Source organism: Tamandua tetradactyla, chromosome 15 (genome assembly GCF_023851605.1).
Source record: "Tamandua tetradactyla isolate mTamTet1 chromosome 15, mTamTet1.pri, whole genome shotgun sequence".
NCBI classification, from domain to species: domain Eukaryota; kingdom Metazoa; phylum Chordata; class Mammalia; order Pilosa; family Myrmecophagidae; genus Tamandua; species Tamandua tetradactyla.
In genome coordinates, this window is record NC_135341.1 from 44,633,043 (window position 1) to 44,737,038 (window position 103,996).

The 103,996-nt window shown below is 41.1% G+C and overlaps 2 protein-coding genes and 1 long non-coding RNA gene across 17 annotated transcripts; 1 reads left to right on the plus strand and 2 right to left on the minus strand.

Moving 5' to 3' along the window:
• Positions 1-2,674: 2,674 nt before the first annotated feature.
• Positions 2,675-16,790, minus strand: ZBTB47 (zinc finger and BTB domain containing 47). Of its 2 annotated transcripts, none has more exons than XM_077129678.1 (6): positions 14,650-16,790; positions 8,908-10,476; positions 7,046-7,193; positions 5,546-5,661; positions 4,874-5,018; positions 2,675-4,609 (listed from the first exon to the last, which is right to left on the minus strand). In XM_077129678.1, exons 2-6 carry the CDS (start codon positions 10,393-10,395, stop codon positions 4,248-4,250), a joined length of 2,259 nt encoding a protein of 752 aa, XP_076985793.1. In that variant the 5' UTR covers positions 10,396-10,476; positions 14,650-16,790; the 3' UTR covers positions 2,675-4,247. The 2 variants fall into 2 exon arrangements, with proteins under 2 accessions (XP_076985793.1, XP_076985792.1); XM_077129677.1 differs by lacking the exon at positions 14,650-16,790 and adding an exon at positions 13,887-13,973.
• Positions 14,386-19,531, plus strand: LOC143657371 (uncharacterized). The gene is made up of 3 exons (XR_013162829.1): positions 14,386-14,534; positions 14,674-14,734; positions 19,474-19,531. It is a non-coding gene; the product is annotated as an uncharacterized LOC143657371 (long non-coding RNA).
• NKTR (natural killer cell triggering receptor) lies at positions 19,523-91,510 on the minus strand. Of its 14 annotated transcripts, XM_077129667.1 has the most exons (18): positions 91,228-91,430; positions 90,938-91,018; positions 49,651-49,810; positions 49,306-49,380; positions 48,359-48,466; positions 47,829-47,873; positions 46,025-46,112; positions 37,057-37,086; positions 36,361-36,506; positions 35,143-35,365; positions 34,521-34,676; positions 33,997-34,084; positions 33,363-33,508; positions 29,200-32,094; positions 25,169-25,264; positions 24,434-24,490; positions 23,815-23,919; positions 19,523-22,376 (listed from the first exon to the last, which is right to left on the minus strand). In XM_077129667.1, exons 4-18 carry the CDS (start codon positions 49,367-49,369, stop codon positions 22,289-22,291), a joined length of 4,335 nt encoding a protein of 1,444 aa, XP_076985782.1. In that variant the 5' UTR covers positions 49,370-49,380; positions 49,651-49,810; positions 90,938-91,018; positions 91,228-91,430; the 3' UTR covers positions 19,523-22,288. The 14 variants fall into 14 exon arrangements, 12 of the variants coding, with proteins under 12 accessions (XP_076985782.1, XP_076985780.1, XP_076985781.1 ...); XM_077129665.1 differs by lacking the exon at positions 49,651-49,810 and having other exon boundaries at positions 91,228-91,432; XM_077129666.1 differs by lacking the exon at positions 49,651-49,810 and having other exon boundaries at positions 23,815-23,916; positions 91,228-91,431.
• Between the last annotated feature and the right edge of the window lie 12,486 nt (positions 91,511-103,996).

The following is a 103,996-nucleotide window of genomic DNA, read 5'->3' on the forward strand; positions in this document are numbered from 1 at the left end:
CCCTTGAGGTAAGTTCATGTTCATGGAAATTGCTTTGGATAATGAGCTGTAAATAGTAGTGCTATGTTATTTGCAGGTGGTAGCATTTAAGAGCCAAGGTTATTTCTTTTCCTGGCTCTGGTGATTCTAGACATGAAAGTGACAGAAGATCGATGCAGCCTGGAATTCTGGACCTCCACACGTGGGATGGCTGCGCTGGAGCTTCCCCCAGAGCTGCGGAGTGTTATTGCAGCAAAACCCAGCCTATCCTAAGAACAAGGTGAGTGGGGTGCTGAAAGAAAGGATGTGTAGAGAAGCAGCACACAAACTGAAGGGCAGTAAGAGAGGCAGAGAGCAGAGGCACAGACAAGCAGAACCCCAAGAGACCAGATGCACAGCCAAGCCCCCAAGGCCAGTCAGTGGGCCATTTTTAGGATAACCTGAGCAAGTCCCTGTTCCTTTCCATCAAACTGGTGGGGCAGCATCCTAAGAGCCTGCATCTCCTCTCTGGAAGATCCCACCCAGTCCTGGGAGATCCTGCCAGACCTCTCTATATATCCTGGTAAGTGCCACAAAAGCAGAAACCTCATTTACCCTGTGGCCCCAGGATCTAGAATTCCACCCGGCACCAGAGCAGATGCTCAGGATGTCACTTGTGCAATGAAGTAATTCTCAAAGGTCCAGGGAGAACTGGCTGTTCCCTCCTCAGAGGCTGCCATGTCTTGCACCTGAGTTTTTGCCTCTCCCACCCCATCCTACATCTGGCCCCTTCAGATCTCCCCTGCCTGCCAAGGAAGGGTGAGTCCACCTTGCTTATCACAGCATCCCCAGGGCTGGCATGAACCGGAAAATCTGGTCCCTGTGGTCCTGGCATCTGAAGCTACATTCCTCTGGCTTCCTGTGGTCACGAGCCTTTGGGTCCTCAATCTCAGCAGCCCCAGGTTCTCACCCAGCACCAGTTGAGGGCACACCTCCAGTGCTGTTTTAGCTGCTGACTCTGGGTGTTCCAGAAGCCCAGTCCCCACTTAAGGGAGGGAGCTGTGATCCATGGGTACTCCAGGGCACAGATGCCCATGTAGGCTGCAAGCTAGGACAGCGTGGTCTGCTCTGTCCTTGCTCTGGTCCATGTCTTTCCAGCTAAGAGTCAGGACAGGCAGGCAGCAAAGGGTAAAGAAGAGGCTGGCCAAGGGGCAGGAGTGCACTGACTTTATTCCCCTTCGCCCTTGTCACCTGCCCGCCTGCCATCCCCCACGTGCTCTGGGGCTGTGGGGTACTCACTCAGGAGCAAAGCTCTACACCCCTGGGCACAGTCATCCAGCCCTCCACTGAGCCCACGGCGGTGGGCACTGAGGCTGACAGCATGTGCTGGGGATGGAGGCTCAGGCTCCAGACACAGCCCCGGCTCTCAGAACTGTGGTCACAGACTTGCGGCCCACCCCGTCCTTCTGTCCACCCACAGCAAGCTGGCCAAGACCAAAGAGCCCAGGCTCCAGACCGGGGTCTGGCCAAACAGGCTGAGGGTTCCAGCTGGACAGAGGGACCACCCAGCAGATCTCCAGTGGGAGGTGATGATGCTGACATCCCCCACCCTCAACAGCCCTGGGAAGTGGGTGATGCTCCAGTCCCCACTCCAACATCCGAGGGCTTATTAATTCTTTTTGAAAATAAAAAGGAAATGTAAAAGCTGGTAAAACAAGAACCCCTACTCATGCTGGCACTGCTGAGGTTCCATTATTGCTTCAGACTCTCGTGGTGTGGTCTGGCTGAAAAGGAGCTCCCATCAACACTGGCCCAAGATGAGAGCATTTAGCACCAGGGACCCAGGGCTCCTGTCACCACTGGGACAGGGCCCACCCAGGAGTGGGGCTGGCAGGGCCTACCTGCAGCTACCATGAGCTACTTTCGCTGGGGGGCAAGCCTGCTATCTACCCTCTCCTGAACTCCTCTTGCCCAAGCCCTGGAACAGCGTTTTGCCATCAGCTCTACCCACATCCACCTTCAACCTCTGCTTATCAAAGTATGGCCTGATAGATGAGGGGCCAGCATGCACAGGGACCCCAGAGCCCACTCAAGCTGCAGCAGGGCGAGCAGGTGACAAGACTGCCTACCCCATGGGAGTCCCTGGTTCCAGTGACAGGGCTTGGGGAACCCATAGGGAGGTCCAGTCCTATAGCCAGCTGGGAAGATCAACTTTTTAGAAAAAAAAACATAAGCCAGCTCTGAAAAGCTGCCAGGCACTGGGACTGGAGGTTAGAAATCGTCAGGGATGGAGGGAAATGGGGAGGGTGAGGGAACCCTGAGGACGTCATGGAAGCCCAGAGATCAAGGGGTGCAGGGGAGGGAAAGAGCTCCAGTAAAGCAGGAGCCTGCGAGGCCCAGTCTTGGCCCAAGAGACTGGAACCCTCAACTTTTGGGGCTACACAGAGCTGGGAGCCAGATAGGAAGCTTCCTCTCTTGGGGAGGGGCCCAGCCTCCTCTCCCTAGAGCTCAGCAGGGGTACCTGAGGGGGAGGCCTATAGGTTCTGGCTTCCACCACTCCAGCTGCAGCCCCAAACTCGTGGCCAGGACAGGGCCCCAGCACAGGGAAGCTCACGGCACTACCCACCTCCAAGCCCACAGAACCACCACAGTAGTATGTATGGCTTGGATTATAAATCCTCAAATCACTCAGGCGCCTAGGGCCTGCCCACAGCTGTACGGAATAAAGTGCTTCGTTTATTGATGATTAAGATGTCCCCAGCTCCCTGCCCCAGGGCTGTGGGCCTCAGCCCTCCGGCTGGTGGGGCCCAGCACCCCTCCCCATCTCCAGCCGCCCACTTGGGCTCAGGCCTCTTCCTACTCCAGCCATGCTGGGAAGATGGTGGTGGGGTGAGGTGGGCAGTAGCAGGGGTTTAAGGTGCAAAGAGTATAACAAACAAAACTGTATAAACACAATAGGAAAGAGCTTAACTAGGAAACATGTAGCTTATGGAACCTTCCTCCTCATTTTAAAGGCAGGAATAAAAACGTTAAATGACAACAGAAAAAGGCGTCCTATTTTTAGTGCCCAGCCTCACTGGGCACAGGCTGGGGCTTCCCCGGTGCTCCCACCCAGGAGCCTGAATATGCTCCTCTGACCTGCAGCGACCCAGTAGGGCCAAGAACGCTGGAGACTAGCCAGGGGCGGAGGCTGAGGCCCGGTGCTGGCCTTCGGGGAGCAGAGACAGACATGGGACACAAACATCTCCTTCGGGTGTGGGAGATGTGGCTGGGGCAGCTGGTGGGGTATGGGGTGCTCCCTGAACAGCAGCCCTGCCCCACAAATAGCACCTTGAAACCCTAAATGCTTGCTCAAGCCTGCTCCTAGTGTCTAACCCACCTGCAGGAGCTCCCTGACTGGGGCCCCTTCGGAGCTGGTGCTGCAGGAGCCACAGCCTGTCTGCCCACCCAGGGCCTGGCCCACAGCACCCCCAGAGCCCAGCAGCTTCTGGGGACATCCTCTCCAAGACTTGGGGCCCTTGGTGCAGCCTGGTTACAGACTGGGGATCCCTGTGCCTGCAGGCAGGGGTGTGGGCAGAGAAAGCAAATCCCTGGGGTCCAGCCCCTGCCTGCCACACCCCACACGTGCAGAGCCAGGTGTGTGGTCTTCGGACATCTCCACTCCCCACCCAGAAACACTCATGGCTATCTAAGCCTCAAGCTGCAGCCTCAGAGTTGGCAGCGGTCAGACCAGGTCCACACCTCCTCCAAGAGGGCTGGCACCCTCAGCTTCTCCCCAAACCCTCCGGCATAGGGGGAATGGAGATAAGACAGCGAAGCTGACCCAGGCTGGCTAACTCCCCCAGCTCAGGCCTTGCAGAGTGATGGGTGACCAGTCACACCCGCTGCCCAGGACCTTCCCAACCTCACCTCGCTGTACCTGTTGCCTCCAGCAACGTCCCTCTCCTGGAGGGTGGAGCTGCAAATGGTTCATTTTTTCCTTTACCACTTAAAAAAGGTAAAGGCTTCAACGTGTTGCTCAAGGGACGGTGGGGGGGGCACTTAGGAGGGAAGCTTCCTCCAGCTCTGCCGGGCCTCCGGCCTGCACACCCCGCCCCACTCTCGAGGGCCAGGGGCTTCCGGCAGAGCATGTCCGGCCACCTCCACAGTGGGGGGACAAGTGCGCCAGTCCCGTGCTGCTGCCCCGCTCCAGGGAGGAGGGGAAGGCGGAGGGGTCGCTCCTGGAGCCCACCCTGGGCGGGCCTCGGGCGGGGGAGGCCGGGCGGCGGCGGGGCCTGCGCAGGCCGCAGCTAGTTGCTGGCGTTCATCCTCCCGGCGGCGCCGGCCGTGGTGGGGAAGAGGGGCGGCGGGGGCGGCAGGTGGGGCGGGGGCGGCAGGGTCTGCGGGAGGCCCGGGAGCAGGGGCAGGGCGTGGGCGAGGGGCTGGGCCGGCGGCAGGCCGGGGGCGGAGGGGGGCCCGTCGCCGGCCAGCGGGTGGCTGACACGGAAGCATTTCTCCTTGTGGGCCTTGAGCATGTTGGAGAAGCGGAAGCGCTGGCCGCAGACGTCGCAGGGGTACGGCTTCTCGCCCGTGTGCGTGCGCCGGTGCCGCTTCATATTGGGCCGGCTGGTGAAGCTCTTGCCGCAGATCTCGCAGATGTATGGCTTCTCCCCTGGACGGAGGGGCAGAGTGGGAGGCACGTGTCACTTGTGTGGGGGGTGGGGGGAGGTCGCCGTACCACAGCCTGGGGCCAGCCTCACTGCCAGATGAAGCCAGGTGGGGCCCGGCCCTGGCGCTCATGAACCCTCCCCACCCTGTGCCATCTTGCACCGGCCTCACCCAACCCAAGCCTTATACAGAAAAATAAGGTGGGACCCAGAGTCATGCCAGGTGTCCTCAGCAGGGGTCCCAGACCCTTCTACTGGGGCTGCCTCACCTGTGTGGGTCTTCATGTGCTCATCAAAGTACTGCTTCATGTTGAAGTCCTTGCCACACCACTGACACATGAACTGCTTGTGGCCAATGTGGATGCTCATGTGTGATCGCAGCTGGTACTTGTACTGGAAGCGCTCATTGCAGTTCTGGGGATGGGAGGAGGGGTGTGAAAACCACACTGAAATCAGAGAGCAGCCCTCAGGCAGGGATGCAGGGGCAGGCCAGGCTGCTTCGGGGGTTGTGTCCAGGCCATAGTTTAGTGAGAGGCCACAGCACACTCAGGGCCCAGGCGGGGACTGGGAGAAGGTCACATGGCAGAGGACCTCCTGCTTAAGTCTTGAGGCTTCTGCCCCCACCCCAAACCAACCCAACTTGTCTCCATCTTTGACCTTCCTGCCTGGGATGCTGTCCTCTCCACTGCCCCAGAAGAGTGGTCCCCATTCCTCCAGCCGGTACAGATTTCCCACCCTGAATATGGGGTTAGGCGAGTGGGGCTGAATGGGCAACCAGGAAAGGTGGGTGGGAAGCAAGGGCCACAGACATCAGAGGACCAGCCCCTCTCTTTCTAGACCCTGCGCTCCATTTCCCCCAGCTGTCCTGATTTTAAGCAGCTGCTGCCAGGGCTGGGTGCCTTCCTGGGTGGCCCTGGGGCAGGTGAAGAGAAGGAACTCACCTCGCATCTGAACGGCTTCTCCCCGGAGTGCTGCAGCGAGTGCACCTTGAGAGACATGCTGCGTTTGAAGGATTTCCCACAGGTCTCGCAGGTGAAGGGCATGTCCTTGGTGTGGGCTATGGGGCAGGCACCACGGCCATCACATTTCAGGGGACCCCTGCCTGAGCACCCCCTACATTGGGCCACCTCCTGGGGCAGCCTGGGGCCGCCACTCTACCCTGGGGCCTCCCTCATAGCCACTGTCCCAGGTCAGAGAATGGCATCGTCATCCCAGAACCTGGAGCTGACCTGCCACCTGAGTGTGGAGTCTGGTCCAAGGACTTCCAAGCAAGGCTCCCTTGGCTGAGTGTCTCCCGACAACCCCCCTTCCTCTGGAGGGTGGGTCTCCCTGTCTGCTTTGAAGGTCTGACTCAGACATATACCGAGGGCCCTCATGGTTCTTACCAAAAGAAAACTGCTGAGGTCTCTTCACTACCAAAGCTTCAGGGGAAACTGAAGGATCCCAAGTGGGATTGGCCTCAGTTCAAATCCTAACCCAGCCACTGGCTCCCTTGAGGCCGCTCTGTACCTCAGTTTCCTCTTTTATGGAAAGGGACTAGTTGTAGTGACACCTTGCAGGGTGGATGGGCTATAAAAGGAATGATGCTAATAAGGGCCCTGTCTTGGGCCCTACAGGACATTCCCTAGGGAGTGTGGTGCATTGCCCCAGGACCCATAGATAGGTGAAGTCCAACAAAGTCTTAGATTTGGGAGGAAGCAAGTGGAAACAAGGAGAGGCCCTCTGAGCTCAGAGCTGGGACATCTAAGCCCAGGGAGGATGCAGCCCTGGTTACCCAGCAAGCTCCTGGTCAACACCTAGAACCCAGGGTCCTAGTTCCCAGCCAATCCACACACAGGCCCCTGGGCACTGTAAGCCCCAGTACCACAGATGGCACAGGAGAGAGGGGCACTAAAGGGAAGCCATCCTGGAGGCAGTAGCGTGGCCCAACACCCACTTGGGGTTCCCCTTAACGTGTCCAGGCATGACCCCTGGAAGGAGGGTGGCATTCAGAGAAGCCTGAAGCCCTATGAAGGCTAGAAGGTGAGAAGGAATCAGAAGCACAGCTGCCATCAACCCGAGAAAGGCCTGTGCCAGCCCATATGGCACTTTGTGCATCGAAAGAACAGGTGCTCCTTTCCCTGAGTGGACACAACCCTGCCAGGATGCACAGACTGGTTAGCAATGTGCCAGCTGGATTCCAGTCTCTACTTGCCCCCTTGTCCAGCTGCCCTTGTGCAATGTATAACCTGCCCAACTGTGCATGGCAGCCCTGGGCTCAGATCCTATCTAGGCCACACCTGCCACCAAAACCAGCCTCCCCCAGACTTCCCAGCTGAGAGGGACCTTTTCACCCCTTCACACTGCCCATGCCCTAAGCAGGATGGAAAGTCCTTCCCTGCACACGTGGCAGCTGGCCTCACTTGGTCCTCAGGCTCTATCCCCAACAGGCCCAGACTTACCCACCATGTGCTTGCGCACGTGGGCCATGGTGTAGAACTTCTTTTCACAGATTTCGCATGAGAACTTCTTCTCTGCATAGCCGTGCACGATCTTGTTGTGCTCATGGAGGGACCAGAGCTTCTTGAAAGCTTTGCCACAAGTCACACACTGTGGGGTGAAAGGACTTTAGGCCCAAGGTCCTGAGTTAGGACTGTATGATCTTTCATAAGTCACTGCCCCTCTCTGGGCCTCAGTTTACCCAACTAAAACATGCTGGTGAAAAAATCCTTGCTGTCCAAGGACCAGACATATCTGGTCTTCTCAGTGCTATGGACAGTAATTCTCTGAACACTTACCCACCCCACTCCTTCCACCCTCAGGCCTTGGAATTCCAATCAGGTCTTTTAGGTTGACCCTCTCCCCCATCCCACCCCCACGCTCACTTCAACAAAGCCTTCCAAAGCCTCACCCTGCATCTGTGTACAGAGAAGAGACAGGGCTGCAGTGCATGTGGAGGGCCACACACGCTGTTTACAGAGAAGCCCCTCTCAGGAAACGGGTCCCAACAGAGCTGGGGCGCATTCTCTCTTCTGCCTCTCCCTGCTGGGACCTAGTCCCCAATACCAGGAGACCTCTGAGGGGAAGAGTCCCAAAGAGGTTGTCTGGGGAGGACTGCAGAAGGGGCCGGGTCTTATCAGGCAATGGAAGTGGTGTCTGGTCTTGGGGACCAGACCTCTCTTCCTGCTCCCCCTGGGCCCTGGTCCTGCCCAGTGTTCCACCACCCTACCCCTGAGGGCTGGAGGCTGGGCCAGGGATCAGACAGAAATTGGGTCAGGGTGCCCAGGTCAGAAGGGGGCACAAGCTTCTCTCCCCTTCAGGAAGGAGTCTTAGGCGTGTAGCTGGTGGAGAGCAGGACAGCCAGTGGGCAGACAGGTGGGAAGGGATGCAGGAGGGTGGGGCAGGTTACCAGGGAACCCCCTCGGGGTAACTTTCTCCACAGGGTGCTGCAATTAGCAATTAGCTCAGGCAATTAGCACCCACCTACCTGCCCTACTGTCTCCTGGACCAGAATAGATAAAAACCACCTGTAGGGAACCTGGCTGGCACAAACCAACTCAGGCTGGCCCAAGGCCAGGCAGCTAGCCCAGCTCTCTAGATCAGCTCCAGTAGCCGCTGATCTTCCCAAATTTCTTATGCTTTTTTTCTAGACCCAGGCCAGCTGGCTCTCCAGAGAGCTGACTGCAGAGGCTTCCTCCTGCCAGACCTCTAGCTCTACAAAGCACCTTGATGGAAATTTGAAAGGGGTGCCCCTTCTTGGCAAAACCCTGCTCCCTTTGTGGGAGCTTTTGTGCAGTGTACAACCTGTGAAACTGCACAGTGGCCCTGTTGATCTTGCAGCCTTAGGAATTTGCTAAAACACTGTCTGACTCATCTTCCAAAGTGCTGTGTCCCCCTTACCTCATCTCCTGCCTAGACAAGTCTCTGCTCTCGCTGTTTTCCAAGTATGTGCTCCTCTTTACCCCCCTGCCAAGGGTACTGTTGTTCCAATCCTTTCCGAACATCCTCTCCATGAGCCAAGGCCCAGCTTCATCCACCTCTCCCAGGAAGCCCTCTTTGCTGCTCCAGCTGCCCTTGACTATTCCACCACCTGAGAACATGGGTCTTCCTCTCCTTGCTCACACTAGGCCTGGGTGTCCGCCTGTGTGGGAGCTATGCCTTGTCACCCCAGGCAGGGTGGGGCTGGGCCAGGCCTGCCAACTGGCAGTGCAGGCGCAGGGTGCTGGTGGCCAGAGACCGGTTCTGGTCTGGCTCAGCCTTAGCAGGTTGTGTGGCCCTCGCTAGCCATCTGCCCTGTCACCCATGAACCCTGCTGGAGGCCCACCTGGATGTTGCGCTCGCAGTCCGTCTGCCGGTGCAGCAGCAGCTCGCTCTCCAGCAGGAAGCGCTTGCCACACTGGTCGCAGATCTGCATGCGACTGTGGGTCACATTCATGTGCTTCTCCAGGTACCAGCGGTTGTTGAAGACACGCGGGCACTTCTGGCACGGGTGGTGCTGCTTTTCTTCCAGCTTCACCTTGGCCCCCAGCCCGTCGGTGGCAGGCAGCCCTCTGGCCGGTGCAGCCACCACTCCCGGGGGCGGCTTTAGCCGCTTCCCACCCCCCCGCCCGGCTGCCTCGGGCTCAGGGCTGCCCCGACGCTGGGCATTTTCCCGAGACCGTGTGGCCATGCGACCGAGGGACGGGGGGTCAGCCCGACTGCTCCGGCGCCCCCCGGGCACCTGTCTGTCCCCAGCCTCCCCCTCCTCTTCCTCCTCCTCTTCTGAACTCTCTTGTTCCTGTGCACTGTGTCCTTCCTCCTCCTCCTCCTCCTCCTCCTCTGCTTCCTCCTCCTGCTCACTGTGCCCTTCCTCCTCCTCCTCTTCCTCCTCTCCCTGACTGCCACCCTCCTCTTCCTCCTCTTCCTCATCTCCTCCACTGCCCCCACCCTCCTCTTCCTCCTCCTCTTCCTCCTCGTCCTCCTCTTCCTCCTCCTCCTCGTCCTCCGAGTGTCTCTGCAGCCCGTCCTCCCGGCCCAGCACCATGGTGGCCGGGCCCGTGCCGGTGCCCGGCTTCCCCTCGGGCCCAGTGGACACGTGCAGCGTCTGGTTGTTAAGGTTCACCTCCACGATGATCTGGGACTGCTCCCGGCGGCTGTAGGTGCCAGAAGCCCCAAGCTCTTCCTCCAGCTCCTCCCCACCCTCCAGCTTGCACAAGGTGGCCGGGGCCCCGCCGGCCTCCTCGACACTGCCCTCCTTCTCCTCCTTGAAGAAGGGCTGAGCGGTCCCAACGGTGGAAGGCACGGTGCCACTAGGGGCCCCCGCCCCGTCCTCAACACGCACCGAGTAGGGGTCGGGGCCCTCGCGGGCGTAGATCTTGGGCAGGCCGGGGGCGTCGGCCTCCTGCTTGATGTCGCAGTAGTAGGGCGGTGCGGCCGGGGTGCAGCCGGTGGCCGGCTGGGCCAGTGCCACAGCGCTGGGGCCGGGTGGGCCGAGGGACCGGGCATCCAGCAGCTCCTGGCAGGACGCAGCAATGTCAGCCATCTGCAGCAAGGAGGCGGCGCTGAGCACCTCGTGGACGTTGGCTGCGTTGACCAGCAGCTTGGACGTGTAGATGAAGTTGAGGATCTGCTGCAGGCCGCCCGGCGCCAGCGCCTCTAGGGACAGCTCCACTCGCTGCAGCTGCTTGTTCTGGGTAAAGAGCGAGTGGAAGAACTGGCTGTAGGCGGCCAGCACGCCCTTGTGGGCTGGGAAGACGCTGTGCTGAGGCACCAGCACCAGGTCCACGTCGCACAGGTCGGGCTGGAAGAGGCGCTGCTCGTTCAGGCGGCCCATCAAGCAGGCGAAGTGCAGTGCCACGTCCTCCACCAGCGAGAACTCGGCCGCTGGTGAGTCGGTCGTCTTCTCAACCAGCAACTGTGTGGGGGAAGGCACAGCAGAGGGTCACGGCCAGCGGGCCCCAGCCTGCCCACTGCGGCCCACCTTTCCCCAGCAGCACCCAGCATCCGGGAGGCAGCCCATCTCTCCTGGCTCCACTTCACAGAGGAAGAGCCAAAGCTCAAGCAAGGAATTGGGGAAACAGGGCTTCAAGCTCCAGTCAGCTATCCTTTGGAACTCAAACGCCGACTGTGGCTGTCTGAGACTGAAGAGCTCCTGGGTAAGTCAGCTAACTTTTCTGGCAGTCTGGTTCTTCCCCTGTGAAAACGGAAGGGAAGAGAGGGGGACAGAGAGGGACTGCGAGGACCAGCCATCCTGGTTTGCCCAGGGCTAGTGATTTCTGGGGATTTGGACTTTCAGCACTAAAATCGGTACTAAAGGCAAACTGGGACTAGCTGGTCACCCTAAGAAGGGACACAGGCAGTCCTTCAGCATTTCTTGAGCACCCACTCTCTGCAGGCCTGTGGATTCTCCGCAGAGTCTCTCGCACATACAAATACAAACAAGCCTGGCCTGACCCTACACCCTCAAGAACAGAAGCCAGGCTCACTCACAGCTCGGCCTCTGACCTATGGACCCCTGCAGGCAGCACCCAAGGGTACCAGCACCTCACCAGCAGGGGGCCTCAAGGCCTAGGCCTCAAGGGTTACAGAAGTAGACTTTTTTGTGAAGAAATCCTGGCCCTGCCCTATAACTTTGTTTCACCCTGGTCCCACTGCCCTGTCGAGGAGGCCAGTGAGGTCCAGTTAGGCTTTCTTCATTCAGCCAGAACTGGACCAGCCACCCTGCTACCCTCGCCTGTGGCTTCAGGGCTGATGTTCCCCCTCACCCAGGGGGTGGGCGGCTGTGTTATCTGTCTGCCATGCTTGGAGGCACCGAGTTCCCCAAGGCAGCCCCAGGCCCTTTTCCCTCCAGGCCCCCTGGTCAGGTATGGCCCAAGCCTGGGATGGTTGGCTTGCGGACCACTACCTGGGGCCTCCGGAGCTTAGCAGAGGCCCTCAGAAATCCAGTGGGTCAGGCTGTCAGTACCTGTGAACTGTCCAGTATAGAAGCCAGCTCATCATTCCCTGCTCTACCACCGTGCCCTCTCCAAAGGGTGTGCAGCACAAATAAGCAGCCCACCCAGTCCCGAGCACAGAGTGCAGCACCCAGAGCAGATTTTCAATTAATATCTGTCTACTACCTGTCTGTCTGAACCAAACCTTCCTGGTTCCAAGTTTTGGTCTTCCAGCCAGGTCAGTGCCTCCTATACCTGAGGGATTCCTGACCCCAAAAGCCATCCTCTTCCAGTGTCTCCCTGTAGGCCCTGGGATGATTTCTGCTCCCAGACAACTATGATCCGCCCCCAGCCCCACGCCAGTCCTTCCATCACCTGTTTGTGGTGACCCAGAGTGGGTGGGTCTGGTGTCAAAACTCACCTCTTCAAGCACCTAAATGGAAATCCACCAAACCCAGATCCCAGCTCTCTCAGATCCCAGTCTTCCCAGCCTCTGGCCATGGACACCATCTTCCTTGAGTTCTTCCCTTCCATCCTGCTCCTCTCCCCATAGCCAAGAAGCTACCATCTGTCCCTTTCCCTTAGGGCTGCTGGCCTGTACAGACCTAGCCAATCTAACTGGGCACATGGCACCAAGCCCCCCTCATCTCTCTCATCTGATACATCTTCTGTCTACCAACCCCTCTACTGCACAGGTGAGAGAACCGAGGCTCATAGTGGGAGGTCCCACAGTGGGCAGCAGAGACCCTCGACTGCCAGCTAGCTAAGATCCTCTCACCCAGGGGACCAGCTGAGCTTCCCTAGGCCCCACCACTACCCCTGGCAGCCCCCAGCTTTCTCCTCAGAGCCACTAACACCTGCAGGTTGGTGAGGGGTGAGGATTTAGCTTGGGTTGTAACAGAGCTCCTTAGGGCTTCCAGGAGCCAGAAAATGGCAGGAGAAGTAACCTGAATAATGGCTTGCTAGAGTCAGGCCTGTGGGTAGGGAGTCCATCTAGGTCACAGGGCCCCAGTCCACTCTACTCCCCTTTTATGGGACATACTCCTGTGCCCACCTGCCATGGGGATAGAGAAGTAACTAAACTTTCCATGTGCGGATCTTGACCCAGCTGAGGTCTGTCTGCTGCTGGCCTCAGCCGGGAAGGAGGGGTTAGCATGGAGGGCAGTGCCGCCCCAAAGTACTCCATTCCCAAGACAGAAGTCCTAGGCAAGTCAGCCCCATACTGAACCCTTGAAGGGTCTGAGAACCACACAACCAGCATCCTGACAGAACTCCCTTGTCAGGACACACAGATGCCACCTGAGACCACACTGGCAACTGCTCAGCAGGCCACAGCTGCCCCTTTTGCTTGGCCCCTCCCAGGCAGTACCCACCAGCTGCACTGGCCTCCCCAGCCAGATGTGCCAGCTCCCTACAGCTGTGAACACCCCTCCCATCAGGCCATGCCAGCCGCAGCCACACACTCTCTCTCCCAATCTCCCGAGATCCAGGCCACCCCAATCTAGCTAAGATGCAGGACCAAGGGGGTAACCAGGCACTCCCAATGAGAGGGATTTCATGCCCTCAAACCCCCTTTCCCTAAGCCAGGTTGAAGGAAGCCAGGTACTAGGGACACCTGCAGAGGCTGACCACCAAGGCCGGAACCGTCTGCACCTGACCTGTATCTTGCCTCACAGCTACAATGTCATCAGCTTCCACTCTGCCTGGGGCCTCCCTGGACAGCGGAAACCCAGGGCTGGTCCTTCAGCGCCCCCACCTCCCATGCCAGTACTTCCATTGCTGGGAAGAGGTGCCTGGGCCCAAACGGGCGAGGGGGCATAGGTGCATGACCTCCAGGCCTCCTTTGGAGAAGGAGGTAGGTCTGTGCCAGTCTTCTCTGTGTTCATGTGCCCCCACCATGGTTTCCACTACAGGAAACGGGCCCAGAGAGGGCCAGGGACCGGCCCAAGGTCACACAGTAGCTTACATCGTAGCTATGGGCATCCCCTCCCGCCACCCCCAACTTGGCCCTGGCAGTCTCGAAGCCCCCAGGCAGGGCGACTCCAGCGCCCACGTGGCCCAACGCCCGGGCGGGAATCAGAGCGCCCCTCTCTTTCCCGCAATACCCAGCTTGAGGGCGGCGCCGTCCCGGACGCTGGGAAGCGCCCCCCTCCGTTCGCGCCTCGCATCCCGCGCCGGCACCCCCACCCCAGGAATTTAACCCCCTTCCCGCCGAGGACAGCGCTGTGGCGCCGCATTCCCAAACGACGGAGACCCGGGAGAGAGAGTAGAGAGATCGGGGAGGGGTAGTATTCCTCGAGACCCTTCACTCCGAGCCCGCCGGCCGAACGCTCTAGAGAGCAGAGCGGGCAGGTGGGCGGATAAGCGGGGGGACAGGCAGGGCCCTGCGTACCATGGTGCTGTGGCGCTGGGGGCTCACAGGGCCCTGCGAGATCGCGCTGCCCCCGGCGGCCGGGCCGGGGCCGCTCCATGAAGCGTCGCGCTGGGGGCCGCCCCCGCGCTGGGCCCCGCGACCATGGCCCCGGGGGGCGCGGCCGGGAGGGCGGAGGCGCAGGGCCGCGGTGAGTCCAGCAGCGGAGCAGCTGCGGCCCCAGAGCCTCGGGCGCGGCGGGCGGGGGGCGCGGGGCGCCGATTGGAGCCGGCGCGTCAGCTGGGGCCGCCGTCTGGCCGCTTAAAGGGCCAGGCCGCCCTGTGTGCCGGTGGGGGGCGCAGATACGCGTGGTGGGCGCCGCCCGGCTGCAGCTCGCGTTACTTGGGGCCGCCAGGGCCACCCAGCCATTCCCCCATTGCTCATGTCCAAGTGAATGGACCCCTGCCCCACCCTGCCGCGCTGAGCCCCCTTTCCAACGGGAAGTTCATCCCCGAATCTAACCTCGGTGCCCTCCAGCTGTAGGAGGCGGTCCTGAAATCGGGAAGCCGAGCGCTGTGGAAAAAGCTTTCACCTGCTACTTTGAGCGACCCCACGCTGAGGGACCGAATTCCCCGTGCCCAAGCCACATTCACCACATCCTCTCCCCGGTTTGGGCTGCTCTGCCCAGGGGTGAGTCTGGGGTTCCCAACTTGTCTGGGTCTTTCCCCCCAAGGTTGTCCAGGGTGACACAGAGCTCATTTTGCTCTGTGCTTTCAGGACTTGGCTCCAGGTCACCCATACCTACCTGTGGTCTCCTTTGGCTTCATAGAGCTGACCAAGGCAGGAGATGGAGGACCCAGGACCACAGCTGCAGGGATCAAATCCTTAAGGTGACTGTCCTAGGGCCAGGAGCTGGTAAACTGAGGGGTGGAGGCCAGAAGCCCAGACCCACTGTGCCTGCCTAGCAGTGTGACCTGGCCACTGCTGAGTGGCCTCACTGCTCAGCTTTTACTGGAGAGACACTGCCAGGCCTGCGGAATGCTGTGCTGGCATGGACACCCGTGGGGGCAGGGGGCTGGCTGTGCTGGCAGGAGGCTGCAGAGGAGTGCTGCCAGAGTAGGCAGGCAGCAGAGTGGGGGGCAGGGGCTGTTGGACCTGGCAGGGCCCAGCTGGTGGATGGGCCATTGTGGAGAGGAGGCCTCTGTGAGTCTCATGTGTGACCCATGTCATCACTCAAACACTTTCCTGTCCCGCGTCCACCCCCACTCTCTCTCTCTCTCTCTCCCATCCCAAGCTGGCTGCTGCCTTGTCCTTGGTCACTCTCAAGTTGCCCCCACCCTAGCAGTACCATACAGCACCCCAAACCCTTCCCTCACAAGGAACATGTGCTTACAAAGCCATGCTAGGGATGGCTTTTACCACTGGGTATGCCACCTCACTTATGAGTGGGCAGGGACACCTAGGCCTGCTCAGAGTGACTTGGTTCCGGGTGCTAGAGAAGGCAATGGAGCAGAAGTCAGGGTCCCACATAGGCTCCATGGTAGAGCCTGGTGGTCTAACATGTCAGATCGCTAGAGGCTCCTGGAGAATCCAGGGGGAAAATGTCTTGCGACAGAGATGAGGATGAACAAAGAGTGCCAAGAGGAAGAGGAGGAATGCATATAGCCAGATGGAAGGTGAGGAGAGAGACCCTGGTGGGCAAAGAGGTGGGAATGGAGAGGAAAGGGCATAGCACAAGCAGGGATATGGTGAGGCCCATGTGAGTGGGAAGCTGGGGCCATGGTAGTTTCACATGGCTCAGCTACCAGAGGCCCTAGGCAAAGGGCAGGCCATAGTGGCCTACCTGCTTCTGGCTAGCCAATCACCTTAATGGTATTTCTTCTTCTTCCTCCCACCCTGCTTTCCCCTCTGCCTTGCAGTGGATCCTCACACTGGCTTCAAAGGTGGTAAGGGAGGGCCGTGTACCCACTGGTCAGATGAGGACTCTGAGGCCCAGAGAGGGACAGGTCACACAGCCATGTACCACATCAGGAGCCAAGCTTAAAGAGAGGTTCGGGTAGAGTGGTCTCACTCATGGGCTGGCAGGGAGAGGCTGTACAGGACAAAGCTGAGCCCACTTCCCAGCCAATGGAGCTAATGGCCCCTTTGGAATCAGCTTTGGTTGCAACAGACAAGTCAGAGGAGCTGAAGGTTGGATGAGAGAGGATGGAGTTGCTTCTCTGGCCTACAGCCCATTTGCTGGAGGAGCTCTGGGTCTTGTATGAGACTGTTGGCACCTGGTCTCATTAGACCTGGCAGGAAGGAGTTGCTTGCAGAACTCAGTCCAAATGAGGAAGCTCAGAATTGAGGTCTAAAAATTGAGTCAACATTAACTAGAGCAAATAGGGAGTGGAAGGGCACTTCAGGCAGAGAGAATAGCAACTGCAAAGGCTGGGAGAAAGGAAATAGATTGTCACTTGCAGGAGCAGGGAAATGGAAATTTGTTGTAGTGAAGTCAAGATCCACAGGTGGGATTGACTGTACAAAAATAGGCAGAGCTGCTCTCTTGGCCATGGCCTCTCAAATAGAAGCTAGGAAGAAGGCCCCCAAGCCTTGGTTCACATAGAAACTGAGACCTAGGAGAGAGGCATGCCATGGCAGTTTCACCTCAGAGGAGTCAGGGCAGGAGATTGGATCTTGGGGGGCTGGAGATGGGGAGCCAAAACTGCATATGCCAGGGGTACTGAGCAAACCCTGCCCCAAGAGGAGTTTGTGGAGATGGGCTCACCTGATAAGAGCAAAATTTGGTGCTCTTTCAGGCATTTAGGGCTGGCTGCTATGGTCTACAAAGCTGTCTCTGCCTGTAGACCAGCTCACAGGTTTTCTCAACTTCCCCAAGTATCTATCACTGTTTCTCTCCCAAGACAGGAAGGAGTCCCCAGCTTGGTTGGGAACACTAGGTACATCCTTCCCACAAAAGAACATCCCAGGCTAGATGGAGAGAGAGAGAGAGAGAGAGAGAGAGAGAGAGAGAGAGAGAGAGAGAGAGAGTGTGTGTGTGTGTGTGTGTGTGTGTGTAGGGGGTAGGGAGTTGTGAATAGAGTGCAGTGCCCAGGGGGGCAGGAAGCTGTGAAGGTGAGATGAGAGAACACAATTGGCAATTGGCAGTACTAGAGAACAGAAGGGAACCTTGACTTGCACAGAATGGGGTCAGTGGGGTGACAGGCAAGTTCAAGCTATCTACCAGGGTGCTACTGCAGGGCCCTGGGAGGTTGGGGAGCATGGATTGACTGGGGTGGAGTGGGGAGGACTGCTCCTGTGCTCTGCCTCAGCTGAACCCTGCTCTAATAGGTTGCAGCTGCCTGCAGAGAAGGCCTAATGCAAACCAGCAGTTGCCTGGTTCTCTCAGCATAAGCGTCAGAGCCTTGGCATTCCAGGCCTTCCTGGTAGCTTTCAGGCTCCTCTCTCCCTGTTAATTCAAGGGTCCAACACTTGAACCTCTCACTAGTGGCTGCACCTAGCCCTCCACATGTACCCTGTGGGACTTCTTTCCTTTTCAAGGCAAGGCCCAGGGTCCATGCCGAGTCACTGTGACATAAACTTGGTTCTGGAAGGCATTTAATCCTCACCAGTCCTAGAAGGGCTCACTAGTATCCCAGTTTTTCAGAAAAGGGGGCAAGCAATTTATCTAAGTCCACCCAACTGTGAAGTGGCAGAACAGGACTTAAACCCAGGAAACTACTGTGTTGTGGAGTAGTTACTCAATCGAAGTTCTATTTCTTCAAAATAGTCAAATTACACAGGAAGCTTTGAGGCCAGCAGGGATACTCCTTGGGTTTTCTCTGGGAATCTGGTTTGGTGGTACAGATTTTAGTGGCTGGAGGCCTGGGTGATCATGGAGCTGGTGATATGCCAGCCCAAGTGCGTACTTGCTTGTGGGCTAGGTTCTCTGAAAGGCTGGCTCATCTCCAGGTTGTCAAGTCTGGCTGCACCAGTCATACCCTCTTTCAGGATACACCAGCTGACATGGGCAGTCCAAAGCCCATAAGCCTCATTATTACAGATGAGCTCTCAGAAGCCTAGGATCACATCTCAAGATACAGAATGCAGGTATTTTCCTGAGACCCTAGGTCACTCCTTTTCTTTTACTCTCATGTCCTCATGGCTCTCTGCTGGTGGAAGAGATGCAACACTTCTCAGGCCAGCCTGAGTTCTGCAGGCTATGAACCTCAGTTTAGTTTGCAAAACTGCAGCTGTAGGCTTATGGGCTATAAATGGAAAAGGGTGGCTCTGGGGTCTTCAGGAATCAGGAGCAAAAGTGCTTGCCCCTGGCCTCCCACCCTTTTGTGTATATTACCAGTAGGCTTTTGCACTCATCAAGAACTGACTAGAGTGTCCCAGGCCTTCCTGAGATGAGCAGGTGCCATCTCCTTTTGGAGTACCCAGCCTCTCTTGCCATAGGGCAGGATTCACTCTCCCTAACACTTCGACCCCTAAGAGGCTGCTCCCTGCCAAGCAGAAGCTCTCCTCTTGGCACCCTTCTCAGCTATTCTATCCCCAGCCCCTCATGGGACTTCAGGTTCTCTCACCCCTCCCTACAGGCAGCAGCAGAGTTGATTCCCTCTTCTAAATATCAGAACCCTTTGGAAATCTGAGCCCACTCAATACCTCATAAGGCATGGCTTCCAGGTTCCCACCTGGCCACATAGATTGCAGCACTCCTTTTCAAGGTTGAACACTTACCACTGGGCTTCTTGTTCTAACAGCAAATATAGCCGTCTTTACCTTCTGGTGATGTCTAGTCAGTGTCCATGGTTTCTTGAAAGGGCATTTTCCTTGGATTCTCTTACTTCCTATTTAAGGCTCAGCCAAGACCAAAGCTCCTGACACATTTTATCTCCCGATAGTGCCCTAGTTGATCAAGATTAAGACTATGAGAATATGAATAAAAATGCCAGAGCACACTGAAAATATAAGACCATTAAGGCATCTTATTAGATTTTCCCACAACAAAGAGGCTCTGCATTTTCTTTAAAGTCATGCATTCAGATTTGACAACTTTCAGGAGTTGCTCAACTTGGGGGTCCTCTGTTAATTTAGAAAACTGAGTATCTCTTACAGTGATAAATTATACTGTATTTAATAAGAAAATACAAATTCCTCTGAATTCTGAGAAAACAAAACTTAATTGTACCTGCCCTGACAATTCGCATGTAGATGCTAAAAATATCCCCATGAATGTTTTCTCTGGGAGTGCCTACCGGGTAAACTGCTGTTAGGGAGAGGAGTGTGGAGGCTGTGGGTGGTTTTGTAGGTAAATGCACTGCTACTAGTCAGCAATTGCAGATGGGATGGGACATAGTCCTTTCTTAGCAGAGACATATATGCAAGTCACCTCTGCTGGATGATAACGACCAAGCCTGGAGGAAATCTGGACTTTCCAGGTGTAAGAAGAACAAGCACCATTCATTAATGCCTCACAGGATAATGTCTCTGTCTGAAGCTCTCTCTAGCTCCAACTCCTGCACCATCAAACACTCAGCTACAGGAAGAAAGGAGCTGTGAAGAAGGAAGCCTCTTCACTGGCTGGGCTGACGGGCTATAGATGGCTGGGTCAGCAAAAGATTAGTTATTTTCTTTTCCATTTCAGAAAGACTATTTGAAGCCTGGAGAAAGATGAGACATGCACAGACTCAGACTTAGACTAAGTATATATTTTAATTTCTACAAGGTTCCCCTTTCAAGTTGAAGCATATACAAATTAGACATTGTCAATACGTACGAAAAGTATTTTCTATAGTTTTGAACACTACCAACTATCATATTTCATTTACAGTAAACAGGACACTATAAAAACAGCCCATTAATGTATTTTCTATTAAGAAACACAATACACAACATAATTCAATTTTATTCAAAAATAACTTCAAAATACAGAACAATCCCCTTTAGAAAGGAAAGCTACTTCTGAGTTCACTTCAGTAAACACACAAGTTAATGCTATAGCTGAGGGCTGTACTTTTCTTTGAAGAAAATAAGTGAGGCTGGGGTGGGGGGAGGGATACCTTTTCCGGATAAAATTCCACCTACAGCTGACATGGGAAAAGTTACTTCCTAGGGTTGGAAGAATTCTAAAAATCCCCCCAACTCCACCCCCATTTCACATTTTAAGCCCCAGAATCGGTGAATAGGATGAGTTATCATTCCTGTGATTATGTTATGTTATATGGCACAGCTGACCTTACAACAGGATGACTATCTGGATTTATGAACCCTTAAAACAGAAGAGGAAGGCAGAGATATCTGAAGTGTGAGAAGGACTTGACAGGTCATTGGTAGTTTGAAAATGAAGGAGACCATGCAAGAAGAAATGTGGTGGCCTTAAGGAACTCAGAAGCCCCAACTGACAGCCAGCAAGCAATGGCAACCTCAGTCTTATTGCCATAATGAACTGAATTCTGCCAAAAATCTGAATATACTTGGCAGCGGTCTCCCTCAAAGCCTCCATAAAGGAACATTGCTTTGCCTACCTATGATTTCAGCTTTGTGAGACTCTGAGGAAAAAATCCAGCCATACCATGCCAGACTCTTGGCCTACAGAAATGGGTATTATTAAGCCACTAAGTTTGGAGATCCTCTGTTACATGGCAATAAAAAACAAATATATTTGCCCAAGGGTAACTTTCCTTAACCTAATTATGTTTGAATTCTGAATGAATTTTTTTTTCCACTGAGTATTACTAAAGCAAGATTCTCCTTTGCAGGTAACTTCTGAAAACCCTTGGTATCAATCACATTGTTTTTGTATTCAATAGCAAGTATTGTTTGATTGACTTAGAAGTCATATTTTATAACGCACTATCAATTTGGCAAAAAACTGACCACCTGGCTCTGTTTACGTACCTTCTTATGGGTGATGGTTTTAATACGTCCAAGGTCAGCTCTCCATCCATCAAAGGCTGTCAAAACCCTCCAACTGAGGACTCTTTCCCACTTCCCGAACACACCAGGCAAAGCCTGGGATAGGAAGGCATAGAGTTCTACATCAAACATCCAATATGAATTTCTTCTGAATAAATAAATAGATTAAACTGGCACTGTGGTGATTAAGTACACTTGGGGGAAAAAATCGAACTAAAGATTAAAAACACTTAACCAGTTTTGACAGCTCAAATTAATTTTGGAAAAACTACCCAAAGTCTTGAAAATGTAAATTTCTGTAGTACCAACAACAACAGTCTTCCCCTGTCTGGTGTCCTTGGTTTACTCATGTCATGCCAGGATTCATGGCATCAGCATGGGTCACGATGGAAGCAGGAAAATCATGTTGGTGCTTACACAAGCTTAATCACTACTGAGGTATATCCCTCACTTGAAAGCCCTATAAAATGTCTCCAGGATGGTGGCAACTCAATTTTAGTGTCAGTTTTGGAGTCTGTTCCTCAGCTGACTATCCTAGAGGCACACCCATCAGTTATGTGCAGCAGACCGGAGTGGCCACTCAACCCCTTATGCCCATCCTGCCTGCTCCAGGGGGCCCCTGGCCCACCTCTGTGCTTTGAAGAAGCCCCTCCCAAATATTCAAAGTGGAGATAACTCAGAGGGAAGCATTTTTGGTGTCAGAGAATTTTTAAAAAATAATAACAATACATTTATTTTTCTCTTTTATGGTTTCTAATGTATGGTATATAAGAACAAAAGAGGCACCAAAATGTACCAAGCACCAAAGCAAGAACTGGAATAGAACTGCAGAATCTAAACTTCTGATAGTATTTATTAAAAAGCACATAAAACAATAAGTCCATAGGGACAGTATAGGTTTTTATAGTTAAGGCTGATTTATTCTCCTTAACGGTGCCTGCTAGCCTGAAGTCGCACAGACTGGGCTGTATTCAGATGACCACATTCCTGATCCTCTGAGACAGCAAGGAGGTAAGGAATTAAGAACCCTGGAGCCACTGTCTTATGCTCCTGGTTCCCTTCAGTATCACTTCTACGTGGTTTGTTTTTAGGAACACATATGTACAAGACTGTGTAATGCATATATAAATATTTGGCCACTTTTAACAGTTCTTCACAGTTCTATGCTTGGCAGTATAAATGCTAAAACCTGAAAAGCAGGCAAAAAGAATTTGAATTCTTAGGAATATATGAGATGGAGTCTATCTAAAATAATAATCAAAATTATTCTTTGATAAATTTCATGATTTCTTGATTCAAGAAAATGAAATTCGTTTCCATAGTTGGCTACTATAAAATGTGGCACAAAATATTTTTGGGAAACATATCTGTATTTTAAATACTTCTGCGTACATGTAAATTAACGAGTAACAACTAAGTGTCTATCCTTGAAATTCAACCCTACTAGTGAAAGAGAACAAAAGACTACCATTAGGTTTCTTAAATTTTTAAGTCACCAGATATTTACAAATAAGATATAACCAGTATTATAAAAAAAGACATATTCAACTATATCTGCTGCTTTCACTGGGGCTCCGGTGATGAGAGTAACTTCGGTCACTTTCACTGTCAGAGCCGTAAGATCTACAACTCCTGTATAAAAAAAAAAAATTGCATATTTAACTGTCAACCCTTTTGGATTCTTGTTGTAGCTTCTTTTTTGATATTACTGGCTTGAAAACACTACTCAGGCATAGTACAATGGGTACTTTTCAAAGATCTTTTACGTGGCAAATGATAGTACTATCAAGGTTGAAATAAAATAAAGAAATGTCACATCTTTAAAAATGATCTGAAATCTATTTGTGCAAATGAGCAAAATAACTTTCCATGTTACCCAAAATGAACACTGATATTTGATTAGGCTGTTTGAGGAAATAAGAGAGGAAAGATGCATGAGGAGAGTTCACTAAAGACATGGAAATCAAAATGGGGATCCAAAGAGGGGTTGGGGTGAGGCCAGGCACGGACAGGACCTCTGGGGGATACTGAGAGTCAAGAAGACCTGGTTATGGTCACCATTCAATTTTAAAGAAAAATATTCACTGAGGGCCAATCATTATGCCAGATGCTGGGGAACAAAAAAAGCAGACAAACTATACTTCCTTGGGGCTCAGGGATAGTCAGTGGGCAAGCCAAACAAGTTAGAGAGATGAGACTCCCAGGAGGAACAAGGGTTGTCTCAGAAGCACACAGGAGGGGACACACTCCAAGGTTCACAATCTGGGAAGGCTTCCTAGGGGCAGTGGGTCAAAATGGAGACTTGCACGGTAGATGGGAATTGGCCATTCCAAGAGGCAGGAGGAGAGACGGTGGCAAGGGTTTCAGTGCCTCCAAGCAGAAGCAAGAGTTCCCACACATCAAGGGAGGGAAGCCAGAAAGAGCCCTTGCCAGGAGTCAGTAAGTGGAGGAGCCCCTGCATGCAATACTATGGAGTCTGACCTGAAGGCAGCTGGGAGTCCTTAAAGGTTTTCAAGCAAGGGAGTGTCCAGATCACACTGAGATTTTACAAGGATCACCATAGTTGCAATGGTTGGGGGAGGGCAAGACTAGAGGCTAGCAGGAAAGGGACATTACAAAAAAAAAAAAAATCACCATAAAGACCTGTGTAGTTCTAGTTTATAACTGACAAGACACAAACCTCAATCTTGCCTCTGAAGCACATGATTATGACATTTTATACATTTTTTTTAATTTAAAAAGTTGACACATTGCTCTGCAATTTTTAGCAATTAGCCCCATTTAAGGAAGTGGGCCATGGTTTGGTGGCCATCTATCTTTACTCCGTTCAAAAGAAATCCCTGTCCAAGGACACGTGAATATTTAAAAATTCATTTTAGATTCAAACATTAACAATAACCAACAGACATTACTTGGCAGCTTAGAATATAAATGCCACTTTTAATGACTGTCTATGTGTTGCTGAAATACAGGAAGAGAACGAAGTATTTTTGTCCTCAGAAGGTTACATCTTCTCTTCCACTAGCAAGCACCTACAGTAACTTCCAGAGCTCTAAAAGAGACAACCTACCTGGAACGCCTATTGTAACTTCTGCCTCTGTGATAACTGTCACTCCTCTGGCTTCTACTTCGACTCCGACTCCTGCTATAGTAGCTATCATAAGTGTAGGACCTGCTTTAACAGCAACAACAAACACTGACGTTTCCCATACAAATACTTGTATATCCCATTTCTTTTTAGGGTTTAAATTAAGAGTGTTTTAATTTAGTATACAAGCACTACACACAGTGTGAGGACACATTTGTCTAACAAGTTCTGTGGAACCATTTATCAACTGCTCCAAATCAGATTACTGGTATTAAACAGAAGAATGTTCATTTCTTTACTGCATTGAAAAATATCACAAAATTAATACTGAGTTAGTTTAACTGAGGCTGGTCAATCTTATTAGGCAAATATCTTCAATAAATACCTGACATTACAATTTGACATGGTCACTTCTGACACTTGAGTATAACAGGCTGTTTTAAGAATTGTCAAAAAGACCTCATTTAGAAAGGGTATGATTTCCTAAGACAAATATGTGTTCAAGTTATTATTCAATAAAACACAACACTTTGAGATAGGGTTTATAAAACAAATCTTCCAATTCTGCCCCTGAAGGTGGTTACCCAATCCCAGTCCATACCTGGACCGACTGTGGGGATCATACGAGCTGCTCCTGGATCTGCTCCTGCTGGATGTCCTAATATAAATCACATGCAAGACCATCATCTTGTGGCTCAAGGAGGACAAGCTATATCAAAAATCTAGAAATTTATTTGCCCACTGGAATGAAAACACAGTGAAATCCCACAGCTATATTTATATTTTCATATAAAAGTATACTGGATTTTTTAAAAAAAGAATATTGAATTTCACAAGAAAGATTGTTTTGGGAGGTGTACATAAAGAAAGTCACAGGAAGCTCTGATCTGGGTGGTGAGAAGAAGAGATCTGGACAGGTAGGCCACTTATAAACAAAGCAGGGGTGTAGTAGTGGTCAACATCAGAGGCCAAAGAGGGTACGAAGCAGGGAGAACTAGAAATCCCTGACACTCTTCTTCCTCATGGGCCCTTCTCCAAGATCTTCCTACTCCAATCTCTAACCCAGATGTGAAATTAGGTTAAAGAAGATGTGGTGGGGTTTTTTAAATACTCTACTGTTTCTCTTGCCTCACACTCTGATAAGATCCTATCCTGGGAATAGCTAGCAAGAATTTCATAGCAGTTTGAAAGAAAAAAGAGCTAGATGAGAACACAGGCCAGTCTGGTATTCAGCAATGTCAGGATTCTCCTCCAGAACTCCTCTACTCTACCTGTGCAGCCCTTGAAAGGCACACATGATAGAGGCCACAGCGCAGGGCAAGGATCACAAGCTCACCTATGACTTTTGTAACTGCGGTAGGAACTGCTCCGGCTCCTTGTGCGACCTCTGCTGTACCATCCTCTGCTCCGACTTCTGGAGTAGCTTCTTGATCTACAATTAAAAGAGTGGGGGGAAAAAACCCTATCAATTCACCATGTTGTTAAAATTAATTACTGGTAGAGCAGGAAGGGGAAAATACAACAGGAGGAAAGGTCTTTGGAAAGATCTCTCATGAACTCCTCAGAGTGAGTATGACAGTGACAGCTAATGAGGCAATCTAGAAGCAACCAGGGTTTAAACAGAATACAATGAAAAAGAGAAAACAGGAAAGGCTGGTACAAGTATTTTCACAGAAGCACTGTCCATAATAACAAAAAAAGAAATAATCTAAAACTCCATTAACAGAATGGATTTTAAAAAGATTGAGGCACAGAAATATAATGAAATATTCTAAAATAGGAAAATGAATGAACTACAGCTACATGTATCAGCAGAGATAAATCTCTGGAACATAATGCTGAGTGAAACAGGCAAGTGTAGAAAAAAAAACCTCTCCAGATAGTAGGATTTTACATCTGTGGTAAAACTATAAAGAAGAACAGAAGTAAAAACCAAAATTTAGAATATGGTTAGTTGCAGAAGAGAGGAGCCAAAGGAGGGTGGCATTGGAAAAGGCTATATCAGGTATAAAATGCTTATTTTTTTAAGCTAGATGACAGTTACATGAGTATTCATTGTATCTTTTTTATACCTTACTCATTTGTTTTATTTTTATACCTATTTAAATATTTAGTAGAACAAACAAAAAAACCTAAGTAGGAGAATTCTACCCCTCTGCATTTACTTGGCTCCCAAACCTTCTCCTCCTACTTTATGTCATTCAGAGACAGAACAGATAGCCATATGTACAGGTTACCTATGTAATATCAAAGGTTTTATTCACTATGCACTTATGTTTTGGAAGATATGATCTGCTTCCACAGTTTATCTGCAAGAGAATGAATATGTTATGTTATAAGACTCTAGTCATCTACTTCAACAAACCACTCTATAGAGTCAGACCTCTGAGGCAAGTGAAAGATGAGTAAAACACAATTCCTGACCCTAAGGAGTTCATGTCCGTAGGGGAGTCAGGCTCCGGTGGGGAACAAAAACAGGGAGGGCCAAAGGTCTACTCAGTCTACTATCCATTAGCTGCAGAGCCTGGATTAAGTTCCTTAGCTTTTCTAAACCTCACTCTCTTCATTTATAAAATAAAATACCACCCACTCCACAGGCAAGAGTATGAAGGGACATGAGTAGAGTGCCCAGCATCACCAACAGCTCAGAGCTGTCTGAATGCAAATGGGAGACAATTTTAAAAGATTGGAAAAAAAATCTGGATGCACTTACGGGAAAAACAAGATTGAGGGATAACTAAAAAGGAAAAAAGGTGGTCAAAGATTCTTACTGTATTTTAAGTTCAAGCAATGAAAATCAAGCACCATATGAGATATGAATAACCAAGAGACTATGGGGTAAAAACATGAAATTTTTACAAGGAAAATAAAAGAAAAGAACTATCTACAAAGTTCCTATCACCATCACCAATTTTAGTTTTTAATTCTCATTCTCTGCACTATGCAGTCTGTGCTGAGGACAAGAGTAAGATACAACCTGAAACTTCCACCCCTCAAACCTAAAAATTATTATTTTCACCATATCTTTTTTCCTAAATAAAGATCAACTGGATGAATGCAGGTGGCTGAAGGGATGCACTAACGGAGAAGTAGAATGGTGAACGATGGTGTATATTCATGAACGAAGGCTGTGCTGCTACAAAAAGGGACAAAGTTGTGAGGCATGCAACAATGTGAATGAACATGTGGGGCATTTGGTGAGACAAAATAAGCCAGAAACAAAAAAACAACAACGGTATGGTCACCTTTAGAAAATACTTATAAGAAAACAGAGGCCTAGACTGTAAGCTTTTAGAGTAGACACATTAAGTCCGGAATGGTGATTATTATTTCTGGATTTTGAGAGGCTGTTTATATATATATATAACCTGATATTTAGAGGTAAGAAGAAAGCAGAACAAGTTGGGGTTAAAGTGATTCAGAACATAGAGATAAGGAAGATAGTGTCTATATTTTAGACCCACACATACTCTTTGAGACCAATGGAAGAAAGGTTTATTTGATTTGGAACTGAAATTTTCTGTAGTACATAATCTAATTCAACCTATCTGTATAGGTCATTTGAACTACTGAAACATGGACAGCACAGAATGAGAAAGAGGTCCTTTAATCCTGTATAGATTATTGTAATGCCTGGAAACATCTTAGAGAACATTAACCAGATAATCAGAAAGTATTGGCAAAGTCCTCTAAGGGAGGGGAGAGAGACTATCCAATATTAAACCTTTCCATCAGGGAATCCTCTGATACTGTGTCAAACTTTAGGGAGACCCAAATCAATAGTCCATGCCTTTAATCATGAGCCTTACTCTTGTGAAGTTTATGCAGGTAGCACAGAAGCTTAGACTACCTATAGGCATGCCTAAGAGTTACTTCTGGAGGACCTCTGTTGTTGCTCAGATGCGACCTCAGTCTCTCTAAGCCCAACTCTGCAAGTGAAATCATTGCCCTCCCCCCTACATGGGACATGACATCCAGGGGTGAAAGTCTCCCTGGCAACGTGGGAGACAACTCCCAGGGATGAATCCAGACCTGGCACTGTGGGATCAACAATTACATCCTGACCAAATGGGGGAAAAGAAGTGTAATTAATAAAGTATCAGTGGCAGAGAGAATTCAAATAGAGTTGAGAGGCTACTCTGGAGGTTGCTCTTATGCAAGCTTCAGGGAGACCTTGCTACCTATCATAACCTGCCAACCCCCAATCAGGACCATTCCAGCCAATCCTAAAGAACACCTAGGGCAGGTTGTAAGATTCCACACGGGTTCCAGGCACTAGAATAACTTGCCAGAAAGCTACAACCTCCAGATGGGTCCCTGGATCAGAAACCTAGCCCAGTCTCTCCAGAACATCAGATAGTTCCATCTCTCTACCCCATATTTATGACAGACCCTTCCAATTTGAAAAATTTAGAGTTGCCATAGCCCAAACAACCCCAATGAGAGGTATGGAAAGATCAAAAAGGTGATGATGGAATTATACATAGAAGATAGATAGGATTTAACAAATGAATACGAATGCTGAATCATTAAATTGATATCTCTTTTAGTCTCCAGTATTTTAGAGCAGCTAGAAGTAAAAACCTAAAATTGAAATTATAACCCATGTCAAAGTCTGAAATATGTTCTACAACTAACTGTGGTGCTATGCTTGGAAATTTATAGCTTTTTAAAATATATGTTATTGTTCCACAAAAAAAGGAAAAAAAAAGTTGATTATGATTATAAAAAAATATTTAAGCCCTCTAGCCTCCTATATTCCAGAGCAGCTAGAAGGAAAATTATGAGAGGATCGTATGGTAGCCCATGACAAACTCTATTCTGTAACCACTTTTTGAAGAGTGCTTTGAAAAGTATTGCTTTTTTATTTCTTTGCTTTGTATATATGTTATACTATACAATAAAAAAAGTTAAAAAAAAATCAACTGAAGGCATGTCTTGGGCAGGTAACTTTGCATCTCTGGCCCTCACCTTCCACATATACAAAATGGAGGGTCACAATAATGGTGTCTAAATCCTCTATATTCTGAAATTCAGGATTCCCTTCTAAAGCATCACTGACAGACAAGAGAGCAGCTTCACAACTATAAAGATGGAGAACTCACCACCTATCATGGTATTCATTTCTATAACCAGAGAGCTTCAATTGATAGCAATGGTTTTTCATACTGAATCCAAATTTCTTACCCTGAAGCACCCCCTCTGTATGTCCTCAGTCCGCTTTCTGGGTCACTCAGCACAAGACTTCCCCTTAATCCCTTTCACATATTTGGAAATAGTTATCTTGTCTCTAACTTTGATATTTCTCCCAGCTAAACAATAATAAATTTTCCCTGGCAGAAAAAAGGGAAAGTGAACACTGCTTACCGATAAGAGGATGTGGAACTTCGTGACCGACTTCTTGAGTGACTGTAGGAGACAGACCTTGTTCTGTGTCTTGATTTGGTTTCAGACTTACTTCGAGATCTACTTGGACTCCTGGACTGGCTATCACCATCCCTACTAGGTGTCTGCTCATCACTTGAACTCTCTCGGTTTCTTGGCCTCCGGTTTAAACGTGCTGTCTTTCTTACTTCATCAAAGAGAGAACCAGGCCGTACTTTATTTTTGCTCTTAATTTCTATTCTCAAGCCTTGTGGCTTCATTTCAGGCACAGCAGTCAATGCTTTAACTTCCACAGCACTTGATGTGGTAGCAGTAGGTGCTGCGAGGTTCCCCACACCTTGCAGGGGCTTCCACTTATTATCCATGAGGCTGATCTGGCTCTTCTCAGCTACCTCCCTCTTCCCAGTACTTTCTACAGCACTAGCCAAGATGGCAGAATTGCTGTCCTGTTTCCCTACTTCAACCATCGCTCTGCTTTCAGATATGCCACTTTCTTGTTTCACTAATTCTGCCTCAGGATGTTCTGTCTGCATATCCTGTGTTAGAACAGTGCCTAAATCGGGGGTATCAGACCTTGAATTTTCTGGAGGGGAAGTATCTTCTACCTTTGCTGGGGAATTCCTATCAGGAGTGCAAATTTCCATATTGTCATCTGTTTGAAGCACATCCTCCACTCTGCTTAGGACATTCTCTTCAATATGCTGAACGTTTCCTGGAAAATTGACTGTATTTTCCTCAGTATTTAAAACTGTGGGAGAAATGTCGAGTTTACTATTATCTTTAGTAAGCTTATCAAGATCTGATGAAATACCTGTTGCATTATTGTTACCTGAAAGGTTGACATCTTCAAAGGACTTTTCTATTTTAGGAATATCATCTTTTATGGCTTCACTGTTTCCAGAAATTTGGTTTTTTTCATTTGATTCCTGAATGACTTGCTTTATATTAATCTCCTCCTCCTCCTCTTCACCAAATTCTAGTGGAGGCTGCCAGCGAAATGCTTGTTTTCGTTTTGGAACTTTGTGCTTTTTATCTCTTTTCCCTTTCAATTTCTCTTTTATTTTTTTGGTCTGTTCTCTTTTAAGATTTTCCTTTGACCCGTGTTTGTGCTTCTGTGGCTTTCCTCTATTGTTTTCTGAATTGGAATTGGAGCCCTCAGAATCCGAAGTCGACAGCCGCTGTTTGCTTCGTTTCCAAGCACCACTGCCATCAGGCAGTGTAGTATTTGCTGAGGACTTTGCTGTGCATTTGGCTTTGGTGTGAATCTCACCAAACTCTGATTCAGAATCTGATGTGGCCTCACCTTCCTCTTTATCAGAAGACAGCCGGGAAACATTTTTACTATTTTTGGTTACATCTCGTTCTGAATTTGACTCAGAGTCCCACTTGCTCCCAGCATAATTCTTCTTTTTGGTCTTATTGCCATTTCTAAAGTGATCAGAAAGATTCTCTTTCAGTGTCCTTTTTTTTGAACGAGGACATTCCCGTTCTGGCTTGGATTTCTCTTCCTCTCTGTTCTTTTCTTTTGTATTCTTAGTTACTTCTATTTGGACCTGCTTCTCTTTTTCCTGGGCTGACTGTATAATTTGAGCAGTTGACTGTTCACTGCCTGAAGAATAATCTAAAGATGACCTGCTTTCGCTATATTTTCTCTGATAGGAAGACTTGTGTCTGCCTTTGACATATTTATTACGATGTGTCTTTTCAGAGCTGCTGCTCTGCCTTTTATTTGAAGTGTTATTTTTTTTCTTACTGGATCTAAATTTCCTCTTGGCTCGTCTTCCATCATCACTGCTACCAGAAGAGTATGAAGATGATCTACTACACTGTGATTGATCACTGTATTTATTTCGTGACCGTGATCTAGATGATGGAGACCTAGACCGTGAACGTGAGCTAGCCAGACTACGTGACCTTGTGTATGATCTGGAGTAAGATCGACTCCTAGAAGATCTGCTCCTTGACCGTGGTGAACTTTCTGAACTTCTATCACTGTATTTTGAATAAGCACTCCGATCACTTCCTGAAATTTTTCCTCTTTTATGGTAGGATGATGAATTAGTCTCTTTAATATTTGCTAAACTGTAAGTACTTTGGGTGGGCAGCAAATGGGTTGTTTTGGCTTTCATTTCCTGAATTCGCTCATAGGAGGGCTTCCAGGGTTTCTGTCCAGGTTTCCACCTTGAAGGCGGAGGACTGTCACTCAGGGGTATTACAGGAATATTTTCTGTTGCCACTACTGGTTGTATTACTACATTTTCGTTTTGTGGCACTGTTGCTCTTAAAGGTTCTGTTTTGACTAATTTATTTTCACTTAACTGAGAGACTGTCGTTCTTGGTGATTTTGATGCTGTCCTTTGGTGCTCTGACTTGGAACTAGATTTGGACTTTGATCTACTTCGAGAATGTGATGAGGATTTTGATGCAGTCCTTGATCTTGAGCTTCCTCTAGAATAAGAGCGTGAGTGAGATTTTGATCTATATGAATCTCTGCTGGAATGGGCTGAAGAGCTCTGGTCATCCTTATCAGATTTAGACCAGTCCCTCTTTGATGAATGACGAGACGATAATGAGGAAGAATGAGATCTCCTTTCTCTATCACAAGAGGTTTTCATTCGTTGGGTGGAAGATTTTGAGGATTCTATGTCAGATGGTACAATAATCCTTCTTTTCTTAGTCTGTTTGTGTCTTCTGCAATGTTTCTGCTTTTTAGCTTTCTTTTTATGCTTAAGCTTTTTCTCTTTTCTGTGTTTTCTATGGTGACCTTCGGAGTGTCTTGCTGTACTCAGGTCTGAATAATATCCGTTATAGGACCATGATCTGGATCGCTGGGACAAACTTCTTTCATCCCATCGGCTAGAACAGGGGTCACTTAATCTATGTAAAAGGACAAAATATGAATGTGATTATTTAACAAACATTTTCTATGCCTTAAAATTAAAAGACATTTGCTGTCAATACAAAAGCACTGACAAAGTCTGCTTAATAACAAAGCACTGACTCCATCAACAGTTTAAGCACAAGTAGGAAAGATGAATCAAATAGCGATAATCCTCTCTTGACCTTATTATATTTTCAGGGACACACAATGAACAACTATTAATAGATGGACTTAAGAAAGCATTATTTTCAAAGCTAAGCAAGGAGTTTCAAATTTGATAGGAAAATGTTTTGAAAATCAAACCAACTAATTGTAAGAATATTGCTGACACACTGAGCTCCTGGTTGTGATCCACTCATAAGCCCTCCCCCTCTAGAAGCAATTTTTCTAGGAAAGTCAAATCAAGTTCCCAAACTAGTTTGTTGATTCTCTGCAGGTACAGGACAGTTGCCTGAACTTCAAGTCTCTTTTTCTTAAAAAGCTAGCCCGAGTGCTGTTTTATCTCATTCTCACAAAAGAAATCAAGACTTTCCCCTAAGGTTTCAGTTAAAGATTTACTACAGAAACTGAGGAAGAAGTACATGAAAACAAATGTGGGTTTTAAAATTTCAGTGATAATGTCAGGGCTCAAAATTAGAGTCCTTCAGCACCACTGTGTCTAAGCCACTTCCATGCCGGAGATCCATGCTTCTTCCTCCCTTTCCAATTTCAAACTATTATGCAGGATGCCAACAAAGAAAAAGAGAACTCTGCCCTTAAGAATTACATGGAGTCCCACTGATATATTTTACTAGCTATTTGGGACTATTTCTAAGATAGACATCCCACTGGGGAGCATCACTGAGTTTAAGAGGTAGGTACATTTCTGAAGAAATAACAGTCATCTAGGGTCAGAAGTGAATGCACAGTCCAGGGACAGATGTTCCCATCTACCAATTAATTCTTAAATGACTACTGAATGGCTAGGAAAGAATTTCCTATATAATTTTTAAGTTTTGCTTATTTCTAAAATTGATAAGAAATCTTTAAGCGATTCAGTAGGTTATCAGCTTTGTGAGGGAGAACAGAATTTTATTTAAAAGCCCCATAAAGCTGTTCAGCCCTCCTAGTGAACAGCACTAATTTCACTAAATATTCCCAAATGTACTCCTTCGGTCACAGTCTCATAATTACTATGAATCTTTAAAAGTCTAAATGTAAGTCTATTCTTTCAACACTTAAAACACAGCAGATAAAAGATTGTGCTTATACCCCAAGCTCTTACTTATCTCCTTTACTCCATTTTTCTCCACTAGGTGGTCTGTATGCTCTTAATCTCTGCATTTCTTCTTTCCAGTGAGGAGGAGTTTCACTGCTGTCATCATCATCTGATTCAGAGCAGGATCTCGATCGTGGTGGTGTGTGATAGCGCTTTACAAACAAAGATGGAACAACTATTTTAAAAATGCCTATTACAAAGTCTGTTATAGGACAGAGTTAGGGATAAGACCCCATCTCAGATTACATCAAAGGCAATGATTCAACAACCGTTCAAAACCAGAATGGTATGAAGTTATTTCAAACTAAGGAACTAAAAACAGATGGGAAAAGCTAACACTCATCTGTAATTCTACATAAAATTTTCCTCTTCAAAGGCCTAGCTCAGATTGTTCAGCATATTAACATACTCACTGTTTCAATGTTCATTTCATACTTAATTAAACCATATTCATACACTTTGATCTAATAGAAAAACCTTTCTGTACTATGGGAAATATTATGGAAAATACAACTATCTTCTAGAACTGCTTTTTGGATTATATCTAAAATTAAAGCTAGAATTTTACTTGTAGACAAAGTAAATTTTATTGCTCAAACAAGTAATTTGAAAAAAAAAAAAAAAGTCGTAACACACATACAATTGTGCCCCTTCCTTTAATTTTCCGCCCAGACTTTGATATAGATGGTTTTTGATCAGTCACAATAGGTGCAACATCAGGAATCTTCCTAGAAAAGATTATGAAGAAAATTAAAAATAAGCAAATCCTAGAGAAGCTTTCTCAATATTTAAAAACAGAATTTATGTCCCTACATAATACAAAATACTTCATTTATCCAATGCTTTTACAGAATGAGGCAGCCTATACAACACTAATTTTTCAGGCAAACCCTTCAAATGCTAAAAGTTAAGAGAAAATAAATCCAATTAGGCAGAAATACCTGAAACTATCTTTTAAAGCACACTGAAATAAAACCCTACCTTTAAATAAAACCCTCTTTTGTCTAAACAGTGAAAGACAGAATCCTTATGTCATTTTTCTGGTATTTTCCAGTTTCTTTCAAAATGCTTTTCCCATATGTTGGGCAATAAATGAGTGTAGAGCTGCAATGAGCCCACCAATTAGAGAGAGATGAAAATATATAGGTTACTCATCCTACTTACGGTTCAGGTTCCACAGTGACAACAGGCATATCTCTTCTCAGTAAGAATCGGTTCTCAGGCACTGGAGGAATCTCTTCTGGGCGGACCACAGGCTTTTCTCTTTTAGCATTTGAATCAACTGACATTTTTTCTTTGGTGTCACTCTTCTCACAGTAACTTAGAAAAGGAAACAGGTCACCAATTAAGATGTGTAATGCTTGTAATTTATAATAATAAAAGCATATAAAACGAGATACCAGATTATCAAAAGTACTGCAAGCTTAAAAGTATCACTCAAAAGGTCTGTAAATCAATATTCCTAAATACAACACATCAAAAAACATCAACCCCATGAAAATACTAAAATATTGATGTGAAAATTGTCAAATGATCTAACTTCTTTTCTTTCAAGAGTTTCAGGGATTATTCCCATTTGAAAATTCACATATCTTTGATATGAAATATCTGTGCTACTCCTAGATTTTCCAGATTTTAATTTAAGAAAAGTTCCAGAAATGCTATCTTTATTCAACAGTAGGTAATGAAACTGGGTTTATATAATCACACATACTTTTCCCATTCCAGGGTGGCTTTTTGTTGTTTGTTTGTTAAGCAAGACTACCCTGGTGCTTCACACACTCACCTTTTTGGGCTCACTATATGTTTACTCTTTGGCTCCTCTGAATTGCATGCTTCCTTTCGCCTCTTTTTAGAATGTTTAACTTTTGGCCTCCTCTTATGTTTCCTTCTTCTGCTTCTCTCATGCTCAATTTCACTTTCTGAAGATGATTCTGAAGAGGAAGAGGAATTGGAGGAGGAATCCGAGTCTTCTGAATGAGTTGGCTTCTTTCTTTTTTTCTCAAAAACTTTAAGAAATATTAACAAAAATATTAATACTGGATTTCAATACCTACCTTCAAAATAAAAGGTGTGAATAGCAAATATTACAAAATATGCTTTATATATAGTAAGCTAAAAATGAAATCCAAATAAACTTTTTTTCAAGTTGTTAATACAATTTTCTGAAAAGACTGTAAGGTAACAAAAGCCCATGTCTAAATGAAGTCTTTACACTAGATGGGTCAGACTGTAAGCAAACAAATAGTAGTATAATATGCTAAGTACAAAGATGAAAAAAAAGGCAGAATGAAGGGAAGAGAGTGAATAGGGAGTAACAGAGGGAGAAGTTGATAAGATAACATTTGGGCAGAGATGGAAGGAAATGAAGCAGTCATGCAGATATTTGAATGAAGAGTATTCCCAACAGAAAAACAGCCAGCACAAAGTCCCAGAGTGCTTGGCATTTCTGAATAAAGGCTGGAAGGCAATGAATGAGGGGAAAGAGATCAGAGAGACATTAGAGAGCCAAAATGTCCAGGGCCTTACCAACCACTGTAAAGATTTGAACTTTGGCTGATTGAGAAAGGGAGCCCTTGGAGGGATCTGAATAGGAGTGACATGATCTGAAGTCCTGGCTGTTGTAAAGGACAGATGATAGAAGGCCAAGAGTATAAGCAAGGAGACAAGTTAGGAGGTCACTGATGCTGAGATAAGATCATAGCAGAGTAAGGATAGAAGCATGGTTAACTATTACGAGGCTATGACAATAATCCAGGTAAGAGATAATAGTGGTTTGGACCAGACTAGCAGCAGGGAAAGTAACAAGAAAACGCAAGTTTTGACAAGATTTGCTGAGAAATTAGATGTAGGGTATGATACAGAGGCATGAAGACTATTGCTATGTCACTTATATAGGTTTATTCCACTACTGAAATCCAGGAGGTTATCCTTAAGTTATAGTCTTCAATACTGCTTTACTTGTATCCTAGCTTACTTTGCCTTAAAAAAAAAAAGCTCTTACCATCTTTTGTTGATTTTGTTGCAAGTACCCCACAGTCAATAACTCGCACATCTGCGTAAGGTCTGCTTGCAGCATCAGTTTTCAGATTTTCAATTTGTTCGATTACTTCAAAACCAGAAATAACTAGTCCAAAGACAACATGCACGCTGTCACAATACAAATTCAAGAAAGAATTAATTTGATGATACTTAAGCTATGAATAACAATTAAGACAACAGTTATAAATACCTACAGACTTGAAAATAAAGCCAAAGTTTTTGATATATGAAGCAATTAGAAGGGAATTAAAAGTTGGAATCTGCTTCATAAAAGGAAGCAGCATCAATTACTAAAACCAGGCCTTACTTTTCTACCTTTAAAACAATGTTTTTGTTTTTGTTTTTGTTTTTTTACCTTTTTTAGGGTTAAGAATCTATTTACAAGATCTTTTCTGATACTCGGAATATGTCCTTACTCACAGGGACACTCAAGACGGTATTGCTGAAGCACATTCATGGGGCCAGGTTAAAGACCCCCTTCAGTGACATGAGAGCCATGGGGGTCTCATGACTATTGTCCCCTGTGATCCTTAAGGAAAAGTCTGGCTACAAGAGGTTAGACCAGAGATCAAGAGGATTCACCCACAGTCCAAGCTATATCTTCTTTATGCCTGACCACCCAAATACTCCCCAAGGTAATAAGAGCATTAACTCTTACCCATCCAGGTGTGGAGCAGGTTTTGTGGTACTGTACAATAAACATCAACACAAAGAAGATGGCAAAAACCAGGTGTTCATATGAAGAGAGCAGAAGAGTTTAAAGCATGTAGAGAACAAAGATGTAAAGATAAAAAGATGAGAGAAAGTTAAACTTGATATACATCTAAACTTAAAAAACCTCAAAAATAGCAATAGCAGCCATTTTACTGATAAAAACTCAAGACTGTAATGAATTAAAAAATCACATCAATTGCTCCAATATCTTAAAGACTATATACATACATATTAAATACAACTGATGTGACTGATGGCCGTGAATACACATTAAAATGAAGTTACTGTCCAATCTAAAACTACAATAAAAAAGTGAACAAATATATTTAAAAACCTCAAAATTTATCAAGATAATTTATGGAGAATATAAAAGCACCTATCATTTGCCCTAAAAAAGAAAAGTGTGATCAACACCTGCTCCACAAACTTAAATGAGTTCTTCTATTTGTTATTTCTTATACTCAGTCAGTCTGCATATTTTAGGCAGGCAGACAGAGGCGGGCTTTGAGAGTCCTGTTTTCAGAACTTCCTACCCCTCTTCCTTCACCCAAGGTGAAGCTTTGACACTCATAGCAATTCTGAAAATGTAATAGGGTAAAAATGTTCAATCAGCCAATACGTTCTGATAACAAGTAAGCAATGGTGGATAACATTACAGACATTTAAAATTTTTGTGGCCCAGGAAACCCCCAACTGGCTTCTTCTGCAGCCACAAACCATTAGACAGTCACTCTGGGAAAGCCTACAGTGGTGCATTTGATTAAGATAATTTGAACTCAAGATGGTTTTCCTATAGCATTTTCACACATCTTCACACTATGTGAACTGTAGTGGAAAAGATTCAAAAGCAGATAACTAGACTCAGAATTATATACTACAACATCTTAGTTTATGAGAATGAGAGATAGATATTTGAGAGAAAAAAGTCACTGGATATTAGGCCATATTAAAGCACTCAATTGTATTAGAAGGTCCCATTTAAATTTTTGTATTCACTGTAAGGCAATTCTAAAGCATGTAAAATCAGTAAAACACAATTTTAACCTTTGCAACAATGCTAAAAATCATTATTCTAAGAAAGAATTGTAATGCTTATACCTACATTAAGAATATTTAGCTCTGTAGAGCACTACAGAATTCTATTTAAAAAATTAGATTGTCAACTTAAGGAGTTCTAGAATTTTAAAGGAAATTTTGAGTTTTAAAGCCACAAGTCTCAAATTTTCCTTAAATGATTAGGAAGTGGAAATTGCCAATGTCATTATAAAAATGAATAAAAACAAGTAGAAGGAAGAAAGAGAAAACCAAATCTAGCGAATTGGTGAGCCATCAACACATAAACCATTAAACCAGTATTCAGAAACTGTTTTGGACAATAAGTAACTTTAAGATAAAAACGTGCTCCCAGTAATTATAAATTTTTACCAAAACATACTAAAGACAGGAATAAATTAGTTCATAAGCTAGACAATGGTTCCATTATTATGAAAGATGTAAGCGTGCTTTAAAAAGGTAAAAATATTCTACAATATTAAGGATCAGTCTAAAAAAATGTAGCAGTGAAAACAATGATTTACTGATTGAATACATTCCACCTCTTTCTTTGATCCTTTCTCACAACTTTTCAGATCTAGTAGTGGGGAAAACCCTAAACATTTTTCTAAAACACAAGAGCCCAATTCAATTGATCATCCTGGCTAATAGGAGTGCTATAAAAACAAACGATGGCAAACCATTAGAGCAAATGGTGAAACAGACATTCTAGTTAATTGCAGTGATATAGTTCCTGACACTCAATTTCAGAATAAAATACTATCTTTATGACAGATTCATATTTTATTTTTAATTCAAATAAAACTGAAAAATAAACTTGGTCTTTTATTACAGTAGTGAAGAAAGCAAGTGAAGACAGGAACCACACTTTCTTTCAAAGACAACTTTCAGACTGCCCTCTGTGCCTAGACCAACATGAATAATCAAGTCCATTATTCATATCTGCAATTTCAATGCAGAAATGCAAATCTATACTTTAACTGGGTTAGACTATGTGTTAAGGATACCACTGAAACTCTCTTAACAAAAAGATCTCTGGAGTTCTTAGCCTACATTCCTACATTGTAATTTACTCCAATAGCCTACACTGGAGTAAAAATGCCAATGTAAAGCAGGCTTACTGGCACTGGGCTGACATGAGACATGACCAAACAGAGAACAAGGGTCAAATGGGGTTACAAAAGGGCAGAGAGAAATGCTATGCTCAGTCTAAGCTATTCAATTCTACTAAAATGGGCAAAAGGATCTTATCTTACCAACTCATAACTGTATTAATCTTTCAAAACTATATATCTGTTTAAAGAACTGTTCAGTGGTGACTGTATGTTCAGTAAATTAAGACCTTATGAAGGCCAGAGACTAGTATAAATACATATCTTATACATGCTCATGTAAACGTACCTAAAGGGGAAGCAACTACAAAGAACATTTCAAATTATACAAACCTTACAATATCTACACATTTCCATTTTCTCCTGTTACTAGAGACACTGATTCTTCCAGTTTCCCCTACCCCTGAATCTATTTTAAAAACATATGAGCAAGGGTTCACATCTAAATTTTTATACCATTATCAAAGAAACTTTTGGTCTTATACAGAAATAGTTCTGCACTGAAATGAGATCTAAAACCATTATATAAAATATAACCCATCTCCCCGGCAGAAAATATGTAGAAACTTGATAAAAACAAGCTGATGAAATTAAACTATGCTTCCCAGCATTAACCATGAAAAATAAAACACACTTGTTTTACATGTATTGCTGCCATACAGATCAAGCATAAAGTTTTTTTTTCTTAAAATGATTCAATGCACATAACAATAGGATTAAAGAGATAAAGGCAAAGAAAGAAATAGAAAGAGCCTTAGAGTAATGAGACATTACCTTTGGAGCGCACGGTGTAACACTCTTTCTGTAAATTTTACACAAAAATGGCAAGAAATAAATTGTAATACACTTTTAATACAAGACTGAATCTATGTTTTAATATCAATATAACTTTGAAATTAAATATTTTCAAGTTTTATGTGAAGCAAGAAAGCTTTTAAAATGGAGGGCTCTAAATTTTCTTTCATGTAGGATATGAGGTGAATTACGCTTAAGAAAAGCACTATAGTTGAAATGGGAATCTGCTCAGACCCTTAATATTGCATCACTAGAGTGTCAATAATAACTATTAAGAAAATATTACTCTTCCTTTCACAAGTTCCAGAAATTAGCCAAAACACTTGGCAATTTTCTCAAATAGAGAATATGTATCCTAAGTACATAAATTAACTATAAAAATCTGAATGTCCAGGAGCAGTTACTACCAGTCCAAAGCAAAAATTTCAATGGAAAAATATGGGAGAATTCAAAAGCAAACATAAAATGTTTTTATTAATTCACTTTAAATAGTTAAATAACTTTCATGGTTTTAGATTTGCAACCCCACCCCCACCCCCCAATCCCAATGGACCACCATTAGGAGTTAATGAGCAAAGGTTTGGAAAATAGTTACTATTCACTGCCATTAAATAAACTTTGTAGTTGTTAAGTCATCGGAAATAATAATAGTAGTAAAATAAAGCAGCATAACTAGAATTTTAGGGATCTTCTCAGAGGATAAAAAGGCAAGACAGACGAAAATATGACTATGCCGTCAAATCTAGGTCACAGTACTTTCTTTCCCTTTCTAATCTGATTTTCCCCATTATAAATGTTGTCTTTTGTTTTCAAAGAATACAGACTGTCAATTTTAAAAGTATTAAACTTTAAACATATCTATTACTACTCAGCCCCCAAACCATATTATGCAGTAAAAAAAATTCTTATAGGGGTTTAACATAATAAATCTTGAACTATTTAAAAATAAGCCTTAATTTCCTACAGAAGCATTAACATGAATTATTTTTGTAAAAAGAATATAATTTTTTAAATAATATGGAGTTTTCATATGAATGCTGTAAAAAATGTGACTCTAGATAAAAAGTAGTATAGAAGAGGGAAATAAAGATAACCTATTTCCCTCTAATCTAGGCTTTAACATGACATTTTTTCCCTTCAACTCATGAAACTATTGCATGCTGTCACGGAAGAGGCACCAAATTGTACAGAGCAACAAAGCTTGTGAAAGGGAAAAGGCAATTAAGGCACTTGACAGTGTTCTACCGATGTGTTCTAAGTCACCAAAATAGAAGAGCTCTCTAAAATTGAGCACCAAGTTTAACAGTACAACTAAACACTGCTAAATACAAAATTTCTTTCAGGTTACTTATCACATGATTGTATAAACACCAAATAATATTATGACTGGATGTCAGGGATGATGCTTGCTATTCAGAGAACTTAGCTTATGGTTAAGTTTCATGAACACCTGGGTTCATAAAAAATTTTGGAAATTAACGTGAATAGTTTCAGTAAGAATATAACTAAAAGTATGCCCAAAGGTCTTATTTAGAATCTTCAGATGAGAAATGAACATGTGTAAACATGCTCTAGTAACAGGTAAACATGAAAATCTGGACTGAAAAAGGAAGAAAAAATGCTAAACTTTTCAGGTTATTATAACTTACTAGCATTTCTTCTCACACAAATTCATGAATATGTGGGAGGAAAAAAGCATTCGTATCCAAATCTACCCTTCTGCTACCCAAAATATAAACCCCTTAAAACCAAAGCTGCCCTTCCACGCCCCTTGCTCTGCCACTCTGAAATGACAGCTCCTTTTCCACTCAGGTAGACAACCACTTGCAAGTCTGCTTCTTAAATGCAATAGAAAATATTCTAGCATATTTTAGGTCTCCCCTTCATTCTCCTTTTTATGACTTTTAAAATGTAATAAACACTTTCCATTTAAAGTTCAAAGTCTGACCTTTCTGTATTACCTTGTTTTTTTTCTTATTCTTTTATAATTATTATGACCACTGTCAGTGGTCAATGATAGGGACTGTTTTCCAAAGCTATGCCCCATGCTGTGACACAGGCCCCACATTAAGGGCAAAATCTGAAAGCATCATGCACAGAGGGCACTACATGACAACATTCTAAGAGCAACTGATGAAGAGTCTGCTGCTCCTGAATTTAGGCAAGCTAAGCCCAAAGCTTCTTTGTGGCACCTATAGACTAATGAAATTATAGTTACAATTATTTCTGGTATACCTGCAAGACAATGTACATAAATATATTCAGAAACTTAGGGTTACTCTACAAAATACTTTCCCTTATGTCCACATTTTCATACTATAATATGTATCTTTGGAAGTGGGGATAAATACTTTACAAATACAGAAAGACAAAGACTATCCAAGGTACAGAGGAAACATAACTAAAACCAAGACTTTCACACAACTGGTTTAGTGCCCTACCCCAGGAGAACAGTTATTTAAGAGAAAGCTATAAATTACCTACCTAATCTTTTTAATGTCTATTTTTATGCATTATCTTCTTTATCTTTTCAATGAATGTAGAGAAAGACAATGAACATCAGAACCAGAATAGGAACTATTATTGCTCGCAGCTAAAGACCAAAAAAGTATCCCCAATGTCATTTTACTTTCTAGCAATACTTGATGCTTCTAATACTTAAAAGAATATTCAGAGCAGAGTGGTGAATAAAATTATGTAGCTTACATTGTACAGCACTCTCTCTCTACTATCAATTTCTTCCAAATTATGAGTAAAATGTCTATAACATGGACTTTACAGTTTTTCTTCCTTGTTTAGCATTAACTATAGAATAAAAACATTGGACTACATGATCTCTAAGTCTCTTTCCACTCTAAGACTTTATGATTCTATGTTTTTTATTATGGCTTTTCCCTAGCCTCTGGAATAAAATAAATAAACAAATAAGGATAAAATTACCAAATATCAAATGACTAAATACCAAGTTAACCGGTTAACTTCGGTCCCAAATATTTTAATTTCTTCAAAAATACCTCTAAGTAAACAAGCTGTATTTCCTCAGTGATTCACTAGGATAAGGTCAAATATCACTTCCTTCATGTTTATTGAACAGGACTATCTTAAAAAGAATCAATTTTCTTCTGTACAGGCTCCCCAAAACAAAGTCATTATGACTAATATAGTATTAGAGATAAGCAGTTTATTGCCATAGTTACAAACAGAAGAAATCTGAACTTCAACATATACATAATTATTCCAGCCAAAGAAAGGTAAAATTATGTTTCATGAAAATGATGTATGCCTTAGGAAGGGGTGTTTTTTAAATGTATGATTAATGAAGACAATAGTTAACGCACACAGCATAAGAATTCTTGAGGGACATTTTACAAATACCCCATAATAAAAGCACCATATTTGCTCCTTAGGTATTGAAGAGTAACAGACTGATAACATAAAACACAAGTACAATTTTAAGAGGATGTATTTCAAGTCCTCATTAAAGCCTATAAAACAGACAATAAAGCCAGTTCCTGGCATGTTTCCTTCCATTCTTAAATCATCCTGTGTTTTTTCAAATGCCAGAACTGCTATTCAAGGTGCCATGTGAAGAGCTATTGTAATAGGGTAAAAGACAGGAGCCACTCTTGGGAAGTCATCAGGATGAGTCTGCAACTATCAATGCTTGTAACCTCAACTGTTGGAACTATTATCTGTGATTACATATATATCTTGAAGACAGCACATTATACTTTTTACTACTTCCAATTCCAAAAGGATTTGGACTTGCAAGACATAGAATTTTAAAGATTTGAAAGTGCTCAATTGAAGTTTTTTCTTCCTACAGGGCACCATGTCCATTTTACCTATCCTCTACATAAAGCAAGGAAAAATTTACTTTAGAAATGCGAATGTTAGTTTGATTTTATCCTGCAATCCATGGAAAATTATTTTAGCCAGCATTAAGGATGCATACAGGCATAAACACTTCTTTAAAAAAAAAAAAAACGGTAAGGATTTGTGTGTGCAAAAACACTCAATTTCTTCCAAGATTGCTTTAACTGCAAACTACTTTCCAGAAGTAAGTTTCTTCAAACTTAAGGTAGAAATTTTTCTTTCAATCACAAATTCATAGTGATTTTAATGCCATGTATGTTTTATTAGGAAAAGAAGTTTAAAATGTTTGACTCTAATTTATCAATGTTAAAGTTTTCATTTAGCATTCTTTGTCAAAAATAGCATTCCAATGTAAAATTATCAAGTGGTAGCCTTAATTTTGTTTGATATACAATATTCCTAGAAAGGACTTAAGAAATTCTATATAACCAAACCAAGATGTTTTGAAGGTGAATCTCATACACTAGAGCTTAATGCATATACATGCCCTAGTTTTATACATAACATTTATTAAACAAGCAGCAAGAAGCTACTGCTACTTGGTACATAAAATTTTAAATGTATTGATAAAAAAAATGAAATCTAAAAGAAACTTTAGAGCCCTCGGATGGTAGCTTCTTGACCAATAAATCATTAGTTTATCATGTTCACAGTTCAGATAAGCTTAAAAATGGAAATGGGAGACCTCAATCAAAGGGTAAGCAGCTCCTATATTAAGTTACTACGAAAGGAGTTTTTCAAAATATTCCCCACTAATTTTGGCCCTTAAGAAGGTTAAGAATAGAAAAATACTCTAGTAACAGAAAGTTTAATAGCCAAATATTCTGTGGTATTAAAACAAGATATAAAAACAACTGTTTTAGATCTTCTTTTTTGTATAACTCCAAGCATTATCATCTTCTATCAGTTTTCCATTTTTAGGACATTCTTAAGAACAAATGCCCCTTATCTGAACTTTATCAGATCATACTGAAAATCTATTTTTCAGACAAATTTAAAATATGAGATTTATTTTATATGAATAGTTTACTCCTTTACAGACAGGGAAGCGCCATTCATACTCATCCATTCAGAAAGATGACAAAGAAAACATTTTCTCATAAACCATGAATAAAATTTTTTCTAACAATATATAGCAAAACTATAGAGATTTATTTCCAATCAAATGCATTAAACCTCATGCTGGGCCATTAATTTTCACATTTCACATCATAGGATTATAATAAAATAGGTTTTAGAGTAGTTTTAGATAAGAATATAACTAAAAATATGCTGAAAGGTCTTATTTAGAATCTTCAGATGAGAAATGAGCATATGTAAAATACTTGTATTTAAAACACAGTTTTAGCATTCTGAAGTTTCTGGAGTGATAACTGCATTACAAACTTCGGTGGAAATGACAGCAACACTGGTTTAATTTAATTATGCACAGAGTTTCAATTTTTAAAATTGCTGGCTAAATAGCAAATCACCTATCTTTACATAATGCTAAAGAACATCTGAAAATAATGCTTCCTCTCTGAAACTGGCTCAATGAGTAAGATTTAAAAATCAGCCATGCAATCAATGGTTTACTCAAATCAATTGCTTTCCATGCCAAGGGTGCATTTACTCCTATATATGAATTTGTTTTTTTTTTACATGGGCAGGCACCAGAAATCGAATCCGGGTCCTCTGGCATGGTAGGCAAGCATTCTTGCCTGCTGAGCCACCGTGGCCCGCCCTATGAATATTTTTTAAATAGTCATCATTAGTTTGTGTTTCAACCTAGTTTTGGTAAAATGAGCCCCCGAATTTGGTAACAGTCAAAACCAATTTCTTAAGATGACAACATATTTTGAAAATAATGTAGCTCTTCAAGTTATAACTTTTAAGTTCCTCTCTTCAAATCCAGGATATATACTGAATGCTGAGGTACTTCCATCAGAGCTTACCAGTTATTACAATATTAGAAATCAATAATAAAGCCCAAGTTGACAGAATTCTATCATTAAACTTGGCTTAACTATACCATCTTTCTCATGAACAGCGCTTCTCTGTTTAAGAAAAGCTTGTCTCTGAATTATGCCTACTCACATGAAAAACTGGGAACCATTGGTATGTTTCCCTCGATTTGCCATTGACAAAAGGAACGCTCTGTCATGTTTGAGGATAAAGTTTTCATCTGTTTGAAGAAAAAACAAATTCGTCAGACTCCAATTATATGCCAATTTTAAAGTGTAATGTTCACAGTAATAAATAGAAAGCAAAGGATGGAATTCGTCTTCTGGTCAGTACAGATACTTGACTGAATACTTAGAAAAAAATTTAAACTAATAAAATAATAAAAGCATAAAAAGACCAAAAAGTACTAAGTAAAGCCTTGAGGAGAAGAACATATATTTAATGCTTTATACAAACAGCCTTAGAACAGTCACTTTTAGTGGTAACACTGGCTAAATGGCATTTAACCTATTAACTTTCAAGGAAAACTAGTACAAAAATTTAGAAAGATCTCTATAGTAAAACTTATTTTCTCCAAATTGCCAATTATCTTGCCTAATGCACTATGGATGAGAGAAATTAAATAATCTTTTGTGTTTAATTTCTATATGGAAAATTCATTCAATACTCAAATGGATTAAAGCTAGACTATGAGAGCAAAACAAAGTTATATAAATTAAGTTGTAGGGACATGCCTAAATTAAGTTTTAAGTTCCTTCTAATCAACAGGATCACAAAATTATCTAAGGAAGAAAGCTCTGAAAAAATAAAAATTTAAACAGCAAAATACAATATCTCAAGATACACAAGTATCTGCCAAAGAGAGCAACCACATTAAAGTGGTCTACATCATTAGTTTCAAATTGCTACCATGCTATAATGGAACCAGCTAAAAAGCTGTTTCCTATTTCTTCAAAGGAAAAAAAATTTGTCATAAAGATTACTTAGAGATGATAAGGTCAAACTTCCTTTTAACATTCATACGAACAAACCTTTCTTTAGAACAAACAGAAACATAGAAAACTTTAAAAAATAATTACCTTGGGAACAGGCTTCTGAAAAAGAGTAGTAATCCATTTTTCCCCAAAAGAAATATAAAAGACTATTATAATACTGAAGCTACCATAGCGTTAAAACCTAATAATATTGGATCCCACTATAAATCTCTGCAACTGACTTTTCTAAGGCTTTTTGGGGCAAGTGCAATAGTTAGATTTATGCAAATGCTAATACTATAGGAATAAAATACAATCATATACTTCTAGTATACAAAAGAAAACATACAAACCTTTAGAAAGGAGGAAATACCAACTTTTATTCAAACAAATTGCTTGGTTTAGGAAAAAAACACAACTAGATTCTTTTCCCCAATTTGGAACAAATAACCCATAGGGAAAAGAAAAAAAAGATACAGATGCACATATGAAATAATACACAGAATTTTCCAAGTCTTCAAGCAACATAGATATCCGGCCACAACCTGACCAGGCTGTCCATAAATTTATTAGGAAGGGTGCAAGGGAACAGAATTGGAATTTGTGTTACTGAGCTTTGTTCTCTTACCTTTTCATTTTGCAAAAGACCACATTCTCTATAAACAAAAGAATATGTTGACAGTTTTAGGCAGGAAGATAGGAGTTTTCATGTATATAGTTGCCTAACCTCCATGCTGAAAGTCATGTTTAATCATAAAGTTAGCCTTAATTAATCTTGACAATTAAAAGTTACATATTACGATATAATTCATCCCCAAATTCATGCAAATAAAGTATTTTCATGCAACATTAGTTTCATGCAAAAAGTGAAATATAAGTAAACCTCTTCTCATTAAAAGTATATAATCAAGCTTGCTTCAATATCCGAACTGAATAAAAGACCACAAAATATTAAGCCTTACCTTTAAAATAGCCACCATAAATTGATTCTCCACCTTTTCCATTACCTGAAAATAATGAACTACATTAAACCATAATGAAAATTTTAACTATACTTAACATATAAATCAAATTATTGCCTATGGTTTTAATTGGCTAAATAAACTAACATTTTGTAATTGCCACAGATAATCAAAACTTTGAGTCCTAAAATAACCTTATCTTTAAAATGAGTCAAATCTTATTATAATAAACATGACTTAAAAATGATGTCCACAATCTACTTATTTCAAATGGTAATTGCAACAATAAAACTAAAAGAACAAAAGAAACTGGAAAGTACAATGTAAGGGAAATTCACTAGGTAATTATATCACTAAATATTAGTAAAGTAATAGCATACAACTCTTGGTCTACAAAATTTATTCATCCAACAACTATTACTGACCATCCAATATTTACATCTTGCTTTAAGTGATACAATATTTATAATTAAAATAATGAGATTCTGTTGAAACTGATGGACTGCTAGGAACATAACTTTTAGCTGTACCTTCACTGAAGTCCCCACCCTGAATCATAAAGTTTTTAACAACACGATGGAACGTAGAACCTTTATAACATAACTTCTTCCCAGTTGTTTTCCCAAGGCCTTTCTCCCCTGGAAAAAAAAGAATGAAGTTCAGCAAAAAACACATCCTTCCTCAGAAGAAGTAACCAATTAATACTTTGTCAAATACCCTGTGTGCCCTGGATATTGTAAAAGATGTAAGTAGACGATGTGACAAGTTAACACTGAACCAAAATTATTAATACAAAGCAGCATATAAATGTTAAATTGTGTGGTTCAAACTTTACATGCTACAGGTCAAGAAATATGACAGAAGCTTATCATTTTAGTAAAGGAATGGAATCAAAAAGTTCATGCAAAGATTGTGTGTGTTTGTGTATATCTAAGTTAATGGATTTTAAAATTTTAATTTACTATTTCTATTTTTAAAATTACATTAAACATGTTTTTCCTCCCCATTTTTTCTATATATTTAAAATATAAATAATATCGCTTCCCTGCCTTTTGGCTAAGATCAAGGGTAGTCCAATATAAAGTATATTTCAATTTTATATAACAAAGAACACTTCATTATGTTTTGCCCCCTACCTTCTAACCTAAATCTCTTATGAAATTTGGAATGATGAATCTGAACAGAGTGTTGAAATTTGTAAACTACTACCAAGACAAAGCAGTTCTAAATATGCTTTTATTTTATAAACTACAATGTATAGAGTGGATTTTATTATACACTGGCTTTTTTCATGTTTGAGACCACTTATGTTGTCTTCCACTTAAAAAATGCTTCTATGATTTCATATGAAAGTAAGTACTATTTGCAAAATTCATTTCACAGCCCATTATTTTTTCAAGAAAATTTCTACTCTGTTAAGCCAGGAAATACTGTCAGCCAAGACTCCTCATTAGAAATAATTTAATAATTCACTTACCTGAGCATAAGCAAAGGAAGTTTTTGCAAGTTTTTGGACATATGTCTGAGAAAAGCTGAAACATAATACGACCAACTGAAATAAAATATACAGAGAAAAAAAGATGTAAGCAAATTAAATATACCACATTTTACATGAGAAAAAAAAGAATGGTAAATTATTAGATCATTTTTAGTACAGTCCCCTACATGAACTACTAATCTTCAAAACTACCCTTAATAATAGTTGTTTAATTTACGCTTGGACTCCTCCAGTGATAAGGGCACATGGTATCGTAAAGTAATCATTCTGGCCAGTACTGTTAAAAAAGGAAGTTCTTCTGTCCTGTTATTTCCAACTTTTTACCTTCATGGAAGACTGTTAAGAACCAATTTTCTGGGCAGGCCACGGTGGCTCAGCAGACAGAGTTCTTGCCTGCCATGCCAAAGACCTGGATTTGTTTCCCGGTGCAAAAAAGAATCAATTTTCTGAATTGAACCATCCACACTTAAACTCATTCTATTCCCTGAGAAAGTAGAAAGAGAATAGGTTATGGTTCCTAAAAAAACAAACAAAAACTTCCTATCATAAAGAAGCAATGAGAGGGAATAAGGCTGCAACTTTAATTTATACCTCAGAGAAGTGGCTCAATAACTTTGTAGTCTCAAGACTTCAAAGAACAAACTCTTCAAAATTATGGAGCTTTTGTTTATGTTGTATTTTGAAAACACAAGAATACACAAAGCATACATTCCATTAGCTGTCAGAGCAATGACATCATCACGTATCATATAGTCTCTGAAAAGCTCTACTGTACACTCATGAGGGAATGAGCATGAAGAAGGCAAGCGATATCTTAGTATTATAAAAACAGTTCTGACCTCACGAGACCCTGTTTGAAAGGTATACAAAAAAATAGTTTTTATTATAATCATCGTCCTGGGATCCTTTCTTTCTTGTTCTATAAAAATTTTTTCCATTATAAACATTTTTATTTACTCAAAAGGACATAAGAGAATAAATCAAAATTAACTGCAATACTGGCACGAGAACAGACATACAGAAAAATGGAACAGAACAAGAGCACAGAATGGAAAACAGTATTTGGAAACCATATATCTGATATATATTTCATATACACACACACATCATATATGCTGATATATTCAGAATATATAAAGAACTCCTAAAACTCAACAACAAAAGGATAAACAGCCCAATTAAAAAACGGGTCAAGGACTTGAAAAGATAGTTCTTCAAAGAAGACATACAAATGGGCAATAGGAACATGCAAAGATGCTCAATATAATAAGCCATTAGGGAAGTGCAAATAAAAAATATGAGACACATGCCATATTCACTAGAACGGCTATTCTTAAAAACAAAACAAAAAACAGAAAGTAACAAGCATTGGAGAGGATGTGGAGAAATAGGAACCTTAGTATATTGTTGGTGGGAATGTAAAATGGTGCAGCCACTGTGGAAGACAGTTTGGCAGTTCCTCAGGAAGCTAAGTATAGAATTACCATATGACCCGGCAATCCAATTTTTAGTTATATAACCAAAGGAACTGAAAGCAGGGACTCAGATATTAGTAAACCAATGCCAAAAGAAGCATTATTCACAATAGCCAAAAGATGGAAAAATCCCAATGTATCCAGTGGAAGAATGGATAAACAAAATGTGGTATATACATACAATAGAATATTATTCAGCCATAAAAGGAATGAAACACTGATGTATACAACAATATGGATCAACTTTGAAGACTCATGTTGAGTGAAATAAGCCAGACACAAAAGGATAAAGATTGTATGACCTCACTGTTATAAACTAATTATAATAAACCACCTCAAAGAGTTAGAATCTAGAATATAGGTTACCAGGAAAAACAGAATGGGGTTTGACAATGGAGAATTGATGCTAAATTTGTACAGATTTTCTATTTAAGTTGATGGTAAAGCTGTGGAAATGGTTGTTGTTGGTGGTAACACATTATTGTGAATGTAATCAACAGTGCTGAACTATACAGGTGAGTGTGGCTAAAAGAGGAAACTTTAGGATGTATCTATTACCTAGAATAAAAATTAAAAGATAAAATATAGGACTGAACAATATAGTGAATCCTACTGTAGACAATGGGCCATAGTTAGTAGTACAAGTATAAGAATGTTCTTTCATTAATTTTGACAAATGTACAACATGAATACAAAGTTTTAATAATAGTGTGGTATAAGAAAAATACATATAATGTAAACTATGGACTATAGTATGTAATAGTACAAGGAATATTCTTTTATGAATTATTAAAATGTACAATATTGATGCAAGGCATTAATAATAGGGTAGCATGTGGAGAAAAATACACCTAATGTAAATTATAAATAGTAGATAATAGTACATTTTAATAATCTTTTATCAATTCTAACAAATGTTCCATACCAATGCAAGGTATTGGGGGTGGTATGGTGTAAGGGAATCCTGTACTTTATGCATGATTATTTTGTGAAGCCACAGTTTCTCTAATTAAAAAAAACCAACAACAAGCAATTGTTTGGTCTCAGTACTGTAGTGCTAGGTTAAAAACACTGTCACAGCCAAGAAAATAATAAATAATCCACGGAAAGAACAGACTAACCTGATCAGGTTTTCAAGGCCTGACAAAGGCTGAGCTATAGTTATTAGGCATTGGTAGAGTTTGCTTTCATAACTTTATTGTACTGTATATGTGTTATTTGAGAGGCTTAAAAACAATTTTTAAGCCTCTCAAATTTAAGGATCACAATTTTCTATCAGAAAAAAGGAGACAGATATAACTTCTACTATTAGCATAAAGAGGTATACTAATATTAATTATTTCCAAATCAAATCAAACATTGAAACTGAACACTACAGGACACAAACCAGCAAACATTTAACTTGACTAAAGCTCATTAGAAAGACCAGTAGATCTTCAAAAATGCTTTTTAATTGAATTGCATTATTTTGTACAGAAAACGGGCAAATATTTGATGATATTTTTGTTTTTTAAAATCAAAATGGAAAATATTCTGAAGGTAGTCTTTAAAGAAAAAAAAGTCAGAGTAGTTCGTTATTCATGATTTATGGCAAGCATAAACTCTGATTATGAAACTTATTAGGAAGAAAAACTATAAGTCATATAAGGAAAAGACTAATAGTAAATTTGCAGAAGAGAACATTCTCTAAATCCCAACTGATAAGAAAACGGAGTATGACAGTAAGCCCATTTCCCAACAATAGTAAATGCCAGATATTTCTCATCTCCTTTAATGAGTTAACCACCTGGCTGATGTCTCTTCACAAACTAATAGATGCTTCTGAATGAATAAATAAAATCTGAGGAAAATGTCACTCACACACTACTAGTAATTTAGTAGGACTTAGTCATTACTATTAATAATACATTTTATTTAATAAACATATCTTCCAAGGAATTACCACTATGCCAATAAAAACACTGCTCTATATTGGTAAGCCTAAAATCTGAAGCTGGTTAGTTAAAGTATGAAAATGGTGTTTTTAGGTAAGGACAATGATAAAGAACAACACTGACTTCTTGCCTTAATCCAAACATACCAACTTGCAGATCCTTAAAAATAACTACAACAGGGGAACAATACTGAGATTAATACCTAATATCAACAAAACATATTTTAAACTTTAGGAAAAGCCAGAATCTCCAAAAACACCTTGTAGATCCTGACTTGGCCACTAGGTGGTAGGAATGAAATCAACAAGCATCCAGAATCTAAATAAAACCCATAACCTATGAGTATAAATTAATCATTCAAGTCAGTAAGAAAAAAGGAAATAAGAAAACATAAAGACAGTTTTAATAAAAATAAGCAAAAATTAACTAGAAAACAGAAAGAGATTTATGAGACTTGAAAAATAGACCCCAAAGCTTTTTTTTTTTTGGAGAGGAAAGGGACTAAAGAAGATGAATATACAAATTTAGGAAAAAGAATTTTAATTATTTGGATATGGGTGAAGTACTTCCAATCTTCAAATAATATCAAAGTGTAATACCATCTTAACTGCTACAGAATACAGTAAAAGAAGAAATCCTTAATAGGCTTTATGTAAAATAACACTAATGGAAAACCTGAGAAAGATGACACAAACAAATAAAAACAATATATACCACTTAATTAATAAAACTGAATGAAGGAAAAACACTCTGAACATGCATGATAGAAGCTAAGAAAGTTATGAAATGTAAAATTCATCCTTTAACACAACACACATTTTCACATTTCATATCAACAGCCAGAATTATGTTGTTTTCTGCAAAATGTTATTATTGAGATATCTTTACCCACATACAGTTCCACCAAAGTATACAATGGCTCACAATAACATCACATAGTTATGCATTCATCACCATGATCACTTTTAGAACAATTACATCACTCCAGAAAAAGAAACAAAAAGGAAAAAGAAAAAACCCATACATCCCATACCCCTTACCATCCCCTCAATGACTACTAGTATTTCAATCTACCCTATTTTTCCCCCTTATCTCCCCACCTGCTATTATTTATTTCTTTTTGTCCTTTTTTTTTTTTAACTCATCTGTCCATTCCCTGGATAAAGGGAGCACCAGACCCAGGATTTTCACAATCACATGGTGTGCTGGTTTGAAGCTATTATGAACACCAAGAAAAGACATGTCTTAATCTTGATCCAATCTTGTAGGTAGAAAATTTGATTTGGTTATCTCCACAGAGATGCGGCATACCCAATTATGGATGTGGCCTTTTGGCTGCGTCTTGGTAAGTTTACTGGTGTCCTTAAAAGAGGAAACAGGGCAGGCCACGGTGGCTCAGCAGGCAAGAATGCTTCCCTGCCATGCCAGAGGACCCGGGTTCGATTCCTAGTGCCTGCCCATGTTAAAAAAAAAAAAAAGGAAAAAAAGAGGAAATGTTTTGGAGAAAGCAGAGTTGACACAGACACTTGGAGAACAGAGATATAGGTGTTTGGAGATGCATGGAGCCCAGCAGATGTCACCATGAGTTGTTAAGCAAGCCAGAACTGTAGAGAGTCAAGGGATGCCAAAAGATGAAATTCAGCACCAGAGAAGAAAAGTGAGGAACCCCCACAGGAACAGAAACCGAAAACAACAGAGCCCAAGAACAAGGGACCAGCATGCCTTCCCAGCTGACAGAGGTATCCCAGACTCACTGGTCTTTCTTGAATTAAGGTATTTTTCCCTGGATGCCTTAGTTTGGACATTTTCATAGGCTTAGAACAGTAAACTTGTAACTTATTAAATCCCCTTTATAAAAATCTTTCCATTTATGATATATTTCAATCTAACAGCTCACAAACTAAAACACATGGTCACAATGTAAAAGCTATATAGTTATACAACTGCCTTCAAGAATCAAGGCTATTGGAATACAGTTCAACAGTTTCAGGTACTTCCCTCTAGCTACTCCAGTACATCACAAACTAAAAAGGGATATCTTTTTTTTTTTTTTAATTGCATAGGAAGGAACGGTGAATCGAACCTGGGTCTCTGGCATGGCAGGCATGAACTCTGCCTGCTGCGGCACCGTGGCCCAGCCAAAAAGGGATATCTTTATAATGCATAAGAATAACCTCTAGGATAACCTCTTGACTCTGTTTCAAATCTCTCAGCCACTGAGATTTTATTTTGTCTAATTTCTCTCTTTCCCCTTTTGGTCAAGAAGTCTTCCTTAATCCCATGATGCCAGGTCTCAACTCATCCCCAGGAGTCAGGACCCATGTTGTCAGGGAGATTTAAACCACTGGGAATCATGTTTCACATGGGGGTAGGACAGTGAGTACACCTGCCAAGTTGACTTAGAGAGAGAGAGACCACATCTGAGCAATAAGAGGTTCTCTAGGGTGACTCTCAGACATAATTATAAGAAGACTTAGCCTATTCTTCACAGGAATAAGTCTCACAGTGGTGAACCCCAAGACCGAAAGTTCAACCTGTATTAGTTAGGGTTCTCTAGAGAAACAGAACCAACAGGGAACACTTGCAAATATAAAATTTATGAAAGTGTCTCACATGACCGTAGGAATGCAGAGTCCAAAATCCACAGGGCAGGCTGCGAAGTCGATGACTCCAATGGATGGCCTGGACGAACTCCACAGGAGAGGCTCACCAGCCAAAGCAGGAATGGAACCTGTCTCCTCTGAGTCCTCCTTAAAAGGCTTCCCATGATTGGATTTAGCATCACTAATTGCAGAAGACACTCCCCTTTGGCTGATTACAAATGGAACCAGCTGTGGATGTAGCTGACATGATCATGACCTAATCCTATGAAATGTCCTCATTGCAACAGACAGGCCAGCGCTTGCCCAATCAGATGAACAGGTACCACAACTTAGCCAAGTTGACACCTGTCCCTAACCATGACAGTCCACCCCTTGTCAACTTGGCACATTATATATATATATATATATATATATACATATATATATCACCTTAGACCATACTTAATTTCCAAATGAAAACAAATAAGCACACATTTTTTCTTTTACTTGACAATACTCAACATGTCCTGCATATAACTGGAAGCACATTAAATCTCTCCAGAATAGGGTGCAAATCCTTGGGCAACATTCATTCTTAAACTTGATATCTTACAACTTAAATAATATAACACAAACAAAACAGCATTACAGTCCTCGTTTCTGTAACTGATCACGTGGTCGAAGTTCATATTTATCACTACCTTCTTCCATGTTCCCTTTCCCCTCAGCAAGCACTTCAGCTGGCCGTGGTTCTTTGCCTGGTGGGGTGACCCAAACCTTCATTCCTGAAGTTTCAGAGCCATTGGTAGTCCTGCCTGGATTGTGTTGTTGCAGTTTTCCATTGATTTTAATCACAGGGCATGGTAGTACTAATAGACGCCCCAGGGGATCTCCTATATTCCAAGAAAACTCTTCTTTACCTCCATTATGTAGTTGCAGTCCTACTTCCTTCTGATAGTCAGGGTCAATTACCCCAGACAATAATGTAATCCCCTTCTTGGTGTGTTGATCTAGAGGCATAAGTAGCCCAAAGTGGTCAGGTGGCAATCTTAACTTCCAGTTCAGTGGTATCACTGTTGTTTCTCCTGGAGAAAGCACACCCCGTTTTGGAACTAAAACCTGTAGGCCAGCAGAACTCAGGGTAGCAGGGACAGGAAGCAAAAATTTTCCTAGTGGATCACTAGGAGTAATAGTGAGTGGCACCACACCCATTTCCACCCCTTGGTTCCTGGACCCATGGATCCTGGCTATGGGAGAAACAGCACCATACAGCGGACGCTGATTCAGAGCATACACAGCTTCCTGGAGAACATTACCCCAGCCTTTCAAGTTTTTGCCACCTAGTTGGCACTGTAATTGAGTTTTCAAAAGGCCATTCCACCGTTCTATCAATCCAGCTGCTTCTGGATGATGGGGAACATGGTAAGACCAGAGAATTCCATGAGCATGTGCCCATTCCCGCACTTCATTTGCTGTAAAGTGTGTTCCTTGATCTGAAGCAATGCTATGTGGAATACCATGATGATGGATAAGGCATTCTGTAAGCCCACGGATAGTAGTTTTGGCAGAAGCATTGCGTGCAGGGAAAGCAAACCCATATCCAGAGTATGTGTCTATTCCAGTTAGAACAAATTGCTGCCCCTTCCATGAAGGGAGTGGTCCAATGTAATCAACCTGCCACCATGTAGCTGGCTGGTCACCTCGGGGAATGGTGCCATATCGGGGGCTGAGTGTGGGTCTCTGCTGCTGGCAGATTGGGCACTCAGCAGTGGCTGTAGCCAGGTCAGCCTTGGTGAGTGGAAGTCCATGTTGCTGAGCCCATGCATAACCTCCATCCCTACCACCATGAGCACTTTGTTCATGAGCCCATTGGGCAATAACAGGAGTTGCTGAGGAAAGAGGCTGACTGGTATCCATAGAACGGGTCATCTTATCCACTTGATTATTAAAATCTTCCTCTGCTGAAGTCACCCTCTGGTGTGCATTCACATGGGACACAAATATCTTCATGTTTTTAGCCCACTCAGAAAGGTCTATCCACATACTTCTTCCCCAGACCTCTTTGTCACCAATTTTTCAATTATGGTCTTTCCAAGTCCCTGACCATCCAGCCAAACCATTAGCAACAGCCCATGAGTCAGTATACAAACGCACCTCTGGCCAGTTTTCCTTCCAAGCAAAATGAACAACCAGGTGCACTGCTCGAAGTTCTGCCCACTGGGAGGATTTCCCCTCACCACTGTCCTTCAAGGACACCCCAGAAAGGGGTTGTAATGCTGCAGCTGTCCACTTTCGGGTGGTACCTGCATATCGTGCTGAACCATCTGTAAACCAGGCCCGAGTTTTCTCTTCCTCAGTCAATTCACTGTAAGGAACACCCCAAGAGGCCATAGCTCTGGTCTGGGAAAGAGAAGGTAATGTGGCAGCAGGAGTGGAAACCATGGGCATTTGTGCCACTTCTTCATGTAACTTACTTGTGCCTTCAGGACCTGCTCTGGCTCTATCTCGTATATACCATTTCCACTTTACAATAGAGTGCTGCTGTGCACGCCCAACTTTATGGCTTGGTGGGTCAGACAACACCCAACTCATGATAGGCAACTCAGGTCTCATGGTAACTTGGTGGCCCATGGTTAAGCGTTCAGTCTCTACTAAGGCCCAATAGCAGGCCAAAAGCTGTTTCTCAAAAGGAGAGTAGTTATCTGCAGCAGATGGTAAGGCTTTGCTCCAAAATTCTAAGGGTCTGCGTTGTGATTCTCCTATAGGGGCCTGCCAAAGGCTCCAGACAGCATCTCTATTTGCCACTGACACTTCCAGCACCATTGGATCTGCTGGGTCATATGGCCCAAGTGGCAGAGCAGCTTGCACAGCAGCCTGGACCTGTCGCAGAGCCTCCTCTTGTTCTGGTCCCCACTCAAAATTAGCAGCTTTTCTGGTCACTCGATAAATGGGCCGGAGTAGCACACCCAAATGAGGAATATGTTGTCGCCAAAATCCAAAAAGACCAACTAGGTGTTGTGCCTCTTTTTTGGATGTGGGAGGGGCCAGATGCAGCAATTTATCCTTCACCTTAGAAGGGATATCTCGACATACCCCACACCACTGGACACCTAAAAATTTTACTGAGGTGGAAGGCCCCTGTATTTTTGTTGGATTTATCTCCCATCCTCTGACACGCAAATGCCTTACCAGTAAATCTAGAGTAGTTGCTACTTCTTGCTCACTAGGTCCAATCAACATGATATCATCAATATAATGGACCAGTGTGATATCTTGTGGGAGGGAGAAACGATCAAGGTCTCTGCGAACAAGATTATGACATAGGGCTGGAGAGTTAATATACCCCTGAGGTAGGACAGTGAAAGTATATTGCTGACCTTGCCAGCTGAAAGCAAACTGTTTCTGGTGGTCCTTACTAATAGCTATTGAGAAAAAAGCATTTGCCAGATCAATAGCTGCATACCAGGTACCAGGGGATGTATTGATTTGCTCAAGCAATGATACTACATCTGGAACAGCAGCTGTAATTGGAGTTACCACCTGGTTGAGTTTACGATAATCCACTGTCATTCTCCAAGACCCATCTGTTTTCTGCACAGGCCAAATAGGAGAGTTGAATGGGGATGTGGTAGGAATCACCACCCCTGCATCTTTCAAGTCCTTAAGAGTGGCAGTAATCTCTGCAATCCCTCCAGGAATACGGTATTGCTTTTGATTTACTATTTTGCTTGGTAGGGGCAGTTCTAGTGGCTTCCACTTGGCCTTTCCTACCATAATAGCCCTCACTGCACGAGTGAGAGAACCAACGTGGGGATTCTGCCAGTTGCTCAGTATGTCTATGCCAATTATACATTCTGGAACTGGGGAAATAACTACAGGATGGGTCCGGGGGCCCACTGGACCCACTGTGAGACGGACCTGAGCTAAAACTCCATTGATCACCTGGCCTCCATAAGCCCCCACTCTGACTGGTGGTCCAGAGTGACGTTTTGGGTCCCCTGGAATTAATGTCACTTCTGAACCGGTGTCTAATAATCCCCGAAATATCTGATCATTTCCTTTTCCCCAATGCACAGTTACCCTGGTAAAAGGCCTTTGGTCTCCTTGGGGAAGACTTAGAGGAAGGTTAACAGTATAAATTTGTGGCAGTGTAACAGGTTTCTCCCCCAAAGGGACCTGGCCTCCCCTTCATTCAAGGGGCTCAGGGTCTGTAAACTGTTTCAAGTCTGGAAATTGGTTAAGGGGCCGTGACTCTGTGTTTTTGTAATTCAGGTTAGACTTCTGTTCCCTTGACCTAGAACTCTTTTGTTTATACAGTTCCAACAAGAATTTAGTAGACTGCCCTTCTATTGTATTTCTAGGCACCCCATGATTTACTAGCCAATGCCACAAATCTCTGCGTGTCATATAATTTTGATGCCTCCTTTGAGTTTGTTGTCTATTATAATACCCACGTCTACCCTGTCTTTGGTGATTAAGTGCTGCCACCTGGCTTCTGCCAACTCGGGATCCTGTCATCCCCATTGTGTTTAAGGATTCCAGCTCAGTGACAGCAGTTCCTACAGTAATATCTGACCTACAGAGAAGTGCAACCACAGAGCTCTTGAGGGATGATGGTGCTAGTCTCACAAACTTATTTCTCACTGTTCTGGTAAAAGGTGCATCTTCTGGACATTCCTGGGGTGTAAGAGCAGGCTTTGCATTATAAATCCACTCTAACATCCCAATCTCTCTAAGCCTCTGGATCCCCTCATCTACATTATACCAGGGCAGTTCTGGCATTTCAACCTCAGGTAATGTTGGCCACCTTTTGATCCATGTTTCAACCAACCACCCAAACAAGCTGTTAACACCTTTTCTAACTGCTCTAGCTATAACATTGAATGCAGAATCTCTGCTTAGTGGGCCCATATCAATAAATTCAGCCTGATCCAGCCTTATATTCCTCCCACCATTATCCCACACTCTTAAAATCCATTGCCACACATATTCCCCTGATTTCTGTCTATATAAATTGGAAAACTCACACAGTTCTTTTGGAGTATAACGTACCTCCTCATGTGTGATACTTTGTACCTCACCTTTAGGGGCCTGTTGGGACTTTAGTCTAGTTATAGGTCTAGAAGAAATGAGGGGTGGTGGGGGTGGGTCATGAAAAGAATTAGAAATATCTTCCAAGCCATTTGCTTCAGGGCTTTCATTTGCAGTTTCATCTGGTGAAACAGGATTAATAACTCTAGGGCTAATTCCTTCAGGAGGAGGTTGGGTGGCCAATTCCTCAAGGCAGGCTGGAGGTGGGGCAGCTATGTCCTCAGGGCAGACTATTACAGGGTTATCTAAAGAAGGCTCAGTATGGTCTAGGGTTTCAACCTCACCCCCAACATCATTATCAATCCATATGTCACCATCCCATTTTTCAGGGTCCCACTCCTTTCCAATCAATGCCCTCACTTTAACGGCAGACACCATGCAAGACTGAGATTTCAGTTTACGTTGTAAAGTTGCTACTCTAACAATAAGATTCTGAGTCTGATTTTCAGAGATCTCAAGTCTACGGCTACAGGAAATAATATTTTCCTTCAAGATACTCATAGAAACCTCTACATCTTTCAGACGGCACTTAAGCTTCTTGTTTGAAGCCTTAAGCCCATCCCTTTCACCCTTCAATGTAGACAGTGTATCTAACAACAACCAACCAACATCTCTATAACTCTTATTTCTACAAAACTCTGTAAAGGTGTCAAAAACATTATCCCCCAGAGTCTGGCTTCGTACAAGCGAAGCATTAGGAGAATCAAATGATGATATTTTGACTATCTCCTTTGCCAACTCAGTCCATGGATTGGGAGTGTCATTCTGATTACGGGAATCAGAGTCCTTAGTGTCTCTGAGCCCAGTCAGAGTAGAAAACCATTCATAAAAACCCATTTTTATGATTCTGTTCCTTAAGAACCACTCCTGGTACCAAGATGTATTAGTTAGGGTTCTCTGGAGAAACAGAACCAACAGGGAACACTTGCAAATATAAAATTTATGAAAGTGTCTCACGTGACCGTAGGAATGCAGAGTCCAAAATCCACAGGGCAGGCTGCGAAGTCGATGACTCCAATGGATGGCCTGGACGAACTCCACAGGAGAGGCTCACCAGCCAAAGCAGGAATGGAACCTGTCTCCTCTGAGTCCTCCTTAAAAGGCTTCCCATGATTGGATTTAGCATCACTAATTGCAGAAGACACTCCCCTTTGGCTGATTACAAATGGAATCAGCTGTGGATGTAGCTGACGTGATCATGACCTAATCCTATGAAATGTCCTCATTGCAACAGACAGGCCAGCGCTTGCCCAATCAGATGAACAGGTACCACAACTTAGCCAAGTTGACACCTGTCCCTAACCATGACAAACCTATTGAACTGGTTCTACCCACTACTTGTGAGAATATCAGGAATTCCCAGATGGGAAGTTGAACATTTCCTCTTTTCTCCCCAGTCTCCCAAGCGGACTTTGCAAATACTTTTTTATTCTCTGCCCAAATTATTCTGGGATTATAAGGGCATCACACTAACTTGTACAAATCAACAGGCTCTCCCACCTTACAAAGATTCCATATAATTATGATGTTCAAATAAACTGATCATACAAGTTAAATTAGATAATGTGCTACCCAAAATATAAATTTTGCAGCAAATAAACAACCCTTCCTTTGGTCTCATACAGAATTTTAAGTTTTAAAATATGGACCATATCATATTTATCCTGTATTCTGATTTACCTTTGTCCTGTATTCTGATTTACCTTTATCCTACCCAGATCTACTTCATTCATAGCTACAGTCTAAGTCTAATCACTTTTTCAAGTTGTTAAACAGTAAGCATTATGTTTAATGGTGAAGCATGAGTATAGTGCTAAAGTAAAGAATGCTTGTTAGCATCACTACTGTTTAACACTGTTCTAGAAATTCTAGCCAATGTTAAGAAACAGGAAAAAATATAAGAGGTATACAAATTAAAACTAATAAATCATTGTTGTATTAAAGATATAACTATACCTGAAAAACCTAAAAGAACCAATGGATATATTAGTAGACGGTAAAATTGCTGATATTTATCTTATTACCAACAGGAACTAGTAGGAAAAAAATGACAGAATAAAAGTCACATTCTTAAGCACAACAAAAAAGAGCACAGTGCAGGGCCTATAAAAACAAAACTATGAAACTCTGTAAGGCACAGAAGCAACTTGAATAACAGCAGAGACATATCTCCTCTTACAAAGGAATCACAAATTGTGATGTGTTAAAATTTTCCCTAAAGTATTAATTAACAGCAATCCCCATCTCTTAAATACTAATGACATTTTAGGAAGAAATTAGCAAAATGATCCTATAGGTCATCAGAGAAAATGGACATGCAATTTTCCCAAGAATTTTTTCATTTTGAAAATTTTAAATTAACAAACTATTTGCTACATTTAGTTTATCTCTCCCTCTATACACACAATTTTTATCCTGACCAAACCAAAAATTAAAGACATTCTGACACCTCACTCCTAATAACATCAACACATACTCCTAAAGAACAAGTACCATCTCCTATTTAACCCCAAAACTATTATGACACCAAGAAATGTGGTTCGACAATATAGCTTAGTATATATGCTCTGTATTAAAACATATCCAACTGTATCCACAATGTCCGTTATACCTGTCTTCTTTTTAATTCAGAAATTGAATCAAGGATTATGTTTTAATTTGGTTGTCATGCCTTGGTCTCTTTTAATTGAGAACAGACCCTACCTCCATTCCTTTTTTCAGATGCCACCAGGGAGCATATGTCAATTTGTCACGTAGCTAATGATACTAAAGTGATAGCCAGATCTTTGTTGTAATGGTATTTCCCCCTTTTTGAATTATTTATTTGTGGAGTGATACTTTGAAATATATGCCTATCATATTCCACAAAAACCTTTCACCCATGGTTCTGGCCTCTAATGATCCTTGCCTGAAACAAATATCACACTGGGGATGCAAAATAATGATTCTTCTAATTCCAACATTGCTCTTCAATTTATCCAGTTTGAATTCTTCTGTCAAGAAGAACTTCCCAGTGAAGTCACTAAATAAGCAGCGTATGAAGATCCATGGCTCAGTCCTTCAATGAAGCTTTAAATAACAAGGAAAAAAAGACCTGGCAGAACCATCTTTCTCAGAAAACAGTTAAAGAGTTGATGTAAGTGGGTAAATGGTGAATCAAAAAAAAAGGCAACTGGGGACTTCCGGTGAAGATGGCGGCTTAGTAAGACGCGCAGATCTTAGTTCCTCCTCCAGAACAGCTACTAGGGGAGTAGAAACGATACAGAACAGCTCCCGGAGCCACGACACAGATAAAAAAGACAGCGTACCCCATCCTGGAATGCCTGACTGGCTGAGAGAACCCACTCCGGTGAGATCGCCGAGGGGCGCGGGGTTCCCTGGGAGGGGCGGCAAAAGCGGCCGGAGTCCATCCCTTCCTCCTTCCGGGGCCAGCTGGCAGAATTGGGCAGGCGGTCCCCTCAAGCCACGGTGGCTGGCGCCCCCACCACGCGCGGCCCCCCGGACCAACTGAGAGAATTGGATCGGAAATCCCCAGGCCACGGAGAACGGTGACCAGGGGGGTCCTTCCAAACACGTGACTCCCCGGTCCGGCTGGGAACGGTGCACTCTCCAGGAGCCGCGGCGGCTGGCGCCCTCCCGCCACACTTGGCGCCCTGGGCCGGCTAGGAAATTGGGACGGGCGCTCTCACAGGCTGCGGCGGCCAGCGACCCTCCCCGCGTTCGGACCCCCGGGCCAGCTGGCACTCTTCCAAGACGCTTCAGCTGGTGAACCTCCTTCCATGGTGAGAGTTTTCCAAAGTTAAAGGACCCACAGCACCTTTTACTGGTGGAACCCACAGACAAACGTGTGCCACGAGCGCCACCTACTGGGCAGGATAAGAAAAACAGAACCTAGAGATTTCACAGAAAAATCTTTCAACCTGTTGGGTCCAACACCCAGGGAAATCTGACTAAATGCCCAGACGCCAGCAGAAGATAACGGATCACGCTCAAAAAACTGAAAATATGGCCCAGTCAAAGGAACAAACCAATAGCTCAAATGAGATACAGGAGCTGAGACAACTAATGCTGAATATACGAACAGAAATGGAAAACCTCCTCAAAAACGAAATCGATAAATTGAGGGAGGACATGAAGAAGATATGGGCTGAACAAAAAGAAGAAATAGAAAAACTGAAAAAACAAATCACAGAACTTATGGAAGTGAAGGATGAAGTAGAAAAGATGGAAAAAACAACGGATACCTACAATGATAAATTTAAAGAGACAGAAGATAGAATTAGTGATTTGGAGGATGGAACATCTGAATTCCAAAAAGAAACAGAAATTATCGGGAAAAGAATGGAAAAATTTAAACAGGGTATCAGGGAACTCAAGGACAATATGAACCGAGAAAATATACGCGTTGTGGGTGTCCCAGAAGGAGAAGAGAAGGGAAAAGGAGGAGAAAAACTAATGGAAGAAATTATCACGGAAAATTTCCCAGCTCTTATGAAAGACCTAAAATCACAGATCCAAGAAGTGCAGCGCACCCCAAAGAGATTAGACCCAAATAGGCGTTCTCCAAGACACTTACTAGTTAGAATGTCAGAGGTCAAAGAGAAAGAGAGGATCTTGAAAGCAGCGAGAGAGAAGCAATACATCACATACAAGGGAAACCCAATAAGACTATGTGTAGATTTCTCAGCAGAAACCATGGAAGCTAGAAAACAGTGGGATGACATATTTAAATTACTAAAAGAGAAAAACTGCCAACCAAGACTCCTATATCCAGCAAAATTGTCCTTCAAAAATGAGGGAGAAATTAAAACATTCTCAGACAAAAAGTCACTGAGAGAATTTGTGACGAAGAGACCAGCTCTGCAAGAAATACTAAAGGGAGTACTAGAGTCAGATACGAAAAGATAGAAGAGAGAGGTATGGAGAAGAGTGTAGAAAGAAGGAAAGTCAGATATGATATATATAATACAAAAGGCAAAATGTTAGAGGAAAATATTATCCAAACAGTAATAACACTAAATGTTAATGGACTGAATTCCCCAATCAAAAGACACAGACTGGCAGAATGGATTAAAAAACAGGATCCTTCCATATGCTGTCTACAGGAAACACATCTTAGACCCAAAGATAAACACAGGTTGAAAGTGAAAGGTTGGGAAAAGATATTTCATGCAAATAACAACCAGAAAAGAGCAGCAGTGGCTATACCAATATCCAACAAATTAGACTTCAAATGTAAAACAGTTAAAAGAGACAAAGAAGGACACTATCTACTAATAAAAGGAACAATTAAACAAGAAGACATAACAATCATAAATATTTACGCACCGAACCAGAATGCCCCAAAATACGTGAGGAATACACTGCAAACACTGAAAAGGGAAATAGACACATATACCATAATAGCTGGAGAATTCACTTCTCCACTCTCATCAATGGACAAAACATCTAGACAGAGGATCAATAAAGAAATAGAGAATTTGAGTATTACAATAAATGAGCTAGACTTAACAGACATTTATAGGACATTACATCCCACAACAGCAGGATACACCTTTTTCTCAAGTGCTCATGGATCATTCTCAAAGACAGACCACATGCTGGGTCACAAAGCAAGTCTTAACAAATTTAAAAAGATTGAAATCATACACAACACTTTCTCGGATCATAAAGGAATGAAGTTGGAAATCAATAATAGGCGGAGCGCCAGAAAATTCACAAACACGTGGAGGCTCAACAACACACTCTTAAACAACCAGTGGGTCAAAGAAGAAATTGCTAGAGAAATTAGTAAATACCTCAAGGCGAATGAAAATGAAAAAAAAACACATCAAAACTTATGGGACGCAGCAAAGGCAGTGCTAAGAGGGAAATTTATTGCCCTAAATGCCTATATCAGAAAAGAAGAAAAGGCAAAAATGCAAGAATTAACTGTCCACTTGGAAGAACTGGAGAAAGAACAGCAAACTAATCCCAAAGCAAGCAAAAGGAAAGAAATAACAAAGATTAGAGCAGAAATAAATGAAATTGAAAACATGAAAACAATAGAGAAAATCAATAAGACCAGAAGTTGGTTCTATGAGAAAATCAATAAGATTGATGGGCCCTTAGCAAGATTGACAAAAAGAAGAAGAGAGAGGATGCAAATAAATAAGATCAGAAATGGAAGAGGAGACATAACTACTGACCTCACAGAAATAAAGGAGGTAATAACAGGATACTATGAACAACTTTACACTAATAAATACAACAATTTAGATGAAATGGACGGGTTCCTGGAAAGACATGAACAACCAACTTTGACTCAAGAAGACATAGATGACCTCAACAAACCAATCACAAGTAAAGAAATTGAATTAGTCATTCAAAAGCTTCCTAAAAAGAAAAGTCCAGGACCAGACGGCTTCACATGTGAATTCTATCAAACATTCCAGAAAGAATTAGTACCAACTCTCCTCAAACTCTTCAAAAAAATCGAAGTGGAGGGAAAACTACCTAATTCATTCTATGAAGCCAACATCACCCTCATACCAAAACCAGGCAAAGATATTACAAAAAAGAAAACTACAGACCAATCTCTCTAATGAACATAGATGCAAAAATCCTCAATAAAATTCTAGCAAATCGTATCCAACAACACATTAAAAGAATTATACATCATGACCAAGTAGGATTCATCCCAGGTATGCAAGGATGGTTCAACATAAGAAAATCAATTAATGTAATACACCATATCAACAAATCAAAGCAGAAAAATCACATGATCATCTCAATTGATGCAGAGAAGGCATCTGACAAGATTCAACATCCTTTCCAGTTGAAAACACTTCAAAAGATAGGAATACAAGGGAACTTCCTTAAAATGATAGAGGGAATATATGAAAAACCCACAGCTAATATCATCCTCAAGGGGGAAAAATTGAAAACTTTCCCCCTAAGATCAGGAACAAGACAAGGATGTCCACTATCACCACTAGTATTCAACATTGTGCTGGAGGTTCTAGCCAGAGCAATTAGACAAGAAAAAGAAATACAAGGCATCAAAATTGGAAAGGAAGAAGTAAAACTATCACTGTTTGCAGATGATATGATACTATACGTCGAAAACCCGGAAAAATCCACAACAAAACTACTAGAGCCAATAAATGAGTACAGCAAAGTAGCAGGTTACAAGATCAACATTCAAAAATCTGTAGCATTTCTATACACTAGCAATGAACAAGCTGAGGGGGAAATCAAGAAACGAATCCCATTTACAATTGCAACTAAAAGAATAAAATACCTAGGAATAAATTTAACTAAAGAGACAAAAAACCTATATAAAGAAAACTACAAAAAACTGCTAAAAGAAATCACAGAAGACCTAAATAGATGGAAGGGCATACTGTGTTCATGGATTGGAAGACTAAATATAGTTAAGATGTCAATCCTACCTAAATTGATTTACAGATTCAATGCAATACCAATCAAAATCCCAACAACTTATTTTTCAGAAATAGAAAAACCAATAAGCAAATTTATTTGGAAGGGCAGGGTGCCCCGAATTGCTAAAAACATCTTGAGGAAAAAAAACGAAGCTGGAGGTCTCGCGCTGCCTGACTTTAAGGCATATTATGAAGCCACAGTGGTCAAAACAGCATGGTATTGGCATAAAGATAGATATATCGACCAGTGGAATCAAATAGAGTGCTCAGATATAGACCCTCTCATCTATGGACATTTGATCTTTGATAAGGCAGTCAGGCCAACTCACCTGGGACAGAACAGTCTCTTCAATAAATGGTGCCTAGAGAACTGGATATCCATATGCAAAAGAATAAAAGAAGACCCATATCTCACACCCTATACAAAAGTTAACTCAAAATGGATCAAAGATCTAAACATTAGGTCTAAGACCATAAAACAGTTAGAGGAAAATGTAGGGAGATATCTTATGAAACTTACAATTGGAGGCGGTTTTATGGACCTTAAACCTAAAGCAAGAGCACTGAAGAAGGAAATAAATAAATGGGAACTCCTCAAAATTAAACACTTTTGTGCATCAAAGAACTTCATCAAGAAAGTAGAAAGACAGCCTACACAATGGGAGACAATATTTGGAAATGACATATCAGATAAAGGTCTAGTATCCAGAATTTATAAAGAGACTGTTCAACTCAACAACAACAAAAAGACAGCCAACCCAATTACAAAATGGGAAAAAGACTTGAACAGACACCTACCAGAAGAGGAAATACAAATGGCCAAAAGGCACATGAAGAGATGCTCAATGTCCCTGGCCATTAGAGAAATGCAAATCAAAACCACAATGAGATACCATCTCACACCCACCAAATGGCCATTATCAACAAAACAGAAAATGACAAGTGCTGGAGAGGATGCGGAGAAAGAGGCACACTTATCCACTGTTGGTGGGAATGTCAAATGGTGCAACCACTGTGGAAGGCAGTTTGGCAGTTCCTCAAAAAGCTGAATATAGAATTGCCATACGACCCAGCAATACCACTGCTAGGTATCTACTCAAAGGACTTAAGGGCAAAGACACAAACGGACATTTGCACACCAATGTTTATAGCAGCGTTATTTACAATTGCAAAGAGATGGAAACAGCCAAAATGTCCATCAACAGAAGAGTGGCTAAACAAACTGTGGTATATATATACGATGGAATATTATGCAGCTTTAAGACAGGATAAACTTATGAAGCATGTAATAACATGGATGGACCTAGAGAACATTATGCTGAGTGAGTCTAGCCAAAAACTAAAGGACAAATACTGTATGGTCCCACTGATGTGAACGGACATTCGAGAATAAACTTGGAATATGTCATTGGTAACAGAGTCCAGCAGGAGTTAGAAACAGGGTAAGATAATGGGTAATTGGAGCTAATGGGATACAGACTGTGCAACAGGACTAGATACAAAAACTCAAAAATGGACAGCACAATAATACCTAAGTGTAAAGTAATCATGTTAAAACACTGAATGAAGCTGCATCTGAGCTATAGGATTTTTTTTTTACTATTATTATTACTTTTATTTCTTTTCTCTATATTTACATTCTATATCTTTTTCTGTTGTGTTGCTAGTTCTTCTAAACCGATGCAAATGTACTAAGAAACGATGATCATGCATCTATGTGATGATGTTAAGAATTACTGATTGCATATGTAGAATGGTATGATTTCTAAATGTTGGGTTAATTTCTTTTTTTCCGTTAATTAATAAAAAAAAAAAAAGGCAACTTATTTTGTACAGAACCAAAGTTTTCTGTAGCACATAATGTACCTCAACCTGTCTGGATAGATCATTTAAATAATCCAAACACAGGGAGCCCAGAATGAGGGCCTTTAATCCTGTATAGCTTAATGTAATGCCTGGATACATCCCAGAGTATATTAAACAGATAATCAAAAAGTATTGGCAAGTCCCTTAAGAGATGAGAGAATAATATGGAACTATTAAACTTTACCACCAGGGAAACCCTGATACTGTGTCAAACATTAGGGATACCCAAACCAATAGGCCAAGCCCTTGATCTTGAGATTGTAAGCTTATGCATGTAACTTATACATGTAGCAGAGAAGTTTAGCCTACCTATAGGTATGCCTAAGAATTATTTCCGAAGGACCTCTTTTGTTGCTCATATGTGGCCTCTCTCTCTCTCTCTCTCTAAGCCCAACTTCTGCAAGTGAAATCATTGTCCTCCCCCTACATGGGACATGATATCCAGGAGTGAAAGTCTCCCTGGTGGCATGGGAGATGACTCCCAGGGATGAGCCTGGCCCTAGCACCATGGGATCATCAATGCCATCCTGACAAAAAGGGGGAGAAGAAATATAACAAATAAGGTATCAGTGGCTGAGAGAGTTCAGAGTTGAGAGGCTACTGTGGAGGTCACTCTTATGCAAGCTTCAGTTAGTTAGACGTTGCTAACTATCATAGCTTGCCAAACCCCAATCAAAACATTCTTGCCAATCCTAAAGAACACGTAACGTGTTATATTTGCTACAAAAGTTCCATGCAGTAGGGTAACTTTCCAGAAACTTACAATCTCCAGAAGGGTCCCAGAACCAAGTCCTGAAATGCAGTGGGGGCAGCTTCTCCAGAACATCAACAAGTTCCATCCCCCATCCCATATTATCAACAGCCCCTTCCAAAAAGTTAGCATGGGCATACCCTAAAGAGTGAGACAAAGATCAAAAGTGATAGTGGAGTTATACAGAGAAAGTAAAGTTTAATAAATAAGCATGACTGCTGAATCATTATATTGATATTTGTTTTAGTCTCCAGAATCTTAGAGTAGGTAGAAGTAAAAACCTAAAATTTTGGAATTGTAACCCATCTCTGAAATCTGTTCTACAACTAATTGCTGCAATGTACTTTGAAATTTATTGCTTTTTGAATATATGTTATTTTTCACAAAAAAAAGAAAAAAGAAAGTCAACTGTGATGATAAATGCATAGGTATATGATGGGGAAAAAATAATGCAATCATGCACTGCATTAAATAATAAAAGAATTTAAAAAAAGAAAGAAAGAAAAAGGGAACTTAAAATTAATAGGGAGGGCAGGCCACAGTGGCTCAGCAGGCAGAGTTCTTACCTGCCATGCCAGAGACCTGGGTTCGATTCCTGGTGCCTGCCCATGCAAAAAAAAAAAAAAAAAAAACCACAGCTAACATCATATTCAATGGAGAAAGATGGAAAGCTTTCCCCTAAAAATCAAGACAAGACAAGGGTGCCTGCAATCGCCAATGCTATTCAACATTGTACTGGAAGGCTACCCAGAACAATTAGTCAAGAAAAAAAGATAAATGGCATTCAAACTGGAGAGGAAGAGTAATACTATCCCTATTTGCATATGGCATAATCCTATATATAGAAAATCCAGAAGAATCTATAAGAAAGCTACTTAGAGCTAATGATTAAATTCAGCAACATGACATTATAAGATTAACACACAAAACTCAGTGGTGTTAATGTTCTAAAAAATGATTATGGTGATGAATACACTACTATGTGATATTGTGAGCCATTGATTGTATACCATGTATGGAACATTTGCATGTTAAGGAGGTTTGTGTTGTATGCTGTTTATCAACAAAAATATTTTTTAAAAATTGAAAAAAAAAATCAGTGGTGTTTCTATAACAGTCTGAAAAGAAAATTAAAAAAATAGTAATGAGAACAAAATATCTATGACTAAATTTAATTAAGTAGAAAAGTAGATATCCTACAGCTAAACAACAAAAAGACAAACAACCCAATTAAAAAATGAGCAAAAGACTGGAAAAGACATTTTCCAAAGAAGATACACAAATGGCCAAAAAGCACATGACGAGATGTGCCATTAGAGAAAAGCAAATAGAACATTAGCTTTTAGGGAAATGAAAATCAAAACCACAATATGATATCATTTCACACCCACTAGAACGGCTACTGTGCTGGTTTGAAATGATGTATATACCCTAGAAAAGTCATGTCTTAATCCTAATCCCATTTTGTAAAGGCAGCCATTTCTTCTAATCCCTATTCAGTATTGTATGTTTGAAACTGTAATTAGAGCATCTCCCTTGAGGTGTAATTTAATCAAGAGTGGTTGTTAAACTGGATTAGGTAGAGGCATGTCTCCACCCATTTGGGTGGGTCTTGATTAGTTTCTGAAGTCCAATAAAAGAGGAAACATTTTGGAGAATGAGAGATTCAGAGAGAGCAGAGCAGAACGAGATAGCCATGAGAGACAGAGTCCACCAGCCAGTGATCTTTGGAGATGAAGAAGGAAAATGCCTCCCGGGGAGCTTCATGAAACAGGAAGCCAGGAGAAGCTAGCAGATGATGCTGTGTTCGCCATGTGCCCTTCCAGATGAGAGGGGAGCCCTGACCATGTTCACTATGTGCCTTTCCAGATGAGAGAGAAACCCTGAACTTCATCAGCCTTCTTGAACCAAGGTATCTTCCTCTGGATGCCTTTGATTGGGCATTTCTATAGACTGGCTTTAATTGGGACATTTTCTCGCCTTAGAACTGTAAACTAGCAACTTATTAAATTCCCCTTTTAAAAAGCCATTCTGTTCCTGGTATCTGCATTCTGGCAGCTAGAAAACTAGAATAGCTACTATTAAAAAATTGGAAAATAACAAGTGCTGGACAAGATGTGGATAAACAGGAACACTCATTCATTGTTGGTGAGAATGTAAAAAGGTGCAGCCACTATGGAAAACAGTTTAGTGATTCCTCAGAAGGTTAAACATAGGTATATACCTAGGAAAAGAGTTGAAAACAGGGAATCAGATGTACACCAATGTTCATGGCAGCATTATTCATTACTGACAAAAGATGGAAGGAACCAACGTGCCCATCAACTGATAAACTGATAAACAAAATATGGTATAGGCATATGATGGAATATTATTCAGCTATAAAAAGGAAGTCCTGATACATGTGACAACACGGTTGAACCTTGAAGACATCATGTTGAGCAAAATAAGCCAGGCACAAAAGCCAAATATTGTATGATCTCACTTATATGAAATAATCTGAACATGCAAATCCAGAGTAAGAAATGAGGCTACACAAATGGTACAACAGCTGTGGAAGGCAGGTTGGCGGTTCCCCAGGAAGCTAAGCACAGAACTGCCATATGACCTGGCAATACCATTGCTAGTTAACTGCTCAGAGGAAATAACGGCAAGGACACAAATGGACATTTGCACACCAATGTTTAGCAGCATTATTTACAATTGCCAAGAGATGGAAATAGACAAAATGTCCATCAACAGAAGTGTGGCTAAACAAGCTGTGTATACAATACGATGGAATATTATGCAGCTGTTAAGACAGAATAAAGTCATGAAATATGTAACAACATGGATGGACTTTAAGGACATTATGCTGAGTGAGATTAGCCAGTAAAAAAATGACAAATACCATACAGTCTCACTGATATGAACTAACGTTAGTGAATGAACTTGGAGAATTCCAGTTGGTAACAGAGACCATCAGGAGATAGAAATAGGGAAGATATTGGGAAATTGGAGCTGAAGGGTCACAGATTGTTCAACGGGACTGTGGTAGTTAGATTCAGGTGTCAACTTGGCTAGGTGAAGGCACCTAGTTCTATTGCTGTGAACATGAGCCATTGGTACATGAACCTCACCTGTTGCTCATTACATCTGCAGTCCTAAGAGGCATGCCTGCTGTAATGAATGTTCGACTTAACTGGCTGGTGCTTAAATGAGAGAGCTTAACGTAGCACAGCCCAAACAGCTAGCATACCTCATCTCAGCACTCACAGCTGAGCCCAGGTCTTTGGCAATGCAGAAAGAAACCACCCCGGGGAAAGTTGTTGGAACCCAGAGGTCTGGAGAGAAGGCCAGCAGAGATCACCCTGTACCTTCCTACATAAGAAAGAACCTCAATTGAAAGTTAGCTGCCTTTCCTCTGAAGAACTAACGAAATAAATCATTTTTTATTAAAAGCCAATCTGTCTCTGGTGTGTTGCACTTCAGCAGCTAGTAAACTAGAACAGGAACTGATTATAAAAATTCAGAAATGGATAGCACAGTAATACCTAACTGTAATACAACAATGTTAGAATACTGAATGAAGCTGACTGTGAGAATGAAAGAGGGAGGAAGCCTGGGGGCACAAAGGAAATCAGAAGGAAAGATAGATGATAAAGACTGAGATGGTATAATCTAGGAATACCTAGAGTGTATGATAGTGACTAAATGTACAAATTTAACAATATTTTCGCATGAGGAAGAACAAAGGCGGGTGCTGAAAATAGAGGTAATTCATATTTTATAAACTTTAACTTATGTGTGAGACTAAAGCAAAAAATGTTTATTTGGTACAAAATTTATATGTTGACTAGTGCATTTCCTAATATAACTTATGTGGACAGCTTAATTGAACACCATAAGTACATGGAACCTTGAGTAAGGCAGGAGGTTTTGTAGGTTTGTCCAGAGTGATGCCCTGATAAATCTCAAGAGTGATTTGAACAGTGAATAAAAAAGTATTTGCAAAGTCCCCTGGGGGAATGGTAAGAAAGGGGAGAAATTCAACTTTCCCAAGTAGAGAATTCTTGATATTCTCACAAGCAATGGGGACAATCAAAGCAATGGGATGAGTCCCCAGTCTTGGGGTTTGTTCATATGAAACTTAACCCCGCAAAGGATAGGCTAAGCCTACTTAAAATTAGGCCTAAGAGTTACCCCCAAGAGAACCTCTTTTGTTGCTCAGATGTGGCTTCTATCTCTCAGCTAACATGACAAACTAACTCACTGCCCTGCCCCGTTCTTTGTGGGACATGACTTGCAGGCGTGTGGGCGTTCCTGGCAACATGGGACAGAAATTCTAGAATGAGCTGGGACTCAGCATCAAAGGATTGAGAAAACCTCTGTGACCAAAAGGGGGAAGAGCAAAATGAGACAAAATAGTCAATGGCTTAGATTCCAAACAGAGTCGAAAGGTTATCCTGGAGGTTATTCTTACACATTAAAATAATATCACCTTTTTAGTTAAGGTGTAACAGAGAGGTTGGAGGGAACTTCCTAAAAATGAAGAGCTGTGTTCCAGTAGCCATGTTTCTTGAAGATGATTGAATAATGATATAGCTTTTGCAATGTGACTGAGTGATTGTAAAAATCTTGTATCTGATGCTTCTTTTATCTACCTTACGGACAGATGAGTAAAACATATGGATTAAAAATAAATAAATAATAGGGGGAACAAATGTTAAAACGAATTTAGTGGATTGAAATGCTGGTGATAGATGAGGGGGAGGGGTATTGGGTATGGTATGCATGAATTTTTTCCTGTTTTCTTTTTTATTTCTTTTTCTGGATTGATGCAGATGTTCTAAGAAATGATCATGATGATGAATATATAACTATGTGATGATATTGTGAGTTATTGATTATACATCAAGAATGGAATGATCCTATGGTAAGAATGTTTGTGTTTCTATGTTGGTATGTTTAATAAATTAAAAAAAAAAAGAAAAAGGAATGAGACTGCATGTTACCAGGGGCAGAGGTACAGGTAGGGAATGGGAAATTAATGTTTAATAGGTACAGAGCTTCTGTTTGGATGATGGAAAAGTTTTGGTGATGGTAGGCAAAATACTGTGAAAGTAATTAAGACCACTGAACTGTATTTTTGAATGTGGAATTTTTTTTTTTTTTTTTTTGCTTGGGCATGCACCAGTAATCGAAACCTGGGTCTCCAGCATGGCAGGCAAGAACCCTGCCACTGCACCACCATCGCCCACCCTTGAAAGTGGAAATATTAAAAGGGGATATTTTAAATTTTATGTTACCACAATAAAAATGTGGAAAAAAAGCACAGAACTGTTCAACACAATGAATTCTAATGTTAATAATGGGCTATATATGATAGTGTAATTATAATAATATTGTCTCATCAATTGTAACAAAGGGTCCATACCAATGCAAAGTGTTAACAGGAAAAATTGCTTGTGTGATGGGAGAAATATGGCAATTCTATACTTTTTGCATGACTTTTTCCAAACCTACTGCAAATCTAATTAAAAAAATCATTTATTGAAATGAAAAGCTATCTGGAACCTAATGTTTAACAGAAAAATTCAAATCACAAACAGCATTTAGCATATAACACTATTCTTCAAAAAACATGTATGTACATATACAAAAACCTTAGGGTGTTAAGAAATATTTAGCTGTAATTTTCTGAATGATAGGATTTTTTTTTATGGGCAGACACCGGGAATCAAGCATGGGTCTCCAGCATGGCAGGTGAGAATTCTGCCACTGAGCCACCAGCACACCACTCTGAGTGAGATGATTTTAAGGCAGATTTACTTAAAAAAATAAGAATTTGAATTTTTATAATAAGCAGGTACTATTCTCACAATCAGACAAAACAATAAAGCCCCTTTCAGCTTAAAATGGACCAACAGATGCTGCAAGAGCCTAGGTGACATAGTTCAGAACTTGCAAATGAACTTTACTGATTACAATATTTTTTCTTTCTCTAATTTCTCATTCATAAACATTAACAGTCTCTACCTTAAATCTTTTTTTTTTTCTATCTTAAATCTTACATGCTTAAAATTATCTTTAAATTAGTGGTCAGGAATCGGAAAGTATTTTCTAACAGAATCAATGTTATAAACGCTGGCTGACTTCTAAGAATAGCCCCTAAAGGGCTATGTGATCAAAAACACTGATGTAAATAAATAATAGTATTAGCTTAAATTCTAGATAGAGAAGAAAAATTGAGTTTTTCATCCTCTCCTGTACACAAAAGAAAATCTGCAAAAAAATTTTTCTGTTTTCTTACAAAGTTTTTTTGTAAGAAAACACTGGGAGATCTATTCTCTTTTCTATTTTAGGTGCTCTACTCTCCAACTGACAAGTATCTTAATGCTGCCCTACTTAGCACTTACCTCAGTCCTGATCTACTCTTCAATGAACTCCACAAAAAACAGTAAACTCCAAATTTTATACAACAGTCACAGTATAATGAAGAAGAGAGATGACCTAGGCAAAAGCGTTAGCTCTTAGCTTTGGATATGTCAATTACCCCCAAGTCAGTCTTCTCATCTGTTAAATGGACTTAATTCTTACATCATAATGTTGTGTGGATTAAACTACCTTGCAAACATATGGTGTTACTATCACTAGTCATATTATTAGCCTTATTTCAAACAGACTCCACTGTTAGTAATGTGACTTATCTAAAGGCCAACCATCTAGAAATAAGCAGATTCAGAAACACCATACAGTCTTCAAAGTTCTCATCCAGTGTCCTTTCCAATATACCCAGGCACCTTTCCAGATTCTAGCATTACTGACCTTCCCTTGACCCCAAAAAACTCCCAGAGTAGCACTTTTACCAAGCAGTTAAGAAGAAACCAGGTTTGCTACATGAGTTCAGATCATGTATAAAAATCAGTCTTCCCAAAGGTAATCCTAAAAAAAGGGCACTTATTTACCTAATTAAGCTTTATTTACCTAAATGTAACAGAATTGCAGATTAGTGTATTAACAGTGAAACAGAAACTTTCAGGCTCTCTGGGAAAGATGATACTTTGGGGCAGAAGTTAGCTATGCTAGGGTTATTCCTGTTTTTCACACTCTTTTCTTCTTCTACTCCTGAAATCAGATTTCTAAAACTGCACCAAGTTTTTCAGGTGGTGACTACAACTATGCAAAACAAGGGATAGTACTTCATACTATGGTATGTCTATTCAAACCACTTCCAAACTGCAAGCATCACTGCATTTTGTGACGAAAATGTCAGGGTTTTTGCATTAGTAACATTACCTACAAGGATCCCCTCCTGTAGCTTAGTACAAGAATATAACTCCTCCCTTTATTCCTTCAAATTGGGTATCCAACCTGAGTACAGAGAATCTACTCATTTTGGCCACTCTACTCATACAGCATTGCCCAATTAAGACTCTGGCTTCAACCGTTTGTGCAAGTGTTCATACATATGGCAATCTCCTTTAAGACATAGTCTCTAGAACATACGGGAACTAAAATTGGGGACTACCTGGAGCAAGGCTTACGAAGTAAAGCATTCACAAACAGCTGGGTGTTTTGAACAAAATGAACTATTTTATACTAAGTATAAGTGTATTTTAGAGTAGAAACAGTATATAAGATGGAAACTACAGGTATAAGTTACAGAATGCAGCTTAAATAATCTTGAAAGCATTCCTCACCTCTAAATAATTGTCATTCACCTCAATCTTGCCCTCTCTAGCCTGAACACTTTTCTGCCTATCTAAAAAAATTCCAGTTTCAATCTGTTCTTTTTCCCAGTAAACTGTTTGCTGAACACCTGACCATCTATTTAAGAGCTTGTGGTGCTTTGAAGTGGCATGAACTACAGAAAAACGTGTTCTTAAACTTTAACAAACAGTGGGTATGGACCCACTGAAAATAGGACCTGTTTGATGAGATTAGTTAGTGATCAAGATGGGTCTTAACCCTATTACTGGAGTCCTTCATAAGTGGAATGAAATTCAGAGAAAGCCACAGTTAACAAAAAGCTGAACATCAACAGAACCTGGAAGAGTGGACAAAGACCAGGAGATGCCATCATGTGCCTTGCCATATTTCAAGCTAAGGATCAAAGATTGCCAGCAGCCAGCCCCAGAACACCATAGTCTTTGTGAAGACAGCATCGCCTTAATGATGCCTTGATATGGACATTTTCCTAGCCTTACACTGTTACCTTAACCTGACCCATTTCATGGTATTTGCTTGAGCAGTTCTAGGAAACCAAACAATGCTATATTCTATCAAGAGTTCAAACTGAACTACATATACTGTGGAAAGCTTTAAGACCCTCCAGAGTCAAAGGCTAACCTTGGTCTCTATTCTCCTCAAAATTCTAAGTAAATGATATGCAAATCAAATTGTAAGGAACCATATTAGACTGCTAGTTCACACTGTCAGTGTCAGAATTCCTTCTGCTATTACCCTCACAGATGAACACCAAAAAAGATAGAAAAAAAAAAAAAAAGAAAGGCAAGGGGACTCAAACTGGGGCAGGAGATGGGGGTTGGTGAGGAACAGATATTCCATGTTATAAGAAAAAAGGGAAATAAATCTTTGTATGTTTCACTTGGAGTCTTAGGGCAAAGGAAGGGAATGAAAACGTGTTAAGAAGTGAACTTTCTTGTTTCTATACACTAGTAATGAACAATGTGAGGGGGAATCAAGAAAAAAATTCCATTTACAATTGCAACCAAAAGAATAAAATATTTAGGAATAAATTTACTAGTTATAAAAGATTTATCCAAAGAAAACTACAAGAATTTGTTAAAAGAAATCACAGAAGACCTAAATAATGGTAGGAGCATACCGCATTCATGGATTGGAAGACTAAATATAGTTAACATGCTAATTCTACCTAAACTGATATATAGGTTCAATGCAATACAATTAAAATACCAAAAAACTTACTTTTCAGAAATAGAAAAACCAATAACCAAATTTATCTCAAAGGGCAGGGGGCCCTGAATAGCTAATAGTATACTGAGAAAGAAAAATGAAGTTGGAGGTCTCATGCTACCTGACTTTAAGGTATATGATGAAGCTACAGAGCTCAATACAGCATGGTACTGGCATAAAGATAGATATACTGACCAATGGAATCGAATAGAGTGTTCAGATACAGACCCTCTCATCTATGGACAACTGATCTTTGATAAGGAAGTCAAGCCAACTCACCTGGGACAGAACAGTCTCTTCAATAAATGGTACCTAGAGAACTGGATATCCACATACAAAAGAATGAAAGAGGATCCACATCTCACATCCTATACAAAAATGAATCAAAGACCTAAACAATAGATCTAAGACCATAAAACTGTTAGAAGAAAATGTAGGGAAATATCTTATAAATCTTATAATAGGAGGCGGTTTTCTAGTCCTTACACCCAAAGCACGAGCACTGAAAAATAAATAAATAAATGGGAACTCCTCAAAATTAAACACTTCTGTGCATCAAAGAACTTTGCCAAGAAAGTAAAAAGACAGCCTATACAACGGGAGATAATATTTGGAAACGATATATCAGATAAAGGTCTAGTATCCAGAATATATAAAGAGATTGTTCAACTCAACAACAAAAAGACAGACAACCCAAAATGGGTAAAGGACTTCAACAGACACTTCTCAGAAGAGGAAATACAAATGGCTAAAAGGCACATGAAAAGATGCTCAACTTCCCTGGCTATTAGGGAAATGCAAATCAAAACCACAATGAGATATCATCTCACACCCACCAGAATGGCCATTATCAATAAAACAGAAAACAACAAGTGTGGAAAAAGAGGCACACTTATCAACACTGTTGGTGGGAATGTCAACTGGTACAACCACTGTGGAAGGCAGTTTGGAGATTCCTCAGGAAGCTAAGTATAGAATTGCCTTATAACCTGGCAATACCATTGCTAAGTTATCTACTCAGAGGCCATGAGAGCAAGGACACAAACAGACATTTGCACACCAGTATTTATAGCAGCATTATTTACAAAACAGCCCAAATGTCCACCAACAGACAAGTGTTTAAACAAGCTGTGGTATACACATACAATGGAACATTATGCAGCTGTAAGACAGAATAGTTAAGTATGTAACAACATAGATGGACCTTAAGGACATTATGCTGAGTGAGATTAGCCAGAAACAAAATGACAAATACCATATGGTCTCACTGATATGAACTAACATTAATGAATGAATTTGGAGAATTTCAGTTGGTAACAGAGACCATCATGAGTTAGAAATACGGTAGATATTGGGTAATTGGATCTGAAGGGATACAGATTGTGCAACGGGACTGATTGCAAAAATTCAGAAATGGATAGCACAATACTACCTAAAGGTAACACAATAATGTTAGAACACTGAATGAAACTGACTGTGAAAACGACAGAGGGAGGAGGTCTGGGGGCCCAAAGGAAATTGGAAGGAAAGATAGATGATATAAAGACTGAGATGGTATAATCTAGGAATGCCTAGAGGGTATAATGATAGTGACTAAATGTACAAATTTAAAAAATGTTTTTGCATGAGGAAGAACAAAGGAATGTCATTACTGCAGGGTGTTGAAAATAGATGGTAATTCATATGTTAAAACATTAACTTAGGTGGGAGATTAAAGCAAAAAATGTTTATTTGGTACAAATTTATACTTTGACTAGTGCATTTCCTAATATAACTTATGCAGACAGCTTAATTAAACACCATAAGTACACGGAACCTTGAGTAGGACATGAGACTTTGTTGGTTTGTCCAGAGTGATGACCTAATAAATCCCGGAGTGATTTGAACAGCGAATAAAAAAGTATTTGCAAAGTCCCCTTCAGGGAATGGTGAGAAAGGAGGAAAATTCAACTTCCCCAAGTTGAATTCTTGATATTCTCACAAGCAGTGCAGACAACCAAAGCTATAGGCTGAGCCCCCAGTCTTGGGGTTTGTTCATATGAAACTTAACCCCACAAAGGACAGGTCAAGCCTACTTAAAATTAGGCCTAAGAGTCACCCCCAAGAGAACCTCTTTTGTTGCTCAGATGCGGCCTCTCTCTCTCTAGCCAACACAACAAGCAAACTCACTGCCCTCCCCCCGTCTTTGTGGGACATGACTCCCAGGGGTGTGGCAACGTGGGTCAGAAATCCTAGAATGAGCTGAGACTCAGCATCAAGGGATTGAGAAGACCTTCTCAACCAAAAGGGGGAAGAGTGAAATGAGACAAAATAAAGTGTCAATGGCTGAGAGAGTCCAAACAGAGTCAAGAGGTTATCCTGGAGCTTATTCTTACGCATTAAATAGATCTCACCTTTTTAGTTAAGGCATAACAGATAGGCTGGAGGGAACTGCCTGAAAATGAAGAGCTGTGTTCCAGTAGCCATGTTTCTTGAAGATAATTGTATAATGATATAGCTTTCACAGTGTGACTGTGTGATTGTGAAAACCTTGTGTCTGATGCTTTTATCTACCTTATCAACAGACAAGTAAAACATATGAAATAAAAATAAATAATAGGGGGAACAAATGCTAAAGTAAATTTAGTGGATTAAAATGCTAGTAATCAATGAAAGTGAGGGCAAGGGGTATGGTATGCATGAATTTCTTTCGTTTTCTTTTTATTTCTTTTTCTGAATTGATGCAAATGTTCTAAGAAAATGATCATGATGATGAATATACAACCATGTGATGATTAAAAGAAAAAAAAGAAGTGAACGTTCTTCTCTCAGAGTCACCATAAAACACCCATATGAGTTTGCCTTCAAGACCATTTACTAGTGTTACTACCGGGATTTTCCTGCCCCAACTCCTGAAAAAGAAAAAAAATTACCTCTTGCTTGCACAATGCTTAAAAAAAAAAAAAGCCTTTTCCTTTACCTAAAACGTGTAGAAGAAGGAATCATCTATTAAGGTCTGTCTGCGAAATACCTTAATATGAAAGCCCCTTACTTAGTTCAATGCACAGGTCACGCACATGCAATAATTAAGTGAGCTTTTTTAAAAAATAGATCAGATGTTATGCTAGTTGCTTTACAAAATACAGTCTGCTCTTCAATAACAAGACAGTCAGAATTTTAGAAAACATTTTTAAAAAATCATAATATATAAAAACAGCTGTTTCAGGAGTATGATTGCTGAATCATTATATTGATATTTCTTTTAGTGTACAGTATCTTACAGCAGCTAAAAAAACCTAAAATTGTGGAATTGTAACCCATACCAAACTCTGAAATCTGTTCTACAACTAATTGTTGTGATGTGCTTTGAAATTTATTGCTTTTTTGTATGTTATTTTTCACAAAGAAGAAAAACAAGTCGATTGTGATAAATGCACAGCTATATAATGATACTGTAAACCATTCATTGTACACTTTCAATGATTACACATTATATTAATATATAATAAATACCAATAAAAAATAGGGGAAAAAGGAATTGGGGGAATAAGGGAAATTTGGTTACAGTAAAAAAAAATTTTTTCTTTAGTAGTGTCAATAATAAAGGCACGCTTTTAGCTATTAAATGCATGTTATAAAACTTAAACATCAATAAGGAAATCCTATAATCAATCCCATCTCACTTTTACCTCCCTTACAGGCACTTCCATTAGCATAATCCTTCTCAAGGCAAAAATCACTGTTAGGACAGATAAGAATGACCCAAAGTAGCAGTGCTGTCCTAATGCCCTTTCCCCCCATGCCACTAGTTCCTAACCTGGTTATGTGATTGTGTTACTACACAAACAGCAGTCTACCTAATAAAAATTATGCTCCTTAATTAACCTAGCCAATTATAGTAAATTCATGCCATAAAACACATAGTTGTACTATTTAACCAATCTTCTCAACAACCTTATGTAGATATAGACATTATTACACTGAAGTCTTATTTAACTTATGAGCATATAAAAAGAGGGGAGATCATTTGAGTAATGCAGGCTACTGCCTCCAAGCCCTCTATTAATAAGCTTACAACCCAGGATGAGCTTGAGATGGAAGAAGTAGCTCTCCTGTTCCCTCTGATAAACCATGCCTCTCTCAAAGTATGAGCTATCTTGACTGTGAGTCTAAAGTTTAAAGGGTAAAACTTTATACCCTTTAGAGTCCTGAGAGGATATAAGCAAATTATCTCTGGAACCACATTAAAATAAAACTGCATAGTATTACCATTTTACAGAGAGGTTAAGTGGTTTGTTACAAGTCATAAACGTGTCTGACTCCTAAATTGTTTCTTTATTTAAAATTAATTTCTTGGTATCACTACGAAATACTTTCCAGTGTTTACTAGAGACATTTTCAATTCAATTTCCGGGACCCATGTGAATCTTAAACATTCAGGTAAAAACAACCATTTCAATTATATCCCCATTTTTATCTATCTTGATAAATTGCCAGGGTTTTATGATATTACTCTGAGACCCAATAAGGAAGAAAAGAAATCCCAAAGACAAGTATTCCTTTAAGGCCACCCTGATTATCAGGGTATAACCAATTTTAAAGCATCAGACAAATACAAAATGAACAATGTTCTGTTAAAAGGGGAGTGGAGGGGAAGTAGCTCATAAAAGAAAAAAAGGCTGTAGAAATGTTCCAGATTAAAGGAGGCTAAAGAGACATGACAGTTAATTGTAACATCTGAGCCCAAGACTAGATTTTGCATTAAAGGTGAAAGAATGTCATAAATGACATCATCAGGCCAAATGACAAAAATGGAATATAGATGGTAGATTAAAATATTATAACAATATAAAGTTATGAAACTGATAACTGTATTGTGGTTATGTAAGAAAACATCCCTATTCTCAGGAAATCACACCAATGTATTTAGGGATAAATTACCATGATGCATGTAACTTACCCTTAAATGGTTTTTAAAAAATTGTAAGACAGAGAAAGAGAGAGTTAATAAAGCAAATGGGATAAAATGTAAATACGTGAATCTGAATACATGATAGATGGGAGTTCTTTTTACTGTTTTTATTTTCCATTTTTTTATATAAATTTGAAATTATTTTCAAACAGCCTAAAAAAAGAGTTCACTGACAAAGCCTAAGGCTTCAGTTTTGTGAACGCATTTGTCTATAACAGCAGTTTCCAAACTTTTTGGTTTCAGGACTTCATACTCTCAACAAATACTGAAGACGCTTAGGAGTTTTTTTATATGGGTTATATCACATTAGAAAATGAAACTGAGAAATTTTAAAAATACTTGTTTCCCTTTTTTTTTTTTTTTTTTTTTTTTTTTTTTTAAAGAAAGACAGAGAAGGAAGGAAGGATAGAAGGAAGGAAAGGAGGAAGAAAGGGAAACATCTTTAAACATTTTCTTATTTTATTATATTTTGTTTGTTTGTTTGTTTTTTTACATGGGCTGGGGCCAGGAATCGAACCGGGGTCCTCCGGCATGGCAGGCAAGCACTCTTGCCCGCTGAGCCACCGCGGCCCGCCCTGTTTCCCTTTTTAAAATAACAGGAATAAACTCATTACACATCAACATAAACATTTTCAATAATTTATATTTTCAAAAAATGAACAAAAAAATTTAGTGAGATGAGTGGTACTTTCTTACATTTGTACAATTCTAATGCATGGTTTAATAAAAAATACAGCCAGGTTTTCCTACATGCTTCTGCATTTAATCTTTTGTGACATCAAATATCATGTGGTTTCTGGAAAACCACCATACACTGACAGAATGGGAATGATAAAAGCAAATTACATCTTAGTTTTGACCCTACAATCCCTTGACAGTATCTCACATTTTGAAAACCAGGCTATATCAAGCCTCTTACTATAATGTGATATATTCTAATTCATTTTAAAACATCTAGCATAGACAATCTGATATAAAAGTGGTATTAGTTTTCAAATCACAACTTAAGCAGAAAGACATACTCAGCATTTAATCAAAGGCTACAATCCAGAGGTCGCTCCTAAAAGTGCTTCAGCTATCTTTAACTCTAATCAACCAAGGCTTTGTAATTAGCAATATGAATGTTAGAAATGGGTTTTTATTGGTAAATTAATGATGTTCATGATATATGGGTTCAGTAAAAATATTTAAAGACACTCCATTCCCTTGAATTAATAGAACATATGAATTTGGAAAGCCTCACTCTTCGGAATGTATTTAAGACAGGGTCCACCAGGAAAAGGCTCTGGGTCTAGCCACTGAATGTGAAGGATTCTGGCTGCCCCATACTGAAAAATTCACATGATAATTTTCAAGAGGCAGGGATCTTTCACATAAGTGGTTGGAGCACTGAAAATGACAGAACTAGGACTTCATTAAACTTACAGAACTAGTTGTAAGACTTGAGAATGTACATGCTTGCTAATAAACGTTCATGTATGACATAATGTTGTTTGCTCACACTTTACCCTGGTAGCAAGGCTGTAATAGAAAAAAATAGCTCTCATCTACTTTATTGGTGACTCTATGCCATCTACTAAAAAGAACCTAATGGCTGTTCCTAAGTAACCTAGCATAGATCAATTTGATTTAAACTTGGTCCCTTAGGTTCCAATACCCCATTTCTTGATACAAGGATCTAAGTAATAAGGCAAGGGAAAGGCAATTTCCTGAGCCCCTAAAGAAGGAAAAAACAAAACTATTTTACATCTACTTTGGGAGGTCCTTAATTTAATCAACCACTAAGAACCCTGGAGAACTAACAGGGTCAGTATAAGGCAGCCAGAATCCTCCACATCCAGTGGCTAGACTCAGAGCCTTTTTGGTGGATCCTGACTATTAGTGCCACTCAAGTCCTGGAAGAAGAGGAAAAACGGTATTGTACAGAAAACATATTTGAAGAAATGATGGCTGAAAACATCCTAAATTTGGCAAAACTTTATAGACTTAAAACAACAAACTCCAAAGAGAATTCGCAATGAAATTCATTCTCAGGCACATCATAATCAAACTGCTGAAAACTAAGGATAAAATAAAAGTCTTGAAAGCAGTCAGGCAAAAATAATTCAGTACATACGGGAGAACAATTCAAAGGCTATCAATTTCTTATCAGAAACCATGAAGACCAGAAGGAGGTGGAATATTTTTCAAATGCTGAAAGAAAATAATTGCCAACCCAGGATTCTGTATCTAGCAGAAAGATCCTTTAAAAATGAAGGAAAAAAAATTTTTTTTTCATAGATGAAATCTTGCTCTTAAAGAAATGCTAAAGGAAACTCTTCAGGAAGAAGGGAAATGACACAAGAGAAAATCTGGAATTCCACCCCAGTCTTGGGGTTTGTTCATATGAAACTTAACCCTGCAAAGGATAGGTCAAGTCTACTTAAAATTTAGGCCTAAGAGTCACCCCCAAGAGAGCCTCTTTTGTTGCTCAGATGTGGCCCCTCTCTCCAGCCAACACAACGAGCAGTCTCATCACCCTACCCCTCTCTACATGGGACATGATTCCCAGGGGTGTGGACCTTCCTGGCAACGCTGGACAGAGATCTTGCAATGAATGGAGACTCAGCAACAATGTATTGAGAAAACCTTCTGGACCAAAAGGGGGAAGAGGGAAATGAGACAAAGTGTCAATGGCTGAGAGATTCCAAACAGAGTAGAGAGGTTATCCTGGAGGTTACTCTTATGCATCAAGCAGATACCATCTTGTTATTCAAGATGTTATAGAGAGGCTGGAGGGAACTGCCTGAAAATGTAGAGCTGTGTTCCAGTAGCCATGTTTCTTGAGGATGATTGAATAATGATACAGCTGTCACAATGTGACTGTGTGATTGTGAAAACCTTGTGTCTGATGCTCCTTTTATCTACCTTGTCAACAAAAGAGTAGAACATATGCAATAAAAATAAATAATAGGGGGAACAAATGCTAAAATAAATTTAGTTTAAATGCTAGTGATCAATGACAGCGAGGGGTAAGGGGTATGGTATGTATAACTTTTTTTTCTCTGTTACCATTTTATTTCTTTTGTTATCTTTTTATTTCTTTTTCTAAATTGATGCAAATGTTCTAAGAAATGATGAATATGCAACTAAGTGATGATATTGTGAATTACTGATTATGTATGTTGTTTTATTTTATTTTTTTAATTAATAAATAAATTTTTAAAAAATCTGGAATTTCAGAAATGAACAAACAGCCTCAGAAATAATAAATAACTGGCTAAACATAACAGACTGTTTCGCCTCTTAAGTTCTTTAAAGTAGGCATGACATTTGAAAGCAAGTTTTCAGTGTTTACAGATGTAATACATATGATAACAGCATGAGACTGGAGGAAGTGGCAGGATGTATATATTGGGAAAGCTTCTACATTTTACTTGAAGTGATAAAATATTAATTCTAAGTACACTGCAAAAAGTTAAGAATATATACCATAATCCTTAGAGCAATCACTGAAAAAGGTTTACAGAGACAGCATAAAAAACTCAGTAGAAAAATTAAAATGGAGTACTAAAAATATTCAAATAACCCCCCAAATTTATTTAATTAAAAATAAAAGGCAAAGGAAACAAAGAGAAAACAAATAATAGTAGACAAATCCAAGCATAACAATATTTATATAGATTGTAAATGGTCTAAATATACCAGTAAAAAGACAGAGATTTTCAGAATGTATTAAAAACAAGACCCAATTATTTGCTATCTATAAGAAATTGCTTCAACTATAACGATACAGATAGGCTAAAAGTAAAAGGATGGAAAACTCTTTAAGGAATGAAAAACAAGCATAAGAAATAAATTTTAAAAAGCAGAAATCAGTGAAGTTAAAATAGAAAAATGGAGGCAGGAGGGGGAATCAATTAAACCAAAACCTATTTGTCTGAAAAGATAATAAAATGGATAAATCTCTACCAAGAAAAAAAATTACCAATATCAGGAATAAAAGAGGAGATATCATAGAGCCCCCACAGATATATTAAAGGGATAAAAGGGACAAGTACAAAACACTCTATGCACAAATAATTTCACAATTTCAATAAAATGGACACATTTCTTAAAATCCACTAACTACCAAAACTGAACCAAGGAGAAACAGATAACATGAATAGTCTGGTATTTATTAAAAAATCAATCCATAGTTTAAAATCTTCTGAAAAATTTGTAAGGAACAGTCCTTGAATTAGAGGAACTATCTAATTAGAGTCAGACAGAAAAACTCACAATTTAAAGATTTTTCTTCTTTTAATATATTCTTGCATTCATATGGTGGCTGCATAACTTAAAAGTTTAATGTTAACTTGTTCGCTATATAATATACAAATTCCCAATAATAGTGATGGGAAAGAACACATGCCGTTTCCAAGTCAATTTTTATTAATACTTCTTGATTTCACTTTACTGTGGACAGGGAACAATCTTAAATGACTTTTACTAAAATATGGATTATAAATAAATAATAGGGGAACAAATGTTAAAATGAGCAGAGGGAAATACTAGTGGTCAATGAGAGGGAGGGGAAAGGGGTATGGTACGTATGAGTTTTTCTTATATTTATTTATTTATTTTTCTGGAGTGATGTAAATGTTCTGAGAAATGATCATGGTGATGAATGTACAACTATGGGATATTGTGAGCCTCTGATTGCACACCAAGTATGGAATGTGCATACATTAAGAATGTTAGCTGTATGTTGACATATGTTAACATAGCTGTATGTATGAATATGTTAATGTATGTTGATCGATTTTACTAATATTTTTTTAACCTATTAAAAAATGATCTTCACTTATAAAGTAAATCAAATCAAGTAAATTATTAACCATGCAAGAAGTCAACAGTATTATTTGAATAAGTACTCGGTAAGTACATGACATATATACTATTGGTTAAATACCATAAAGACACCTCCCTTCAAATAACTGAAGTGAATCTTAAAAGTTGTATAAGAACCAAGTATCTACTTATTAGACAATGCACTGAAAAATATTAGAGAGGTATTATATATATGACACTGAACCATATGAAACTGCCAATTATCAGTTGGTTGCATCTTAACACAATGTAAGCATTCCTTGTTTTATATGATTCAGCATTCTCAAGTGTGCTAGCCAGTTTTATCAGAATGGCAATATAATGAATTGCCTTGGATGCTGAGGATCAAAGTTTATTCATCATTCACCAAGCATATTTTGGAAATTATTTCATAATAAAGGTTACTTGCTAATTTAGAATTGGAGCATGGACCAAGAAAAGTTCTTAAGATGACTTCAAAATATCTACTCATTTATTTCTACTTTTCAGGGATCTGTTATTTTTAATTCTTAAAATTTTTAAAAATTAAAACTTTTCACATCATTCATTTGCTCAAAACCCTTCTATATAGATCTTCCTATCTCACTGAGTCAAAGTCCTTACTGTGGCCTATAAGCCACTTCCTACGACTCTTCCCTTCTCTATTCAACCACGCTGACCTCAAACATGCCAAGAACAATCCCTCCTCAGGGCCTTTATATTAACTGTTTCCACTACTAGCAAAGCTCTTCTCAAAGATATCCACAAGGCTCACTTTCTATTCTCCTTCAGTTGTCTGCTTAAAAGTCAACTTCTCAAAGTGGTTTTCCCTGACCAACTTACTACAAACCACTATATACAGTGCACTGTCCGTCTTCCCCAAAAGAATATAAACAACAAGAAGTCTTTGTCTTATTCATTGTGTCTCCAGGGCCAGTAGAATAGTAACAAGTTCTCAAGAAGAATCTGCTGAACAAAGTGCTGTATAAAGACAGTATATACGCCTCAATTTAAAACTTTTGTCGCATATGAAGAAAGCTAAGAAAACAGTTTGGAACCTTGCATACTCTGCTACTTAGAATGAAACGACTATCCTTTAGAAGATACTTATTTTCAACAAAATATACTAACGAATGGATGGATTCTCTAAAGGCAACCTATTAAAGTGTATGCAGGCTGCAATACTGTTCGTACAGAATGCTATGGCTCATCACACATTTGCTAAGCCATTTTCCCACAAACCAAGAAAGTCTGGCTAAAGATTGTCAGGGGAAAATAGAAGCACGGTTACACATTAATGATATGTAAGGATTAAAAAACACAGAATAAACGCATCCAAACCTCAAAATACAGAACTAGATATCAGAAATTGGAATCAGAAGCGTTTGCCACCTAGGGACGCTGGGAGAGAAAAAAATCCTAAAAGGACGGTATCCCTCTTGTTGGCGCCAGCCCGTAACAAATTAAGACTCAGCCCGGGGCCGCCAGGGGAGGGGAATGAACATGGGGTTTTGGGGCCGCCAGGGGAGGGGAGTGAACATGGGGTTTTGGGGCCGCCAGGGGAGGGGAGTGAACATGGGGTTTTGGAGGACGAAGCCGGGAATTCAAATGTTGACGGTGTCTTCGGGCCACCCGCCTCTCTTCTGATTTTCTCACAGGAGAGAAGGGAAAGTTCATCGTGCCTAAGAGCTCCCTAAAATGTTTTGGGATGGGCTGATGAGGGTAAACGCCTGTCCTTTTTCCCCAGGCAAGCCCAGGCCCCACTAGGCTCCCCTATCTCCTGCTCACCCGGCTCCCGGTTGATCTCGATGTCGAAGTGGCACTGCGGCCGGTCCTGCGCCCCCATCGCGACCTAGGCGGCGGCAAGAGCTGGGAGAGAGGAGGAGGAAAGCGGTCAGGGTGGGGGCTAGGGTGGGGGCTAGGGTGGGGGCTAGGGTGGGGGCTGGGACGGAGCCCGCGCCATGATCGCCTCGCGCCGGCCAGTCGCGACAGCGCAGCAGGCCGAGACGGAGCCCCTTCCTGCCCCGGGCCCCCCAGGCCCTTTGCGGAGCGCACAAACATGCGGGCGAGCTCTTCACCTGGCTGGCCTCCAGCCTGAGCGGCTCCCCCCGAGTAGAGGAGAAGGTGCTGCAAACGCGGCCTAAGCCCGACGCCACTAAGGGACCGCCAGCCCCTACCCCGGACCCGGCCTCTCAATGCCACGCTAAATCCCGCGAGAGTTGGGTCGACTACCGCGAGAACAGGAGGTCTCGAAGTGGGTGGTTAGCCTTAGGTGGCAGTGGAGGGGGCGTGCACTCGTGGGCTTGCCTAGGAAATCTCGAGGATCCTCCAGTGTAGCGCTCCTATACCTGGTCTCATCCTTTCTGCCCCGCCCCTTTCCCTTAAGCGGTGGAGACAATTACCCAATCTGGGAGCCTTGGTTGCGCCTGCGCCCTCTACCTTACTTGATCGTCTCTCAGGGGCTTAGAGCCGCCGTGTACTTAATAGTATCGCGAGACTTCCATGTCTAGACAACTGCGTACGTGTGTTAAATTGTTAAAGTGGCTTGTTTTTGCCATGTCTTCTCTCCTATGGGGAATAAATATCAGTAACATCTAGTTCTTAGGCTTTTTGCCTAACTTCGAAGTCAATGTTCTGTTCAAGCTAAAGTGCCTTTTCTTTTCGTTCATGCTTTGGCGCCAGTATTGCTGAGATAGTTTCTGTTCATACCATTACTGACTATTCTACATCATATTTTGTGAAGTGTGTGCGCGTTCTTCGCCCGTTTTTCAGTCGGGTTCTTCGTCTTATTATTGAGTGTAAGAGTTTTTTTATTATTTAGTATGTGATTGCGAATATTTGCTCCCAATTTAGGTCTGGTCCGTTGGTTTGACAGTGTCTTTTTTTACAAAAGCAGTTTTTAATTTTGGTGGTCAATTTTTTTTATGGTTTGTGCTTTTCCTTCACTAAGAAATATCTACCTACCCCAACTTTGTGAAGATTTTCTCCCATGTTTTCTTCTAGAAATATTACAGTTTTACTTTTATGTTTAAATTTGTGGTCTATTAAAATTAATTTTGTGTATGCTGTGAGGTAGGGGACTGAAGTTCAGTTTTTCCTAGGGATTTTATAGTAGTTCCATCACCGTTTGTTAAAAAGACTATCTTTCCTCTATGGAATTACCTTGGTTTGGGGACCACATATGTGTGGGTCTGTTTCTGGACTATTCTGTTCCATTGATCTATATATCTCTTTGTCAATGCCATACTTTTGATTACTCTAGAGTACATCTCAAAATCAGATTTGCCTAGTTTATAATTGTCTGCACCTGTGCCACCTGTGTAAAGTACAGTCAGACTTCTGGCACTTCCACACCATCATAGAAGTGTTATTCCTGCCAGAACTTTCCAGTTCCACCTCTTTGAGAGGCAAGTATCTCTATCATAGGAACAGTTCCCTGGGTTTTTAACTTGTAACCTGGGCTGATTTAAAAAAAAAAAAATGTTTACTAACAGATCTTCATATACATGCATTCCATACATGGTGTACAATGACTGGCTCACAATATCATCACATTATTGTGTATTCATCGCCAGTATAATTTTATAGAACATTTGCATCACTCCAGAAAAAGAAATAAAAGAAAAAACTTGTACAAAATATACCCCTTACTCCTCCCTCTCACTGCCCATTAATATTTCCATCTACCCAATATATTTTACCCCTTATCCTCCCTGTTTTTTTTTTTTTAGTAAACACATGTTTTTCTTACAGTAGGGAAGTCCAATACTAAAAGGTGATAACTATATAAGATTTGTAAAGAGAGTATCCTTAAAGTTTGATTACCAAGGCAATATATTAAACATTCCCCAATACAAATCAAATTCCCTTCAACTACCACTACCACTCCCATAGGAAAAATAAAGTATTTAGTCATGAAGTCCTTGGAATCATAGTAGGGCTGGATGTCATATTGGTGTCACACTCTGCCAGTCATCCAAAAAACATGCCAGCCTTCTTTTTCAACTTCTTTGTCTACTAGTGCATCACTGGAACCAGCAGGAAGCTCACCCAGACTATTTCAGTTACAGATTTTGGCTCTCTGGGCATAACAGACAAAAATCCTTACGAAGTATCCAGTTTGTCTTATAACTGAAAGATTTGAACCTGTTGCAAATGTCACCTCTAAATTCTTGAATGGAATTTTATCATCAGTGTGTCCTCCTCCTCCTCCTCCTTCTCCTCAGCACTTTGTAAAAGTGCTCCACAGCACCTTGTAAAAGTTAAATCTTTATACGACTGTCTTCAAGATTCAAGGCTATTAGAACACAGCTCAACAGTTCAGGTACTTCCCTCCAGCCATTCCAAAACACCATAATTTAAAAAGTGATATTTATATAATGCATAGGAATAACCTCCAGGATAACCTCTTGACTCTGTTTGAAATCTTGCAGCCACTGAAACTTTGTCTCCTTTCTCTCCTCCCCCTTTCAATCAAGAAGGCTTTCTCACTTCGGGGCCAAGATGGTGGCTTAACAATGTGCATATTTTAGTTCGTCCTCCAGAACAACTACTAGATAACCAGAAACAGTACAGAACAGCTCCTGGGACTGCGTCAGTGACGGGACACACAGCATACCCCAGTCTGGACGAGCTAGACCGGCTGCAAGCCCCCCCAGAACCATGAGTTCCCCAAGCTGAGGTTGCTGGCACCCCTCCCCTACAGGCTGCTTCCCAGAGGGGAAAGGAAAGAGGCTTTACCAGCAGCAGGGGCTGAGCCCAACCAAAGGCCAATTGTGGAATTAATTAACAAATTCAGATTACTAAAAATAGGTCCCCAGCTCAGGTGAACCCGGTCAAAGCAGAGGTCGCTCATTTTGGGCCCGGTGCCAAGGAGGCAGGGCTTACTGAAAAAGAAAAAAAAAAAAGAAGGAAACAGAGGTTTTTGTGGCTGTGTTTCTACAAGGCTTCACTGCCTTTGGATACAGCGGCAGGGCTTCTCAGGCTGCAACAGCCCCAGGCATAGGCAGAAACAAGCTCGTTTGAAAGCTTCTCTGGAGCCCAACTCAGGTGGAATCCCTCCCTCAAGGAATTCAGACACCAGGGCTTGGTAATTTGAAGCCATTAAAACAAGCCTACAACCTCTCCTCTGTCTCCACCACACCTCCAGCAGGGAGAGTCTGCCAAAGTTAAAGGTAGTGCATCATCTTATGCTGGTGGGACCTGCAGGCAGACAAGCACCACGTACTGGGCAGGAAAAGAAAACCAGAGTGCAGAGACTTCATGGGAAAGTCTTTCAACCTGCTGGGTCTCACCCTCTGGGAAAACCGACGTAGGTGACTCTTTCCTCCTGATAGGAGGCCAGTTTGGTCTGGGAAAATCTGGCTGGGGTCTATAATACCTAAGGAGACCCTCTCAAGGGTGGGGGGAGAGGGAAGGCACCATACAAGCAGGGCAACAAACAAGAAAACAAGAACTGAAAAATTCTCCTCTGTTAAACAAAACTTAAGCTAGAGGTCCAGAAAAAGCTGAACTAAATGTCAAAGAACATATAGACAACAAATTCATCCAGCAAGAAAACCCTAGGTAAAAGAAGTGAAAGCAATCTCCAGAATAAACTAATTAAGGTAATTAAATGCCTAGACACCAGCAAAAAATAACAAATCACACTAGGAAAATTGAAGATGTGGCCCAGTCAAAGGAGCAAACCAACAATTCAAATGAGATACAGGAGCTGAAACAATTAATTCAGAATACACGAACAGACATGGAAAACCTCATCAAAAACCAAATCAATGAATGGAGGGAGGATATAAAGAAGGCAAGGAATGAACAAAAAGAAGAAATTGAAAGTCTGAAAAAACAAATCACAGAACTTATGGGAATGAAAGGCACGGTAGAAGAGATGAAAAAAACAATGGAAACTTACAATAGTAGATTTCAAGAGAAAGAACATAGGATTAGTGAACTGGAGGATGGAACATCCGAAATCCAGCAAGAAAAAGAAAATATAGGGGGAAAATGGAAAAATATGAGCAGGGACTCAAGGAATTGAAAGACAATATGAAGTGCACGAATATACATGTTGTGGGTGTCCCAGAAGGAGAAGAGAAGGGAAAAGGAGGAGAAAAACTAATGGAAGAAATTATCACGGAAAATTTCCCAACTCTTATGAAAGACCTAAAATTACAGATCCAAGAAGTGCAGCGCACCCCAAAGAGATTAGACCCAAATAGGCGTTCTCCAAGACACTTACTAGTTAGAATGTCAGAGGTCAAAGAGAAAGAGAGGATCTTGAAAGCAGCAAGAGAAAAGCAATCCATCACGTACAAGGGAAGCCCAATAAGACTATGTGTAGATCTGTCAGCAGAAACCATGGAGGTGAGAAGAGAGTGGGATGATATATTTAAATTATTAAAAGAGAAAAACTGCCAACCAAGAATTCTATATCCAGCAAAATTGCCCTTCAAAAATGAGGGAGAAATAAAAGCACTTTCAGACAAAAAAATCACTGAGAGAATTTGTGACCAAGAGACCAACTCTGCAAGAAATACTAAAGGGAGCACTGGAGACAGATACGAAAGACAAAAGAGAGAGGTGTGGAGAAGAATGTAGAAAGGAAGACTATGAGTAAAGGTATGAAGAAGGAAAATTCGATATGACATATAAAATCCAAAAGGCAAAATAATAGAAGAAAGTACTACCCGGGCAGTAATAACACTAAATGTTAATGGATTAAACTCCCCAATCAAAAGACATAGTCTGGCAGAATGGATTAAAAAACAGCACCCATCTATATGCTGTCTCTACTCAAAGGACATGAGGGCAAGGACACAAATGGACATTTGCACACCAATGTGTATAGCAGCATTATTTACAATTACCAAGAGATGGAAACAGCCAAAATGTCCATCAACAGATGGGTGGCTAAACAAACTGTGGCATAAACATACAATGGAATATTATGCAGCTGTAAGACAGAGTAAAGTTATGAAGTATGTAACAACATGGATGGACCTTATGGATATTATGCTGAGTGTGATTAGCCAAAAACAAAGGACAAATACTGTATGGTCTCACTGATATGAACAGACATTAGTGAATAAATTTGGAATATTTCGTTGGTAACAGAGACCATCAGGAGATAGAAATAGGGTAAGATATTGGGTAATTGGAGCTGAAGGGATGCAGATTGTGCAACAGGACTGAATATAAAAACTCGAAATGGACAGCACAATACTACCTAAGTGTAATACAAGTATGTTAAAATACTAAAATGAAGCTGAATGTGAGAATGATAGAGGGAGGAAGGCTGGGGGCATAAATGAAATCACAAAGAAAGATGGACGATAAAGATTGAGATGGTATGATCTAGGAATGCCTAGAGTGTATAATGATAGTGACTAAATGTGCATATCTAAAAAATGTTTTTGCATGAGGAAAAAGAAAGGAATGTCATTACTGCAGGGTGCTGAAAATAGATGCTAATTAATAGTTTAAAATTTCAAATTATATGTGAGACTAAAGCAAAAAATGTTTATTTGGTACAAAATTTATATTTTGACTAGTGCATCTCCTAATATAACTTATGTAGATAGTTGGTTGAACACCATAAATACATGGAACCTTGGGTAGGACATGAGATCTTGTTGGTTTGTCCAGGGTGATGCCCCGATGAATCCCAGAGTGATTTGATCAGTGAGTGGAAAAGTATTTGCAAAGTTCCCTTCGGGGAATGGTTGAGAATGGGGGAAAATTCAACCTCCCCAAGTTGAATTCTTGATATTCTCACAAGCAGTGTGGACAACCAAAGCTATGGCTGAGCCCCCAGTTTTGAGGTTTGTTCATATGAAACTTAACCCCACAAAGAATAGATCAAGCCTACTTATAATTAGGCCTAAGAGTCACCCCCAAGAGAACCTCTTTTTTGCTCAGATGTGGCCTCTCTCTCCAGCCAACACAACAAGCAAACTCGATCACCCTCCCCCTGTCTACGTGGACCTTCCTGGCAATGTGGGTCAGAAATCCTAGAATGAACTGAGACTCAGCATCAAGGGATTGAGAAAAACTCTAGAATGACCTGAGACCCAGCATCAAGGGATTGAGAAAACCTTCTCGACCAAAAGGGGGAAGAGTGAAATGAGACAAAGTGTCAATGGCTGAGAGATTCCAAACAGAGTCCAGAGGTTATCCTGGAGGTTATTCTTATGCATTAAGTAGATATCACCTTGTCATTCAAGATGTAATGGAGAGGCTGGAGGGAACTGCCTGAAAATGTAGAGCTGTGTTCCAGTAGTCATGTTTCTTGAAGATAACTGTATAATGGTATAGCTTTCACAGTGTGACTGTGTGATTGTGAAAACCTTGTGTCTGATGCTCCTTTTATCTACCTTGTCAACAGACGAGTAGAACATATGTAATAAAAATGAATAATAGGGGGAACAAATGTTAAAATGAATTTAGTTTGAAATGCTAGGGATCAATGAAAGGGAGGGGTAAGGGGTATGGTACATATAATTTTTTTTTTCTACTTTCGTTTTATTTTTCTGTTGTCTTTTTATTTCTTTTTCTGAATTGATGCAAATGTTCTAAGACATGATCACGATGATGAATATGCAACTATGTGATGATATTGTAAATTACTGATTATATATGTAGAAGGGAATGAGCATATGTTAATGTTTGTGTTTCTTTCTTGTAATTTTTTTTTAAAAATTAATTTTAAAAAAAGTTTCCATGTGTACCCTGAAAGAAAATCTTATTTCCTATAGTCACAGACTTGAGATCTCTGAAAACCAGACACAAAGCCTTATTGTGCGAGTAGCAAATTTACAATGTAAACTAAAATCGCAACCATGCAGAGTGTCTGCTGTTAAAGTAAGGGCTTTGATTGGAAAAGAATGGGATCCTGAAACATGGGATGGTGATAGATATAGCTTGATAATGGTGGTGATGGTGATGGGATCCCTGGAATCTGCTGAGACTTTACTAGATAGATCTGAGGAAAAAGCTTCCCAACCTCTAGCCTGCCTTGAGGAAACAGTTTCCTGGCCTCCAGTCTCCTCAAAGGAGTCTGCCATTCAATCTCCACCTAGCCTGTTAACCCTATAACCACCTTCCCTGGGGAAACAGCCCTCACTCCTCTATCTGGAGTGACTAATTCTGTTTCAGCAGATTAAACTGCAACAGAATGCCCTGAGGTAATTGGCTTGAAAAACACTTCCATTTCTTTTCATGACCTATCCCCACTACCCCTCTTTTCTTCAAGACCTACAACTAGACTAAAGTCCCAACAGGCCCCAAAAGGTGAGGTACAAAGTATGACCCATGAGGAGGTAAGCTCTACTCTAAAAGAACTGCATGAGTTTTCCAATGTATATATATAGAAATCAGGGGAATATGTGTAGGAGTAGGTTTTGAGGGTATGGGATAATGGAAGGAATATAAAGTTGGGTCAAGCTAAATTTATTGATATAGGCCCACTAAGCAGAGATTCTGCATTCAGTGTTATAGCTTGAGGTATTAGAAAGGGCATTAACAGTTTGTTTGAATGTTTGGCTGAAATATGGATCCAAAGGTGCAATATTACCTGAGGTCAAAAAGCCAGAACTGCCTTGGTATGATGTAGATGAGGGGATACGGAAGTTTAGAGAGATGGGATTGTTAGAGTGGATTTATCATGGAAGACCTGCTCACACACCCCAGGAATGTCCAGAGGACACATCTTTCTCCAGAACCTTGAGAAATAAAATCATGAGACTAGCTCTATCATCCCTGAAGAGCTCAGTCGTCACCCTTCTCTGTAGGTCAGATATTACTGTAGGAACTGCTGTCACTGAGCTGGAATCCTTAAACACAATGGGGATCGGATCCCAAGTTGGCAGAAGCCTTGTGGTGACAGTTAACCTCCATAGACAAGGTGGGTGTGGCCTCCATAATGGACAGGAGACTCAAGGCATCAGTCAAAATAGTCTGACTCTCAGAGACTTATGGCAATGGCTAGTAGATCATGGGGTACCTAGAAGTAAAATAGATGGTCAGTTTATTAAATTCTTGTTTGAACTGTATAAGCAGAAGAATTCTAGGTCAAGTGAACAGAAGTCTAACTTGAATTACAAAAACAGAGAATCACAATTCCTTAATTCCCAGACTTGAAACAATTTACAGACCAGAGCCCTCAAATGAGGAGAGGCCCAGGTATATTTGGGGAAGGACCCTTTTACACTCCCCCAAATTTACACTGTTAAACTTCCTCCCAGCCTTCCCCAAGGAAACCTACAGCCTTTTACTAGGGTCACTATGCATTGAGGAAAAGGAATTGATCAGATAATTTGGGGAATTATTAGACACTGGATCAGAAATGACACAATTCCAGGAGACCCAAAACAGCACTCTGGTCCACCAGTCAGAGCAGGGGCCCAGTTGTCTGGTCAGGCAAGCACTGGCTTGAGTGTTGCTGCAAGGATATTTCATGGCTGGTTGATTAAGTCATCAGTCAGCTGATTGCATCCATGGCTGATTACATCTGAGATTTACTAGGGCATGTCTCCCACCACAAGATAATCCAATCAGTTGATGGCTTTTAAGGAAGGAGACTCTTTCACTGCTTCTTTAGCTAGTAAGCCTCTCCTGTGGAGTTCATCCAGACCCTTAATCAGAGCTGCCAGCCTCACAGCCTGCCCTATGATTTGGACTCTTCCATTCCCATGCTCCATTTATAAAGGGAGACACCTTTATAAATTTCATTTTTATAGATCTCTCCTGTGGGTTCTGTTTCTTTAGAGAACCCTGCCTGACTAACACACATGGTAACTACCCCTCACCCCTAAGGCAGGCTGCTCTGGGTGCCTGGTTTTGACTGAGATGTAGGGGCCTTCTCTCAGGAAGATGAGTGGACACAGAGTTGAGCTGATCTGACAGTTGGCCACTGAAAGAGACTCCCTGGGTCCTTCTGTTTCTGTCCTTTTCCCATGGAGGCCCAGAGTGCTCACAACCTACACAAGTGGAGAGGCAGGGACAGGGGAGTGAGTTGTGCTACATTACCAGGCACTCCCAGACTGGTTGTGGGTAGGGGTAGTTGAAATACTCAGTCCCACAACACTGTCATTCCATGCAGGAGCCTAGGGACCACCAGACCCATCATGGACACAGAATTCTCCACTGAGGTACATACTACACATCCCCCAGCCCTGGGGTTGATGGGTTTCAGTGCACATGGAAACCTGCAGCCTTGACTAGCTTTGCACCTAGTTGGGTTCTGGTTGAGCTGGCTGACTTGGTCCAGGACACGCAGGCAAGATTGCCATCTACTGGGAAGATGTGGAAAGCACAGTCTGGCAATCTGCTTCCCTGCCTAGCAGATCTTCAATTAGAGTTGCACCTCCTGCAGTTCCTGGCCTAGGATTGGCCAAATGCAAAAGGAGACCTTCAACACAAACCAAGGCAACTATAAAATCTTAGATGAATGAGGGAATTCAACTTTTAAAACAACCTTGTCAAGATAATCAAATGCCTTGAAGGCAGCAGAAAATCACAAAACACATGAAGAGGCAAGAAAATATGGCCCAGCAAAATTACCAAATTAAAACACCAGAAGAGACACAGAATTTGGAACAACTAATCAAAAATGTCCATACAAATATCCTAAATAAGTTCAATGGGTTGGCTAAAGACAATACCAAAAGGTACTAAAGAATATAAAGAAGAACTTGAAAGAATAAATAGAAAAATATCAGGTCTTACAGAAATGAAAGATACTGAAGATCAAATTAAGAATATACCAGAGACACACAACAGCAGATTTGAAGAATGAGAAGAAAAAATAAGCGAGTGAGAGAACAGGGCAGCTGAATTTGAACACAAAGGACAAATGGTGAAAAAGATGGAAAAATCTGAATTGGATCCCAGGGAAATGATGGACAACACGAAGTGCACAAATATAAGAATTATTGGTGTCCCAGAAGGAATAGAGAAGATTAAAGGGCTAGTAAGATTATTTGAGAAGTTAATTAGGGAAAACCTTATAAAAGACACAAATTTGCAAATCAAAGAAGCCCAATGAACTTCAACTAGAATAAATCCAAATAGAACCACCCCAAGATATATACTAATCAGACTCTCAAATGCTGAAAAAAGCAGAAAGTCCTGAAAGCAGCAAGAGAAAAGCAATTCACCACATACAAAGGAAGCCACATAACAGTAAGTTCGGACTACTCAACAGGCACCACGGAGGTGAGAAGGTAGTGGTATGATATATTCAATATTCTGAAAGATAAAAATTTCCAGCCAAGAATTTTTTATACAGCAAAGTTGTCCTTCAAAAGTGAGGGAGACACTAGAATGAGCTGAAACTCAGCATCAAGGGATTGAGAAAACCCCTAGAATGAGCTGAAACTCAGCATCAAGGGATTGAGAAAGCCTTCTCGAACAAAAGGGGGAACAGTGAAATGAGACAAAATGTCAATGGCTGAGAGATTCCAGAGTCTAGAGGTTATCCTGGAGGTTATTCTTATGCATTAAGTAGATATCACCTTGTTATTCAAGATGTAATGGAGAGGCTGGAGGGAACTGCCTGAAAATGTAGAGCTGTGTTCCAGTAGCCATGTTTCTTGAGGATGATTGAATAATGATATAGCTTTCACAATGTGACTGTGTGATTGTGAAAACCTTGTGCCTGATGCTCCTTTTATCTACCTTGTCAACAAACAAGTAGAACATATGGAATAAAAATAAATAATAGGGCGGGCCACGGTGGCTCAGCAGGTAAGAATGCTTGTCTGCCATGCCCGAGAACCCGGGTTCGATTCCCGGTGCCTGCCCATGTAAAAAATAATAATAATAATAAATAATAGGGGGAACAAATGTTAAAACAAATTTAATTTGTAATGCTAGTGATCAATGAAAGGGAGGGGTAAGGGGTGAAGTAGGTATAATCTTTTTTTTCTGTTTTCGTTTTATTTCTTTTTCTATTGTCTTTTTTTTTCTTTTTCTGAATTGATGCAAATGTTCTAAGAAATAATGAATATGCAACTAAGTGATGATATTGTGAATTACTGATTATATATGTTAATGTTTTATTTCTTTGTTAATTTTTAAATTAATAAATAAATTTTTTTTTAAAAAGTGAGGGAGACATATTAGTGACAGACCCTTCCAATATGAAAAATTTAGAATTGCCATAGCCCAAACACCCATAAAGAGAGGGATGGAAATTTCAAAGTTGATGGTGGAGCTATACAGAGACAATAGGATTTAACAAATGAATATGAATGCTGAATCATTAAATTGATATCTCTTTTAGTCTCCAGTATTTTAGAGCAGCTAGAAGTAAAAACCTAAAATAGTGAAATTGTAATCCATGTCAAAACCTGAAATATGTTCTACAACTAATTGTGGTGCTGTGCTTTGAAATGTATAGCTTTTTTGTATATATGTTATTTTTCACAAAAAAAAGGGAAAAAAGTCCATTGTGATGATAAAAACTACTTAAGGCCTCTAAACTCCCATATTCTGGAGTGGCTAGAAGGAAAAATATGAGAGGATCGTATGGTAGCCCATGACAAACTCTGGGATCTGTCCTGTAACTACTTGTTGAAGAGTGCTTTGAAAACTATTGCTTTTTTATTTTTTTGCTTTGTATATATGTTATACTATACAATAAAAAAAGTTCAAAAACAACAGCCACAAAAAACAATAAAATTGAACACCCCTCTATGATGAAACACTCAACAAACTTGAAATAGAAGGGAACTTATACAACCTGATAAAAGGAATCAATGAATATCCCAGAGCTATTATCATAGAAAATGGTGACTGAAAGCTTTATCCCTAAGAACAGATAAAATAGAAGGACAAATGTCACCATTTCATGCCATACAGTACTGGTGATTTTAGCCACAACTAATACATTTTTTAGGTGTCCAGATTCGAAGGGAAGAAGTAAAACTGTCTCAAATTTTGGATGGCATGGAAATTTAGTTCATCCAAATGAATGAAGGTAGGAATCAAAGGAAACTTCCTCAATATGAAAAACCCAGCATCATACTTAACAGTGAGAGAATGAGAATTAAAGTCTTTCATTTAGCATCATATTTAACAGTGAGAGAATCAAAGTCTTTCCCCTGAGATCAGGAATGTCACCACTATTATTCAATATTGTGCTAGAAGTTCCAGCTAGAGCAATCAGGCAAGAAAAGAAATAAAAGGCATCCAAATCAGAAAGGAAGTAGTAAAACTCTTATTATTTGGAGATGACATTATCCTACACTTGTAAAATCCTGAAAATCCTATGACAAAACTCCTTGAGCTAAAAAATAAATTCAGCAAAGTGGCAGGATACAAGATTAATGCACAAAAATCAGTAATGCTTCTGTACACAAGTAATAACCTAACTGAGGAGACAATTAAAAAGAAAATTCCATTCACAATATCAGCTAAAAGAATCAAGTATCTAGGAATATACCTAACCAGCAATGTAAAGGGCCTGTACTTACAAAATTTTAAAGTATTGCTGAAAGAAATAAAAAAGGATCTAAATAGGTGGAAAGACATTCCATATTCATTGATAGGAAAGCTCCATATCGTTAAGATGTCAATTCTACACAAACTCATCTTAAGAGTCAAAGGAATACCAATAAAAATTCCAACAACCTACTTTGAGGACTTGGAAAAGCTAGTTATCCCATTTATTTGAAAGGGAAAGGAGCCCTAAATAGCCAAGAAAATTCTAACAAAGAAGAGTCAAGTGGGAGGACTTACACTTCCTGATTTTAAAGCTTATTACAAAGCCACCGTGGTCAAAACAGCATGGTATTGGCACAAAGACAGACATATTGATTAATGAAACAGAATTGAGAGTTTGGAAATAGA

Coding starts and splice junctions, on each gene's coding strand:
- ZBTB47 (XM_077129677.1), bottom strand. Junction 7,194..8,907: donor ACTGCGAGCGCAACATCCAG/GTGGGCCTCCAG, acceptor TTCACCCCACAG/TGTGTGACTTGTGGCAAAGC. Junction 4,610..4,873: donor GCACATGAAGACCCACACAG/GTGAGGCAGCCC, acceptor CCCTCCGTCCAG/GGGAGAAGCCATACATCTGC.
- NKTR (XM_077129665.1), bottom strand. CDS start 90,995: ATGGGGGCGCAGGACCGGCCGCAGTGCCACTTCGACATCGAGATCAAC. Junction 46,113..47,828: donor TTATGGTGGCTATTTTAAAG/GTAAGGCTTAAT, acceptor TTCTTCAAACAG/ATGAAAACTTTATCCTCAAA. Junction 33,509..33,996: donor TTAAAGGAAGGGGCACAATT/GTATGTGTGTTA, acceptor TTGTTTGTAAAG/CGCTATCACACACCACCACG.